At 43.8% G+C, this 144179-nt stretch overlaps 1 protein-coding gene across 1 annotated transcript; it reads right to left on the bottom strand.

Annotated features, from left to right (window-relative positions):
* Positions 1-28525: 28525 nt before the first annotated feature.
* On the bottom strand, positions 28526-136619 carry NPHP1 (nephrocystin 1). The gene is made up of 21 exons (XM_088477609.1): positions 136534-136619; positions 136134-136249; positions 111939-112012; positions 110363-110423; positions 110077-110204; positions 109192-109369; positions 105709-105810; positions 103057-103154; positions 100499-100550; positions 100285-100369; positions 87745-87839; positions 78349-78477; positions 70355-70429; positions 69290-69400; positions 67341-67423; positions 66454-66530; positions 65235-65334; positions 63477-63589; positions 53326-53399; positions 35554-35598; positions 28526-28950 (listed from the first exon to the last, which is right to left on the bottom strand). The coding sequence occupies exons 2-21, from the start codon at positions 136200-136202 to the stop codon at positions 28672-28674; spliced, it is 2028 nt and encodes a 675-aa protein (XP_088333735.1). The 5' UTR covers positions 136203-136249; positions 136534-136619; the 3' UTR covers positions 28526-28671.
* Positions 136620-144179: the final 7560 nt, after the last annotated feature.

The following is a 144179-nucleotide window of genomic DNA, read 5'->3' as shown; positions in this document are numbered from 1 at the left end:
ATCATAAGTATCACACTTGGTATCCCTTATCTTGATTAGATTTTCTCTTTTCTATATATGTGTAGTTGTCAGGGTTAATGGAAGGAATATGATAATTACCCTAAAAGTACTGTCTCTATTGTGCGACTGATATTCTTATATATACATGATTTATCTTGTCCAGTTTTTTGAGTGATGTCTGTTTACACCACGTGAGCAGACTGAAGTTCTTGCAACCAATGCTGGCTATGTGCAGATTCCCTAAGTTATACACTGTCACACCACGGTACTCTATCCAGTTCACGTGTTGTTTATTTACATCAAGTGACTGGATTGGAGTAATCTGTGGCCAATACTGACTGTGTATTGAATGCCACCCCCATGCCGTGGCATTCTCCTCTGCTCCACGTGACATTTGTTTATACCACGTGAGCGGGCTCCGGAGACACGCGGCAGGTAAGCATCACATCGTGACTTCTTATTAATATATAACTTGATTTTATATTATATTTTTTTGAATTCCATCTAGATAGGTCTGCCTTCAACTGTTTGTCATGCTGGTGACTGTATTATACGGTTTATTAGCATGTACTGTATGCTAAACCTGTGACTGTACAACAGCTGCTAATCAGCTGCCATTTTAGGAAGCCTGTATATAAAAGGGTCCTAATACCAGTCCAACATTATCTTTTGATAAAGCTGTGATTGTGCACAGCGAAATGCGTTAAGGGACTGGCCGATTCACTCTCCGCCACTCAGAACCCAACAGGAGCCGACATCTGTCCACTGGGATTTCTGCATTACTCACTACCTGCAGATTGGACCTGTGCTACAAGAATCTGTGCCATTTCTAAACTCCATATTGGTGTCTCTGAACCACCTACACTACCAGTTGATTGAACCTGTGCTACAGGGAACTGATTAAAGGAGACCACCTTTATACCGGCAAACCGGACCAGTGATATATGGAACTATCACATTTGCCACTACAATGAGCTGCAAAAAATCCAAATACCATGGGGATATCTTTCCTATGGACCACAGGCACATTTGAGTCACAGGAGATGCTAGTGGTGAATCAACATGGAGTGACAGCGGTGACGATACCCACCAGGATACACAGATATCTGGGACATTGATTTCACTATCCCTGCTCCAGTTATGCCAGTTATGCCAGCACGTGGTAACAAAATCTTTTAAATGTGCACTAATTATTATCTGGATACTGTGCAGCTACTCTTCTCCATTTTATAAGGAGATAAGGACATTGCTTGACAATCTGTTTCCATTTAAATTAAGACTTTTACTATTATTCTGGATACTATCTGCATATGCTTCCATATATCATTTTTTATCTTGAGGGACATTTTGTCTCTTAGTTTTTAAGTGTAATAAATTACATGTTTTTTTAAATATACATGTTTTTTCTGATTTTATGTGTTCTGGTTACAATGCGCACCTATTGTACATTATCATTTGCACATGTCAAATATTGTTCCCATGGAAATGTTCACCGACAATGGTCCTCAGTTTTCCAGTGCTGAATTTAGACAATCCGCTGATGATTGGGAATTTGTCCATACTACGTCAAGTCCTCACTATCCATGGTCAAATGGATAGGTGGAAAGTTCAGTAAAAACTGTAAAGAGTCTCATAACAAAAGCACAGGTGTCACAATTGGTGTTTGAGAGCTACCCGACTCAGGTGTTGTACTGGATTCAACGGAGACCGTCTTGACTGGAACCATGGATGACGTAAATAGCTCTATTTGCTTATGAATTGTACGGCAGTGAGAACTGCTTTTGATGATAAATGACAGGAACAGGAAACTTGTAACGTTGGAGTGGAACCAGTAGAAAACTTGGAGGAACCGGACTCGGACCAGCAGGAAGGTTTACTGAGCTGGACGGGGTACCAGTAGGTAGACTTGCAGAATTGGACTGGGAACCAGTAGATAACTTGGAGGAACCGGACTGGGACCAGCAGGAAGGCGTGCTGAGCTGTACGGGGTACCAGTAGGTGGACTTGCAGAATAGGACTGAGAACCAATAGATAGGCTTGCTGAATTGGACTGAGAACCAGTAGGATTTCCGGATGCGCTAGGTATAGCTATCAGCAGGATTACTGAATGAACTGGTCTAGGAACCAGCAGGATTTCTGGATGTGCCAGGTATAGCTTATCAACTGGATTACTGAATTAACTAGTCTGGGAACCAGCATAACTTCTGGATGCACCAGGTATAGTTGTTAGCAGGATTACTGAATTAACTGGTCTGGGAACAGGCAGGATTTCTGGATGCGCCAGGTATAGCTGTCAGCAGGATTACCGAATGAACTGGTCTGGGAACCAGCAGGATTTCTGGATGTGCCATGTATAGCTGTCAGCAGGATTACTGAATGAACTGGTCTGGGAACTAGCAGGATTTCAAGATGTCCCAGGTATAGCTGCCAGCAGGATTACCGGATGAACTTGCCTGGGAACCAGCAGTATTTCCGGATGTACCAGGTGTTGCTGCCAGCAGGAGCCAGGGATACACTTGTACACAGGGAGACAGAAGTAGCACAATCTGTACACCACAGAAGTAACGAGATACTCAGGCACAGAATGCTGTCATAGGATTGTTATACCCTTGGTCTGGCAGGAATTGGTGGATTCAGTCAGGTGGTCTGACAGAAGCACTCTGAGTGGTGGAGGGCACAACATGCAGAGGAAGCAATCATATCAGCAGTACTGAGAGTCAAAACTACACCTGCTATTTCAATCAAGGCTAGCAGTGTTCACAGACAGAAAAGGGCCCAGGTGAATAATCACTGTGGAAAAGAGAGCATAGTCCACATGTATACACAGAAGTGTTGCAGCTAGCATGAATAGAGCAGATCTCCCAGGTGAATTACACATACAGATCCATTGGACAGTTGGCAGGGGTAAGTCTCAAGACAAAAAGGGTAAAAACTAGCCAGGTTCATGACAACAGGAAGGTAAAGAAGATTTTTACAAAAGTCTCTTAATCTACCGCAGTACATCTCTGCAGAATGGACTTTCTCCAGCACAAAGGCTGATGGGAAGGAGGATTAGAGCAAACCTTCCAATACACAATGAACTGCTTAAAATGCATAATTCAACATTAGACAGACTGAGTAAGGAACGAGAACAGATGAAACAAAAACTGTTCCATGATAGACGAGCAAAAAGCCTATCTGATCTTAGATAAGGTGACTAAGGCCGTCTCAGAGACCATGAGAAAGGCATTTGGATGCAGAAAGGTACTGTGCAAGCACAAGTAGCACCAAGATCTTATACTATACATACAGAGCGTGGAACAGAACTAAGAAGAAATCGGGTGGATTTAAGATCTCAGCCTAACCAACATGAAGACAACATGACTGAGGAATATCCTTCATCTGACATGTATGATAATCTGGATAACGGTGAACAAACCATGATTCAAGAAAAGTCCAACATGGTTGATGAAACACGGACTGTGTATGAAAGATCTAAAAGAGAATTCACAGACCTGAGAGACTCATTGAAACATGTTATGATGTTCTTAACATATTGCATTGTTGAATTGTTGTACTGAATGATACAGGGCTTATCTTTAAAAAGAGGATGTGATGTTATTGCATTAGTTATGCTTAATGTGTGTAGACACTCCCTTACTTGTATGTGAAAGCCTGAATCTTCAAAGACGGTCCCTAGGACCATGGGGAATGCTGGGAAGTGGGTGTAGTCTGGTGTACAGTATGTCTATAGTTTGCAAATGGCTATATAAAGAAGCACAGTAGTTGTTACCCATGCTTCAGTGTCCTTATGAATGCATTTACAAGCAAACAAACAAAACAGTCCATGCATTATTTAATTATTTTACTTTGCGAGATCCGAAGACAACTAATGGGAGATTAGTTTATGGGTAGTCAAAGTTCAGTAAGTTAAACAATAAAAACAGGAAGCAGGAGCAGCTATATTACTTTAAGCACAATAATCAGGCCCTCAGTGTTTGGTTCTTCTGCTGTAAATACCCACAGGTTCCAGCAGGGGCGTATTAAGAGAGGAGGGGGCCCGTGTTCACTCCCCTCCGGGGCCCCCTCCTCTCTCCCCGGCTGCCGTCAGTGAACTAACAGCAGTAGTAGACTCCAGGCACTAGGATGTGCCCGGAGTCTACTGCGCATGTGCAGGTCACCAGAAAAATGGCTATGGCGCATGCGTAAAACGCAGGGAAAATGGCGGTGGTGCATGCGTAAAACGCCGGGAAAATGGGGGTGGTGGCCATTTTCCAGGTGTTTTCTGTAGCGCTACTCTGTGGGACTTCGGAGAGGCAATATAGAAGAAGATTGTGCTGCGCTCAGCCTGGTATGTAAGTAAGTGGATAGTGCTCGTCTTAGTAGTGTTATTTATATCTTTTATGTATTTGTGTCGCCCTATGTATTTTAAATTGTACGTTAAGGATGGAAGATATAGAGGAATGGAAATAAACAAAGGTGTGTATATAAAAGGTACTTTACTTCTAGTATTAAAATCAAATCAATACAGTCCTGTCAATTCTCAGAAAAAGACTTGCTTACTCTGGACTTGGCTTTCCTCTATGCGGGAACTAACACCAGCAGTACACCTGTCTCCAGGCTCTCGCTGTGAGCGTGCTTCCAGAGAGGTGTGCCGCTGTCTGGGGAGGAGGTATCGTGGTAGTGGTTCTCCCGAATCAGCTGCCGCGTATTCCCTTCGGAGAGGTAAGTATATATAAAGAAAAAGTATGGGTTCAGGGTGTGCGGTACAACCTCCCTGCCCCCATTATAAATACACCCCTGGGTTGCAGGGGTTTTACTGTTTTCAACAAGTGGGATAAGCAGTGTGAAATTTCACCATGCCCTTTAGACTATACAATGCACTGGCAGTTTTCCAAAGATGTAGTGCAATGTACTGGGATGTCTTATAACAATTTATTGTGGTATATATAGATGACATTATGATTTTTTTCCCATGACATCAAGACACAAAGGAAACACATAGCCAGGGGCTGGCTGGCAACTTTTAGCCTGGGGGGCAAATGCATGCAGGCGGCCCTGGCAGAGGAGTAGCGTGTAGCCAGTGTGTCCGAAAAATATGCGTGCTACGGTGCCCCTGCCCCTCAAGTGCTCAAGGGAGGAGGCGGGTCCATATGGGATTAATGTAAGGTAAAAATAAAGATTAGGGCAGCCCCCTGTCGTAGTGTCCATATGCAGTGCCCCCGTGTGCCACAGGAGAGAACACCCTTATGCAGGCCTCCAGTAGTGCCCCCAGTAGTAGTCCCCCCACTTGTAGTGCCCCCAGTAATAGTAGTCCCCCCCTTTGTAGTGCCCCCAGTAGTAGTAGTCCCCCCTTTGCAGTGCCCCCATTAGTAGTAGTCCCCCCCTTGTAGTGCCCCCAGTAGTAGTATTCCCCCCCTGTAGTGCCCCCAGTAGTAGTAGTCCCCCCCTTTGCAGTGCCCTCAGTAGTAGTAGTCCCCCCCTTTGTAGTGCCCCCATTAGTAGTAGTCCCCCCCTTGTAGTGCCCCCAGTAGTAGTATTCCCCCCCTGTAGTGCCCCAGTAGTAGTCCCCCCCTTGTAGTGTCCCCAGTAGTAGTAGTCCCCCACTTGTAGTGTCCCCAGTAGTAGTAGTCCCCAGTAGTAGTAGTCCCCCACCCCCCCTTGTAGTGCCCCCAGTAGTAGTAGTAGTAGTAGTCCCCTTATAGTGCCCCCAGTAGTAGTAGTCCCCAGTAGTAGTAGTCCCCTCCCCCTTGTAGTGCCCCCAGTAGTAGTAGTCCCCCACCCCCCTTGTAGTGTCCCCAGTAGTAGTAGTCCCCCCTTTGTAGTGCCCCCAGTAGTGCCAGACCCCCCCCCAGTAGACACACATAATATAAAAAACAAAATAAAAAAAAACACTTACCTGAATCCCCGCTCCCGCCGCCGCCATCTGCTCCTCCGTCTGTCCTCCCGGGCCGGGCCGCTCTGCATTATGGGAGAGACGTCATATGACATCATGACGTCTCTCCCATTGCCCACTGCGGGAGCCGGAAGATGGAGCGGCTCCCGCAGTGGGCGCAGCAGCAGCAGCTAATGAGAGTCTGACAGACTCTCATTGGCTGCTGCTTACAACAAACACACAGCTGCCGGAGCCGGCGGCTGTGTGTTTGTCAGTGTAGCGCTGACCGAACTCCGTCCGGTCAGCGCTACACATGCGGTACAGTCTGTGTCATAGTGACACGGACTGCACCGGCCCGCATGACGCTGCGGCCCGGGGGGCACATGGCACCCTGCCCCCCGGCCCAGCCCACCGCTGCACATAGCAGAGGCTCTAACCTATGTGTGCATGATCTTTATTGTAAATTTGAAATATGGCAACTACCCTTCTTTGAGTATATTGTTTCTGGGTCAGGTCTTTAGATGGATCATAAGAAAATGACACAATTCTAAATTAGCCGCAGCCCATGCTTCTGGTATGTAAGAAATTCATTGCAAAGCAATCCTACAGAGACTTTGGTCTATCCATAATCAACAGCAATGATAGATTACTCAAGTAAGTGTACTGCTAGCAAGCAATGCAGCCACAGTGCAAAACAAGGGTGGATCAGTAATGGGAATCTGTGAGTGCAGGTTTGGTTGAGAAACTGCATGCAGAGTTCTTAATGGTCTGCAAGCATTCCTTTGTGCATAGTAGATCCCAGTTTGTTTAGTAAAAAGTACCTTCTTCCAGCTGCTGTAAAATAAAATAACCAAAGCAGGAGGGGGAAAATTAGAGAGAAGTAAAAGGTACTTGAGGAACTGCCTGATCTCAGGAGTTCAATTCCAACCAGTACCTTACATATGTGTAGTTTTGATAGTTTTGTATGTATTTTTTTTTTCAATGCCTTTGACAATTGCTGCTCATTATATAAACCTCTTAGTCAGTGGCGTAATTAGGGTATTTGGAGCCCAGGGCAAATTTGAAAATGGAGCTCCCCCTCCACTATGTGCGCGCGCCGCAGGAGCGCGTTGAAAAATGGGCGTGGTCACAAGGGGTGTGGCCACTGAAAAATGGGGCGTGTCAACATGACACACACCCCTTTCTTGTCACAGGGAACATTTTTCCATTTGCACCTTAATGCAGTGCCCCTTATACAGTCCCCCCTATGCAGTGCCCCTAGTAGCGGTCCCCCTTATATAGTACCCCCGGTATACAATGCCCCCAGTAGTGGTCCCTCTTATGCAGGCCCCCAGTAGTGCCCCTTATACAGTACCCCCAGTAGTGGTGCCCCTTATGCAGCCCTCGATTAGTTCAACTTATACAGGCCCCCAGTAGTGATCCCTCATATGCAGTGCCCCTTACACAGTTGCCCTTGTAGTAGTCCCCCTTATGCAGCCCGCCATTAGTTCCCCTTATACAGCCCCCCAGTAGTGCCCCTTATACAGTGCCCCCAGTAGTTGTCCCCCTTATGCAGGCCCCCAGTAGTTGTCCCCCCTATGCAGTGCCCCCTGTAGTGGTTCTCCGTTTTCAGTGCCCCCTGCAGTGGATCTCCCTTTTCAGTGCCCCCTGTAGTGGTCCTCCCTGTGCAATGCCCCCAGTAGTAAGCCCCTTATATAGTGCCCCAGTAGGAGTCCCCCTTGATGCAGTGCCCCCAATAGTAGTGGGGCCCCCCAGTAGTAGTCCCCAGTAGTGGTCCCCCCCAATGCAGTGCCCCCAGTAGTAGTCCCCCATACACAGTGCCCTTTATAGTGGCCCAGTAGGAGTCCCCCCAATGCAGTGCCCCCTGTAGTATCCCCCCCCAGTAGTTGCCCCCAGTAGTGGTCCCGTGCCCCCAGTAGTATTCCCCCCCTGTAGTAGATCCCAGTAGTGCCCCCCCAAGCAGTGCCCCCAGTAGTATCCCCCCCAATAGTAGACCCCAGTAGTGGTCCTCCCCCCGAAGCAGTGCCCCCAGTAGTAGTCCCCTCCTTAGCCCCCCCCGATAAATACACACTGAAATTAAACAATAAAGTAAAAATTCTCACCTGAATCCACGCTCCCGCCGCCGTCCACACATCAGTCCTCCCAGCTGGCACGCTCTGCATTATGGGAGATTACCCACTGCAGGAGCCGGAAGGGAGCCAGCTCTTGAAGTGGGTGCTGCGGCTGCAGCAGTCAATGAGCGTCTATCTGACGCTCATTGACTGCTGTTTAACACACACATCGCCGCCAGCGCTGGCGGTGATGTGTGTGCAGCAGCAGCCAATGAGAGTCTGTCTGACCTCATTGGCTGCTGATGCACACACACATCGCTGCCGCTCGGAAGTGATGTGTGTGCCGTAGCAGCAGCAGCCAATGAAAGTCGTCTGCCTCTCATTGGCTGCTGGTTAACACACGCATCGCCTGAGCCCGCCCACCTGCCACCCTCCTCCTGGTGCTATTGGGCAAGCACTCAGGGAGAGGGAAGGGCTCAGCTGTGCAGCACAGGACCGGCGCTGGAAGCCTAGTGCCGGTCCTGTGTAAATGTGTAGTGCTGACCGCACACACTGCGGTCGGCACTACACTGGCTAACTATGGCGAGCTGGTACCGTGGCCGACGGCGCCCCCCACTCCCCATCATTCCCATGGCGCCCAGGGCATGTGCCCCGCTCGCCCTGCCCTAGTTACGCCACTGCTCTTAGTGGAGAAATAATGGTGTATGCGAGTATTCAAGAGGTTCAGAGAGAAGATTAGAGACAAGGCATTAATTTAAATAATATTATATATATGAAGAGAAGGGTTATTTAGAAGAGGTAATCAGTGAAGGATTAAAAAAAGAGAGACAAGTTGATTACACTTTTGCCCTGTCTTGTCCAATCAGCTTTAGTCAATATCCTGGTTGAATATAGGTCAGATTAAACATTTTTCTTACTATCTTCATAAAAAATTTGTGGCACTAGACATGAAGGTTTCTAGAACCAGAAGGGCATTTCCAGAGTCCACTGATTTTAAGCATCTTTTAAGTTATTTAATACCCTGCTCAGCCTAACACTCCATCCATCCAGTTGTATATGATCCTGTAGATCATAGGCAACTGGATGAGCTTTTATGAACTTGTAAAACTTTATGAGGGTGTCCAAACTTTCCATTAAAATAAAACAGAAGTCCTAATATTAGAGCTAATATGTTGAATATCCTACTTGCAACATATGTTAGTGGATAATACTGTTGAGCTGCATCTTTCAGACAAGTATCATTCAAGTCTTTCAGTACAGTTCAGTTAAACTGTTTATATTTGTAATGTAATTCCATTTTTATTGTAAAGTGAGCACTTAATAAAACATGTCCTATGCAATATCATACATAAAGGAACATTGGTGGAAAGGTATGCACACTGAAGTGGCAATAGTCATAGGATAGATACCTAATGTCATGTAGGACACCCCCTAGCCCAGCAAAGTGCAGCAACTTGACGTGGCATCGATTCCACAAGTGAACGGAAGACCACTGGAGAGATGTTTACCAATGCCATCTGGATAGCTTCGTACAGCTCCGTGATGGTTGTAGTTGCAGGATCTTGGGTGCGAAAGGACCCCTCCACCACTTCCCATAAATGCTTGAATGGGTTCATGTCGGGTGAACATGATGGCCACACCATTCGTCGGAACTCTCCAGAATGCTCCTCAAACCAAGTCTGGACAATTTAGGACCAATGACATGGTGAATTAGCCTGCTGTAATATTCCAGTATTGTTGGGGTACATGAAGGGTTGAAAATGGTCATCAAGCAATGCAACATAGTGGTTACTGGTCAATGATGTGTGCAGGCGGACCAGCAGACCCAACCCATGCCACGTGAACACACCCCACACCATTATGGAACCACTACTAGCCTGCACAGTGCCTTGTTGACAACTGGGACCATGGACTCATGGGGTCTGCACCACCTGAACCCTACCATCAGCCCATGCCACATGTTGCCAGTCCTCCAGGGTCCAATTATAGATGTCACAACCCTAGGTGAGACGCTATGTTCAGTGTTGTAGTGTGAACAGGGGCACTATGGTGGGTCTTCTGCTCGGATATCCCATGGAAGCTGAAGAACACTGCACTGACCTGCTGGATATGCATGTGGTACCTCCTGTATTGAAGGTGGATGTGATTTGAGCCAGTGTTGCTCATCTGTTACCACAGATAATTTGGGGCAAATGCATCTAGTTACGATCATTAAGCAACCGTGGTCAACCACTGTGCTGTCCACAGTGGGGGATAATGCCTTTCATGAGGTAATCCCAGTACACGCGTGACCCAGTACACTGGTGTCTTACCATGAGCAGCCTAGCTGATGTTTAAACTGACTCATAAAATGTCAGATTACAACTAATGCAGGTCTGGACATTTCCAAGACATCAAAGTGTGGTGGCACCACCTACCATTACCTTTAAATACAGCTATTCCCATGACTTTAGGCACTTCAGTGTAGATAAATAACATTGTGTAACGCACATGAACACATACAATCTATATACATCATATATGCAGTAAAGAGAAAGACATATGAAGAAAACTTGCTGTCCATTCACCCAAATAGAAGGATACTGTGAATAGCTCCTGTTCCTGTACAAACCGGTGTAGTAACACCACATACCTAGTGGAGACTGGCTAGCAATTAAAAGTACATTTTCACAGACAATTGATAAGTAAAGAGAAATCCATTTTATAAATTGATCCATTTTAGATAACAGGAATCATTGTGTTTAAATACAAAAATACTTTATGTTCTGCATTTTCAGTTCACCAGCACATATTATATTGATCCAGTCACTAATAAGATTGCTGCTGTACAGAACGCATTAGAATAGGTGAGATTAGATAAAATTCCTCTCTAGGGCTGGATAATTCTGGGCTGGGATGCGCCATCATCAAAAATGCGGTCAGACCCCTGAAAGTGCCATTTTCGGGGGTTTGACCTCATTTCTGATATGCACCATAACAGAAAAATGACATGGTCTGATGGTATTGTACATAACCAGTACTAAAATCAATGGTTATGTGATGTGTTCTGTTGTGGTTAGTTAGCATTGAATGAGATTGATAATCTGGCATCTGCGTCGGCTTCCATTAAGACTGAGCATCAGATTATTGAAATTAGGTGTACACTTGTTTACTGGGAAAATGCTTTATGTATTTATGTCATGGAAACTTTACTTTTGCTTTAATAGCATTATATGAGATGTTCAAAGTCTCTACCAGATATTAGTAGTTCCATCATTTTTCATTTGTCTAGATAAGGATTTCTCAACCAGTGGTACATATATCCAGAGGTATCACAAATATATGTCTATAAGGCAGTGGTTCCCAAACTGTGTGCCGTGCACCCTGGGGTGCCTCCATACACTTGCAGGGGTGGCTCAGCTTGGTGGTCCAGCAGCAATTTAAATTATTTATAGTCAATGTAATGTAAATATGTGGACAAACAGAAGCACAACCTGTCCACCACCACATAACTGCACCTAAGGATGACAGGTCAGCACAATTTACTTAATAATTATTTTTTCTGAACTTCTCATTAACAAACTTTTGGCTTAGGGGTGCCTTGAAAACAATGCTGATTCTCTAGGGTGCCACCATTCAAAAAAGATTGGTAACCACTGCTATAAGGTTTATAAGGTCTTTCACCTGTTATATTAAACTAAAAAATATAGTTCTTGTATTAGGAATTCACAAAACATACTCAACACAAATTAGAATAAGCATTTTTTTTAAACATTCAGACATAAGGGATTTAATTGCTGGTGTCTATATAAATTATGGTATAAATACATAGACTTTGGGGTGCACTTGAAAAACTTTTGTAAACAATAAGGGGGGGCAGTACGTGGCAACATTTACTAAAAGAAAGAGAAATTCTGGTGTAGAACTTTGTATGTGTTGCTTTGACCTTTACATACTGTTTAAAATGTCAGGGAGCACACCCATAACATAAGCTCTGTGTGCTTGGTGCTTGTCAAGCGTTCATAAAATCATTGTTCAAAATCTTCGCACAGGTGTTGGTTAGCGATTCACCACCATAAGGGTATTACAAGATGCAAGAGAAGTAAAGAACAAACATTTTGGCAATGGTCTATAAAGAAGGCGGACTAAACACAAGTAATTTGAGACTAGAAATTTCTCTATACTTTAATAAACATTTGATACATAAATAAAAGACAGATTGATATAAATGTCATAACTGCACTACAAACATGTTGGCAATGAGTTCTGCAGCAAGCAAGACAGCAGTGCCCCATCACTTCTCTCCTAGCAAGTGATAGAGTTAGGAATAGCCATTGAAGGGTGCACTGCATCAATAGCATGAAACCATCGACGGTAAACCATCAATGATTTCAACCATTGACGGGCATCACTGATGTTTGAGACGGCAGGTGGTGGACCAATTATAAAAGGGGGCATGTCACTGAAAGACATGTTGGGGGCTTGGCTAAACAGTGGACCAATCAGAGAAGGGTGATGGGGCCAAGCTGCACAATGGGGGTGAAGCTATGCTCCATACACCCTGCACCGGGAAAAAACTAAAAACATTGTTGCACCTCTGCCATCAATGGTGGTGGAGAACTATCGTATCTGCAACATCAAGGGCAAAACCATTGATTATTGGTTGCTGACCATTCCTAGAAAGAGTAGCTCTGCCCTTCAGAAAGAATAAGGAGCTGAAAATTAATGGAGGTGCATCTCCAGATTTGGCCATGCCCACCCAGAGTCACCCGAGCCCGCCATATGCCTCAACAGCCGTGTATATCTACCCATGTGGCACAAGTTGGGCTCATTTGTTTAATTGTACCAAACTACCCGATACTGAATATATTGTATCCACACACTAGACCTATGTACTTACAAATAACTGTTCTTTTTATAGCTACTAAGATTTGAAATAAATTTCAAATAGACCATCAAGAAAATAAATGTTCTGTGCTGTGGCTTTAACGTGAAGAGATTGGTCCTTAAAATATGAACAGATTACATAACCCTAATTATAGTAGGCAATAAACATTAAACTTAAAATAGATGCTTCTTATTATTAAAGAGTTACTCATAAAATGTACAATTAAATATGGGAAATCTTTTAGGTTATTGCTACTCTAAAAGATCATATGATTGTTAATTAATAGATATGTGGTCCCATAGGGATGAATTGTACAGGGCTTTGTCTGCTAATACAATAATCACAAACAATCATGCACCTAGGAATATAACTCTAACCTGGCCATAGCCTGCACTGAAATAGATAACAAGGTTACGTAAAATGTGGAAGATCTTATCTTCAGGCAGTGTATGGAAACTTTACATATAATTTGTCCCAAGTTTAATTTTTAATCACCCCCCCATCACCACCCACAAACGGCACTTCCTGTCAATCACTCTGCGTTGGGTCTGCGTAGTCACTGCAATCACAGTCCGGATCGCAGTGGCTAGTTCGCGGACGCACAGTACGATGTATATGCATGCGCAGATTGCAACAATCATCCGATTGCTTGTGTATTAGCTTTGTTGAATCAAGCCCTAAGTTCAAACAACCATTTAATATTTTTGTATATATCCTGTATGTATAAAACAAGGCATATATACTTGAAGTATGTGTTTATTTTGCTTTCAATTCTATTCTGTTAGTTTAACCTCTTGTGACATTTAGTTGAGCAATACCTTTTTAACTGAATGAACTGTTATTGACTTTTGCATTCTTTCTCTATTTGCAGTAAAGGACCTCTGACCCTCCCATACATTTTATAGTATTTTATATGGACAATTATAACCCAAGTGTATTCAGGGCTGTGTCTGTCTGGTGCTTATTTTACTTCTGTAAGTAATAGAATTTAATTAAACCTGCAATGCACAGAAATGGAAACTACAAAGAAATTAGTTTCCATAAAATTTGTTCAAGCACATCCATGCATATGTGATATGTAAATGAGATGGTAATCCTATAGTACATGTACTTCAATTAATAAACTAGGCTTATAGGGAATGATATATGTACATTTACACTATCCCATATGAGATGAGTAAGTATATATAAAATGGTCACTATAGAAATCATTTTAATACCATTTTTCAAGAGTTCCTGATACCAAGCGCAAAATGTAATGAAGATTTTTGCAGCAGGATTTAAAGCCAGATCTTTGCTGTTAAAAAAGTTGCACTTAAAATTCTGTGGCTAAAATTGGCAAAAATCTGTGATTTTAACAAATTGCTCTTCTGCATTCCTGCGAAATACTTGCAACAGTGCCCCCTATGCAATCTCTAGGGAACTGAAAATATGAAAACTGGTGAAGAGCATCACTGAGCTGCACATTCTATGAAAACAGTGAGGCACAAGGATCCACACACCTTCAGTAGTTATATACTTGGGCCAGATGGTGGGAAGGTGTTGAAGGAGGAAAGGATGATGAGGTGATTAGAAAAAATAGGGGTTGTTGGAAGAAAAGTATTGTAAACGAAAACAGAAAAAAAACAAATACGAAAAATGAAATCTATACAATTGGGATGGACTAAACAGTTGCCAAAAGAATAGAATTTGTGATGATAGGAGGAAAACGGGGGATAGTGGAAGAAAGTTTGTTTAAAAACAAATTGTTTGACTAATAATTTCCAAGCAACAATTTTGGATTGGATACACAAATCATTTTGCGTAATTGCCAATTTGTGAAGGAAACACTGAAAACTGTCTTATACAGTAATTTTTTAACAAAAAGTCTTTGAAAGTGTAAAGAAAAAAAGGAACACATAATTGTCTAAGCAACTGCCACTGTCTCTATTATTTGTTTTTCTTTTGAACCAGTAATAAATGACTTCTTAAGGTGCGTATCCACTACACGAGTCTAGAATGACTGTACGATTACAACATCGTAATAGTTAAATCGTTCATCATCCTGTGCAGTGGATAAAGGCCCTCATTCAGACCCACTCGCAAGTGGGTCGATGGTCCCCACTGCGCATGCGCACGACAGAGGGAGCTCCGTCGTGCGCATGCGCGAGACCCGACGAATGAAGGACTTTCCTTCGCTCGGAGTGTCTCATCAAAGGGGGCGTGCTGTCGATGGTGACTGACAGCACGCCCCCTTTGGTGGGCGTTCCGGGGGCGTGCCTGCCAGACGGAGGCGTTCCCAAGGGAACGCCTACCATCTGAAGCCGGCCCCACTGACATCACTAGCGATGTCAGTGGGAGTGATTTTGGCTCTGATAGAGCCAAAATCACTCCTGGCCTTGCGGTTGAAAAACCCAACCGCAGGCTTTTGCTCGCAGTTTCGATGGTCAAGACCATCGTGACCACCATCCTGCACGCTCGTATATGCTGTGGGTGGTGACCCACAGCTATACGAGCGTCCAGGAGGACGCTCCATATTAATGGAGGTGGGCCCTGATTCAGAGCGAGCGCTCTGGTCAGAGAGTCCGGCTCTGAATCAGGGCCAAAGTGCCTACAGTGAATGATATGTCGTACAGTGCAGGCATCCCTCCATCTTCCCCGAACATGCACAACCTGTCGTTATCGGCAGGTTGGCCTGCATGTTCAGGCGATGAACAATGCGACCAGCGGGAGCGAGCATCGCTGGTTGTTGCCGGCATAATTACTGCACGATTAATGAACGATAACGATGACGTAATCATTCAATCGCACATTTTTCTCGTGTAGTGGATATGCGCTATTAAATTGATTTATCAAAACTAAAAGACTTAGAAGAACATAATAAACCAAAACAAAAACTGAAGCATATGGATCTAGTTCTTTATGCACTCATCAACAATATTGCGTATTTCTCAGGCACACCTAGATTAATTCTTTACATAATGTATTTTAAGGGTAAAGCTATTGGTATGTGTAGTCATCCATCTTATTATGAGTTCAGTTGTGAACCCATCTCTAAGACATGCTGCACCTACCAATCCTCCAAGAAATTGGAAGGGAAACACCCAGAAACTTGTACGCAACACAGAATATAGAGAACTTGAAGATCAGGCAAGACACACCTCCACTGACAATCAATTCCTCCTTTACTTAAAACATTCCATTTATCTGACTGTTACATGTGATGGAACGCCCTTTCTATTTTCCTCTGCTGTGGTATGAGATTACACAGATCGCAAACACCTGTAACCAAGAAACCAGTGACTCTTAGGATGTCACTCCATATCACAAGTATTCAGGTTCCCATTAAAAAAAAAAGAGAGAAATGTTTGAGAATTGGCATTGATCAATAAGTATGCTGATGGCTTGTAAAACTATTTAGACACAAATTCCCAAAGAATGTCATAAACAAGTTTTACATTGTAACAAAACAAAATGAATAGGAGAGTGCTGAAACACACAAATCAGTTAATATGACACTGAGTACATAATTTCTAAATAGCTGCTGACGAATGAACTGCGTAAAAAGCATAACAAAAGCACAAAAATGTCAACCGGAACGTCAATCTATAAAATTGGGGAAAATACATAAGAAAATGGGGTCAGTTTAAAAAAATACAAAAAAAAAGACATTTTTAAAAATAGTGATGCACTTTACTAAAGAAAATATGATGGGGTGAATTTATAAAAGAACAATTTTCATAATAGTTATTTAAATAAACATTTTTTCAATTGCTGAAACTATTAAAGGGAAATGGACAAAGAAGCCCTAGTTTTTCAGATCTCCTAAACATATTGCCAAACATCACAAAATCATTGAAACTACAGAACAATGTAACTTACAAGATTATTAACTCAATATGGTTAATTTAAATGCCCGAAAATACATGACATGGTTTTAAACACTCAATTTGCCTATAACCAGTAAGATTGAAAAATATAATCTCTACTGTTGTCGCACTGGATAATAAACTCTGATTGTAAACTGCATTTATTTTGTCTACCTTGTATGACCCTGTGTTTGCATGCTTGTTGTTTCTCACTGTCCAGCACTTACAAAAGGAACAGCTATAATAATAATATAGTGGCTAATAATCATGGATCACCAATCATTAACATTTCAGATTTTTCATATTAATATATTCTTCTTTAAACCAGAATTAAGAGACATACAAAACAGAAGGGGGAACATTTATGACAAATAGTTTAGAGATGACTATTTAGGAAAGGAGGTGTTACTCATAGCAACCATACGTTTACTTTCAGTTAGTAAACTGCAATAAAAAATAACAGAATCTGATTGGTTACTATTACCTTGTTTTCTGCTCAACTAGCTGAGAACAGTTATCATAAAGGAACCCACAATAGCCCTGTAACCATTACTAATTACATGTTTATAACAGGTCTTTAAATACCTTGATCAGGTATTTTGAAAAAATATAAAAATAAATAATAAAGTAAACTAAACTACATGTAAATAGACAGCCACACTACAATACATGTAACAAGCCTTGTGTATGCAGTCTATGACATGCAGTGTGTGATATAGATAATGGAAGCTTGCCCTCTGACCTCACTATTTACCTTTCCTCCACTTTTATTTTATTTTTTTCTCTATCTCTAAACACACCTGGCTCCATATATCATATTGTTAAAGGCTAACTCCAACCACAATTAAAATTTTACAATTAACCAATTACCTTGAAATGACCTGCATGCAAGCACATTAGGTACTAGAACGTCAAAGTTTACTGCTCAGTACAAGTATTTATATAACTTTGTTCTTTATTTGTATAAGGTTAGACAATATTTAATATACTGTAGATTGTTTTGAATATTTAATTTTATTTTACAGTATATGAATAAAGTAGATTTCATTTACTTGTTTTAATTTCTGTTTATTGTAGTGTAGATTTTATGCTTTCTTGTTATTTTAGTTTTTGTCAAAAACACTGGCTTGCGTTTGTCAGCCTCTTCTAACTGCAGGTACTTTATTTTATACTCTTAGACCAAACAGCACAAGTTTGTGATGTACTTAACATTTTGAATACTGAAGTGAATTTGATCTTGTGTTATTTTTGGGTAGATAGGACTTTATTTTGGTAGCACACTGGAATAAATATTTACTTATTTTATTTAGTATGTATAGGGAAAATGAGTAGAAATAAGGGAATAAGGTAAAATACAAAGCTCTTAACTATGAGCATTTTTTTACGTTTTCACAGCTTAATGCAACCTCATGGATAAATGTTTTTTACAAGTCTAAAACATTAACAGTAATATTTGTGGCATTGCCCATAGCGCAGAATATATTTTATTCCCTCTTTTCCAATTAGTGGGCTTTTAAGATGAAGTTGTTTAGCTAGATTTAAAAAGTATGAGACTTGAGCAAGATCCTCTTCATATCCAGCTTCAGACTATAAGTCACAACAAACATGGAGAGACACTTAAATGGTCATAGGTCAATTTCAGTGATAACTGTTTTGGGAAAGCTATACATTTCTCTATACTTAGAAAACTGAAAATTGCAGGGAAATCACAGACTTTCAATTCTCCGTTCATGATCCTGCAATCTCCATCGTATTTAATGGGGGCTGTGCGGGAACTGTATTTGTATACAGTGGCATGAAAAAGTTTTTACCCACCCCCCTTCCAGAATTCTTCTATTTTGGCATATTTGTCACTTTTTTTTATCTGTTTATTGAACAGCAAAAATGATTATACGTTGTACAATTCAAGAATTGAATATAATAAAACATTTGAATATGAAACTGTTCTGTTTCTTAAAATAAACAAAATACAAAGTTACTGTTTCTGGTTTTAAAATTTTCAGAAATTGAAGTAGACATAAATTGAAAATATTACAGACTACAAAAAAGGAGTACCGGAGAAAATACTAACATGTTGAAATAACAAAGGACTACATATACTACATAGAAATATCAATGTATATACCAAAACATGAAATCCGCAATGTGCAATTTATTACATTATACATCTCATATTATACATTTCGTTTCACATAACATACGTCGCTGTGGGGATTTATTAAGATGAGAGAAGAGGATAATAAAATAAAGTAAAAATAAAATCGAATAGAATGGTAGGGGAAATTAATCTTGATAAATAAGGTGGGGTAGAGAAAAAGAAAAAAGGTATATAAAGAGAGATGTATAGAGAAAGACAGGAGATTATTTTAGGTAATCTGTCGTAACAGGAACCATTCCGTGTGTTCAAAAACTTTCCAAATATTGTTCTGAGTTTGAGTTGATAAACACTGTATATAAGGTTCCCATTTTTTGAGAAAATTAGTACTCCTTTTTCAGTATTAACAATAGCCATACGACGTTCACAATAAATAACCTCCAATAGTGCAATTTTCCATTAATTTATCATGGGTGCTGATCTTAAGATCTAGTATTTGAGAATTAGTTGTTTGGCCACTGTGACCATAACCATCAGGGAGGGTTTCCACAAATCTAAAGAGGATTCAGTCTCCCATTCCGAGAAGTCAGCAAAGGGCGGCATCATTCTTAGATTAAGTTTTAGTGTAAAGTTTAGATAGTATAACATTTTATTCCAGAATCTATTAGTCTTTCTGCCGTACCATAGATTATCAGAGAGAGAGGCATTTGAACAAATATATTTTAAACAATGTCCATCCTCTAATGCAGTGATTCCCAACCTCGGTCCTCAAGGCACAGTAACAGTCCTGGTTTTAGTGATATCCATGGTTGAGCACAGATGGTTAAATCAAAATAACTGAGGTACTAATTAAGTCACCTGTGCTCAAGTATGGTTATCCTTAAAACCTGGAGTGTGCCTTGAGGACCGTGGTTGGGAACCCCTTTTCTAATGATACAAAATGCTTCCTTTGAGGAGGAGATTTATAGGTACGGTTAAGCACCCTGAGATAAATCTCTTGTAATCATGCTGACTTAAAGCATGGTAACACGATCCAGACTTGCAAGAATTGACTCAAATTCATGTAACTCGGGAATTTCTGTCTGCCATGTCTGTGCAATAGTCAAACAAGCATGTATGGTTAATTCATTTCAAAGAAATGACCATAAAGATGATTTATTCTAAACTTGGTTGAACGACATAGGGGCTTATTCATTTAGCCGCGAAAAGTCCCGTACTTTTCGCATGCCGGATTTTTCGCCGACATCACTGGTTTTCCATGCAGAAAAGTATCTCGCTCGTCCCCGCTTATCCCAGTATTCAAATAAAAAATCAGCGAAAACGGAACCTGGGGAAATCAAAACCAGCCAAAAATTCATGTCACTTTTGGGGAAATCAGCCTGACCCCCCCCCAAAAAAAAGATGCAGTGACATTGGGAATCACTAGAGATACCCCCGAGTAGGCCTGCTGGAGGTATTTGGGGTAGTGCTCTCATTAGCTGCTAATTAGTGTCTTTGCAGAAGTGGTGAAGAATAGCATTTAGCATTTTTTTTTTCTGAAAAAAAGTAGTCCCAGCAAATTTGGGGTACATGGAAGTAGGGATTAGCATATTTTAAAGTTGCTAAAGTGAAGTTTTAAAAAACGTTAAAAATACACCTGCCGCAAACACCTGCAATCTTAAAAACACCTGTGGCATACTTGGGGACCCCCCTGGAGTCTAGTTTTTTTTAGTTTGTCCCCCAACTTTGTTTTGTTTCGTCCCCAAAATTAGAGTACTTTTTTTGGGTGTTCATAAGTTTTTTTTTTTTTTTTTTTTTTTAGACACCTTTGGGGGGCTGTCCCAAGGGTGCAGTGTGGTTTCCTAAAGTTTGCACCCCAAAACCCCAATTCTGCACTTTTTATCGCGTAGTTTCATAGGCGAATCTTTTTCGTCTATTCCAATGCCTTGATTTTCCGCACCGGCAAAAAGTCCTTGGGATTGAATACGGGATAAGTTTTCACCTGGCGAAATGACGTCACCGGCGAAACTCTTTAGCCGAAAACAGCTCATCGCGCGCTAATTGAATATGCCCCGTAGAGAGAAAACGTGAGACAGAGTATCCGGGGTATCTGAGTTCCACAAGGGGTTATCTAATGATTGGATATAATGGTGAGTCTGTAAAAACATAAACAACTAAGAGTGAGGGAGACCATATTTGTCCCTTAGCTGTGCAAATGAATATATAGTGCCACCTGGGTGAAATACATCTTTAATGAACATCATACCTTTTTGGCTCCAATGTTTATACAGAAGATTGTCAAGAGAGGGTGGAAAGGTGACCCCATAAAGGTATATAAAGAAATGAGAAAGGGTTTTTCTGTACATGTGTGTTAACTTTTAGCCATAAGTTGTAAGTATCCCAGAACAAAATATTGGAATGAAAGGTCAAAGGGAGTTTTGCTTTTGGTGTGTGCAGTAAAGCCGCTGGGGCGTAGAGGTAAAATAAGGCTTCCTCTAGATTAGGGTTAGTGTAGTGGTCAGTGTGTAATATCCAATCAGTTATGTATCAAAATAAGGCTGATTTTGCAAAAGCAGTAATATTTTGGGTACTAAGCCCTCCCTTGTTTTTTGGTAGATAGGCTCGAGAGCGGGTCATCCTAGGTTTTTGGTATTTCCAGATAAATTTAAAAAAAATTGTGTATAAATTAATACATCAGCTTTTGTTAGTGTAATAGGCAAGGTCTGTAAAATGGAAAACCAGCACTTAATACATAGAAAATGAATGATGGACGGTTAGACAATAAATACAAAGAACATTTTTTAATTACGATCTAAAATCTGTTGTCTGCAGAATCTTTAAAAAGGGGAATATTATAAACAAATATAAAAACATATAAGAAAATGAATCTTGTGAGAACACAACTCAATCTGTTCCTGGAATAGACACTGATAACGGTACTCTCCTATAATGTTCCAAATGATAAAAGAAATTAGCAGCAGTGAAAACTTTACCAAATCCAATGACTGAAATAGTTTGAATGGAAATCCTCTGGCATCCAGCGTAACCAAATTCCCGGCTGAAGCACAATCCACAAAGAATGATCCAAAAGCTGCATAAATGGAGGACAGTTGAGCTGGTATATAAATGCCTAAGTATTTGAGCTTATGTGTCGTGACTGTAAAAAGGGAGGCAATATGAGGATGTGAGGATAGAAAGATAGGTGCAATAAGAGGCGATTCTGATTTATCCACATTGAAGTGGTAACCTGCAAAAGAGCTAAACATGGCAATTGCATCTAGAATTGCAGGAATGGAGCATAAGGCATCTGAGATGAAAACCATCATATCATCTGCAAATAAGGATAATTTACACTCCTGGTCTCGGACAGTAATATCCTTATATCCAGCATATCAGTATTCTACCGCAGTGTGATCGCCAATGGTTCCAGTGCAATTGCAAATAGGAGCAGGGAAAGTGGACATCCCTGCCTCATCCCTCTCTGAATACAAAAGGGTGGCGACATGTATCTGTTGGTGAGATCCCGGGTAGTGGGGGAAGTATGCAAGGATATTATAAGTTCTATAAAAAGGGGAGGTATGTCGAAACGGCGTAATGAATCAAACAAGTGATCCCAGGTCACTAAATCAAATGCTTTTTCCGCATCAAGGGACAGCAAAAACCTGGGATCACTTGTCCCCGCATATTTTGAAGATTGCAGCACTGCGAGAACCTTCCTAATATTTGTAACAGAGCTCCTGCCCCATATAAATCCAGTTTGGTCGGGGTGTATAATTGACGGAAGTATCACTTTAAGACTTTCAGCTTATATTTTTGTCAGGAATTATAGTCTACGTTAAGTAGGGAGATGGGTCTGTATGAAGAAGGTAGAAGGGGGTCTCTCCCTGACTTCAGTGACCGAGTTGAAATAGTGAGGAAGAGATCTATCATCCAATATAGAATTAAATACAGTAGTCAGAGATTCTATTATATTTGTCACTTTTAATAGTTTCAGATCTTCAAACAAAATTAAATATAAGACAAAGACAATATGGGTAAACATAAAAATAACAGTTTTTAAATGACTATTTCATTTATTGAAGGAAAAAAGTTATCCAACACCTGTATCGCCCACCTAAACTGAATAACTAATTGTGCCACCTTTAGTAGCAACAACTGCAACCAAACGCTTCCGATAACTGGAGATCAGCCTTTCACTTAACTGTGGAGCAATTATGTCCCACTCTTCCTTTGCAGAATTGCTTTAATTCAGCTATATTGGAGGGTTTTCAACCATAATCTGTCTGTTTAAGATCCTGCAACAGCATCTCAATTTGATTTAAGTTAGCACTTTGACTAGGCCACTATTATTCCTTTTGAGCCATTCAGAGGTTGACTCGCTCTCATTTTTTTTAATCATTATCTTGGTCATTACCCAATTGCGCTAGAGCTTCAGATCTTAGACTGATGCCCAGTCATCAGTCTAAGATCTGAAGCTCTAGCGCAATTGGGTAATTCCTTGGAATTCTTCTTTGGTATCATTTGGTAGAGAGCACAATTCATGATTTTGTCAATTATAGCAAGTTGTGTAGGTGCTGAAGCAGTAAAGCATCCCCACACCGTCACGTTACCACCACGTTTGACTGTTTGTATGATGTTCTTATTGTGAAATGCTGTTAGCTTTGCGCCAGATGTAACAGGACCCATGTTTTCAATGTTTTCTCATCAGACCACAGAACATCAGCAATGTGTTAGCAATGTGTTGTTTTTTTTTTGGCAAAAGTGAGACGAGCCTTTATGTTCTTTTTAGTTAGCAGTGGATTTCACCTTGCAAATCTCCTATGGATGCCATTTTTGCCCAGTCTCTTCTTATAGTGGATTCATGAACGCCGACATTAACTGAGACAAGCGAGGCCTGCAATTCCTCAAATGTTTGTCTGGCTTCTATTGTGACTTCCTGGATGAGTCGTTGATGTGCTCTTGGAGGAAGTTTGGTAGGCTGATCACTCTTCGGAAGAATCACCACTGTTCCAAGTTTTCTCCATTTGGAGAGAATAGTTCTCACTGTAGTTCGCTGGAGTCCCAGAGCCTTAGAAATGGGCTTTATAACCCTTTCCAGACTGATATATTTCAATAGCTTTTTCATCTCTCCTGGAATTTCTTTTGATCGCGGCATACTGTGCTTCTTGTTTAGACCTTTTATCCAAGTTCACATTGCTGGAAATGTTCTATTTAAGTGACATTTAGATTTAGCAGGGTTGGCAGTAATCAAGCTTATAGTGTCTAGTCTAATTGAATCCAATCAAATAATTTTTGTTCATTGGTTGCATAAGTAACTAAGGGGCTCAATTACTATTTCCCATAGTGCCAGTTGTTATTGGATAACTTTTTTTCTTCAATAAATGAATGATCATTTAAAAACTGTATTTTGTGTTTACTCGGATTATCTTTGTCTTATATTCAAATTTGTCTGAAGATCTGAAACGATTAAGTGTGACAAATATTCAAAAATAGTAGTGAACAGGAAGAGGGCAAAAAATATTTGCACAGCACTGTAGATTACTTTTTTGGCAAGCACAATGTGATCTCTAGATGGCATTATATGTCTTTTTGCCTGCTGAAATGGAAGAGGGAGTGACTCTATCTCCTCCCTGGAGGCCCCTCCTCTCAAGGTTGTGCGGGCACTGCGGGACCTGGTCCCCCTGGTGGTATTCCACAAAGCAATCTACTGCTTTTTACGATCCAGTGACATCGGCACAGAGAGTGTAACAATCGAAACAGCGCAGATGAGATGATCAGATTAGCAACAGGTAAGTGAATGCATTTACACTGTCATCAACCCAGTTCCATTATCGACTACTAATTCAGAAAAATTTAGAATTTACACATTCAGTATGAAATGGGAAAAAAAAAATAGAACTGGAAGATTATACAGTCTTAATTTCACACCTTTGCAAAAGAGCTTGATCAACTCTGAGATCCAATTTAGGTAAAATTGGGCCACATTTTCGCTCATCTCTAATTGCTAACTTTTATAACATATTTTAAAGTGCTATATTGTTGCTGGTTGCCATTCCCTAAAAATCCATGCCTAAATCTAATTTTGGGCCATACATCAGCGCCGCGATTTCACAATGCAGATCCAACTCGTCAATCTATGGACATTGATGACCAAGTCGCCGATCCCAATAATTTTTTGGTTGAGATCAGTGAATCGAAGATTTCCAACATGTAGGATTCCCCGATCCTTGGGTCAGCAGAACAGGGAATTGGGCCCAATAAGATATCCATTGGTTTACTGCCATAGAGCATTTTAAATGGGGTGAAAGCTTGTATTACTACCCCTATAGCAAGCATAAGAAAGTGTATTATTTAGTCTAATAATGAATTTCCATATATACAAAGCTGTGCAACATGATTTTCCATGGCCCATTAAATCTTACAACCAAGCCAACTGGTTACAGATAAAAAAAGGACATCTTTATTGATTTAATATTTGATACCTGTTCGAAAATTAGTCCCCTGGTCTGTGTATATTCACAAACATTTAGTAATTGAAGACGCAAGATTTTGGGTATGTGGCTCTATTGGCTAGTATTGTTAAAATATACTGATTCCAGAAAAAGATTTTCTTCAGTGGTCATAAAATAAGGGCAAAGGAATTTTTCTTTGAAGTTGTTAAAAATTATCAGTCTGGGCAGCCACTACAGAAGTTCTACACACCAGGCCAGTAGAATCTTCACAACACTCAGTGATGTTTTTTCTTATCCATATGTCCAGCAGAAGGAACTGAATGTGTCAGACAAAAGAACTATTTTCTGAAAGGTCTAATGCTGGGCATACACTATACAATTATCGGGGCGATCCGCCCGATATCAGCGTATTGCCTCATTAATTGTACTGTGTGTGCGGGCAACCGAGGATAAAATATCAAATGGTCCGGCATGCCGGATTGTCTAGCATGCCTGTCCGATGCGATATTCTGTAAGTTAAATGTCAGCTGCATCGGGCAGTGTATGCCCAGCCACGACCGACTGCAACATTTTGTCTCCTCCCCAGTGGTGGAGCGCAGATATCAGGGCCAATACACTGCGTGTAATCCCGCGATATCTGCAGGCTGTCAGATAAAATGTCTGTCGGTCTGACAGGCATTTTATCTGGCAGTGTCTGCCCAGCATAAGTAAAATATCAGCTACAGAAAATCCTCAGTTTCACGGTACCGTTGTAACTCAAAATATGGTAACTGCTTTATAAGCAGAAGAGCTGCAATCTCTGGCCCTGATTCAGAGCCGGACGCTATGACAGAGCGCTCGCTCTGAATCAGGGCCGTCCTGAATTTTTAGAGCGGCCTCCTGGCCGCTCGTATAGCTGTGGGTGACCACCCACAGCTATAGCGAGTGGCCAGGAAGATGGTCGTGATGGTCAAGACCATCGCAACCATCGGGCTTGCGACAAGACCCTTGTGGTAGGGTCTCGTTGCCGCAAGCCCTGGAGTGCTTTTGGCTCTATCAGAGCCGAAAGCACTCCCACTGACATCACTTGTGGGAACGCCCCCGTCTGGCCAGCCATGCCCCCGGCACGCCCACCAAAGGGGGCGTGCTGTCACTCACCATCGACAGCACGCCCCCTTTGTAGCGAGAGCCATAGCGACGGCTTGCCCGTCGCTTTCCGGGTCTCGCGCATGCGCACGACGGAGCCAGGTCCGTCGTGCGCATGCGCACTGGGCCAACATCGACCCGCTTGCGAGCGATCAGCGCTCGCGAGTGGGTCTGAATCAGGCCCTCCGTTCATTACTGAAAATTGGTTAAATGCATCTATTTTAATAATTATTTTGTTTCTGAATATACAAACCTTGTATAACTTAACCTCCCCCCCTAGTGACTAAACCTAAACCTCAACACACCCTAACTCTCCCTCCTCGGTGCCTAAACCTAACTCTCCCCCCCCAGTGCCTAACCCTAACCTCCCCCTCCCCGCACCGTAAACCTAACCCTCCCCTCTTAGTGCCTAAACCTAACCCTCCCCCTAGTGCCTAACCTCCGATACTTACCTTCTGGATTCTGGTGCCAGGATCCCGAAGCTTTCGGCATTCCGGCGCCAGTATTTAGACCGTCGGCGTCTGGTATCCCGCAAGCCGGAATGCGGACTACATCCCGTATGGATATATATGACCAACACCTTGTACAACACAATGTGAAGCAAAAACATTTAATGATTATTTTTTTAATCTATGTTTCTTGATGTGCTGCAGTCTTCTAAAGAATATCAGTCTAACAACTTATACAAGAATGGCAGGGACATTAGATTTTTCAGACAACATTGTTAAAAATAACTCTTGAAAAAGCGTTTTAAAGTACTGTATAATTGTTGTATCACTAGTAGGAACCACAGTGGTGCTAGATATATGTTCAGTTGTCATGTTCTTAAAAAGTAACTGCGTGCAATTTTATTTGACATTTATTGCCTATCGTATGTTTGAGTAGCTTTTCAAATAGTGACAGACATTAGTTTGTGTACTTTAGCAAATCTTGACTATAATGAGCATTGCCAAAGCTAAAAATATCTTATTTATCAGGGTTTGTTGGCTCACACGAGATGTTATATTATAAAGTAATCACACAATGCTGCTTAGTTGTCAATGGTCCTTTCATCACTGACCACCAATGGGTGTTCTGATATATTGCAGTTCCAGTAGTGGGGATATGTGTTAAAACATTCAGGGAGAGAGAGAATATATTTAGCTACCATAGTGAGAAGCGGTCGTAAATAGGGCGTAAGTACAATTTATAGTTTAAAGCTGGGTACATATTACCCAACCTGAAAATACAACGCCTGATGGTACGATATATCAGGTGGTCCGTACAGACTGCACGTTCCGGTGTCCGACCACCCCATACATCTTTCACCTGCACCATTCACCCTCCTGGCATTAGCAGCTGGGTCGCTTCATCTGCCGTGCATGGACGGCCTACAGAATGACCCCGATGTCGCCACACGGGAGCGTGCATAGGGGCTGATTCCGATGTTTACCCCCTGTGCATGCGCTGCCTCTGGTGTGTGCATGCGCGAGACCCGGCCAGCGACGGGTGTTCCGTCGCTACGGGTCTCGCACCAAAGCGGGACGGCTGTCGATTGTGATTGACAGCTCGCCCCGTTTTGGAGGCGGGCAGGGGGGAGGCTGGACAAACGGAGGCGTTCCCAAGGGAATGCCTTCCGTTTGTGGGCGGCCCTACTGACATCACTAGTGATGTTAGTAGGTAGACTTCCTGCTCTATTAGAGCAGGAAGTCCACTGGGGCTTGCGATGGACGAGACCCTACCATCGCGGCCATCACCTGGCCGATCGCAAAAGCTGTGGGTGGTCACCCACAGCTTAGCGAGCAGCCAGGAGGCCGGCTCAAAAAAAAAAAAATGCCGCCCTGATTCAGAGCAAGCGCTCTGAATCAGGGCCATAGTCCATACACACTAGACGACGTGAACGATTTATCGGTCTAAATCGCCTTATCGCTCGAGAAATCGTCTAATGTATACCCAGCATTATTTTACTTTTGCCCAGTGTATGCCTGAATGCATATAAGTGGCTGCGTGTTTTATGCTTTTTAATTGCTGCATTTCGACCAGACTGTAGTACACAATTCAGAAAAACATCAATGTTATACACATCTACTATAATTTTTATTCTTACCAGATTCTTCACTATAAGGTCTACAAAATGTTCAAGTTAACAAAATATTATTTTTCATAAGATGATTTTGTGGTTTATTTGAATTCTAATACACTTTTTGTAAGAAATTACAAAACAACAATCCACTATAGTAATACTTTCAGCATTAAGCAATTAATCCATGAAATAGATACAAGAAAAAAATACACACATTTATTGTATAAATAATCAGTTCTATAAAAAGAGTCTTACAGTATGATTCCAATGAATAAATAAACAATATCCGTAACATTTGGAAAAATATTAATTTCAGACTGATTCTTATGTCCATAGTGTCATTTTATGGTAACAGATGTCCTCGCTGCATCAGGAAAGTCATACGTTATTTCAGATATATCAAATGGCTTGTGCAGGCCCTCAGGGGACAGCAGGAAATGAAAGGCCCCATCTTTCTCCTGGTTCTGCTTTAGGAAATCAGCAATTGCTTTCCAGCGTGCAGCTTCTGTTTCGTCTTCCGCCCATCTAGGTGCCTGCAGGAATGTTGATTCCAGAAGAGGGTAAGCAGTGTCATGATACACTTGGATGAACGTGTTCTTCATGAATTCTGTATCTCGCTATAGAGGGAATGTGAGGCTTAGTAAGTAATAGTAATGTAAATCGTACCAGAAATAAAACAGCCGTACAATGTATGTGGCACAGATCTTTGAAAATAGCACCATGTGCAAATTAAGTGTGCATACACATATTCATTTGCATATTAAACCACACTGACAAAACAGGAAAAGAGCCATGCACTATAATGCTGTAGTTTGTGTACTATATGTACATTTCACCCTAATTCTGTACAGGCTGAGCAGACTAAATCATCAAATCTAATATCCAAAGTCTAAACTAGGGGAATGCGAGCGGTATCATCGTCTAGGGCACAGGCCCTGGGGGCGCACTGTAACTGAACCACAGCACCTGCATTTGATTTGCAGGTTCCCTGGAACAGCACCCTGTACACACGTCCAGAGTATCCTTAGGGGTCTATGTATCAAGCAGTTGAAAGTGTGGAGAAGTGAACCAGTGGAGAAGTTGCCCACAGCAACCAATCAGCTCCTACCTATTATTTTATAGATTGTACTTGATAAATGCTACTTCAAAGCTGATTGGTTTCTATGGGCAACTTTTCCACTGGTTCACTTCTCCACGCTTTCCACAGCCTGATACATAAACCCCTAAGGATGCTGCAGGTTGTGTTGTACTTCATGCTGCCTGACTGCCCCACCCCCTGTGTGACATTGTGATGATGTCATGTGTTTGGGGACAGGCCGGTATTGTATAACAATCGTCTCCCACACATGTGGCTATGTAGCTGACCAATCAGCAGCAATCTACCATGCAGTCTTACCTTACTAGCATTGTGTGGGTACACACATTACCAACAAGGTAACATATGAATTTTGTAAAGACTAAACAAATTTTCAGATGTTTCAATATATGTTAAACCTGACATGGTTACTTTGACATGCGAACGCAGGTGTGTCTGTGCGTCTGAACGTCATTGCAGGGGCGTGCACAATTAAGACGCAGCGTCAGCATACACGTCACATAGCTGAATTACACACTGCAGCACTTGAAGTGCTCGCGGTAGGGTCAGCCACAAGTGCTGTGTATGGGTCCGATGTTACTCTATGTTACCGATTGTTCCATACACTTCCTGGAGATGATGTGTATTACTAAGGGAAAGTGGGTGTTTTGGGTCAGGCTGGTGGGCATCTAAAGACATACCGGGATCGCACGCCAAGTCATAGTGGGCGTGCTAATGTCTTGCTAGCGATGGTGGGATTTGCATACTTTGGCAGCTGATGGCTGCGTGCAAACACATCCTAGCGAGCTGGTCTGAATCAGGCCCTGAATGTCCATCTCAAGTAAGCCGCCGAAGCCTTATCCACTAGGTATGGATTTGCAGTTACAGGTACAGACGACCTGAAATGGTTGCAACACGCCAGCATTTGAGTCGCCACCTCCATTACCTCCCACAAACAGTTCACGACTGTCAATCAATCTGCAACCCAAACCTCGCTGCAGCCGCCATCTCTAAGCCATCGGGACATGCAGTACAAAAACCATCGGCCAACTGCGCAGACATCAGCATTGTGACAAACTCTCTATCAGGCCCTTTGTCTTTCCAGCCTTCGAGTCCCTATCACATCTTTTGTTCCCAATATCTATAAAGCGCCACTTTTGGTCTGACAATCACTGACTTGTTTGCTCTTCTGTTTATGTATTATACAGAAGTCCTGGCTATGGCAGTCTATTTACTACTGATACCCAGATTACTGATCTGAGATACAACAGTGAAACTACTGTTGCATGCCTACAAACCAAGAAAAATGCTGACTTGAACACTTCCCCACAAAATGGCATTTTTTTTTGCATGGTGGAAAAGATCAAACACAACATCAAAGCCCATCTGCTTGGGATCTCAACCTTAAGTATTTTAAATGTTTATATTTTTTGATAAGATACTGCTCGGTTTAGCTTCACTTATATCCCAATGGAGCTCACAGTCTAAATTATGTACCACACAAATACACACTAGGGTATAGTTGTCAGCAGTCACTTAATTCCACTGTGTTTTTAGACTGTGGGAGAAAACCACACTCATAGGAAATCCCCGTAAAAGAACATACAAACTCCAAACAGCTAGGGTCCTTGTTGGACGTGAATAAGAGTGTAGGGCAGAGGTTCCCAAACGAGGTCCTCAAGGCTCCCCAACAGTTCAGGTTTTAGAGATATCCATGGCTAAGCACAGGTGGTTACATCAAATTGACTGAGGTACTAATTAAATCACCTGTGCTCAACCATGGATATCTCTATAACCTGAACTGTTAAGGAGCCTTGAGGACCGCGTTTGGGAACCTCTGGTGTAGGGACTTTGGGACGGTTTGCAACCCCTTCACCTCTGAGGCTTTTATCGCTTGTGTGCTGAGCCTGTTTTGCCCGGTTTTAGTGCTAACATAATCAGCATTGATTCACTTATAGCTCCTCATGTGGCAAAGAAAATGTACTCAACATGGCCTACAGGTGCGTACACACTGGGCGTACACATCGTAATCGTGCAATCGCTCAGTAATCGTGCACAAATCGTGCACTAAAATGTAGGAAACGGCCAGCGAAGCGCGCCTGCTGGTCGTTTCCGACATTGTCCGTTGCCTGAACATGCAGGCCAATCTGCCGATAACGACAGATTGGCCATGTTCAGAAATGATGGAGTGTGCCTGCACTGAACGACCGATCGTTCAGTGTAGGCACTGCAGGGGATCAGGAACGACGGTACAATTACAATGTCGTAATCGTACTGTCTTTCCTGATTGCACAGTATGTACACACTATTAGAGTTCTTTGTTTTTTTTAACTGAAATTGCTAAAAACAAACTAACCAAATTTTGTATATTTTTTTCTAATCACCACCAAAACAAGGTTGTGTTTCTTGCTTCAGCATTAACCACCTTTCCAAAACAACAAAAAGCCGGATTCCACAAATAGGTTTTGATATAAAAACCTGTACTTGAAAATACTTTTTTTATTATTATTTTGGCTAGTTTGCACTGTCTATGCAAGCAAGTTGTAGGGATAATAAACTCCAAAGTACTTTCATTGAAAAATATACAACTTGGGAGTTTACCAAGAACCGTGATTACAATCACGGGTGTAATTGTAGCAAACACGGACCTAAATAGAAGTATGAAATAGCCCATCTCCTGAGCTGTGAGTTTGGCAGAAACATACACAGTGTGATTTGTGTATGTTTCTACCTCTAAACACTACCTAAAGGGTTAATTTAAGGAAAAAAAATTACGTAGTGTCCCCCCCAAAAAAATAACATTACCAGCCTCAGGCACCTCAGCCAGTCCTGGTTCCATAAATAAATGGAAAAAAACGTATAGGGTTCCCCTGTATTTTAGGAACCAGCACAGGGCTGCTGAGCAAGTCCTGGTTTTAAAAATAGGGGTGGGGGGAAATTGTGTAGGGTACCCCCTATTTTTCAAATCAGCACCGGACTCCAATCCGGCCGGGTGTAATGCCACAGCCAGGGAACCCTTTCACTGGGTCTCCCCGGCGAAAGCATAATCACCCCAAGCCAGTCAGCCCAAGCCGGGGCGGTTGGAGACCCCCAAATAAAGGGGTTCCCCCTCTCCCGAGCACCACAAGCTTAAGCTGAAGCCTGGGGCTCATTCCCCACACCCCTGGGCGGTGGGTCCAGGGGTAATAATGGTGATGATAATAATAATGTAAACTATTGTTTTTTACAGTGGAACTACAGGTTCCAGCCCTTTGGCACTTGTGGATCTACAAGTGCCAGCAGGCATCCGGCACCCCCACTGGTTATACTTTTTTGGGGGGGCCCTATGTAATTTTAAAAAAAATGTAACTCTTTATTTAACTTATCGAATAAACAAGCAGTCTTCACATATCTCACTGAAATGTGCAGGCTGCTTGTTCAGGAGTGTTTTGGCTGCGGGTGAGAAAAGTCGGAAAACACGATCTCAGTTAAATACACTTCTTGATAAATTTGAGTGTTTCAGAAGCCTAAAATCACCCGAGTTTCAGTGATACAAATTGAGTTTCTAATCGGAAAAACTCGATCAGACACGATTCTTAGTAAATTTACCCCTAAGTAGTCAAATCATTTGAAAGGGGGGGCTACTCTCTTTTAAACGAGCTTGTACTGTCAGGAGTGTCAGGATGGGGCGTCGGGCACTTTTAGTATCCATCACCTGGCTCTTCTAGTGTTACCTCAGTGCAGAGTGTTATTGTCTGAAGATCAGTTACTCAGTTCAATGTGTACCTAAAATTAAGGATGCGTAATTGTCCTTGAAAAGAGAAATTTAATCTGTGCTTTATTTACCTTCCAACATCTTCTTACTTTGGACTACTGTGGTCCTAGGCTTTGTGAGGTAGCATTGAGACTATGGTCTGGCCTGATCTCATTTAAATGTATGTAAAACTATGCTTATTCTAGTCACAATAGATATGTTCTCTCTGAATTAAATTTAGAGAATGATAAATCTCCTTACATACAGTTATGTTATACCTCTTCTAGCTGTCACAGTTGTATTACATGACCTGGAAACTGCACCTAATAGTAACGGAAAGTGTACTCATTCACCCTTGTGTGACTTTGTTTTCCTTGTTCCTAAATTAAGGATTTGGTTTCTATAATTTATTACATCTTGCATGTGGTTTGCTTTAACTCCATGGGGTCTATTTACTAAGCAGTGTTAGGAGACAGAGTGAAAAGTGATAAGGTGCCAGCCAATCAGCTCCCAACTGTCATTTTTCACAGCCTGTGAGATGGCAGTTATGAGCTGATTGGCTGGCACCTTATCACAGACTTATCACTTTTCACTCAGGCCCTGATTCAGAGCCGGACGCTCTGACAGAGCGCTCGCTCTGAATCAGGGCCGTCCCTCTGAATTTTTAGAGCGGCCTCCTGGGCGCTCGCATAGCTGTGGGTGACCACCCACAGCTATAGCGAGCGGCCAAAAACATAGTCTCGATGGTCAAGTAGACCATCGCGACCATCGGGCTTGCGACAAGACCCTTGTGGTAGGGTCTCGTTGCCACAAGCCCTGGAGTGCTTTCGGCTCTATCAGAGCCGAAAGCACTACCACTGACATTACTTGTGATTTCAGTGGGGCCGGCCCCAGACGGTAGGCGTTTGCCTCCGTCTGGCCAGTCACACCCCCGGCATGCCCACCAAAGGGGGCTTGCTGTCACTCAACATCGACAGCACGCTCCCTTTGTAGCGATACCCAGCTTAGCCGTCGCTATGCGGGTCTCGCGCATGCGCACGACGTGAGACCCGCTACGACCGACAGCGCTGGTCGTAGCGTGTCTCTTTCCAAAGGGGGCGAGCTGTCGATGTTGATTGACAGCTCGCCCCGTTTGGAAGGCGGGCCGGGGGGGTGGCAGCCCAAACGGAGGCGTTCCTATGGGAACACCTGCCGTTTGGGGGAGGCCCCACTGACATCACTAGTGACTGACACTAGCCAGAAGCTCTCCGGGGCTTACGACAAGTGAGACCCTACCCTAGGGTCTCGTCGTAAGCCCCGATGGTCGCGATGGTCTCTGACCATCGCAACCATCACCCGAGCGGTCGTTAGAGCTGTGGGTGTTAACCCACAGCCTAATGACCGCAACAGAGGCGGGCGGTCAGGATGCAAGTGGCCGCCCAGTTTCTGAGCGACCGCTTGCATCCTCCGACCGCCTCTGAATGAGGCCCTCTGTCTCCTAACACTGCTTAGTAACTAGACCCCTATGTCTTTCTGTCATTTATGTTTATTGATTAATTTTTACTTGCTAGACGTTCTTATGAACTATGTTAATGCTTTAATAAGTTTGAGAGTATTTTAGTATGTTTTTAGTTAAGGCACTGATTATGACACACTTAACAAGTTTTCCATGTGATTCTTTTCTTGACACACCAATCAATACATTATACATATAAATAAAATTGTACACTTGTCTGTAGACCGATTTAACTATTTTTATATTTTTGTCTGTCGCTGTCCGTCAACTTAAAAACTACTGAACGAATTTTGATTTTATTAGTCTATTGGTATACATCAGGGAATAAGATATGCTATATATTTTTGCAACCGTACGCAAGGGGGTAAGAAGTAATCAAGAAAAACCTAATTGTGCACAAAGCCGCATGGCCTTGGGGTGAGTGGTGGGTAAGTGCGCGGTCACCACCAATCAGTGTAACACCGATGGCCAAATATTACAAAATGTTGACAGCAGTGACTGCAATGCTGGCAAAGCCATAGGGACAGCCAGCACTAAAATATAAACCACAGAACTACAGTACCTACGCTAAAACCAAAGTAAATCTTGGCTGAATGTGATAATTCTCAAATAATAAAATTTTGATTTCCCCCTGAACTTCTAAGACATTTCACATAATACACATTTTCTTTACAGATTCATTTAATCATTAATTTTTCCTTTAGCCTTTGGATGCACATTCTTTTAGAGACACGTAATGATAGGTCACCCAACAATTATCCAGTCACATACATCCGTGTGTTGTGCTATGTCTTAGTTGTGTTTACAGAATTACTGGCCACTTAGATTAGTCGCTGACAAATACCAAAGGCACGAACCAAAATTTTGATTAATTTTTAACGGACATAGTATCTTCATAAATACCATTTTCTTATTACCTTTTCTGATCTCTTTAAAGAATTCTCTTTTTCCGCCCATCCACTCTGAAAGCATAGGAGAAAATAAAATGTAAAGAATTTATATTTTATTATTACCTTTTATTTATGGAGTGCCAGCATATTACATAGCACTTTACACTGGGGACATATGATACAGGTAACAAAGTGTACCATTAAGGTGGTCCCCAACAAAGCACACTGCACAATAAAAGAGGCTCCATTTAGAATAATGACCCGCAGTTTGCACAGTTAAAGTACTGTGCACAAAAACATACATGCTCTGTGGAACCATCTATGTACTCTCTCATTGGTAGACATTTAATGGCATTTCCAGAACAAAAGAACAATCTTTGTATATGGCTGCTCTATAGCGTCTCTTGGTGTTTTAGTCTGTATATTAACTTTGTCATATGTTAAATGTAATGAAGAAAACAGCACTAATTGTTCATAAAGAAATACAATTCAAATTGATATGATTCGGAAAGAGTCTTGGAAAAAAAAAAAAGAAAGCAAAACATACTAGTTACTTTTTATAAGATAATTAACAAGCCTGTTATGCTAATTGGGCCATTCAGTCTTTTATGACACAGTTTAATATACAATAAAATGATGAACATTTTAATGACATATCATGGGTTGGGGAGGCAAAGTACCAAAATTCGGTGAAAAAAGCCAAGCAAAACCAGTATAATCTTATGCTGCGTGTGATCACAATAAGGCTGGATTCCCTGGTAGAGTATATTATTCACCACACAGGGTGCTATTACACATTCTACAAAGTTCCTTGTCCTTATCATGGACCAGCAAGAGATAAAGCTGGTGTACAGAAAGTGTTGGAATACAGAAGCACAATGGATAGTAGCAAACGCTCCAGCTGGGATGTTGTTAGAGGTACACAGCGCTCAATAGTAAATCCAAGCAACCATAAGGAGTTTGGAAGACATGTTATCATTTTATATACTATGGTTTTTTTCTGGCCCAAAACATTGTATTCATCAGTTTATCAACAGTGAAACATAAAACATCACAGGTTAAATATCTGGAACTCCTGCACTACAACTGGAGTGTTCTACAAAGTCCTTAAGTACCTAAGGGTCTATCCATACAGACAGTGAACGGAGTCACAAATTTCAAGACAGATCACATTATATTGATGCGATATATCTTGAAGTTACCGAGTGAATCAGAAAAAACGTACCCATCTTGCGGTGTCCCACAAAGTCAGCCTCCTCAGCAAAGCAGCTTATCAGTGTTATACCGTGTCTGTATCCGTTTCTTGCAGAGCTGGCAACAGAATCTTGGGGCCTGGTACATTTATACCTCTGGGGCCCCCACCCATGATGACGGTGAGAGAGAGAGAGAGAGAGAGAGAGAGAGAGAGAGAGAGAGAGAGAGAGAGAATCGCCTGCTGCCTGTTCCAACTTCCTGTTCCTCAGCAGTCTCTTCAGTGGACCGTGCCGTGGTTGCAGGGAGGAACGCAGGAATAGAACAGCGGAGGGCGCAGCGTCAGAATTATGGCTCTGCGATATCATTTATATGTGAATGGTCCGGGCCCGACAGGGGTAAGGGAGACGAGAAGATGGGAATAAGAGGGCAGCTGCGCCAGTCACCCGTTAGTTAGTAAACTACAATTAGGCGCCGCAGACCCATTTTTACCCCTCTGAACTTCGAGGCCCGGGACGGCTGTACCCTTAGTACCCCCTGTCGCCGGGCCTGGGTTCCTGGATACTGCTCATGCGCCAGCAAAATATAGGGTGAATTTTTTTCCGATAAGCAAAACGAAAAGTTGAGCTTTCCGTGCTTCTATGAATCACTCTCCCTATACTAGTGTATGTCCCCATACTAGTGTATGGGGAAGTGATATCTACACTAATCAGGGGCAACGCTGAAGAATTTCTCCTTGGTAACCCCTTCTATGCATAGGAAGTAGAAGCAGTGAAAAGCACTGTTATCACTGATAAAGGGTTTCTCACTGCTACATGAATAGAACCTCTAGTGTACCACCAGGGCAATCCCTGATAGGCAATTTATTTTTCTTTCTGTCTTTATTTTATTCTCTTGTCTTTGGCAGTAAGTAATTGAGTAACTCTGCTTGTAGAAAAATCAATAGTGGAACTTTTGGACTCTCCCTTTACAGTCATTCAATCAGTCACTAAAAGGTGAAGACGTAGCTGACAACATATTTGTGTGTTCTCTAGTGATGTGTAATAAGAGTCACCTTCCTATTGAATTTTAAGCTAATATATTCCACTTATGTGCCCATAGCCAAACGCGGGTGGGGTCCATATACAAATAGCCCTCCCTCACCCTCAGCCCAGCCAGCATCTTGAGTCATGACCACAATAGTAGTAGTTAATAATATGATTTTACTACAGCTGCGGCCGCAACCTGCAGTATAAGGGCTGGAATGAAGATGCTGCGTCTGCCAGTGGTAGCAGGTCCTCCTGCTAATGCCCGTATTCAATTTGAGGCGAAATGTCGGAATCTGCGATAATTTATCACCTATGAGGTAATTTTTGCCGGTGCGAAAAGTCAATTAAAAAAAGGGGGATAAATATTCGCCAGCCTTTAGCAGGCGAAAAAAAGTGCAGAGTTGGGGTTTAGGAGTGCAGCCTTAAAAAAAAAATGCCTGCACCCTTGGGAATGCCCCCTAAAAACGATATGTGGAAAAAAAGTTAAAAAAATAAATAAAAATCGGGGCACACCAAAAAAATTATTTTAAATTTTGGGGTAAAAAAAAAAAAAAGGGGAACAGTGTTTAAAAATATCGAAATAGGTTATGGGGTATTCTGTAAGTATGCGGCAGGTGTTTTTTTGCAGAATTAAAAAAAAATTACTTTAGGGACTTAAAAATATGCTAGTACCCATTTTCATATACCCCAAATTTGTTGGGACCACTTTTAAAAGCAAAAAAAAAAAGCTAAGTGCTGTTCTACATCACTTCTTCAATGTCGGGAAAAAGCACCTGCTGTGGCTATTTAAAGACCCGACTTTCTTTTGCAGGCAAAAACAGTGATGCCCCATGTCTGGACATCTTTAGGGGGGTCCCAGGCACATTTCCCGAAAATTAATTTTTTTTTCGTAGTAGGGTGCGAAAAGTGAATGTAAAAACACAGGGATAATTTTTCTATTGCCATTAGCAGGCGAAAAAAAGTGCAGATTTGGGGTTTAGGGGTGCAGACTTAAAAAAAAAAATAGCCTGCACCTATGGGAATGGTCCTTAAAATAAGCTGTATTAAAAAAGATTTAAAAAAAATAGGTACACCCCCCAAAAAATAATAAAATTTTGGGGTTAAAAAAAAAAAAATAGGGAACACATTTCTAAATTAGCGGAATGGAGTCCAGAGGGGTTCCCTTATATGCGGTAGGTGTTTTCTTCATTGCGGGAGTAGCGACAGGTGCATTTTTGCTGAATTTTTTAAAATCATTTACGGGACTTAAAAATATGCTTGCACCCATTTTTAAGTACCCCAAACTTGATGGGCATAGTTATTTCCCCCCCAAAAAAACTTCTAAATGCTCTTCTGCATCACGTTCTTCAAAGCCACATTTATGCACCTGGCGCGGCTATTTAGAAACCCGACTTTGTTTAGCAGGCAAAAATGGGGGTACCCATAGTGATCCCCCAGGTCTGGACATCTTTAGGGGGGGTCCTACAATTAATTCCCGAAAATTCCTGTATTTTTTCGCCGATCGAAGTTTTGCCTGTTCCGGATTTCGCCTACTTCGGCATTGAATACGGGGAATAGCGGGCATGCGCGCGATACCTTTCCACCTGCAAAACAGGCGAAGGAGGCAAAAAGTCCAGCAGGCGAAAAGTCTGGACTTTTCGCCTCAAATTGAATACGGGCCTAAGTCTGCTGTGTGCTGTCAGCACACTGGACTGGAGAGAAGCTACCAGCAAGAAGAGACAGGTGGCTTAGCATGAGCTGGGAGAATATGTGCTTAGAAAGCTCAGTTCTCACTGCTACTGGTTGTTATTATGGGATGCTAATCATTTTTCTGACCACTTATTTTATATGAGATAAATATATTTGATACAGGAAGTTTTTGGACTCTTTCATTCAGCCTATATTATATACTATCTATTAATACTGTATTATATACACTATCCAGCGAATAAGGAGACCAATGTGTACATATTTATCCAAGGCTGGTACTAGGCTCTTCTGCAGCTACCCAGACTCCAGTACTTGCTTCAAAGCACCACAGAGACGGGAACTTGGATTGTGGAATGGTGCTCACATCCGAAGACAATAAACACATTTAGCTTAGTTGTGCTGACCCTACTGCTGTATCTAACGCCTCACTGGACCTGTATGCCTGATGTATTATAAATACATTGCACTTTGACTATAGCTTGTTACATATGAATTTTGCTCCCTCCATGGGCTCACTCTAAAATCAAGTACTTGGAAACCCCCTCTATAAATTCTGCATTTGCCCTTGGTGCCATTGCTTACAAAGTTTAATAATATTATTATTTCAAACTCTAATGCTGTGATTGTGCCGCAGGTTGCTTACTTTTGCTGCAACTAAAAGACATCTACTACCCACTATGAGGCCTCTGCAGTCTCAGTGGATGTACAGTGTGAACGGTATTGACCCTTTCACTACTGAAGACTAGGACTGGACCGATTCCTCCAGCACTGTCAGCATTTTTCTGGTTTTAGGAAACAGGTGGGAATCCAGGTGTGGGAGGGGGCTATTTGCTAAATGGGTGCAAGTTATATTAAGGAGAAGGTTCTAAAATGTTAACTCCCTTTCACAATTACTAGTGCTGGGTACACACTAGGATGACGTCCGGTCAGCAACACTTACCAATCAGCCGTAAAATGTGTCTGGGCTTACATCAAAACTGGGCGGGCAGTTGTGATGTCAGTGTTGGCGGTGCCTGCAGCAAGTATATGGGCGGTGCGGCGGGTCACCCGTACACACATGCAGATGGCTGTGTGTGCTGCAGGGCAGTTTTGAAAGAAATATCGGGTGTAAACAGCTGCCGATGCAAGTGCTAATATATATATCGATATATCAACAAGTGTGTACCCAGCATAATAGGGAAAAGTAAGTATTTTGTGAGAAATAACAGATTGTGAGAAATAACAGAAGCTAGGAGTACAAACAGAACTGGGACATCAGCAAAGAATAGTAGCTTTGGTTTAATAGAGTGCGGGAATAAACAACTAGACAGTATCCTTAAGATGAGACAAAACATTAGGAAAATTAGAGAATTTGCTTTTATAATTAGTGTGCGTAAATTAGTTCAAGTCCATCTGGATTGTTAAGCGGCTGCTTTATAAAATTTTGTTATGCGTTAGAAATGGATGATGAAATTTGGTGACTTCTTATGGCGCTCAGGTAAATAACAGAAACACAGAGGACCTGATTCAGACCAGCTCTCTAGCAAGCGGGCGCTCGCTACAGACGATGTTCGCTAATGTGCGCATGCATGTAGTTCACAGTACGAGCGATCAGAATGTGCTCGCTCGCCCTGCAAAGACAGCCCAGTGGAATGAGACACTGGAGAGGCCATTTATGGGTGGTAACAGGGGCAGGCCAGTAGTAACGGGGGAGTGGAGTTGCGGACGCAGACGTGCCAGATTGTTTTCACGCCGTTTCAGAGGCGTGCAAAATTAACAGGCAGCGTCATAGTACACGTCACCTGGTTGAATAATACACTGATGTGCTTGCAGTGCTTGCGGTAGGGTACAGTCAACCGCAAACGCTGCGGTCAGATCTGATGGAACCCGATGTACCGATGGTTGAATATACTTCCTGGAGATTACGTACGCTAGTAGGCGGCTAAAGACAGGCTGGAGGGCGTCTGTAAACTCAAAGTGATCGCTCGCCAAGACATAGTGGGCGTGCTTATGCCTTGCCGTGCAAGCGGCTGCCTTGACGTCACGAAGCTGAATTTCCATACGCTGGGAGCGAGCGGCCGCATCTAGCGAGCGGGTCTGAATCAGGCCCAGAGTCTCCAATAACCAGTTAGTGGCGACTGACTGACCACAGCTAGAGCCCAGTAACACAGTCCAGCAAAAGTTTATTTTGTAGGGCCTCCTTACTCTGCCCACGACGAAATTTATACCGAATCTTACTCACATCCCAAAATGTATCTGAAGTACCTGAACATCCAAATCATCTGAATTAATTAATATGTAAATATGAATACTTAAAGCAACTGGCGTTAGCTCTTGATGTACATAGTATAATAACCTTATCCCTATTCCACTATTATTGTCCTGGAATTTTAAGTCAATTCACCTGTCATTATGTTACCTATAATAATAAGATTCAGCTATTAGTGAAAACAGCTAGAAGGGACTGACATATATATATACTGTAAAATTCCAAGTTCAATGTACTTTCTCACACTTACATATAGTCCCATTGTGTGTGGGTTCTGGCTGATGGAAATGACAGACACTGGTACCAGAGCCTTTGCTACAACAATGTATGTAAACTGCAATATATACAATCTTTTATTGAAAATGTGCATGAAAAAAAATGTGCATGAAAAAAAAACTAGTGAAAGAAAAAACATTATAGATAAGCCCCTTAATTATTATATGGTCTAACTTTATGCTTGAACTCAAAAACAAACACATTTTTTTTATTAGAAAGTATGTGCACATGACAAATTGCATAACATAATATAGGTAAAAAGAAAAAAGAGGGAGTGCAAAAACTAGGGGACTAAGCGGAGGCTACAGAGAGGGGAGGGGACGATAACAAACTAGCTAAACAGGTAGTTTTTGTTCATGATTGGGACATTTGCCCAATTTTTTAAGGGGGTTATCACAATGCCACTGCTACACACCATGAAAGCAAGTGCTTGGGTATGTCTCATGCTGTGGAAACGGCTTCCGGACTATAGACAGACAGTAATTAGTTAGACAATGTATATATAGACACCAGATGTTAGACAAGGATAAAAGTTCAACACAGACAAAGTCAGACACACGAAAGTTAGACATGTAAAAAGTTTCACAGGTACAAAAGATCGACAGGGTCGAAAGTTTGACATGAAAAAGATCGACACAAAAATGGTCGACACTTTAAAAAAAAAATTGGGTTAGGCACTTACTGGAGGGTTAGGCACTTACCCAGACGGTTAGGGTTAGGCACCAGGAGGGAGGGTTAGGGTTAGAGTGAAGATTAGGATTATATAGAAAAAAAAATTGTCGACCATTTTTGTGTCGACCATTTTCATGTCGAACTTTTGACCCTGTCAACCTTTTGTACCTGTCTAGATTTAGTGCGTCTGATTTTTGTTTGTGTCTAACTTTTTTCCCTGTCTAACTATTGACTGTTTAACATCTGATGTTCTAGACATTGTCTAACTAATTACTGTCCATCTCTTATAGCACACCCATGGAAACACACCTGTCATTTAGATAATTATCCTGTTATATTAAATTTAAAAAACCAGTGACTTGTATTTCTGAATAAAGAATTATTGAAACGCTGTTACCGAACATTTCCCTCTTCACCCAAAGCTAAAACAAAAATCCCAACTTTTCTAACCTCACCCAGACGAGACAAGGCTCAGCAACCCAGTGCAGCTTCCTGAGCTAAAGGTCAGCCCCAAATGCGACACGCAGAGCTAGTTATACCATAACAAATAGTAAATTGTGTTGTAACTTGTCTAGTGGTGGAGAGCTTCACCCGAGCAAGCAATTTAGCACTGATCAACCAGACAAAACTGAAAAGACAAACTTAATTACAGAGTACTTCATTTTATAAATACATCAGCAGTGTATTTATGACTCCACAAACGAGTAATTCAAGAGCTCCCATGTTTCAGAATGTCCTAATAAATGATTATTACTACCTTTGGTGCTGATCAGTCTTACAGGGTGGACTGAATACATTAGCAGTGGCATAATCATTACTCCCACTCCTTCCTGATACACAAAGCTGCCCATATGTGGAAGACTTGCTGTATGATCAGGTATTTCAGTGTAACTAGCTGTTCAGTCACTGAAATGTAATGATGCTGAACTCTGTAATTACTTTGTCAGCACTGAATAAAGACAATCATTTTAGTGACAATGCTGAAATAAAGGATGGTATGTATGGGTTGAGTGCCCAGGGAGAACAGCAGTTTATATTCGCCAGGGTGACGCTAGGATAAAACAGTCATATATCATGGTCTATACCAGGAGATGTGGGGTGACAATTTTAGTAGTAAATGGTAAAGTTTCAGTAGCCAATTTCAACTAAATATTGCAGCTTAATGAAGTATCATATAATGTTTGTGTCTGGACACCTTGATAAAGACAGATGTGTTGAAACGCGTTGGTGGTTTGGAAGAGCAGTGGCCGGTAGATACCTTGGAAAGGAGCGGGTGCAACTGATGGGAAGGTGAAATTATTCCGGGTTTTTTGTACCCCCCATGCTTGTTCATGGGCCTTTCTGAAAGGGCTATTTATGGTACGAGGCCACTTCCACCTGTGTATTTTAATTATTGTGTGAATAAATTGCTATTTTTTATTACACTATGAGATGCTTCTCTTATAATTTCATGTGGATGTCATGACTGCTGGGATTTAAAACTGTGAAGTTAGTCATTGGAGGCTTACTCAACTAATATCCGTGCTGACTACACTAAAGCTTTATTAGAAATCGTATTCAACATTTACATCAGCTGCATAAGAAGATTCAAAGTATTTATTGACTATCTTTTGACTTATCTATGAATATTTCCCTGGTGGAGGAGCGCTTTATTAATTAATTCACTCACACTTACTATACTTGGACATTGCTTACATGGCCCCTCCATCCCCCATCGCACCTCTCTAAATGCGAGAAGCTGTAAGCACACAATGCAACTAAATCTACATACAGATGTAGGCGAAAGAAATGCTTGTGCACATAGACAGTATAAAAAAAAAGCATGTTTTGCACCAAAAAATAAGCTTACGTCCAAAATCGGCCCCATAGTGCTAAGTGTTCTGTCAATCTCATTGTTCCAGCATATTTCTTTGTTATTAATGGAACTTCACTTGACAGCCTTAAGGTCTTCTTCCTGCAGGATTAGAGGTGGCCTTTGTTGGAGAGTGCAGGTTTCTCATGGAAGGGGCTGTCCACTGTCCTGTAGGAATGGGATTGAAATGCCGGCGGCTGTTTAGCCAGTTCAAATACCGACAGCGGCTGCCCGAAGGGAGGAAATCCTGATAGCGACACGTAAGTAACCTAACCCTCCCTTAGGGGTGCCTAACCCTAACCTCCCCCCATAGTGCATAAACTGAACCCCCCTCCCCGCACCCCAAAACCTAACCCACCCGGTGGCACATAACCCTAACCCCCCCCTTCCCCTAGCCTAGCCCTCCCCGGGGGGGTGCCTAACCCTAAGTCCCCCCGTCAGGATTGTGACCGGCGGCCGATACCGACCTGTATGCTCATTTGTGGCAGATACATGCCCTCATTTTCATTGAATATCTCTCTTTAAAGTTATGTCTTTCCCCTGTACTTTTGAACCATATTTTTTGATGAGCAGACAGCTTTAATCCAACATGGAACTATGCATTGTATACAAGTGTATTTAGAAAGCAGCTTTGTGTGGTGTCCCAGGGCAATGACAACAAACAAATACCTGTTTTTATAAAGGCTAAATCATGCATGACATATAAAGCAAAAGTATTTAGTGAAATGATTGTTACAAGTCGCGGTCACGACTTGACCCTTTCTGACAGCTTTCCCAGGCAGGACGGGGTTACTCCTGTTGCTAGGCGATTGGCACGCCTCAGGAAGTGGTCTCATCCACAGGTGCAGCTTGATTAAGTGCTGCAGCCTATTTACACTCACTGAACTATTGCACCTGTGCCGACTATAACGTGTCTGTGGATTTCATCAGCTTAGCTGCATGGGCAGCTTTTGTTCTCTCCATGATATTGCTTTCATTCGGCTTTCCAGTCGACACCAAGCAGCTCCCGGGCTGTTCATAGCCGCATCTAGCAGCTCCCGTGCTGCCAACATTTGCCATATGGCTTCCTAGCCGCACCAAGTAGCTCCCATGCTACCACCAATCTCCAAATGGCTTCACAGCCGCATCTAGCAGCTCTCATGCTGCCAACGTTCATCATACGGCTTCCTAGCCGCACCAAGTAGCTCCCATGCTACCACCAAACGGCTTCCTAGCCACATCTAGCAGCTCCCGTGTTGCCAACGTTCACCATACGGCTTCCTAGCCGTGCCAAGTAGCTCTCAAAGCCATTTGCTAACCCTAGACTGTATATCTACGGCTATTGCTGCAATATCGGCACAGTTGCTGCACCGTTGGCTCTCAAAGCCATTTTCATACTCTAGACTGTTTATATTGCCACAACATCTGCACCATCGCCGCAACATCGGCACAATTGCCGCACCTTTGGCACACTTGCCACACCATCGGTATCACTGCCATATCATCGATGCAATTGCCAACTCATCAGAACCATTACCTGTATCAGCTCTAACTGTACACTTCATCTCTTGAATTCCCTTGTACCTCTGTGTGAGACTCTACTACCCCGAGCGGAAGTCCAGGCGGCCATCTAAGTACCAGTGAATGTATCATAGTTCTAAGGGAACAACGGGCGGTTGTTATTGGTGAAGATCTTGCTAGCCGAGTTCTAGGGGTCTCACATGGAGCAGGCACTGGGATTAATAACATCATAGTCGGCCCAAAACACAGGTACACTTGGAATTAGATACAGAAAGAATCATATCGGAGTTATAGCTTCTGCATCATGGAGCAGGGACAGAGTCCTGCCCAGGTGCTTGCAGCCCAGATCCAAACATCATTCACCTCCTGAGTCCTTGGATGATCTTATGCAACAGGCCATTAGGATAGACCGGCGGCTACGGGAACGTAAACGAGAACAAAATCTTCCTATCAAATCACCTCGTTCTCTGGATTGGGTTCCATCTCCGGTCACAGAGGACCTATGCAGATTGGGTCCTCTCGCCTATCATCAGTAGAGAGATGCAGAAGAGGGTCCCTTGGCCTCTGTATGTACTGCGGTGTCAAGGGACATACTGTGAATAATTGTCCACTCAGATTGGTAAAAAGACACTTGGGTCTGGCATCTATTACTTCCAAGAATTCTGTTTTAGTCCCAGCAGTCATCCAACTCTCTAATTCCACTTTGTCTACTTCAGCCTTCCTTGATAGTGGGACGGCAGGCAATTTTATGGATTTTCATTTCTTTCGCACTCTAGGAGTTTTAGCTGTCCCCTTGGAACAGAAAGTTTCGATCTGTGGTCTGGACAGAGATTTGATTTCTTCAGGACATGTGAAGTTTAAGACGCCTCCTCTATGTTTTTTGGTAGGGTCTTTACACTCAGAGACTTTGTTCTTTTACCTCTTAAATTGTCCTTTGGCTCCAGTCGTTCTAGGTCTTCCATGGCTTAGGGATCACAATCCTGTGATAAATTGTCAATCTGGTGAAATAATCAAATGGAGTCAGACTTGTCAGAATCATTGCTTAACTATGCCTATTCGGTCCGTACTTCCTACGATTTCTGAGACATCTCTGGCCATTCCGCTTCAGTACAGGGATTACGCTGATGGTTTCTCCAAAAAACTTGCGGATGTTCTTCCTCCACATAGGTCTTACGACTGTGCTATCAATTTGATACCCAACGCCAAATTACCCAAAGGCCAGTTGTATTCCCTCTCAATGCCGGAGGAAAAAGCTATGACAGAGTACATCAAAGATGCCTTGACTAAAGGATTCATCCGTCCCTCAAAATCACCACTGGGAGCTGTTTTTTTCTTTGTGGAGAAGAAGGATGGGTCTCTTCGTCCCTGTATTGACTACAGAGGACTCAACAACATTACGGTAAATAATTAATACCCGTTACCTCTCATTCCGGTATTGTTCGATCTGCTGCGTCAGGCTAATATCGTCTCCAAGATTGACCTCCAAGGGGCATATAACCTGATTCGAATCAAAGTTGGAGATGAGTGGAAAACGGCCTTCAGTACTCACTCCGGACAGTGGGCCTGATTCAGACCCGCTCGCGAGCGGGTCGATGTTGGCCCAGTGCGCACGACGGAGGCGGCTCCATCGTGCGCATGCGCGAGACCCGGATAGCGACGGGCAAGCCGTCGCTCCGGGTCTCACTACAAAGGGGGCGTGCTGTCGATGGTGAGTGACAGCACGCCCCCTTTGGTGGTCGTGCCGGGGGGTGGCTGCCCAGACGGAGGCGTTCCCATGGGAATGCCTACCATCTAGGGCCAGCCCCACTGACATCACAAGGGTCTCGTTGCAAGCCCAATGGTCGCGATGGTCTTGACCATTGCAACCACCTTCCTGGCCGCTCGCTATAGCTGTGGGTGGTCACCCACAGCTATACGAGTGGCCAGGAGGCCGCTATAAAAATTAAGAGGGACGGCCCTGATTCAGAGCGAGCGCTCTGTCAGAGCGTCCGGCTCTGAATCAGGGCCAGTATGCGTATCTAGTCATGCCTTTTGGCTTATCTAACGCTCCAGCGGTTTTCCAGGACCTGATTAATGACGTTCTTCGTGACTTTTTGGGGGTATTCGTGGTCGTATACATAGACGACATTCTCATTTTCTCCCAGTTACTGGACCAACATCATCAGCACGTATGTCAGGTTCTTCAAAAATTGCGGGAGAACCGTCTGTACGCCAAGTTGGAAAAATGTGACTTTACGTCACTCAGGTCTCTTTTCTGGGATATACCATCTCATCCTAGGGATTTCCATGGATCAAGGGAAAGTCGAGGCTATACTTAAGTGGGACCAACCAACTTCCCTTAAAGCTATCCAGCGTTTCCTCTGTTTTTCTAATTATTATCACTGATTCATAAAATCTTTTTCCAGCATAGTGGCACCCATTGTAAATTTGACCAAGAAAGGAGCAGATACCTTTAACTGGCCAATCGAGGCGATCAACTCTTTTAAAACTCTCAAAGTTGCTCAAGCTCAAGCACCTCCTCAAGCACCTGCTCTTCGACATCCCGATCCTGACCTTCCTTTTATTGTAGAGGTAGATGCCTCAGAAGTAGGAGCAGGAGCCATTTTGTCACAGAAAGACCTGACAGATAGTAAGTTGCACCCATGTGCATTCTTTTCTCGAAAATTTTCCTCTGCTGAATGCAATTATGATATAGGAAATCGAGAGTTGCTAGTTATTAAATGGGCTTTCGAGGACTGGAAACACTGGCTGGAAGGGGCCAAACACCAGATTTTGGTTCTTACTGACCACAAGAACCTATCCTATATTCAGTCTGCTAAAAGGTTGAATTCCCGGCAAGCACGTTGGGCATTATTTTTTACCCAGTTCAACTTCCCTATCTCCTTTCGTCCTGGTTCAAGATCATCAAGGATAACGCCCTATCCAGGAGATTTGAACCAGTACAGCAGACGTCCAGGTCAGACGAAGCTATCATCCCAGACTCTTTCTTCCATTGTGCCCTCACTCGTAATCTGGCAGACCTGATTCGGGCATCTCAAATCAGTCACCTCCAGAGAAGCCTTCTGGTCATTTGTTTGTGCTAAAGAAGTTTAGAAGAGCAGTTCTGCTGGATTTTCACACTGGTCGAGTATCTGGTCATCTATGTATCAGTAAGACTTCGCAGTTACTCTCCCGTTCTGTTTGCTGGGCGTCATTGACTAAAGATGTGCGTGAATTTGTCTTGGCATGTGAGGTATGTGCCCGGAATAAGACACCTTGGACAGCTCCTTCGGGTCTGTTACTTCCACTTTCCATGCCCAGGAGATCCTGGACTCACATCGCCATGGATTTCATCGTTGATCTCCCAATATCTGCTCGATGTTCTGTTATCTGGACGGTGGTGGACCGATTTAGTAAAATGGCACACATCATACCGTTGCAAAAACTTCCTTCTGCTAAGGAACTTTCCAGCCTGTTTCTCCAACACATTTTTCGGGTACACGGTTTACCAATGGATATTGTGTCGGATCGAGGATCACAATTTGTGTTCTGTACTTCTCTGGGCATTGATCTTAGGGCCTGATTCAGACCCACTCGCGAGCGGCTGTCCGCTCGCAAGTGGGTCGATGGTGTGCACTGCGCATGCGCACGACGGAGGGTGCTCCGTCGTGCGCATGCGCGAGACGCGACGAGCGAAGGACTTTCCTTCGCTCGTTGTGTTTGATCAAAGGGGGCGTGCTGTCGATGTTGATTGACAGCACGCCCCCTTTGGTGGGCGTGCCTGCCAGACGGAGGCGTTCCCAAGGGAACGCCTACCGTCAGAAGCCGGCCCCACTGACATCACTAGTGATGTCAGTGGGAGTGATTTTGGCTCTGATAGAGCCAAAATCACTCCTGGCCTTGCGGTTGAGAAACTCAACTGCAGGCTTCTGCTCGCACTGGCGATGGTCGCGATGGTCAAGACCATCGCGACCATCATCCTGCACGCTCGTATAGGCTGTGGGTGGTGACCCACAGCTATACGAGCGTCCAGGAGGACGCTCCATATTTATGGAGGTGGGCCCTGATTCAGAGCGAGCGCTCTGGTCAGAGCGTCCGGCTCTGAATCAGGGCCTTAGTCTTTCTTCAGGTTACTATCCGCAGCCCAATGGACAGACTGAGCACGTTAATCAGTGTCTGGAACAGTATCTACCCTGTTATGTTTCCAAGTGTCATAATGATTGGGTATCACATCTGCCACTTGCAGAGTTCGCTTTTAATAATTCATGTCACTCTGCATCTTCAGTATCCACATTCCTCTGTGTTACAGGGCAACATCCGAGGTCAAATGCCTTCGACTACGGATCACCAGCTTCTTCTTCTGTCTCTCGGCTCTGACATATTTGGGGCAAGGTTCATCAAAGCCTTTGGAAGGTATCTCTCCACTCCAAAGAATCTGTTGACATGCATCGGAGGTCGTGTTGTTTAAGAAAGGTGATTTGGTTTGGCTCTCCACCAAAAATCTCAAGCTCCATCAGCCTACACAGAAGTTGGGTCCTAGATTTATTAGTCCATTCCGAATTATTTCACAGGTGAACCAAGTAGCCTTCAAACTTCAATTGCCCAACTCGCTTATACTTTCCATTGTTCTTTGCTTAAACCATTCTTCTCGTCAGCAAAATTCAAATCTAGGTTCTCGCCCAGGCCTGCTTCAGTTATGGTCCGGGGTCAACATGAATTCATTGTGGAGAAAATTTTGGACTCTAGATTATCCAGGGGTCGTCTGCAATTCTTAGTCCACTGGAAGGACTATGTGCCGAAGGAACGCTGATACTGCATTACATGCTCCCAGGTTGAGAAGATATTTCTTTCAGGATTTTCCGGACAACCCCGCGTCAAGGGGGGGTACTGTTACAAGTCGCGGTCATGACTTGACCCTTTCTGACAGCTTTCCCAGCCAGGACGGGGTTACTCCTGTTGCTAGGCGATCGGCACGCCTCAGGAAGTGATGTCTCATCCACAGGTGCAGCTTGATTAAGTGCTGCAGCCTATTTATACTCACTGAACTATTGCACCTGTGCCGACTATAGCGTGTCTGTGGATTTCATCAGCTTAGCTGCATGAGCAGCTTTTGTTCTCTCCATGATATTCTTCCATTCAGCTTCCCAGCCGACACCAAGCAGCTCCCGGGCTGCCATCGTCCTCCAAATGGCTTCCTAGCCATATCTAGTGCCTCTGGTGCTGCCAACATTCACCATACGGCTTCCTAGCAGCACCAAGTAGCTCCCATGCTACCACCATTCTCCAAACGGCTTCCTAGCCGCATCTAGCAGCTTCCATGCTGCCAACATTCACCATACGGCTTCCTAGCCACACCAAGTAGCTCTCAAAGCCATTTGCTAACCCTAGACTGTTTATCTACAGCTATTGTTGCACCATCGCCGCAACATCGGCACAGTTGCCGCCCCGTTGGCTCTCAAAGCCATTTTCATACTCTAAACTATCTACGGCTATTGCTGCAACATCTGCACCATTGCCGCAACATCGTCACAATTGCTGCACCATCGGTATCATTGCCATATCATCGATGCAATTGTCAACTCATCCGAACAATACCTGTATCAGCTCTAACTGTACACTTCATCTCTTGAATTCCCTTGTACCTCCATGTGAGCGTCTACTCCCCCGAGCGTAAGTCCAGGCAGCCGCCTAAGTACCGGTGAACGTATCATAGTTCTAAGAGAACAATGGATGGTTGTTATTGGTGAAGATCTCGCTAGCCGGGTTCTAGGGGTCTCACATGGAGCAGGGAGTGGGATTCATAACAATGATATACGATACTGTGCAAAAGTTTTAGGCAGTTGTGGATAACATCCTGCAAAGTAAGAATGCTTTCAAAACTAGAATAGTTTATTTTTATCAGTTAACAAAATACAAAGTGAATGATCAGAATTCTAAATCAAATCAATATTTGGTGTGACCACCATTTACCTTCATATCGATTTGATTTAGATTTCTCTTCTGTTCATTCACTTTGCATTTTGTTAATTGATAAAAATAAACTATTAACACTTTTTGAAAGCATTCTCACTTTGCAGCAATATTTTCCACACCTGCCTAAAACTTTTGCACAATACAGTACATTATAAGTATACATACAGTACACACAGTTGCATGCATTTTGCTTTTGCCCCATGTGCCTGGAGAGACTGATAACGTTCAAGAGCAGTACTGTAAGGGTGTGCAGATGCAAGTTAGCCCAGAGCCAGATTAAGAGGGGGGGGGGGCAAGTACCCACAGGCCCCCATCTCTAAAGTGGCCCTCCGGCCGCAGCTGCAATGACCCAGCTCTTGCGCTGATGTTCAGTGACGATTCTGCTTGTCTCCAGCCTCTAGTGCTCTGCCCAATCAGCTAGTTTCCACAGCTCTGATATGAACCAATCGGAATTCAGAATGGCGAAAGCAGGTGTGGTTTAAGAGAGGAGGGGGCCAGTGTGCAGACTACTCCGGGCGGGGCCCCTCTTCTCTGTGGAGCAATAGACTCTGGCATTGTGCCACAGTATACTGCGCATGCCAAGGTCTCTGGTAACATGGTGCCCACACAATGGTCCCGGAGACACCTCTACTATGTATACGCAGACCTCTGGGAAAATGCCCGCCGCGTCATTCTCCCATTGATTTGCGCTGCTACTGCAGCACCGACGCAAGGCTCCGGACGGGAAGTATTAATAATGGGTGCAGGGTGTGCGGTGCACATGTGCCTCTCTGGCCCAGAGGCCCGTGTGCACGGCACACCCTGCACCTGTTATAGATACGCTAATTGGCAAAAGTGACCAATAGGACAGCGGAAGGGCGGATGTAAGGACTTATGGGACAGGTTATGCAGGGAGGTGGGGGACAGAGAAGGGGTGTGAAGTGGGAAGCATGGAAAAGGGAGATGAACAAGGTCAGAGAGCTGCTGCTGGGCCAGAGAGCTGCTGGAGACGAACCCTTGCACTGCCTGAGAGGAGGCTCCGGTGTCTGCCCCCGTTGAAGGAGAGCAAGTACGGCCTGAGCTGCTGCTGCCTCATGGAGGTGTGTGTGTGTGGGGGGCACACACACAGAGGGCACAGCCAAGGGGGCTGTGCTGACAAGAAGGGGAGGGCCTCCCTATCCTAAGTTCCCAGGACCCCCTGAAGCCTTAATCCAGCCCTGAGTAGTCTATAGGACCTTTCAGATGCATCTTATTTTGAGTTGCACGGATCCTGAAATCCATTTGCTATGACACATAGATTTTAAACCTATATAAATGTGGTTCAAGATTTAATGTTAATGATTATTTTCAACTAAATGTATAATATAGAGTGATGAAGTACATATTTTACATATCATGATTGAATTACATACCCTCAGAGCATCCATGACATCAGGCTGTTCCATGAGTCTTGGGAATGTGGCCAGCACAGGGTTGCAAATCAAATCTGAAATGAAGAGCAATATTAAATAACACTCAATTGTGTGTAATTTCACTTATTGTTGATCAGACTGCAAGTGAATAGGAGTCTATGTGTCAGGCACATCCTAGGCCTATAGACAACACACAGAATCTAATCTATTATCTGAGCACAATTATTATGGTGTGCAATTGCATGTAAGATTGATTAGACAGCCATCACTCTCAGAACTTACATTGTTTGTCATATGTACATATTCAGATAGTCTATGTGTGTATGATGACAGGTTAACCATTGGATTTTATTGAATTATGTCCGTTTTACCCCGGATACATATCCAGGATTTACTTATATGTAAAAGAATATTATGTATTTTTATTAAAATATATTTCTACTATCAGTTTTCTCATCTCATTGGTCCGGGATAGACGATCGGCGCTATTATTGTACTATATTATTCCTTCAAGTTGTTTAAGTTGTAAAATAAAATGTAATTCATAGACTTGCCAGTTTTGCAATAATTAATTTATTATTAAGAGCTTTTTTCACAGATTATGTAATTTACCGATATGAACACAAGCAATTTTGCCAAATAAGTTACAAAAAAGACAATGTAATGACATGCAAATAAGTAAGTATATGTATGTGTGAATAGCAATTTTATGCAGCCCTGTACACACAGTGCATTTACGAAGTGCTAAACATCAGCTCTGTTGTGCAAAACCAGATTTGGACAGAGCAGAGTGAGGGCAATCTTTACCAAGCACAGAGACTTGTATGCCTGGTTTTGCAGAGCAGGGCAAACACAAGATGTCTTTCTGGAAACTGAAACTAGTGAGATAAAGGAGATAAGGGAGTGGTGGGGGGACAGTTGTAGGAGGAGCATGGCTTTTTCCACAGAGTAAAAGGACTTGACTTTAGCCCCAGGCCCCAGCATAGAGCTGGAATAATTTGGGTGTTGTTCTATACTTTTAGTGAGATTCATTTTGCAACACAATGTTGAGCGGAGAAGCAAATTTCTAGATGAACTTCCTGTAATATAATAAAACCTTGTAAACACACAAAATTGATAGCTATAACAAAGACAGTCTAACAGTCTGCACAGCCGCTATTTAAGACTAAATAAGGCTAAATAAAACGCAGTACTTTAGGAGAATACCTGAGAAGTTTGTTTTATTGGAAGGGTTAGGGCCTACAGAGGAAGGAGGCCGGAACTTAATGAGACGTTTACACTTTTTGCATTGCGCCTATGGAGGATTTTCCACCTTTCTGCAACCTAGGCATACTTCTAAATTGCTGAGATGTCTCTTGCGAGTGAGGGGTAATCACGTACCCTAATGTGTCCTGAGAGTTTGTTAAGACACATCTGTGCTAAAGCAAGTTTTTCACGCCTCCCTCATCCCCACCCCGGGTGCTTTATAAATGGCTTCCAGGGGTGAGAAAAACCTCAGCAGCAAAGCCAGGGCTGCCATCAGAAATTGTGTAGTCCAGTTTAAATGAAAATATTTAGGGTCCCCCCTAGTCCTCTGTGTCTTCAACCTCTCCTATGCCATAAACAAAACATATGGCCCACACTGGCACAGAAAGACATACATAAGAAAGAAAACTAAGAATAACATCCACTATGCAGGAATTTGTCAATAAAAGAGCCTGGCTGTGGCATAAAATTAGAACGCCAGGCTTGTTCATTCTACTGAGAGGTAGTTTATAAGCACTTCAGTTTCTGGGGAATAAACTTCCATCTTACAGGGTGTCTCTGTTACTGACTGAGTTGTACAACCGGCAGCCATTTTTCTGAAGACAAAAAATGCACTTAAACCTATGCAGATCACTCAGCGAATAAGGCTTCAATGAAGTGATGGACAAGGTCCCCATCACCAGCTCTCCCTGACAGCATAGGCTCCTTAAATGTATATCCCTCTAATGACTCTGGCGAATGCGTTAATATTAATGACTTTTTCAAAAACGTATACACTGCAAAATGACTCAAATATCATTATCAAAGCAGACTGAAACAAATATTGTGACCTTTGCCTTAGTAGTGAAGAAAAATAACTAAATAATGCAAGTTGTGTACATTCATCAGGTTACATGAACCCAAGAAATGGTCACTTTATCAGATCTGGTAATTTACAGTGTTATGAAGTTATTATTAGTCCATTGGGTGACATAGCAGTGTTGCATGAAATAAACACAATATCCAAACTCAAGACATATATGTACAACAGACAAAATATAAATGTAATATAAATATATAAAATAAAAAAAAATTAAAATGCAATGCTGATATCAAATCTGGATATTTGCAAGCACATACAGGTTGAGTCTCCGATATCCAAAATGCTTGGGACCAGGGGTATTTTGGATAATGGAATATTCCGTATTTTGGAATAATTGCATATCATAATGAAATATCTTGGGAATGAGACCCAAATATACACACAACATGCATTTATGTGTTATATATACCCTATACACACAGTCTGCAGGTAATTTTATACAATATTTTCAATCATTTTGTGGCTCAAACAAAGTTTGTGTACATACATACATACAATTCAGTTATGTTTTATATACACCCTATACATACAGCCTGAACGTAATTTTATGCAATATTTGTAATAATTTGTGCCTTAGATACAGTTTGTGTACATTGAACCATCAAAAATCAAAGGTTTCAATTTCTCAGTCATGCCAAAATAATTCCGTATTTCGGAATATTCTGTATTTCGGAATATTTGGATATGGGAGACTCAACCTGTATATACAATATGCAAGTAATAACTATCTACATCTACTTTATATGTCCTAAAATATTTACACATCTACAAATAGCTATAAATATGACTCTTCGGTCACAAGAGCAGGTGCTGTAAATATAGCTATAATAGCTATATTTACAGCATCACCATAGCTATAAGAGATTTAAAGTATCTGCTGACGTGTTCCATCAAGTTGTGATTAACTTGTGGATTGATTCCTTACACACCACACCAATGATAATATTCATACATTATAATTTAACTAAAATGGACAATGGATAGCATAGAACTAACTCTAATGACTAATTTAAAAGCTGTAATCCAAAATAAACGGAAGAAATTGATCCTTGCTATGTTAGCAAGGGATCATCGCTATTCAGTACAATACTACTGGTGAGCCATTGGTGAGGTCACAGGTCACTAATGTCATCATGCCAGGCCACGATGATGCAATTAGAGGGAGACGTTTGTGCTGCACCACAGAAAATAAATCTGTAGTGCTGAGGATGGGATGAGGAGGGTGTGAAAGTCCCCTATCTCCCCCATCCTGGCACCTAGAAACATGGGGACGGCCTTGTTTGAAAAAGGAGTCTCCTGTTTCAAATGATCTATGGCCCTCATTCAGACCCACTCGCGAGCGGCTGTCCGCTCGCAAGTGGGTCGATGGTCTGCACTGCGCATGCGCACGACGGAGGGAACTCCGTCGTGCGCATGCGCGAGACGCGCCGAGCGAAGGACTTTCCTTCGCTCGGAGTGTCTCATCAAAGGGGGCGTGCTGTCGATGTTGACTGACAGCACGCCCCCTTTGGTGGGCGTGCCGGGGGCATGCCTGCCAGACGGAGGCGTTCCCAAGGGAACGCCTACCGTCTGAAGCCGGCCCCACTGACATCACTAGTGATGTCAGTGGGAGTGATTTTGGCTCTGATAGAGCCAAAATCACTCCTGGCCTTGCGGTTGAAAAACTCAACCGCAGGCTGTTGCTTGCAGTGGCGATGGTCGCGATGGTCAAGACCATCGCGACCATCATCCTGCACGCTCGTATATGCTGTGGGTGGTGACCCACAGCTATACGAGTGTCCAGGAGGATGCTCCATATTAATGGAGGTGGGCCCTGATTCAGAGCGAGCGCTCTGGTCAGAGCGTCCGGCTCTGAATCAGGGCCTATGGCCCATTATTAGTTATTGGCTGAAGCTCACCTAATCAGACAATATCACCCTTCACTGTGAAAAACATTACGTTTTTTACAGAAGGGGGGAATGCGGTAAATGTGCCCTATCTAACCCATACAGGCATGTAGACACATAGGGGCACCCTCGTTTTAAAAAGGATTCAAAATGTAGTGCCTTGTTGGGCAACCATGTCAATCCTAGACATGGTATAATGAAAAAATAAATGCATTTTTATTTTCAAGTGCAGATTTTATTCAGAAAACCTGTGTGTGGTATATGCTTTTTGCTATTTTGGAAAGGTGAATTAATGCAAAAACAAGAATAACAAAGTATTTTTTGGCCATTTTGGATAGATTTTGTTTCCAATATAGGACGCATAAACAAACTAAGACAATTCAAAGTCTTACGAAAAGAAACAAAGTATACACTTCACTGGGTACTGATATTGGTGTTGAAGGCGTAAAAAGTGTAAAAATAGGCTCAGCACAAGGGCGATACAAAGGGGCTAAACCAAACAGCTTCATGTTTTACATGTCTAATCATTGTGGCTTGTACATGTAATATCGCCATGTTTCCTCTACTATTGTTAACTATTTGCATCTTCTAATGTGTTCTGACTAAGCTCATCTAATTGGTTTCTCACTGGACTGAGAGCTGGTTACTAAGCATTATCTTAGTATATGATCATGATCATATTGCTGTCATGAATAGATGCACCAGATCAGCAATGATGTTCAGATGTCAAGTCTCATTCAAAAGCCCCTCTGTTTGTATCAAGGGATCAAATGTGTGCCACAAATACACATGCCAACCAAATACAACACTACCAGCAGAACTCCGCATTCTGTGACAAATGGCATGGTGGATCCACGGGCATGTGTGGTTTTTTTTGTTTCATTCTGGTTCTCTCATAAATGTGAAGCATCAGGACACAGTGTTCATCGGGCAAAGCAATTTTTCCACTCCTTCAATATTGAGGGGTCTATTTACTAAGCAGTGTTAGAATGACAGAGTGAAAAGTGATAAGAAAGTGATAAGGTGCCAGCCAATCAGCTCCCAACTGTCATCTCACAGGCTGTGTTTAAAAAATGACAGTTGGGAGCTGATTGGCTGGCACCTTATCACTTTTCACTCTGTCTCCTAACACTGCTTAGTAAATAGACCCCTCAGTGTTTGTTTGCCTGCCTAAGTCCACTGTGACCGAACCTTCGTGGTGTCACCTGTAGGACTCTCTGTTCCCTTTCTTCCCAATCCACATCCCTCATTGTATTTAATAATTGTTATATAAAATTTGATATCATTGTTGTATACAGATATGGAAACATTGTTATGATTGTAATTTCACTGTTGGTGACAAATAAAAAAAGATGAAATTATAACAAACTAGATGGTGTCATCAGCTGCCATACTCCATTAGTGCAGAGTATGGTAAGTTCCTGGTTTAGACATGCCTCTTTCATCATCGCTGTTCCATTGGCGCTCAAAGCTTCTATTAGAAGATAACTAATAGATGCACACCAAGAGGATGGTGCAGCGTTAAAAGCAACTCCGTTTGCGGAGTGTACCTTGTGCATGCTCCAGAGCCAAGCATACACAACTGCAGACAACTCAGAGTGCTATACAAACCAAACACACCTGCTCTTGTGACCGAAGAGTCATAATTGGGCTTTAACGGGGCATGCTCACATACGACGGGAGTGCAATAAGTTTCTGTATATGAGTGCATAGGTAGAGTAGATACAATCTGACTGTCTGGTTGTGAACTGTAATCTCAGTGCACAGAACCGTATATAAGCAGCAGTGCACATCGAAGAAATCAGCTTGTTCACGTCCTTCAAGAAACCCGTTATGGAGCTCAACGGAGGCCATTAGAGAGCCATAAAATTCTATGTCTACAAGAGTGGTCTGTGACAGTAGGAGAGTTTTGACCGACTGCTTTGTGGAGGAAGCATCATCCCGAACCACTGTGTTTGAGTGGTTTGCAGAAGTTCAGTGTGGAAGACGGTCCCTGGAAGATGAGGAGCGCTGCGGTAAACCTGTGTCCGCCATCACCAAGGATAATGTTGCTTCCGCAAGGGCTATAGTTGAGGTAGATGCCAGGGTGAACTTGGCCCATTTAGAGGAGGAGATAAGCATCTCACCAGGATCCATCTGCTCGATAATCTGCGAAAAGCTTGGCCTGAGCAAGGTTTCTGCACGCTGGGTGCCCCATCAGCTGATTCAAGAGCAGAAGGAGGCTCGGGTGACTTTAAGCCACAACATGCTGGTCAGGTTTGATGGCGGTTGCTCAAACTCTGTCTGGGAGATCTTCAGTGACAATGAATTCTGGATCTACAGTTTCAATCCCGAGACCAAACAACAGTGGGCCCTGTGGACCCCAGTTGGAGGTATGCCACCACAGAAGTTCCGACATGAGCGAGGCATGGCCAAGCAGATGGTGGCTGTTTTTGTGGCCAAGATTGGTCACTCGTACCACTCATGCTGCAGCGCACCGCCACTGTGGACTTGTACTCCAACTAATGCCTTCCGCAAATGCCTGAAGCCATTTCCAGGCGCAGTCTAAGAACTTGTCCTTGTGGTGCCCTTCTCCATCTCGACAATGCACCTGCCCATAAGTCCTGGAAAGTGGTGGATTTTCTACCCCATGAACGCATCCAGGAGCTTGGTCATATACCATACAGCCCAGAGCTTGCCCCCTGCGACTTCTTCGTGTTCCCACAAATCAAGCGCTAGATGTGTGGGATTCCTTTTGTCACCGGAAGCTGCAGTGGAGACCTTCATCCAGCATGTAGAAGACATATCTGCTTCAGACTAGTCCAGCTGCTTCACCAAGTGGTTTGAGCACACGCAACTTTGCATAGACTCCTCTGACGAATACTTTGAAAAAACCTAATGTTCTCTTTGTTTGTAAATATACTTTTTTTGCATCCGGAAACGTATTGCACACACCTCGTAGGCTAAGCTCAAAGAGGGTGCCCGCATTACAGATTAATATGCCTATTTTAAGATGAATCAGTGCGCACGGATGATGATAGCTATGAAACCAAGCATCTGGGTAGGTGGTGGTCCAGCCGCAGAGATGCGCACAGCTCTACACATGGGATAATGGGCCTGATTCAGAGCCACACGCTATTTGCGCTCGCTCGCTCAGAAAAAGGGGCCGGCTATTTAAATTGAGCGCTCGCTCTTTGCGGTCTGTTGACGCCTCTATGTCTGAGCGAACGAATGAAACATGCGCTCGCTATTTTGTAAAGACGCCCCCTGGCCGCTCGCATCCTACGTCATCTCCGCTATTTATTTGATTAATCGAGTACATCGAAAGGCATCTGAACTGCTCGCAGTGCTTGTGGTAGGTTTATCCTACCGCAATCATGCGAACAGTTCAGGCTAAGAGACAACCAAGTGACGTGGTCGATGACGCTGCTTTGTTAATTATGCACACCCTTAAAACGCCCGTTTTGACCGTTTGGCACGCCTGCGTTCGGATCTCCACTCCCCGTTTTCAAGCACCTTCCCCTGTTAGCACCCACAAACGCCTCATCCTGTCACTCAAATTAGCAGGCACTCGCTATTTGGCGAGCGCTCGATTTCCGATCACACTGACTGGTTGGCGCATGCGCATTACGACCCATACGCATGCGCAGTTGTGCGAACATCGCTCGGAGCGAACGAGCGGCCGCTTACGAGCGGCTCTGAATCAGGCCCAATATACACATTTAGTCCTGTGAGTGCAAACTGAGAGCAATTACCACTTTATACCAACCTTACATGTGAAAACAGCAGTCTGCTATCAAAAATAAATGTACAAACATGTTTATCCTAAATAAGGTTAATTATTATAATTATAGACGTCAAGATATAGAGGCTGTGTAACCATACATTTAATCATCGAATATTCTAATGTGACTGGGGCTCATTATAAATGATCTATTAGCAAAGCTGATTTATTCATGGGATTCTAATTTGCAAGCTGTCTAACCCTATTAGATTCATATAGTTGTCAGTGACAACATGTATTGGCAGGCTTGGCCAATTCTCATAATATAAATGAAGGTGGAAAGTAGCATTCCCACACTGACAGAACATAATGGGCAATGCCTTTTATATAATGTGTTAAAAAAATGTTGTTTGCAGCATCACAAGAGCAGTGTTTTGTGGTGCGATCCTGTATTCTGAGCCTTCAAGAAACTATGCTTTAGTTCACCTACTTTTTGCTGTATCCAAGGGTAAAAAATCCATACTGTTCCTTACCACTGTGTTTTGCACGTAAGTTTGATCTAATATTAAAAGACCTTTGGGGTAAAATAACCAGCAAGCTACCGCTTCTAGGCAGGTTTGACCCCAAAATTAAAAACCACACTTATATTAAACACAAAACATGGCTTGTTTTCCTGTTAATATCAGTGTCACTTTAAATTTCGGGGTCAAACCCATCTAGAAGTGTCAGCTTGCAAAGGACGCTGCATAGTAAATGTACTCTTTTGCTGCATTCATAAATGTATATAATTTTGTAGCCTACATGTCCGCAAGGACATTTCAAGGTCTATAGCTGGGTACACACTGGACATGATTCAGAGAGGTACGCAATCCTGATGGTTTGCGTACATCGTTTCTTGTACATCTCCGATTTCTGGAGGTTTGCAGATGCGTGTGAGCAGTTTTGCGGTTTTGCGCATCTGAGGGATGGATCCTGCATCTTCGCACGCTGTGCCCCCAAGCTGCAGCATGATTGGCATGCTGTGGCCATTTGGGGACGGAGAGGGGGCGTGGTTGGTCTGCATTTTTCGGAAACGGGGGTGTTTCGCTACCATTTTTTTTCGGAGAGAGGCGGGCCAGGGTCTGTGTCTTCCGACACTGACTTCCGGACCCCGGGCTGTGCAGGTACATTGTGGAATCTGAAGCTTGCTCAGAATGGGCAGACGACGTGCTGTTGTTACATAAAGCATGTACCGATACATCACACAGTCGTATGCTGGATCGTGTAGTGTGTACGGCGACTTGATGTATTGTTACGTCGCATTGCTGAGTCGTACCTTTGTTAGGTGTGTACCCAGCTTATGTCACACCTACCATATATGGAAGTATCTATGTAAAATCTATCTGCCTAGTTGTGCAGGCTGGTGGATGCTACAGGAAGCGCACAAATGGTGGAAAAACTGTCAAATGTCAGGTCAAAATCCAACATAGTTTGTGCATCTATGTATTACATTGTACTGACTAATATTGTGCTTATGCACAGTGTGAGCTTCATAGCTGGGTGCACGCATCTCAGTCGGGATGTTCACATTAAGCTAATGTAAGTGATGGTGTGTATGAGCATGTCGTGAGATTTGAGGGCTAATCTGAGTTGAGTATATGCAGAGATCAGTTTATTTCAGACAGATCTCTTTCACCAGGTATACTGCTAGTGCAAGTGTGCATACTAGTGAATATATGCATTGAATTCATTGCATGCAGTGTGAGTGTAATTCAGCAGATGTGTAACTCTATATTAGCTCGTTTATATTTATTCATAGTATCACATTCCTCAGGGCTGTACAGAAACCCTTATTAGTCAGTGAGCACATGAACACACACTTATACCACTTTAGTTAAAAGGCATTTAACCTACCAGTGTGGGGGAAAATGGGGAGACTTTACAAACGTCTGCAAATACAGATGTGTCCACATACATCTATCCTCCATGCGCTACAAGTCGCGCCACACATAACGTGGGAGCTCCATGTGCCTCGGCAGCGCCGAGTGTCTTTTGTGCAACTTTTTACCTTCTAATGCGTCAGCTTCTGCTGATTAAAATGATATGCAGCATGCCTATATTCTCTGTGCATCTGCGGGTGTATCTGCATGTGAAATGCTACGTTACACTGTAATGTATCTGCATGCGAAATGCTACACCCGCAGACGCACAGGGAATATAGGCATGCTGCTGTATTATCATTTTAATCAGCAGAAGATGCTTGTGCTAACAATTCGCATCACTGTGTGATAAAGACGCATTTGAAGGTAAAAAGCTGCAAAAAAAGATGCTTTGCCGGATGTACACAGATTATGTATCACATATTCACTACATTACAAGACAAATTGAGTGATATAGTATGAAAAAAATAATCAAAGAAAACAAAATAGATGTTTATATAAATGGTCAACCAGAGAGACAAAAAACGCATTTGTACCTGTACTCTGCATACTTGTTCTTTCCTTCAGGAGCACGTCACCGAGGATTTGCCGGTAGAACACCAACAAAGGCATATGGCACATGCTGCCAACCAAAGTTTCTGGAAGCAGACTACAAAAAACACAATTTACTGCTCATCTTTAAGACAAAGAAACATAATCTGGATAAAAGCGAAGGCTAACAATCTGTATCACAGTTTATACAACGTATATCATACAACTGTATGGGGTAGATGTATCAAACCTAGGAGAGAGAAAGTGGAGAGCGATAAAATATAGTAGCAACCAATCAGTTTACAGGCTGTGCTTGAAATATGACAGTTAGGACCTGATTGGTTGGTACTTTATCTCTCCATGGTTTGATAAATCTTCCCCTAAAACAAATGGAATCACAAATGAATTGTTATTGAATAACAAACTGGACCCCAAACAATGAAACCCAAATAACCTCCCTAGCCTTTCTCTGGGTTGTATTGTACGGTCTATACAATGATAGCGAACTGCCTCATTTTTTTTTTTAACTTCTTAGTATTTACTGACACTTATATGCACAATCAAGCCATGGGCAACAGCACCAAGGGGATGATTAGGTGTCAAGTTGTGGGTCGGGGATAGGACTGTTCAGACCAATAACAGCCAGGTAGGATGCGTGACCATGACCCCTAAGCTGCACCTGCAGCACCAGTTTATTTACAGACTGTGTGCACAGGAAAGTTGGGGTCCTGAGAAGCAGACACATTGAAGTATGGGAATTCTCTCAGCAATTGGTTAAAGGATAACCTACATTTCGCTCTAGCCCGAGTCGCTAGGACTGATGGGACAGACTGTGGATCTGCAATTTTGCTCTTTTCGGCCACCGGCATTCAAACAGCATCAAAGGAGTAAACTCCACTCATGGAGTGTTTCATAGCAAGCCACAGCCAGCATTACTGAGCCAGTCTGCAGACTGAGATCAGCTGTCTCAGACTGGAGGCCTCCAGTAACATGTACCACAGATTGGAGGCCTCCAGTAACATGTACCACAGATTGGAGATCTCCAGTAACATGTACCACAGATTGGAGGCCTCCAGTAACATGTACCACAGATTGGAGGCCTCCAGTAACATGTACCACAGATTGGAGGTCTCCAGTAATATGTACCACAGATTGGAGGTCTCCCGGGAGCTAGTACCACAGAATCCTTTATAATATCAAAACTACTTATGTTGATAAAGACTGTACTGATTCTCTCAGGTTATATGACTCTAGACAGTTTTTCCATCATTTACAATATATATTCAAGGTCCGGCACTCCAAATCTCAACGCAGCCATAGACAAACGGATATGATCAACTTTTAAGTGTTAGTAACACTATCATCAGCATCCTGACAATAGTATTACTACCACTGAAACGTTGATCATATTCGTTTGTCTATGCCTGTTATTGCACCGAGTGCCGCACTTTACTACTGCTTATATTATATATATATATATATATATATACTGTATATATAATACGTATAACAAACAATGGCAGTTACTTTTCTGACAACGCTTTTGATTCTGAGAGGACAGCAACCTGTCCTGTCACCAGACCCCGCCCCTCAACAGACCCTCACCTCTCAATAGACTCCACCCACATTAGGGCTGCTTCCAGAAATTTCCTGGGCTGGTTTTCAGACCCAATCCGCCCCGGACAGCAGTACAGGTAAAATTAAGTGACCTACACCATGTGCGGACATAAATTAATAGCAACAATTAATGCCATGCGACCTACTTTAACATTTCTCTTCTTCTTCTATTCAGAGATCTAAGCTTCACTAGGAGTCGGGGCTGTCTTCTCTGCGTCATCATTTGGTGAAAGACGCCACTGCTTGCTACAGGATAAAATAGGCACTGTGTTATGTACTGAGGTAGAAGCTGACACATGCAGCAGATTATTCCGTTTACATTCAAATAAACAATATTTCAAAACAATTGCATTAGAGGCACTGTAATCTAATGTACATGTTACATATAGTATATGTAAGGGCTCTGCTGTACACAGCTTGCGGTAGTATCTTCTTTGATATAAAATGTCATTGTTGCATTGTTCTGGAATTTTGTACTTTTCTAGGTAAAGCCATAAACAATAAATACTTTTACATAAGCTGGAAATCAGGGCACATATGCTCTGGTGACAAAGGGCCTGATTCAGCAAGGATCGCTATTCTGCTAATATGCACGCAACGCAGTCAATATCAGCAGTTATATGCAAATAATTGCACTCGTATTGCGATCGCAGGCTAACATAAGGACGCCCACTTCCCCTTACTCACAAAATAATCGACATCGAGTAACATCGGACCAATACACACAGTTAAGGCAGATCAGTCCTTACTCACAAATTGCTAACTTCAGCGCACGCTATGAGGCCTCAGGCTGCGTATGGTATGACAGTGGATAATTTATGCAAGCCCATGCAACGGCATTGAAATGCACTGGCACGCCTTCGTTCACCCAACCAATTCACCACCCACAATTGGCAACCACCCACAAATGGCACTTCCTGTAAATCACACTGCGATGGGTCTGAGTAGTCACTGCGATCGGAGTCCCGATCACAGTGTCCGGTTCTTGCTGAATCAGGCCCAAAAGGACAAAGTAATGGCTTTTTATTATACCACAGGAATACTGAGGTAAGATTGCCTAATGTATGAAGCGCTAATACCATCGCTAGGTATTGAAACACTCCCTTAGAGACTGAGGCGATGGATTACTGTAAAAAAACTGGTGAATTCATTCTGGGGTGAGAGATCATGTGGTTTGTGCTATCGGATTGTGTGATTGCAAGTATATTAAAACAAATAACAAAAGCAGTGATTATATAACATGTTCAGTTATGGATTGTTTTTGTAAATATTTTATGTTCCAAAATCACATATATCAGACTTAATTAAAATACATTTATGCCTTCTAACTGAAGGAGTAAAGACTGCTGCTTTTCCAGTGCATACCACGTCTCGATATAGATGGATCCACTTCTACTCCACGTTCATAGGGAGTGCCACCATTTAATGTCAGTTCATAGGTTCTAAAACAGAAAATTGACCATGTCCATATAACTATAACGTATGGTGGAAGTACAGTATTCAATTTTTATATGGATGTTATATATGACAATATTCATTTGAACGTTATGTATCACACTCTATTATTAAACAAGTGTTTGTTACATTTTATGATCAGACTCATGTAATCTCTATTGTATAACATGATAGTTACATAATCCTCTCTAATTGTTGTAGTGAAATGAATACAGAAATGTTAGAAATTAGTCATTTACTGTACATTTAGCAAATAAACTCTGTTGACATCATTGTACACTACAGTAGACTTACTTTATTACATCCTCTGCCTGTCTCTCTCGCTCTTTCTCTTTCTATATATAGATCCTGTCTTCTTTTCCTTCTCTGTTTTTGTTTTATTGCAATTACTATAATACTTATGCAGTTCTGGTTTATGCATAATTTATACGGCAAAATATAAAATGTTTCAGCCTGGTGCTCATCATCACAGAAGTTATTATTTATGTAACCATTACTAGATGGAGTCAGTAACACAAATTATACCATATAAGCCTTCTCATGTCCCACCATTGAGTAAAACAATCCAACATACAAATAAATACATTGACAATATAAGCATAAATAATATATATGTTCTCTCATTCAGCATGCTGTGTTCCAGGACATTTTCTGTAGAGAGGATTATTTACAAATAAAATTATGAGCTACATAGTTTATTGACATTAAAAAATACATTATTTACCGAGCAGATACCTTGACCTTAAAACTACACCTTTTTTCATTTCAGAAAAGTTATGACATTTTAATCAACCTACTTTGAAGGTATCGGAATTCCATTGACATCAAACAGTTTTAAGAAGGTCCAACCACAGCTTAACTCTCCCCTCTCCCCTGTTGACTGCAAAAAAAAGAAATGGAAGGAAACATGTTATTTAATAATCATTCTATTGTGTAGGACAAATGAACATAAAATGACTGTGAAATCACATATATGTCCAGCGTTGTCCAAGTATAAGCAGTGGAAGAAACTAGTGTACAATATACAACCATTGCGTCTAGAATCACCGTTGAATGCCTTTTGCCTAATCTTTTCTTTCATCACAATCATAGCTGGTATTATCTGCATTATTGCTCAGCAGAAAGCATGTGCTAAGCACCTCGTGTAATGTGGTCATTGTCCGAATGTTCCCTGTCATATCTGCATGTTCGGCCTGAGCACTGAACGAACGATATTTTGGATTTAGGCAAATCGGACAGAAATCCAGCCAGCTAAAGGTTGGGCTGAATGGCTGTGTGATGATGGGGACACATTCACACCCTAAAATATGATCTGCAGGGATGATTAATGTATAATAATAACTGCTTGGGAGTTATGTCTTCTGGATTCAGCAGCCAGGCACATCGTTAAGTGTGTACACAGCCGATGTCTCGTGCGGAGGTTCAGCAGGGCCCAAGCTGCATTCGGCATGCAGGTCCGACGGGCGATGTTGCTTTTGACGCGCGACAGCGTGCATCATCAGCAACATAGCAGGTACACACTGACTGATGTAGACGATATGTCATCCGATCTTCTAGTGTGTACCTGGTTTTAAACTCACTGCCTCCTAGGGCCACATGCTACTGACTTAAAGGTATATTTTCTGGTGAAGCGGAACTGAAGAGCCGCTGTGAGAAGGGGCATCTCCCAGTTTAACTCTTGGTGATGGCAGGACTTATATTTTTGGTAATATGGTAACCCGCAAACATCAACATCACGACCATCTGTCTTAGCTAGCGATCTGAGTGAGGATGAGGTTGTGACAGGCTGTATTAGCCATTGTATGGGCATCTTAAGACTACAGAATTGTGATATCTATGCATTATAGGTACATGGTAAGACAAATGAGTAACCAAATGATTTGTGTAGAACTGGCAGAACCTTAGAACATCATCTAAACATTCTAAAGATACGAACACAGGCAGATCCATTTGTGTTCCCCGAGCAACAAATACAGTATTAGTTCTTCATCCAGATCCTGAAATTTAAGTGTCAGGAAAAATTACAGGATAATGTGTTCTAATTAGTGCTGATGGCAAATGACCCAACATACATATTAATTGCAGCCATCAGCCAAATACAAGCTCTGAATCCAGACTGGATTGTGAGTAGTTAGCAAATAAAAATGTCGAGATTGCTAGACCTAGTTGCGGCCATGGGCATATCTAAGGGTGTAGCGGGTCCACACCTCACACCCTGCACCCATTGCAATTACTTTCCTCTCTGTCAGTGCCACAGGTATCACCAGGAAAATAGCACAGGTGCCATGTTTACGGAGATCTGCGCATGCAAACTACTGAAATGCACCATTTTCCCAGAGATCGGCGCATGTGCATTGAGAGAGGGGGGTGGGGCCACACAGAGGCTGTACATGGGCCCGCCACCATCTTCATCTGCCCCTGGCTGTGCCATAGGAGTACTATGACATTTACTGTACTGTATGTTTAAAAGCACAATTGAAAAAATCCAAAATACACAAATTCACATACTTTAAATATGGACAGCATATTTTATTTACAATACAACATAAACATCACAACTGTGGTCTTACAATTATCACTGAAAAGTAAGTTTCAATTGTCTTTGTAAAAATTGTAGTGTGAAAGAATATTTATCAATGTATAACTAAACTAAATGAAGAGTTCAGACAAGATATATGATTTTTTTTGTTATTTCATGACTATTTTTATCCTATGTTTCCCCTTTACCCTTCTCTAATTCACTTACATTGCGGATATAGGTAATTCCTACTTCAAACAGGATTCCTATTTCTGGGGACTGACTGCCAGATCTCACAAAGCAATCACCATCCAGCAAGCTTGGAAGAATACCTGTGACCTAAACACACAAAATCACAATAGCTGTACATTATATATTTACAGTTACTTCAGTAAATCATTTTTATTTATTTTTTTCAATATGATTCAGTTTTATAGTGTATAATACAGTGACACGATGAATTGCATCTATTGTATTAGCGTCTCCAAATGATTCTAGCTACCTTGTCCTGCTACCACCCGTTCCATTCTGCTGATTATATCTTCAGAAATATGGAGTCTGTGCCATATTTCTGAAGTAAGCCCCAGAAAAATAGTGCCTGCGCCATATTTCTAAAGATAATGCCGTAAATATGTACACGTGCAGAAGACACATATCACTGCTTCCTTGTATTCCCCTTTGAGACACCATTGCCACTGACTCATGAACCTGGCCATCCACACACATCTCTATCTTCGCACATGCACCTCTGTCTAATTTACAGTGTACATGTCTAGGCAATCTAATGGTCATTACAGTCTCTTGCTCTTGCTACTTAAGTTGCACTATTCCCAATTCTTGGTGCCTAAGCAAAAGGCCAGGGGTGGGGATCCTTTTTTTCTGCCGGGGGCCATTTTGATATATATATATATATATATATATATAACATTATTCGTGGGCCTGTTGCAAACCACATCCCCTCCCTGTGATGTCACATGGGGCAGGGCTACAATCACCGGTGATAACACCAATGCCCCGAGCATCCTGAGAATGTTCAGGGGAGCTGTAAGGGCAGTGGTAAGACCGTCTGAAGTGTCCTAAGGACGCTCCAGGCGACACTGCTGCATAGATTCTGGCTGGAGGGTGCCATTCTAGGCACCCTGCTAGCCAGATGAGGCTAGCAGAAGAAAGCTCAGAGGGCCAGACCAAATGATTCCGCGGGCCTTATACGGCCCCCGGGCCTGAGGTTCCCCATCCCTGCAATAGGTGGTGTAGTGTAAGTACAGTATGGATCAACATGATAAACATACTCACCCTAGGCGAAAATGTCCATGTTTTAGAGTTTTTGGGCAGCCATGCAGCTCTTACTGTGTGAATGTTGCCTAACACCTGAAAATATGAAAAATCAATAGGTTTTAGTCAGTATTTATTAACATTGCATTTAACGCTGTCTCAATATAGTGTGACAAGGTCAAATTGGTTTAAAATAAAGACTGAGCATTTTTATCCTAAGTCTTTTCCTAAGTATCTTTTTCCACTGCCAGGGGTCAGCAAATATATTACACCTCAGGTAGACAAACAGCGATTACATTCTATTCTGCATGAAATATGTATTACAGTGAGTGCGCCCAAATCATAGATTTTCAGAAATCCTACAGAATATAAAATTATTACCCATAATTTTGTATTACTGTGTACGATGCTCTTGCAAAAGTTGGTCAAGCACAAATTACACAAAAGTATAAAATATCCATTTTGAAGCAATAATACCGCTTAAAACTTTCTATATACCTTAATTTGTGCATCCTAAGATGCAGCATTGGATCATTTGCAAGACCATTGGCCATCTGAGTAACTGTGAGGAAACTGAGATCGCCCCTCGCAGCTCCTTAGCCCTAGCCAGGAAGCCTGTGTCGGAAGACGCAGACCCTGGCCTCAGCACTTGTTTGTGGGAAACAGAGGCTAGACCCGCCCACTCCCCACCCCCAAATGGCAGCAGCCTGTCAATCAGGCTGTGGGTTTTTGGAATTGCAAGGGATCTCGCAGTAGAAGACCGGCGCATACGCAGTACAGATCCTTCGCATGCGCCGATCTCCTAACACCAAAGTAGTACGCAAACAATCAGGTTCGCATACTACTCTGAATCTGGCTCATGGTGTATGTAAAATATAAAGAAATGGAAAAAAATATTTAAATGCAAGCAGCCTGCTCCCTCAACAAGGCTTTAACACTGGGGATGACTTCAAATAAACAGGGAGGACATGAGCAAGAAGTCCCCCTGCCTTAGTGAAACCCATTCCCAGGGAAACTCTGTGAGGCATATCCAATTGGCTACTAGGTTTTGCCCACAAAAAATTTTGCGCACCTCGCGACCAATACCCTCGGTATCCAATTTAATAGAATTGGAAAAAATTTGTCATGGGGACTTTTGCAGGCACAATCCCAAGTGGAGAGAAAAAGTTCCCTCTTTGCCACAATGTACTGTAAAATAATATAAATATATATATATATATATATATATATATATATCAAAATCGCCGACACTTGAGTAATACAATCAACACTAGACGCAGGACTGTTTTGGAACAGTCCTGCGTCTAGAGTAGGGGTGTGCACCGGCCACTTTTCGCGTTTTGTGTTTTGGTTTTGGATCTGGATCTTTCTTCGTGTTTTGGAACTGGATTGGTTTTGCCAAAACCACCCTTCCGTGTTTTGGGTTCTGGGTTTTGTGTTTTGGATCTGTATTTTTTTTTAAAAAAGCATAAAAACAGCTAAAATCACAGAATTTGTAGGTTTTTCTGCTCCTATGCTATTATTAACCTCAATAACCTTAATTTCCACTAATTTCCAGTCTATTCTGAACACCTCACAATAGTGTTTTTATGTCCAAAAGGTTGCACCGAGGTAGCTGGATGACTATGCTAAGCGACACGAGTGGGCGGCACAAACATGTGACCCATCTAGGCATGAAACTGCAGTGGCAGACAGGATGGCAGTTTGAAAAACTAGGCCCCAAACTGTACATAATGCAAAGAAAAAAAAGAGGTGCAAGATGGAATTGTCCTTGGGCCCTCCCACCCACCCTTATGTTGTATAAACAGGACATGCACACTTTAACAAACCAATCATTTCAGCGCCAGGGTCTGCCACACAACTGTGGCTGAAATGATTGGTTCGTTTGGGCCCCCACAAAACAAGCTGCCAATTAATCTGTCCCTGCACAAACTGGCTCTACGGAGGCAAGATGTCATCCTCATCCTCCTCATCCACCGATTCCTCACCCTCTTCAGTGTGTACATCCTCATCCTCACAGAGTATTAATTCGTCCCCGCTGGAACCACAGGTCCCTCTGTACGTTCTGGAGGCTGGTCTCCCTGGAAGAGTTGATAATTCATTTTATGAACATCATCTTCTCCACATTTTGTGGAAGCAACCTCCTACGCCTTTCGCTGACAAGGTTCCCGGCTGCACTAAACACTCTTTCGGAGTACACACTGGAGGGGGGGCAACTCAGGTAAAATAGAGCCAGTTTGTACAGGGACCTCCAAATTGCTTCTTTTTCCTGCCAGTACAGGTACGGACTGTCTGACATGCCTACTTGGATGCTGTCACCGATGTAATCCTTTAACAGACAGACGCACGCTTGTCGCTGCTGCTTTGAGGATGCAAGTGCGGCTACAGCCCACACAATTCACAAAGACAGAAAAAAGAAGAATATTTTTATTGTTTGTGTAGCACACTTTGAGGGTGTCACCACCCTTTAACAGACAGACGCACGCTTGTCGCTGCTGCTTTAAGGATGCAGGTGCGGCTACAGCCCACACAATTCACAAAGACAGAAAAAAAAGAACAATATTTTAATTGTTTGAGTAGCACACTTTGAGGGTGTCACCACCCTTTAACAGACAGACGCACGCTTGTCGCTGCTGCTTTGAGGACAGTATCATATGCAGTGACAGTAGACTTGTCAGAAATTGTTGGCACGTCCTTCAGTCCGGACCAGATGTCCAAACCAGCCCTTGACTTATGACACAGGCGCACGCTTGGCGCTGCTACTATGTTGATGCACGTGCGGCTACATCGCACACAAGTCACAAACACATTAAAAAAATAGTTTTTTATTTTTTGGAGCACTTTGAGGGTTACACCACCCTTTAACAGACAGACGCACGCTTGTCGCTGCTGCTTTGAGGATGCAAGTGCGGCTACAGCCCACACAATTCACAAAGACAGAAAAAAAAAGAACAATATTTTTATTGTTTGTGTAGCACACTTTGAGGGTGTCACCACCCTTTAACAGACAGACGCACGCTTGTCGCTGCTGCTTTGAGGATGCAAGTGCGGCTACAGCCCACACAATTCACAAAGACAGAAAAAAAAAGAACAATATTTTTATTGTTTGTGTAGCACACTTTGAGGGTGTCGCCACCCTTTAACAGACAGACGCACACTTGTCGCTGCTGCTTTAAGGATGCAGGTGCGGCTACAGCCCACACATTTCACAAAGACAGAAAAAAAAAGAACAATATTTTAATTGTTTGTGTAGCACACTTTGAGGGTGTCACCACCCTTTAACAGACAGACGCACGCTTGTCGCTGCTGCTTTGAGGATGCAGGTGGAATCTAGACGGGATTTGGAACCGGGGACACACTACCTCCATCAATTGTCTAAATCCCACTGCACTAATGGTGGATACCGGACGCACGTCTAACACCAACATAGCAGTCAAGGCCTCAGTTATACGTTTTGCTTCAGGATGACTGCTGTCGTACTTCATCCTCATCGCTAGGGACTGTTGGAGGGTCAATTGTTTAGTAAAAGTAGTGATGTTCCTACTTCCTCTCTGGGATGATGAACAACTTCCAGCAGCAGCAATAGCACTAGGAGGAAGTGGTTCTTGATCTTTCCCTATTTTATTTTTATCGGAGAAAGTTTGGTCCTCCATTTATGTTATATTGATATATACGTGCGGCTAAAGCGCACACAAACACAGAAAATATTTTTTTCATTTTTGCTGGAGAGTAGTGCACTTTGTGGGTTACACCACCCTTTAAGAAATGAGCCAGCCGGCTCTTTACTTATGGGACACAGGCGCACGCTTGGCGCTGCTCCTTTGTTGATGCACGTGCAGCCACAGTGCACACAATTCACAAACACAGAAAATATTTATTTTTTTGGTTTGGAGTGTACTTTGGGGGTTACAGCACCCTTTAACGGTCAAGCCAGCCGGCCCTTTACTTATGACACAGGCGCACGCTTGGCACTACTTTGTTGATGCACGTGCGGCTACTGCACACACAATTCACAAACACAGAAAATAATTTTTTTTTTGGTTTGGACTGGAGTGTACTTTGGGGGTTACAGCACCTTTTAATGGTCAAGCCAGCCGGCCCTTTACTTATGACACAGGCGCACGCTTGGCACTACTTTGTTGATGCACGTGCGGCTACTGCGCACACAATTCACAAACACAGAAAATAATTTTTTTTTTGGTTTGGACTGGAGTGTACTTTGGGGGTTACAGCACCCTTTAACGGTCAAGCCAGCCGGCCCTTTACTTATGACACAGGCGCACGCTTGGCACTACTTTGTTGATGCACGTGCGGCTACTGCGCACACAATTCACAAACACACAAAAAATATTATTTTTTTTAGCACTTGGGGGGAGCACCCCTGATGGACAGAGCACCCCGTGGACAACACTACAGCACCCCTTTAGGACTGGGACACTGCACAGGACTTTGGAGTGGACACAGCCCCTATGGAGAACTGACTGCACAACACAGTCCAGCCAGCCCCTATGGACTTTGAAGTAGTGGACACAGCCCCTATTAACAACAGCAGCACAGCACAACACAGCCAGCCCCTATGGACTTTGAAGTAGTGGACAACAGCAGCACAGCACAGCACAACACTACTCTGCACTACACTACACTACACTACACAGCCCAGCCAGCCCTAACTCCCACCCTCCCTCTTCACTGTCCACAGCCGAGTGAGAAAATGGCGCCGACGCGGGTACCTTATATAGGATCCAGAACCCGCGAGACTCGGAAGGCGGGATGATGACGTTTTGCCTTGATTTCAGATCCGAGTCAGGCGGGAAAAGTCGAGCCTGACTCGGATCGGCCTCGGATCGGGGGGGGCTCGGGGGGTTCGGATTTCAGAAATCCGAACCCGCTCACCCCTAGTCTAGAGTTGTTTGTATTACTCGAGTGCCGCCGATTTTGATATATATTTTGGATCTCTGGTTATGGGGTACCTACGGAAGGCACCGGGGTTGGTTTCAATTGCCTGTGGAGTGCTGCCCGACTGCAGAATATTTTATATATTTTATTTTATTTATTGCTAAAAAAGGGAGACATTCACAGCTTCAGACTGGATTAAGCTTCACCTAGTTTTTCTACCTGCTGGGAATATAGGACATGTCCTCGTACTTAAAATTGTTATAAAAGAACCCGGCTTTACCAATTGGTTGGGAATATTTGATATGCCGTTGCATGGTGATGGGTTAAAAAAATTGCCTTCAAGAGTCGATTTAAGAATCCCATCAGATTAAGTGACGGAAAATAGGCCCACATCGCTGAATGTGTATTCAGACCAATTCTATTTCAAGTTTTTTACCCCTGAAGAAGTCCCTTATGCGGATGAAACGCGTAGGCCCATCAATTTGATAGCCTGCACCCATCACGAGAGGTCCACTTAAGAGCTCATCATCTCTTCAGTATTGGGGCAGGTTATAAAATCATTTTATGCTACTCATGTATTTATCTATATTGTATTTTATGTAAACAATTTTACCTCTGTTGAAATACCAAGAATAAAATATTCATAAGGATTTTGGGTGAAGTTTTCAACAACAAAAAAAGGGTGTATAAGTTAGTTATCAGCTGACATTTTTAAAAACTTGTTATAAAAACTACCCTGTACTGGAGATTCTTCCTACAGTCGAATATTAGCGCACCTAAGGTACCCCAATCCTTGTAACTCTGTTTTATGGCCTCTACTAGCTGAGGTCCACCTGAAAGGTGCCGCTTGTGATATATGTTAGCGCGACGTAAAGGGTTTTTTTTCCACATATATATATACACACACACACATATATATATATATATATATATATATATATACATATACACAGTATATATATCTACACATGGGTGTGATTGCTCTGAAGAGCAATCACACCCATGATTGGATACAAGGATTGTGGGCCACATGCCATGGCAAGGCGCTTCTGCTAAGGTGGTCCTAAATAATAAATAGTATTAGTTACAAACTTTGTTTTATATAGAGGTGCATATAGAGGTGTCAAGAGAACCTGCTATTTCCACTATCAAACCCTCACTTTGGACCTCATTCAGAGCCAGGATAACTAAATGAATTTCTACAAGATAAACACACACAAGGAAGCGCCCAAAGTATATTAAAGTAACCACAGTATACTAAAAAAAAAATACAATACTAAACCTAAGTGCTTACTGTAGTAAGTATACTACTATATGTAGTATAAGCAAAGTATCCTCGCCATACATAGTTATGCGTTGTCTGTGACTCTATACCAATTCTTTTGCAACAGAATAAACAAAGTACTTAGGGTCTGATTCAGATTTGGAAATAGAGTAAGAAAGAGCAAGTAACTGTGTACCTGAACAAGCCATGTTGCAATGTAAGGAGAACAAATACATACATTTTTTTGCATGTGGCGTAAATACTGGCTGCTTTTGCATGTAACACACAAATGTTGGGCACCTTTATTTTTATACTGCAATTTATATTTCAGTTTGGATACAATCCTCCCAAATCTAAATCTCTCTGCACATATTACATCTGCGGCATCTACAGTGCAACATGGTTTTACCAAGATGCACCCTTGATCTATACCCTTGATCTATCTTACTCTATTCCCAAAGCTGAACCAGGCCCCTAGTACAATAAAGGTGTGCTAAGCTGTAAAATTGAGAAATAGTATCAAAATGTAACAAAAAGTAAGCAGCACGGAATCACTACCTGTGGCTCGCGCCAGGTGTCTTGTGCCATATGGTGCAAAAAGGATAGGCGTATGAGGACACATCTTTATGGTAAGCCACACGCCATGGCAAGGTGCTCCTGCTATGGTGATCCTAACACTAAGAGCCGTATTCAATTTGATTCGCAACCGCGATACTTTTTCGACTCCCGGACTTGCCACCTACTTCGCTGTTTTGCATGCGGAAAAGTATCGCATGCGTGCCCGCGTATCCCCGTATTCAATCTGAAAGTACGCGGAAACGGGGCCAGACGAAACTGAAACAAGCGGAAAGTCCTGTCAGATTTGGGGAAATTAGCCTGAAACCCCCCAAAAGATGCTCTGACATGGGGGTTCCCTATAATTCCCCCCCGATTTGGCTTGCTGAAGGTATTTGGTGTTTTTAAACGGGCTCAATAGCTGCTAAATAGCATTTTTGCATAAGTGGTGAAGAATAGTATTCAGGAGGTTTTTTTGCAGAAAATAACCTATACCAGCAAGTTTGGGGTACTTGAAATTGGGGGCGAGCATATTTTAAAGTTGCTAAAGTTAAGTTTAAAAAATTTTGAAAAATCCACCTGCCGCAAGCACCTGCAATGAAAAAAATACAAGGGGCATACTTGGGGACTCCCCTGGAGTGTAGTTCGCTAGTTTTTAACTTTGTCCCCCAATTTTATTTTTTGTTCGCCCCCAAATTGAAAGTGATTTTTGGGGTGTTCTTTAGTGTTTTTTTTTTTTATTTTAGACACAGTTTACCTTTGGGGGACTGCCTGAAGGTTGCAAGGGGGTTCCCGCAACGTTGCACCCCAAAACCCCAATTCTGCACTTTTTTCCGCATGCTATTTCATAGGCGAAACTTTTTCACCTATTACATTGCATTGACTTTCTGCCTAGGTGGAAAGTCTTTCAAATTGATTGCAGCGTTACTTTTCCGCCTGGCGAAATGGCGAACATTTTCGCCGATTACGGCTTTTCGCTCCAAATTGAATACGGGCCTAAATAATATTAGATGTACAAACTTTATTTTATATAGAGGTGTCAGGAGAACCTGCTACTTCCACTATCAAACTCTTATATGGATGCTATGCATTCTCAGCTGCGATCCCGCACGCAATAGCTATGGGAAAATATGATAATGCTGTAGCGTGCTGGAAATGTATCGAGACCCTCACCAGCGGCTTTGCAGATCCAAGTAAGTGCTTACAAATACGTACTATACATACTATCCAACAATATAGATAAATTGTAATAATACTGAAAAAATAAGTTTGGAGTATACACATAAAACAACAGTCTTACCTTACTGCCATCGAAAAGACAGAGGCGCACATGTCTGCTAAGAACCTGAATGGTAGCCCCAGGCAGAGGGATCATTTTACAGCTCCATAATGTCAAAATCAAGGAGACTCGAGTAGGCAAAGGTAGAATCTGAAAATAAATTGATAAATAGTTACCCTAAAATGACTTAGCATTATCCCATTGTGTCTAGATGATCCTCCCTCTACACTACAAGGAGAAGTTAGCTCTCAGGTAAGAGCTTTAACGTACTAGATCTAGCCTTAATCATCATTTTCCTCCAAAACACTGCTCAGCTGACATCATTCATGTCGTCAATGAATCATGACCATGAAGGGGCTTCAGGACTGACTTTGTTACATGTAAGTTATCTGTGTGTTTGAAATGTGCCTAGAAAAACTATTTTCTGTGATTTATTTATTGATTAATTGGCCCCATAAATGTGGGTGGTGTTTTTGTCCCATAATAATAAACAGCCCCCTATGCTAGTAGTAGGTTACAACATGGAGCTAGGGCCGTAGGGGATAAAAAAAATAGAGTACCACTTCCCATAAAACACACTTCTGTGAGCCTTTCTGATAATATGAAATCCAGGAGACCCATCCGGCAGCTTTTCTGAAGACTGCAAAAGAATCACCAATTAGTCTGCAGTTACCCTATTTACCATCTACATTCTTCTTGGGCATGTTTTAAGTAAGCTCAATACCTAAAGGGTTTTCATACCCCTTCCTACAAATGTTTGTCTTTTACCCCACTTTCTATTAGCATCAATGTTTTTTTTTATAGTAGTCTATGCTTACTATGTTACACTATGTGATGTTTTCTTGAGTCACTGAAGTCTCAGATTTCCCTGAGCTGGTCTGATTGACCACAAGTGTTTTAAGGGAAGTGTTACTTTATTTTTTAACACCTATGGCCCTAGCGCCATGTTGTAACTCGCCACCTGCTACATACCATCCTAGTAATCTATTTGGGTTCTAAGGAGAAGAACCAGAATTATGTACAGGCTGCTTGACTCCCATTTCCCTTTCCTACCCCACCCACCACAGCGCCTTCATGTCCCTAAAGCTGTCCAGACACAAATAAAGATGCAGAGCAAAGGGACCACTTACTAAGTTAGGAAATGGGTGGCCAAGTTGCACAAGTCTGAGCATTTAGCGCTCATGATGAGTGGCCATGCCACGTGAGAGCCCAAAACAGCCTTTAATACCTTCTAAGTGAGCAAAGACCTTTTCCAAATAGCGATAATCAGTCTACATTACATAGCATCAGTACTGGAATGGTTTCCTCGCTCTCATATGATGTTGTTTTATTGCTCAGTTAATGTTGAAGAAACTTCTCACCTCCTGTATTTATAGGCTTTCATGTATGCACATTGTCATATAAGGATAACGAGTACACTTAATTTACAATCCTTTCCAGTACAGAACCTGACACACTATAAAGCTTTTAACAAATAAAAAGATGAAAAACAGCCAATACCTGGACATTAGGACATTAAGTAATTCACTTTGGACTATCTCCCTCCGGAAAATGTGACATATATAAAGAAAATATTTGAAAACACTTCGTGGTCATTGATGCGAAATCTTACCTAAATAAGTGTATTGTATTATGATATTCAAGCTCTGTTTCTTTTACACTCGTGAATATGTACTGCATTATACTAATCAAAGAGTAACTTTATTATGTTTTTTTCCTCTTTCTTTTTATAATTTCTATTTTTTCTTTTTCTCTATTTTGTTGATATAAAATTAAAAAGATGCTATTGGATCTATATTTTCAAAGTAATTGTACTATTTGTTGCGGTTTTATTATAATCTCTGAATATATTTTATTGAATTTTCTATTTTGTATTTTCAAAATTGAGATTGACTATTATTTTTGTATATTCTGTGCAAAATTAATCTCTGTTGTTTTATTTGCTTTTACAATACTAATAAAAATTGTTTTAAAAAAAAAAAAAAGAGTAATTCACAAGTCTAGTTAAAATGTAACATTTATTACAAGAGAATATTCTTACTGTCCCTACTTTACCCAGGTATATATATGATTGCCTAGCACCCATTAATAGTAAAGCCATGCACATAAACAGTGCCTACAGGTAAACTGCACCATTAACGCACAATTCACAATGCTGAGTGTTCTGTATGTAAAGAATAAATGTTATTATCACACGCTGTGTACCTATGTATCTGTTGGCTGGTTTCAAACATATAACTTTTTTTGTTTAGTATATGGCTACACATTTATAAGAATAATAATTTTATTTATATAACGCTTTTCTCCCACAAGATTCAAAGTCGCTTTACAGACATCAGAAAACATGGTACATTGTTGAAGAATTTGGTATTGCAGAAAACCACACAGAGATAATTAAAAACAACCAAATCCTAGAGAGCACAATAAGCATATTGCAGGGTTTTTGCAGACATTTTATGAAATAACTCCCAGGGGTTATATATTCCACCCACAAAGGTACCAAATGAGGCAGCCGTCTTGGGCACACTACGTAGGATTACCCTGGGTGGAATAGGTTACGCCTAGAATAGATGACACAAAATGGGTGGTTGCAGCATCCTAACACTAGGAGTAGGGTCCCACCATAATCGTCAGGTCCATGTATTTTTCATCCCAACCACAAATGTACCAGGTGAGGCAGCCATGATGGGCGCACTACGAAGGTTACACTGTGGGTGATAAACCATACAAGGACCCAAGGAATATATGGGAAAACTGACACGTGTGTGGCAGTATGATATACCTAGTATGAATAGATCCATGTGAAGTACATCCTGTCCATGTATGATATCCATTCTATCTTTATGATGTTACATGTAAGCTATACTTTATTTATTGAACAATGCAGTGGTTTTATATATATATATATATATATATATATATATCAGTTCATGCGCAAAAAGTCCATTGTTATCCAGTAGTATAATCCAGTCCCAGATAAAACGTAATCTTTAGATTTAGTGCATCGTCATCCAGTATACCCGTAACCGCAGCACAATTTCAGGTTATGCAAAGAAGAAGGAGAGCGCACAATATAAATAATTTATAGCAACACTTTGCTTAAAGAACAAAGCTCACATACATTTCAGAATAGAATAATCGCCATATAAACTCAGCCTTCACGATCCGCCGGTGTCTCCACGACATACAGCGTCCATCATGGGGCTAACAATATCTCACTGCCGCACGGAAGTCAAGCAGGAAAATCCACGCTGGGACCAGTGTCTGACATCACCACGTCCTCCGTAAGCGAAGCCACGCCCAACGCGTTTCGTCACTATCGGGACTTCGTCAGGGGATAGTGACGAAACGCATTGGGCGTGGCTTGGCTTACGGAGGACGTGGTGATGTCAGACACTGGTCCCAGCATGGATTTTCCTGCTTTACTTCCGTGCGGCAGTGAGATATTATCAGCCCCATGGTGGACGCTGTATGTCGTGGAGACACCGGCGGATCGTGAAGGCTGAGTTTATATGCCGATTATTCTATTCTGACATGTATGTGAGCTTTGGTCTTTAAGTAAAGTGTTGCTATAAATTATTTATATTGTGCGCTCTCCTTCTTCTTTGCATATATATACACTACCGTTCAAAATTTTGGGGTCACTTAGAAATGTCCTTATTTTTTAAAGAAAAGCACTGTTTTTTAAATCAAGATAACATTAAATGAATCAGAAATACACTCTATACATTGTTAATGTGGTAAATGACTATACTAGCTGCAAACGTCTGGTTTTTAAAGGAATATCTACATAGGTGTACAGAGGCCCATTTCCAGCAACCATCACTCCAGTGTTCTAATTGTACATTGTGGGGGTCATTCAGACCAGCTCGCGAGCGGCAGGACGCTCGCAAGCGGGTCGATGTTCCCCACTGCGCATGCGCACGACGGAGGGAGCTCCGTCGTGCGCATGTGCGAGCCCCGGCGAGCAACGGGCTCACCATCGCTCCGGGTCTCGCACCAAAGGGGGCGTGCTGTCGATGTTGATTGATAGCACGCCCCCTTTGGTGGGCGTGCCTGCCAGACGGAGGCGTTCCCATGGGAACGCCTACCATCTGAAGTCGGCCCCACTGACATCACTCCAGGGCTTGCGGCAGCGATACCCTACCGCAGGGTCTCCGTCGCAAGCCCGATGGTCGCGATGGTCAAGACCATCGCGACCATCATCATAGACGCTCGCTATAGCTGTGGGTGGTAACTCACAGCTATGCGAGCGTCCATGAGGACGCTCCAAAAAAAGGTAGGAGGGCCCTGATTCAGAGCGAGCGCTCTGGTCAGAGCGTTCAGCTCTGAATCAGGCCCTATGTTTGATAAGCGCGTTAGAAGACTAATGGATGATTAGAAAACCCTTGAAAACCCTTGTGCAATTATGTTAGCATGGCTGAAAACGGGTTTGCTCGTTAGAGAAACTATAAAACTGGCCTTCCTTTGAGCTAGTTGAGTAACTGGAAAATCACATTTGTGGGTTTGATTATACTCTCCAAATGGCCAGAAAAAGAGAACTTTCATCTGAAACTTAACAGTCTATTCTTTTTCTTAGAAATGAAGGCTATTCCATGCGAGAAATTGCCAAGAAACTGAACATTTCCTACAACGGTGTGTACTACTCCCTTCAGAGATCAGCATAAACAGGCTCTAACCAGAGTAGAAAGAGAAGTGGGAGGCCCCGATGCACAAATGTGCAAGAAGACAAGTACATTAGAGTCTCTAGTTTGAGAAATAGACTCCTCACAAGTCCTCAACTGGCAGCTTCATTAAATGGTACCCGCAAAACGCCAGTGTCAACGTCTACAGTGAAGAGGCGACTCCGGGATGGTGGCCTTCTAGGCTGAGTGGCAAAGAAAAAGCTATATCTGAGACTGGCCAATAAAAGGAAAAGATTAATACGGGCAGAAACACACAGACATAGGACAGAGGAAGATTGGAAAAAAGTGTTATGAACAGACAAATTCGAAGTTTGAGGTGTTTGGATCACACAGAAGAACATTTGTGAGACACAGAACAAGTGAAAAGATGCTGGAAGAGTGCCTGACGCCATCTGTCAAGCATGGTGGAGGTAATGTGATGGTCTGGGGCTGCTTTGGTGCTGGTAAAGTGGGAGATTTGTACATGGTAAAAGGGATTTTGACTAAGGAAGGCTATCACTCCATTTTGCAACGCCATGCCATACCTTGTGGACAGCGCTTGATTGGAGCCAATGTCCTCCTCCAACAGGACAATGACCCAAAGCGCACCTCCAAATTATGCAAGTACTATTTAGGGAAGAAGCAGGCAGCTGGTATTCTGTCTGTAATAGAGTGGCCAGCGCAGTCACCAGATCTCAACCCCATTAAGCTGTTGTGGGAGCAGCTTGACCGTATGGTATGCAAGAAGTGCCCATCAAGCCAATCCAACTTGTGGGAGGTGCTTCAGGAAGTGTGGGGTGAAGTTTCTTCAGATTACCTCAACAAATTAACAGCTAGAATGCCAAAGGTCTGCAATGCTGTAATTGCTGCAAAAGGAGCATTCTTTGACGAAAGCAAAGGTTGAAGGACAAATTATTATTTCAAATAAAAATTATTTCTAACCTTGCCAATGTCTTAACTATATGTTCTATTAATTTTGCAACTCATTTGATAAATATAAGTCAGTTTTCATGTAAAACACAAAATTGTCTGGGTGACCCCAAACTTTTGAACGGTAGTGTAATATATATATATATACACACACACATTAGATATTGTGTATTTATTTTGGCTTTCCCGAGTGCCGCACCTGGAAGGGATCTACAAATCGTGTATGTGGGGGCACAGGCATATTGATTTTACTACTGTGCGTGCCGGATCCATTTATGACGAATGTACGAGAGAGAGAGAGAGAGAGAGAGAGAGAGAGAGAGAGAGAGAGAGAGTGTGTGTGTGTGTGTGTGTGTGTGTGTGTGTGTGTGTGTTGTATTTTGCCACATTTCTTTATGAACTTTGCAATACCAATAATTTACATTAGACTTTTTTATGCAATATCCACATTATCCATATGTTGAATTCTGCAGATTGCTGTTGCTCATTATGCTATATTTTGAGGATTAGTATTCTTTCTTATGTAACGCTTACGACATTTTAGTGTAGGTTTAATTATGTTTTCATGCAGATTTTTATGACTTCTATTGAGAAATCACAGTACAATGACTCTTTGCTAGCTTTTGTGAAGATAAATAGACAACTATGGGCCTGATGCAGAGGTGGACGTTAATGCATGCGCGGTTGTTGATTCTTTGTGGAGTCGCAGCAACAGTAATATGTAAATGTAGTCTTCCTTCTAGCACCCTGCACCTATCACAACCCGTGCAGTTCCTCCATCCTTCCTGGGGTGTCGTGCTCTGCTCTGGTGCTTCCAGCATACTCAGCTGATGCAACAAACTGCTGAGATACAGACCAGCGTGTGCTAGAAGCACCAGAGCAGGGAGCGACGCCCCAGGCAGGAAAGAGGAACTGCATGGGTTGAGACAAGTGCAGGGTGCTAGAATGAAGACTACAAATGCTAGTTTCAGCCTTTCCCTTGTGTACTAGTGTGCACTGGACAGTGCAAGCCCTAAGACGCCTACTTTCAATGCCCGAGGACAGCGCAATTCCGCCGGTGGTCTCAAACACTCCACTATCGGAGCACCATCGTGATCACCATCTACACTTGCACCAACCTAAGGCTGGCACAGTGTTTCCTTCTGAACTCCGGCTAAACATGGGTCCTGTAATTGTGGCTCTGCGTTTGGGAATGCAGCCGTGTTCACTGACATTCCCGGGACACACCCAGTCCCTGAGATGGCCTTTTTTTCCATTCATTTCAGGCCACCTAAAAGATACTGCCCAGGAACGCCCATGATATTGTTTAACTGTTTCTAATGCAGGCAACTCAATACCCAATACCACACAGAGCCGTACACTCAGGGTGACGCATATGTCGTAGGGGTTATCATGGCCTTTTCAGCAGGTGCAGTAGCAAATAATCGGTCAACTGCGCAAACATCGGCCCTGCTTCCACCTCAGAATCAGGCCCTATGTATTATTTACTAGATAAAGTAAATATAAGCATCATTTTGCACTGAAATGTGGTTAAGTCATTCTCCACTTGTGTGCACCCCTTTTCAACAATTTATTATACCAGTGACATCTTTGAAGCACCTTACAGGCTGCATCCTCATGAATATTATATCAGCCACTGTTTTAGGTGGTAATTGCACTTTAATTGACTATTTGAGCCACCTCTTTCTGCAGAATATAAACTAGAAGACTTGTCAAATATAGGACATAGAGCAAATATTTTGCCTGTGGCACAAAACAAATGTTCAAATACCTCCATAAATTAAATATTTACAGTATACAGTTAACCAGTTTTTGTACTGTCACAAGTAAGAGTGTATAATATATCTAAAGATACATGTTTTTAGTTTTCACAGTGCAGAAATATAAATACCACGACAAATATGAATTATTAGTTTATATTCAAAAATACAGAAATCTCATGTATTTCTTTTTTCCATGGTAACAAGCAATAGGTATCCTATACACTGTTAGCAGAGTCACGTGGCTACTGATCTTACTTGAAAAAAATGTTTCCACACTTGAAAAGAATTCCGTTTGTTTACAAACAATGTGAAAAATTATAAACAAAAAAAATATTTAAAAACATGATCATTTAAAACATAAAGGAACATGACAACTGCTGGGCTGCAAACAACTCATCCACTCATATTTTCCGCCACTTCCTCAACAATCACAGCAATATAATGAGTTTAGTAATCGGTTTGAAAAGTAATTATCCTCTTTTTTCAGCTCAACTCCCTGAAGATAACTAATTTTCTCCAAGACAAGAAGCGTATTTTCTTGTCTCCTTAGGGCAAATATGCTCCAAATCCAAACTTGTCTGTTAAAGGCTGTTAGTCTGTAGACTATTAAACTTCCACTACTAAACACAAATTAAATTAATACAACTCTAATACTGTGATCAATGAAAAACAGCTTTTGAAAAATTATAAACTGAATCCCAAATTTAATTATACAATCACAAACAGAGATACAATCTACAGTAAATCATAGTCAATGTAGCATTTGTAAATCATTACATTATTTCATTGTGCTAAAATAACCTAAATATTTTTGTTTAAGATCAACTGACACCAGATATTAACATTCCCCAATTCAGCTTTATGGGCTAAATGTAATATATACTGTAGCAGGTTTTTGAAAGTGCAGAGATTTCGAGTTAGCAGTTAGATTTAAAACACCAATGTTACTAAGGCAAAACCTACTTCCTTTTGCCATAATAAACATTGACTGGTAACTCAGCAAAATCTCAGCACTTTCAAAAACCTGCTACCTATTACATTTGGCTCTATATTGCTATTTATAAAGCATGATTTGTTCCAGAACCTTTGTATTATGTGCAAGACTGTGTAGAGCTTAGTGTGTATATTTACTAAAGTTTGATTTTTGACTTGTTTTTTTTTAATGTTAGTAAATGTGTGATTTAGCCTCAGAAATACAACATTGATGTTAAATGATTTGAAATCAATAAAAAAAAAATCGACCTTTAGTAAATATACCCCTTGTTGCTTAAAATGACAAGAGTATTGTTACTAACGCATTTCTTTTTTTTACTACGTCAAACTTTTACTCATGCACCATCTATATATAATTATAATCTCCAGTGCTCCACATTTCTCCAATCCAAAGTTAACATTAGTGGGAGTGTGAGTGGGAGTATTTGTGTATCCATGTGATAGGGAAAACTGATTGTAACCACTGCTGGGCAAGGACTGATTGTTAGAAACTCTCTGTAAACTGTTGGGTAATATGTAGGAGCTATAAGAAACAAACGAAACAAAAAATACTGTGCGCTCATTTTACACAGTCCCAAGAAAGAAAAATGCAGACCTGGAACAAATAGTGCCAGGTTTTGAACTATAACAGCCAACTGTTTAGCACATGTACGTATGCCTAATGTATGTAATGAGACAGTACTAGGGGAACTAGAGACAAGGTCATCACCTCCCCAGTAACTCAACTCTTGTGCTCATCACACAATCACCACAGCAGAAAGAGCATGGCTTCCTATATAACGTCCACATGAGTCCTTGCTTACTGAGCATCCTAGAGGACAATAGAGAATAAACCAAACTACAAGACCATTAGATCAGCCAGATGTAGAAATACCGTTTTTATGTTCACAGAAGGCAACCGTAATTTTTGCAATGATACGGAATACACGTAACTTTTAACTATGAAACTTGTCTATTATGTTAGAAAGAATATCCCTGTATTCATTCAGTCTTTCCTGTAGTTTACATTACTGTTTCAATCTCATTACCAGGAATAATTCATTTTAAATAAATGAAATACAACTTACGCCTCCTCTGTCAGAGTCCCATAACAGATCCTTGAAAGCCATCTGTGATGTGGTAAGTTCAGGTTGGAGGTATCTGCTGCCTCTGTGTTGATCACCTGTGTAAAGAATTGGAATATTTGTTGTCCCATATAAAGAACAATACTAATTAAACCATTATGTTGCTGCCTGTTATTTACTTGTATAACGTTTCTCAGTGGTACCTGATACTATTACATAACGTTTGAGCATAATCAGGGACAGGCTGATCTGAGATAGTCAGTATATGGTGGCATTGCTAGGCTATACAGTGTTATCATGAGGGTATATGATGGCATTGTAAGGCTACATAGTGTCCTAAAGGGAGTGCATGGTAGCATTGTAAGGCTATACAGTACTATGATGGGCAGACTATGGTGGCATTGTAAGGCTATACAGTGTCATGATGGGGAGAATATGGTGGCATTGTAAGGCTATACAGTGTCACGATGGGGAGAATATGGTGGCATTGTAAAGCTATACAGTGTTATGATGGGCAGACTATGGTGGCATTGTAAGGCAATACAGTGTGGCATTGTAAGGCTATACAGTGTTATGATGGGCAGAATATGGTGGCATTGTAAGGCTATACAGTGTGGCATTGTAAGGCTATACAGTGTTATGATGGGGAGAATATGGTGGCAATGTAAGGCTATACAATGTTATGATGGGCAGACTATGGTGGCATTGTAAGGCTATACAGTGTTATGATGGGGAGAATATGGTGGCATTGTAAGGCTATACAGTGTTATGATGGGCAGACTATGGTGGCATTGTAAGGCTATATAGTGTGGCATTGTAAGGCTATACAGTGTTATGATGGGGAGAATATGGTGGCATTGTAAGGCTATACAGTGTTATGATGGGGAGAATATGGTGGCATTGTAAGGCTATACAGTGTGGCATTGTAAGGCTATACAGTGTTATGATGGGGAGAATATGGTGGCAATGTAAGGCTATACAGTGTTATGATGGTCAGACTATGGTGGCATTGTAAGGCTATACAGTGTGGCATTGTAAGGCTATACAGTGTTATGATGGGGAGAATATGGTGGCATTGTAAGGCTATACAGTGTTATTATGGGGAGAATATGGTGGCATTGTAAGGCTATACAGTGTTATGATGGGCAGACTATGGTGGCATTGTAAGGCTATACAGTGTTATGATGGGGAGAATATGGTGGCATTGTAAGGCTATACAGTGTTATGATGGGCTGACTATGGTGGCATTGTAAGGCTATACAGTGTTATGATGGGGAGAATATGGTGGCATTGTAAGGCTATACAGTGTTATGATGGGGAGAATATGGTGGCATTGTAAGGCTATATAGTGTTATGATGGGCAGAATATGGTGGCATTGTAAGGCTATACAGTGTTATGATGGGCAGAATATGGTGGCATTGTAAGGCTATACAGTGTTATGATGGGGAGAATATGGTGGCAATGTAAGGCTATACAGTGTTATGATGGGCAGACTATGGTGGCATTGTAAGGCTATACAGTGTGGCATTGTAAGGCTATACAGTGTTATGATGGGGAGAATATGGTGGCATTGTAAGGCTATACAGTGTTATTATGGGGAGAATATGGTGGCATTGTAAGGCTATACAGTGTTATGAAGGGGAGAATAATATGAGATATGGTAAGAACTTACCTTTGTTATCTCTATTTCTACGAAGTCCATAGGGTTCCACAGGATACCTTGGGGTATAGGTGTGACGTCAGTCGCAGGGCACCAAAGAGTTAAGCTTTCAGCCTCCCAGGATGCACTAGGTCCCCCTCCTATACCCCACCCCCGAGCCAAGGCATCTCAGTTAGTTACCAAGCCATAGGCCGGAGGAGGAGAAGGAAGAGAGAGAACAAAGATCTGGACACATACAAGAATCACATTCTCACCAGAGGGAGACGGAAAAAAACGGTGACCAGAGCAAAGCCCATCTGCAGCACAGGTGCGACAGGGCAGGAGTCCTGTGGAACCCTATGGACTTCGTAGAAATAGAGATAACAAGGGTAAGTTCTTACCATATCTCATATTTTCTACTTCAGGGTCCATAGGGTATCCACAGGATACCTTGGGGATGTCCCAAAGCAGTATCCTTTAAGGGTGGGGACGCTCCTGTGCAGAAAGGAGAATCCGCCGCCCGAAGGAAGCATCCTGAGAGGCGAAGGTGTCAAACCTGTAATACCTCACGAAGGTATGAACAGAGGACCACGTAGCAGCCTTGCAGATCTGGACTGCAGAGGCACCACGTCGAACTGCCCACGAAGGACCCACAGACCTAGTGGAATGAGCCTTCAGAGAAGGAGGAACCGGTAGGCCTTCATGAAGATAAGCTTCAGAAATAGCCATACGGATCCAGGCTGCCAAAGTTTGCTTTGAAGCAGGCCAACCCTTTTTACGGAAGCCATAGAGGACAAACAAAGCGTCCGACTTCCTAAACGAAGAAGTGCGGTCAACATAAGTCCTTAAGGCCCGCACAACATCCAAAGAGGCCTCACCCACAGAAAGACCCGGTGAGTTAAAGGCCGGAACAACGATTTCCTCGTTAACATGAAACTGGGAAACAATTTTGGGAAGAAACTCGGGCCGAGTGCGGAGTACTGCCCTGTTCCCATGAAAAACCAAGAAAGGGGGTCTACAAGAAAGAGCCCCTAACTCAGAAACACGTCTGGCCGAAGCAATAGCCAGAAGGAAAACAGTCTTAGCTGTTAGCCATTTAAGATCCACTGATCCCAGTGGTTCAAACGGCGGTCCTTGGAGAGCCCTCCGGACCACAGCCAAATCCCAAGGCGCCACAGGTGGAACAAAGGGCGGGTGAATGCGGACAACACCTTGCATAAAGGTGCGCACATCCGGGATTGTAGCAATCCTACGGTGAGACCAGACAGACATGGCCGAAACCTGTACCTTCAAAGAAGCAAGGCGAAGCCCATGATCTAGTCCCGCTTGCAGGAAGGCGAGAATCCGAGACAGACGAAATTCCCGCGGTGCATAACCTCTCGGTCGACACCACTGGAAGAACGTATGCCACACGCGATGGTATATCCTCGCGGAAGACGGTTTCCGAGCTCGCAACATGGTACGCACCACAGAGCTGGAAAACCCCCGGGACCTCAGCATGGCCGTCTCAACAGCCACGCCATCAAACACAGCCGAGTCAGGTCCGGGTGACGACAAGGACCCTGAGACAGGAGTTCCGGTCGTAGCGGCAACCACAGAGGACTGTCCACGGACAGACCCTGAAGGTCTGAGAACCAGTGCCGTCTGGGCAACGCGGGAGTTATCAACAGGAGCGTCCCTCCTTCCTGTTTGAATTTCCGGATTACCCGTGGAAGAAGGAAGACCGGAGGGAACAGGTATGCGAACCGGAACGTCCACCGGACGGACAGAGCATCCACCAGAGACGCCCCTTCGTCTCTTGTGCGAGACCCGTACACCGGCAACTTGTTGTTGTGCCGGGACGCCATGAGGTCGATCTCTGGAAGACCCCATCTGTCCACCAGTAGTTGAAAAACGTCCGGGTGCAGGGACCATTCCCCCGGATGAACGTCCTGGCGACTTAGAAAGTCCGCCTCCCAATTGAGCACTCCCGGGATGAAGACCGCTGATATGGCCGGAAGATTGCGCTCCGCCCAAACCAGGATCCGAGACACCTCTACGAGAGCCGCCCGGCTTCGGGTTCCTCCTTGCCTGTTTATGTAGACCACGGTGGTAGCTTTGTCCGACTGGACCTGTACCGGGTGACCCTGGAGAATCCGATGTGCCTGCTGGAGAGCATTGAAGACCGCACAGAGTTCCAAGATATTGATTGGAAGCTCCGCTTCTGTCGGGGTCCACCTGCCCTGGAACAGATGTGGACCCGAAACTGCTCCCCAGCCCCGAAGACTGGTGTCCGTTGTCAACAGGACCCAATTTGGAACCCAGAACGGACGTCCCTCGCTGAGGTGGGTCGTCTGCAACCACCAAGCAAGGGACAGGCGAACCTCCGGGGTGAACACAATCGTCTGGGACTTCAGAGACTGAGGCAGCCCGTTCCACTTTGACAGGAATAGGTGCTGCAGAGGTCTGGAGTGAAACTGGGCATATTCCACCATGTCGAACACCGACACCATGGAGCCCAGTAACCTCATCGCCGAGTGTAGAGACACCCGGCGGCTGTGCAGACAACTGCGCACCCTTGACTGCAAAGCAGAGATCTTTTCCTCCGTCACGAAGATCTTTTGCTGTCCCGAGTCCAATAAGGCTCCAAGATGCAGAATCCTCCGAGACGGGATTAGAGTGGACTTCTGCCAGTTGATTAGCCAGCCGTGCCGTTGCAGCAGGGCAATGGTCAGGTCCAAGTGGCGTAACAAGAGCTCTGGAGATCCCGCCACCAATAACAGGTCGTCCAAGTACGGCAACATGCGGACTCCCTGCAGCCGCAGAGAAGCCGCCATGACCGCCATCACCTTGGTGAAAACCCGTGGTGCTGTCGCCAGGCCAAAAGGTAACGCCCGAAACTGGAAGTGGTCGCTGCGGATTGCAAACCTGAGGAACTGTTGATGGCGTAAAAGAATAGGGACATGCAGGTAAGCGTCCTGTATGTCCAATGACACCATGTAGTCCCCAGGTTCCAGCGCCAGAATGATGGACCGTAGGGTCTCCATCTGAAACTTCGGTACCCGCAAAGACTTGTTGAGTGCTTTGAGGTTGAGAATCGGACGATACGACCCATTGGGTTTCTGTACCAAAAAAAGATTTGAATAGAAACCCTGGCCCCTCTGGGAGAATGGAAAAGGCACTATAACTCCAGCCTGGAGCATAGTGTGCAATACCTTCCGCAGCTCCGTAGCCTTGTTCCGGTCCGATGGTAGACCCGTGGTGAAGAATCGAGCCGGGGGTCTGTGCCGGAAGGAGAGGGCGTACCCGTGGGAGACCACCTCCAGAACCCAAGTGTCTGTCGTAGTGACCGACCAACACTGGGCGAACTGCAGCAGGCGGCCTCCCACCCTGGGATCCCCCAAAGGGAGGCCCGGACCGTCAGGCCGCAGGCTTGTCATCTGGCTTGGGGGCCGGACGTCTGGTACTCCATGCCTGCTTCCGGGGCTTGACCGATTTCCTAGGGCCAGCCTGACGAGGAAACGACTGTGGTTTGGGCCTGCCCTGGGCCCTAGATGACCGAAAGGACGATGGTCCAGAACCAGAAGGAGCAGCGGCCGACGGGAGACAAGCCGATTTGGCTGCCGCCAGCGTGGCCACAATCTTATCCAGATCCGGACCGAAGAGAACTTCTCCGGTAAACGGCAACGCTTCCAGACCCTTCTTGGAATCTGCGTCCGCCTTCCAAGATCGCAGCCACAAGGTGCAACGAGCAGCTACCGCTGCTGAAGAAATTCTAGACACCAGAGTACTAATGTCTAGAGCCGCCTCGTTGATGTAGGTGGCCAAATCACGGAGATTGCCAATCAACTCCGCCTGTTCGGCCGGACAGTCGGAATCAAAAGAAGCCTCTAATGAATCCGCCCAGCGCTCCATCGCTCTGGCAACCCAGCAAATGGCCATAGCCGGCCGTGCTGCCCCCCCCCCGCAAGGGAATAAGCGGACTTCAGGCAGATTTCCACCTTGCGGTCCGTAGCATCCTTAAGGGAGGACATGGATGGCATCGGCAATGTGGCACTACGGACAAGACGGGTCACGTGAGAATCCACCTGTGGAGGGGATTCCCACTTAGCAAAATAATTATCCGCGAACGGATAAGCCACCGCCAGGCGTCTCTGCGGCTGGTATCTTTTGCCAGGCTGTTTCCACGCCTCCTCTAAATGGTCCACCAACTGACCCGAAAGAGGAAAGACTGTGGCATCGCCCTTCACGTCTTTGAAAAAGGCATACTTAGACTTAGCCGCTGGGGGAACTTCATCCTCAATCACCAAGGCTGTGCGGACCGCCCGAATAAGTCCAGGAATATATACTTTGGACTTAGCATCAGCGTCCTTAGTATGGAGAGGTTCCTGATCGTAAGGATCCAGAATCTCCCCATCATCAGACGTCCCTTCGTCATCCTCATAAGGAGCGGACAGAGACGCCACCGGCCGTTTATGAGGCCGCATCACAGACTCCCCTTGCAACACATCCGACAAGTGCTGTACAGAACTCGTCAGGGAGTTAACCCACGCTGGCTCCTGAGAAACCGGGAGCGGGGAAATAGGGAGACTGTGGGGTACCACCAATTGTCGTGAGAAACCCTGCATGGGTGACGACACCACAGACTGCTGGGACAAACCCATCGGAGTAAACGCGGGCTGCGGAGCTAACTGGCCCACTAAAGCTGTTAGCGCCTGAGCGAAACAAGCCCAGGGCGGCTCCTGTACCGGTGCTGTAACCGTAAGAGGCCGCGCCATGGACAAACACTGCCGGCAAAGGCCCTCCACGCTACCCTCCCCCTCCGCTAATGGTACTTTGCACGTGGTACACTGTAGCCGGAGGGGAAAATCACTTTCAGACATGATGGCACCACGTATGTGACACCTCTCACCAATTATATATTAAATAGGCGAGAGACCACCCTGCAGCACCGCACCGCAAGGGCTTAGCAGAAAGAACAGGGACAGTAATATAGCTGAAAGTCTTGAGAAAAGTTACAGGCAGCAGCGCTAGCACAGTCACATACAATGCAAAGAAAATCAATTCCTGCACTAACAGCGCTGATCACTCAACTACACACACACAGGGCCTGGTAGGACACAGCGCTGCATACACATACCTGACCACAGCGGAGGAGAGGTATGCGGGGGGACCCAGACCACGATGCTTCCAATGCAGGCTTCCAGCAGCGTTCACCATGCTTCTGAAAAGATGGCCGCCGAGGAGCAGAGAGAAGGCTGGCCTGGGGGAGGAGCGCTGACACAGGGCCAGTCAGCACAGTGCAGAGAGGGCTGTGTGCAGCGGGGGAGGCGCCGGCTGTGAGACAGGGAAGGCGCGCTCCCCTGGCATGCATTTAACCCCTGGGACGCCGCAGCGCTACCGCTCTGCTGCGGTCCGCTGTCCCAGGGGGTAGTGGAAGCGCAGGTTGGTCGCCTGGCTCCACGCTGCAGCCAGTCCCCAGGGAGCCCCCTGCCTGGGGACTTAGGACCATGTGATCAGCGGGGACCCACCGCGGGACCCCGCTGCTTACCTCTGTCCCCCTTGAATCCGGCCATGGTCCGGAACATCTGGGGTCACTGCTAGCAGTGACCCCAGATGCCCACCAGCATCCCCGGATCAGTACCGGCGTTCTGGTACCGGCAGGGTGTAGGGAAGACAGCATGGACGTCAGGACTGACTGTCCATGCTGTCCATCCAGATGTGCAGCCACAGCTGCATGAAGAAAAAGCTTCAGGGGCTCTTCTAGCCCCCACTCCAACAGGTGCACCTGACTCCGGCCGGGCACCAAACTAAACTGAGATGCCTTGGTTCGGGGGCGGGGTATAGGAGGGGGACCTAGTGCATCCTGGGAGGCTGAAAGCTTAACTCTTTGGTGCCCTGCGACTGACGTCACACCTATACCCCAAGGTATCCTGTGGATACCCTATGGACCCTGAAGTAGAAATGGTGGCATTGTAAGGCTATACAGTGTGGCATTGTAAGGCTATACAGTGTTATGATGGGGAGAATATGGTGGCAATGTAAGGCTATACAGTGTTATGATGGGCAGACTATGGTGGCATTGTAAGGCTATACAGTGTTATGATGGGGAGAATATGGTGGCATTGTAAGGCTATACAGTGTTATGATGGGCAGACTATGGTGGCATTGTAAGGCTATATAGTGTGGCATTGTAAGGCTATACAGTGTCATGATGGGGAGAATATGGTGGCATTGTAAGGCTATACAGTGTCATGATGGGGAGAATATGGTGGCATTGTAAAGCTATACAGTGTTATGATGGGCAGACTATGGTGGCATTGTAAGGCTGTACAGTGTGGCATTGTAAGGCTATACAATGTTATGATGGGCAGACTATGGTGGCATTGTAAGGCTATACAGTGTTATGATGGGGAGAATATGGTGGCATTGTAAGGCTATATAGTGTGGCATTGTAAGGCTATACAGTGTTATGATGGGCAGACTATGGTGGCATTGTAAGGCTATACAGTGTTATGATGGGGAGAATATGGTGGCATTGTAAGGCTATACAGTGTTATGATGGGGAGAATATGGTGGCATTGTAAGGCTATACAGTGTGGCATTGTAAGGCTATACAGTGTTATGATGGGGAGAATATGGTGGCAATGTAAGGCTATACAGTGTTATGATGGGCAGACTATGGTGGCATTGTAAGGCTATACAGTGTTATGATGGGGAGAATATGGTGGCATTGTAAGGCTATATAGTGTTATGATGGGCAGAATATGGTGGCATTGTAAGGCTATACAGTGTTATGATGGGCAGAATATGGTGGCATTGTAAGGCTATATAGTGTTATGATGGGCAGAATATGGTGGCATTGTAAGGCTATATAGTGTTATGATGGGCAGACTATGGTGGCATTGTAAGGCTATATAGTGTGGCATTGTAAGGCTATACAGTGTTATGATGGGCAGACTATGGTGGCATTGTAAGGCTATACAGTATCATGAAGGGGAGAATATGGTGGCATTGTAAGGCTATATAGTGTTATGATGGGCAGAATATGGTGGCATTGTAAGGCTATATAGTGTTATGATGGGCAGACTATGGTGGCATTGTAAGGCTATATAGTGTGGCATTGTAAGGCTATACAGTGTTATGATGGGCAGACTATGGTGGCATTGTAAGGCTATATAGTGTTTTGATGAGGAGAATATGGTGGCATCGTAAGGCTATACAGTGTTATGATGGGCAGAATATGGTGGCATTGTAAGGCTATATAGTGTTATGATGGGCAGAATATGGTGGCATTGTAAGGCTATATAGTGTTATGATGGGCAGACTATGGTGGCATTGTAAGGCTATATAGTGCGGCATTGTAAGGCTATACAGTGTTATGATGGGCAGACTATGGTGGCATTGTAAGGCTATACAGTATCATGAAGGGGAGAATATGGTGGCATTGTAAGGCTATATAGTGTTATGATGGGCAGAATATGGTGGCATTGTAAGGCTATATAGTGTTATGATGGGCAGACTATGGTGGCATTGTAAGGCTATATAGTGTGGCATTGTAAGGCTATACAGTGTTATGATGGGCAGACTATGGTGGCATTGTAAGGCTATACAGTGTTATGATGGGGAGAATATGGTGGCATTGTAAGGCTATACAGTGTTATGATGTGGAGAATATGGTGGCATTGTAAGGCTATACAGTGTTATGATGGGGAGAATATGGTGGCATTGTAAGGCTATACAGTGTGGCATTGTAAGGCTATACAGTGTTATGATGGGGAGAATATGGTGGCAATGTAAGGCTATACAGTGTTATGATGGGCAGACTATGGTGGCATTGTAAGGCTATATAGTGTTATGATGGACAGAATATGGTGGCATTGTAAGGCTATACAGTGTTATGATGGGCAGAATATGGTGGCATTGTAAGGCTATATAGTGCCTTGATTGCATTTGCAGTTGATAAGTAGATTTCCTTTTTAGAAAATAAACAAAATAAAATAAAAGAATGAGCGATGCATTAAACATAATGCTTTATTCTGCCACTGCTATCTAAGGATGGCATTACCAGAACAGAATGTTATGCTTGGTAAGTAGGTTTTCCTAATCAGGGACTATACCTTAAATTGCCCTTAAGGGATGGGCATCTGCTCATGTGCCAGTGCCCTTTACTTGTTCACCAGGCTACACCAGCCAGCCCCTGAGTAGAAGTTTTAACCCCCAGAATATATTTCTTTCATTATGGGCATTTTATTGAATTCCTGGAGGAAAAGTTTATTCTATTTCAGTAATTTTATGTCAACAGTGTCAAGGTCGATACGGTGATAATGTCGACAGATGTCATGTCAACACGTGCATTGTGTTTAGAATCAGCATGTGAACACTGATTAAGTGTCAACATGGTCATAATGTTGATAATCCATTTCTGCAGTATCCCTAACTCCTAAACCTAAGCCTAGCCCTAATGCTAATGTCAACATGCCATATGTCGATATTTTTCAGATGGTAACATTTTAACCGTAACAACTTGTTTGCAAAGAAGCAGTAAGACAGGTGCACTATTGATCAAATAATGAAAATACTCAAACAAAGGAAAATAATAATGAAAAAATAATACTTAACCTTTAATAAATATTTGTAAAAATTGTGTTTAGATAGATACACTTCTTACTGAGATCAAAGAACAGACATACATTCATAAAAATACACATATATAAATGTATCGATAGTGGTTTTGGCGAAAATTGCTTTAGAACTATATGAATTGTAAATTATTATAAATGGTGAAATAGAATAGATACCCACCTAATTTTGATGTGTCATACATATATTATATATATATTCATAAATTACCTAGAATTCGTTTTGACACAGCAGAATCGCAGCTGCTATTATGTTAATTCACATGAAAGAGAAGCCACAGAACTTGCAGTATTAGAAAGTGACATATATAAATTTATCATAGGTCTGGTTCTGTCCCCTTAATATGCGCATGGATAAAAAAACACAAAACTTGCAGTATGAATAAATAACATACACAAGTTTATCATTGGTCTGGTTCTATCCAGATAATAAAAGCCTGACAAAAACATTTTAACCATGTAGACATCATAACGATTGACACTCTGGTGTCAACATTCTGAATGTCGACATAGTGATTGTCAACAATATGACTGCATACCATTTATTCCATATGCAAATTCAACATAATAAGCTGGCCACCATGGTAATTTGGATTTATTCATTAAGTGGGCAGATTCAATTAGCCACAGGATCTGCCTTGTCTGTTTCCCTGGAGAAAGTGCACAGAGTTACTTAATTACAATTAATTGGAGGTACCCATCATTTATGCTTGCACCATCCGGAGGGTCTTTATTGTGGGACGAATTAATCATATAGTTTAAAGCTTAAAACTTAACTTTTATTTTAATATATAATAAAATAGTAACCGAGATAAACAACATATAGGTAAAATATAATATAATAGCACTTGAATTGTAATAGAAGAGAATATGAAGGATATCGGATTCACCGTCAAAACAAGAAGAAGTATTTATGGAATATAATGCCAGTGTAGTTGCACCTCACAGGTCCTATATCATCTCTCTATAGGATAATGTTACCACTAAGCATATTATTACCCACTATAATTCACAGGTCAAAATATGAACATGCAAATTATTATTGGTGATGGGACAAAAAGGGAAATCAGCAGAGACCCTGACATTGATAAATCATGTCTTGCCATCCCAGCCATTTATACATATCTGAATAACCTATGTGCAACAATGACAAGACACACGTCAAAAGGACCACTTGGCACTCCCGTGGTGGGCACACAGGGGTGCCCCTGCGTTAGACAGCTCCAAGATTACACATAGTTAATCTTCTTTAGATGGGTTTAGCTGCTTTGCATGGCTAAACGTCGCGCTTGTAGCCGCGGTAAGTACTAATGGGCGCCCGAACAGAGAAATAATTGAATAGCTCCGTCGGGCGCCTATTTGTAAAGTCGGCGAGCAGGGGGCATCTAGAACAATTGAATCACCCCCTTAAATGTCCTGATTTGTAAGCAATATGTGTAGAGGTCCTGTATTTTGCCTCTCTGCACTGTTCTTTACACAAATGCATATGGATATTATTAGTTGAGCCAATTTTGTTATACGTCAAATTCAATCCAAGTGAACAAAATTTTTCAACTGATAGAACGGTGCCACACACAGTACAGTAACCTACTAAAAAGACCAACCAAATCTGCACCTGTGTGGCCACTTTAAGACAAGAATTGAATGTCTGAGACATTGAATGCATACAAATTGTAATTCACTGGGCATCACTGTTGTCTGTCAGTGCAATCAGAACACATAGGCTGATAATAATCCTCGCTAATAATCCTAATGGCACTCTACTCATTTTAGGGTGGCACATGCAGCAATAAGTGCTGACTATCACTGGACATTGCATCACTGCGGCCAGCTGCAGAATACTTTCATGTCATGTTTCAAATATTTGTATAATTTTTGCTGGGTGTAATGTTATCTGAGAAGCTGAAACCCATCAGGTATCGAGCCCATACACTATGAGATATATCACATAGAATGGCCTACGATATCTGCTCTCCTTCTGTGGGGAGGAGCAGGGGAAATGTCGGGCAGTGAGCCGCGGCAGTGAATACACTACCAGATGTGGCCGACCAATGATCGGATCAGTCGGGCATGTAGGAAGGTTTCAAGTGCCTGACCGTCCGATCGAGTCACTGATCGGTGGCGACCATACATTATGCAATTATCTTCCCGCACTGCCGAGGATCAAGAGGATAATTGCATAATGCATGGCCAGCTTAAGCCTCATGCCAACAAATCTGTCAACACATAAAGAAACCCACAGACAGCCTGTAATACGCAGAGCATCACTGTATAATTCCTACCTTTGTCCAATAACTGTGCAAGAGTTGATGTGCGGAACCCATCAGGGATTGTGCCCATAGTAGTCAGGGCGTCAGTGGCACTCATCTGATGAGGAAAACTCATTAACATTTGCAAAACAAAAATGTACACAAACTGCACACTTTGTAGCAATGTCATTATAAAACATAGATGCAACTGGTAATTCAGCTGCTTTTAACATTACATTTTACCTACCTCTTGGATCTTCTTAGAAGAACTGTGCTGGGAAATTGTGTCTTCCGCAGGTCTGTTAACACAATTGTTTTTGTAAATTAATCAAAAATTGCTATGAAATCCAAATAAGCATTGAGCAAGACAACATTTAAGTTAAAATGGAGACAGAACATTTGTGATGAAATATTATACCCAACTGAGGTTGATGCTAACATGCCGTACTGTATATGTAAACCCCAGTTTATAATATGCACTTTGTATTTTGAATATATGACAATATTAGAAGTGGCTGATGAGTTCTATGAACATATAAATGCACAATCCCACAGGCTACAATTCAGAGGTGTTGTCTATGGGGCTAGGTCAGCTTAGGAAGGAATTGCAAAGCTGCACGCAGGTAGCTTTGCAATTCCATCCTTGCTAATATGCAAATGCAGCAGGAGGTGTATGACACCCCCAGCTGCAGTTGCGCCAGCAAGGTCGCAAGGACTGAGGTCGCAGGCTGGGATCACCATTGCGACCATCGGTCACTACGGTGGACGGCGCCGGGCTGCCGGCCAGCTGAGTAAGCCCCAGCTTACTCAGGCTGGCCGGCTTGCGAGGCCAGGTACCTGCATCTGTGGACGCAGCCCCTGGCCTTGCCACTCCAGGAAAACAGGGCGGACACGCCCCCATTTCTGGGCACGCTGGCCGTAACCCGCCCCCGCACCTCCCCTTAAATGCCTCTGTCAATCAGGCAGAGGCGTAGATGGGGCTGGATCCATACTGCACATTCGCAGAACAGGCCCTGCACACGCGCAGATTCCCAATAATCGGGAATCAGCGATCAGAACTGCATATGCGTGCAATGCTGAATCAGTACCTATGTTCTTTATATACCACACTAGTGAGCTAATTCAATTAGGCACAACTCCCATACTGTGGAATCTCACATTAATTGTCTGCATATATACCAAAATAATTGCAAACAGTAATTTGATGTTAAGTGTTAATTCTGTAGTGTGCAAACTATGGGGGAGATGTATGAACCGCCGAAGTGGTATCAGCACGTGTTATGTGCACTGATACCGCTTCTCCCCCATGTATTAATGAGGGGTTGGGCGGTAAAGGACAGGGGTGTTATGCGTCCCTGTCATTATCGGCGCTGCTATCTACAAGATAGCAGCGGCGATAAGCTGGGAAGTTCGCCAGACAGCTGTAGCTATCGATATCGACAGCTGCAGCTGGCGTTGCTCTACCACCACAGCAGGAACAGCACTGTCCCCGCTGTGGCGGCTGCCGACTTCGAGGCTGCACGCAGGATCTCACGATTCTTGCGAGATCCCGCGCGTGCCCAGTGGAGCCGGCCGGGAGTGAGACACAGCGTAGCACTAGGCTGATGCGCTGTGGGCTCTAGCAGGGATCTTACATCTCATCATTAGTGCTTCCTGCTTTGCCTCAGTAAAGAGGCGAAGCAGGAACAATTATAGTGACAGAACAATTATAGTGACACGATGTATGCCGCTTTAATACATCTCCCCCTTATCTGCACAAGAGAGTGGGGAAATCATTCTGAACCCCAGAAAAAGTGTAAAATAAGATATCAGGATAGTGTAGTAGGCTATAAGGGGCCATAAGCAAAGTATTGGGGCTGATAAAAGGTGTCAACTGGTTGATTGTTTTCAACTTTTTTGTAATGAAAGAATATTGAGAGCCAGCAAGTGTATTTCAGCAAATAAAAGTGTTTAGAGTATTTTCGGTACAGTAGATAGGTAGGAACTTATCAGTGACTTCTAATATCTCAATAGTTTTGAGCAGGGGGATACAGTCTACCATACAATTATTATTAGAACTGTATTGTGTTATATAATACTTAGAAGATCACATGTATTTTTTATGTACTGCAATATTATCTTACACTTTAAATCTGCCTCAGATTGCCCATTGCAGGCACATTGCTGCCTCCAAGCCTTGGATATATCACTTTGCAATTTTTAGACCCTGGTTCACCATGGATCACATTAAATTTACGTCCTAACTGATCGTTTGGCAGATTTGAGACCAGGACCTTTAGATCATCTATGTACCAATCAATTATGTGGTATATATAGATCTTAGATTTATAATTCATTTCTCAGGGGCTTCTTGGTATTGAGCAATTACATAATACCACTGATACTGAAAATAATACAGTAGCCAGGTTACACTGACATGGTGATAAAGCATTTTGTTGTATGTAATGAAATGGTAATCTTCTCCAGCTTGTCCAATGATTCTCCATGATCTGATTCCCAATATCCCTTATTCCGCAGATAGATTGTGGGAAGAATTTCTGTATCCTACACAGTACTGATAAACTTCCAGGATTTAGAGCAACAATTGAACAGAGCAGTTTGATACATATTTAAAGATGGATCTAATTATCCCTGTTCTACTCCATGGTTTAGATATCTTAAGATCTGTAAATTGTGTTCTGTTGGGGCAATCAGTTAACTACATATTACTTACTGGCAGTTCAGGTAAAACTATACACTGCAAGGTTTTTAATATTATAAACACAGGTACCCAACAATAAACAGCAACTACAACCCTGAGATTACCTCTCCTTACTGACAGTATTATCTTCTGCTGCCACCTCCTCCTCGTCCTCAGTTTCCTCCTCACTGGGATGTGGACTCTGGTTCCCCCTGCTGTACACCTGTCAACCACAAGAAAATGTGAATAACACCTAGATTTTCTATGCCAAATGATCTATGTAGTTAAAGTACTAACTAATAATTTTGTGCATTAATGGCAATTAAAGTGCTGTAAAATGGGGGGGAAGTGGCTTGTGGCACGCATAACTTTGGTAAGCTCCTGCTGAGCATTGGAGAAATGGGTGCTCATTCTAACTAACACACTGTCTACTAAAAATGAGCACTTCATCTGCAACCGACCTTATGGATTAAAATGTGTTTGGGAACCTTCAATAGGGCCACCTTGGGGGGCTTCCTCTACCTCTGAATATCTACACACCGGTGCATCCGGCAGGTCTTTAGCGGTTTCCGCAATGAGGACTATTTCCAACACAATGGACTCTAACCTGTGAGATATCTGGGCTTCCAGGCCATGAATCTGACATGCCATGAATTTCCATTATCTCTAATAAGAGATGTAAGCTTGCTTAGACATGAGTGCGTGGTGGGATAGATAAGGAAAGTTGCTATCTTTTCTCTCCAGCACCCCAATTTAAGCCCCCCTTGTCCTCATTTATAGCTGTCACACAGATTACACTTGGGGTACATGGCAGACCAATGCTCTACATATTTTACAGAAAGGTATATTTGCAGGGCAGAATATAAGTCCTGCAGGATGGTAATTTAAATTACTTATCCATTACAATACATTTTCACCAAAGTAAGAATATTGGATCCTGCCTGTAATGTACACCCCAAAAAACAACAACCTGAGAAAACAACTCTGACTGGCAGCATATATAACAATCCAAAGTCAACCCAGGTTCTCAGCTTACTAAACTGCCCCATCTACTTATGCTACGTTGTGAAGGTTACCGCAGGCAATCAGGTCTCCCACAGTTAACACCAAGTAGACAGCCGAGGTCATAAGGAAAAAAAAGAATTTCAGTGATAAAAGTTTAAACGTAGACAGTTTATGTGAGGAAATTCCCCTCTTGCCAAGGCAATAGTGGAAGCCCAAACACAGCCAACACTGACCGGATGTTCCATCAACTAAGACAAGATGCTGCTGACTTCAAGGAGACGCTCGCTCTATGATCAACTATTGGCAAAAGGATAGAAGCAGCTGGAAGATGCTACATCTGCACAAATGTTTTCCTTTGAGTGTCTTTGTCAAACAAATGAGGTTATATAAGCAAAAGTGAAAAATCTTGACAAGTGCTCAAGTAGGAAGAACCTTAGGAATGTGCAGTTCCTTATATCTATTAGAAGTGGAGAACGCATGAACTTTGCCACTGCCCTGGTATGTTGTCTGCTGTACTCAGTCAAGCTTAAGTTCACAATGCTGTGTCTAGCTAAAACCTTAAAGCTTTACAACAGATGGATCAAAAACACTATGGGTGTTGGATGCTTTTTAAAGCACAGAGGGTGAAAATATGTTCCCTATCTATTTTTCTCTAGCCCCTCTTTTCTTATATACCTCCAGAGGAGATCATAACCAGTTCTATGACACCAGTAAGATCCAGATTTCCTTTCTATATAATAAACCTCACCCTTTACTGAACGACTCTGACTGGGAAGGAACGCTCTTCATGTAACAGAACATTTATTACAGTATATCTGTTCCAAAACCAGGTAGACTCCCAAAAACCCTTCTTAATTTCGGCCAATAGCACTATTCTATACAGATTATATTATTGGAATATGATTGAGGATATTGCACACTTTGGTGTATAGGGAACAAACAGGCTTTATTCACAGAAGAAATCCAATGAATAATATAAGAAGGATATTACCAGCTGTAACACATAACTTAAGGGTGAGAACCCTGACATTTGGCACTCCAGCTGTGGTGGAACTACACATCCCAGCATGCCCTGCCAGTATGAGCATGTCATAATAGAATGTTTTAAATCCCTGCTCTAGGGGATGCAGAAAAGGCTTTCAACCTAATTGATTGGAAACATCTCATCCAAACATTAGCTTTTGCCTACTATATTCCCATCTGATATAATTTCCAATATACTATAGTATGAGGAAAGGTTTTACCCTTTCCCATCTGATCTTTGACCAAGTTATTAGCACATTAAAATCTTTCTACATGCAAATGATGGGTTGGTGTTGCTAGGAAATCCATCAGTCGAGATCCCAAGTCTACGGACAACTAAAGATTTAGGGGTACACTTACTAAGCATCGTTTTTTGAAAGCTGCCTAATTGGATTGCCCCCAAAGAGTGTGTTGCAAAGAAAGTGGCCTTCTGCAGAGCTTGGTATGTGAATGATAATCATATATTATATGATAATTATATAACACACCAAGACATAGGATATGCAGATTGTAATACAGATAGATAGTTATACATCATCAATGGACTGTTGGAAAGGGCTAGACATAAACAGACCAAACACTGTATCTATAAGACATAGCAAAAGTTGTAATGACTTATGAACATGTGCTTCCTCTTTCATGCACTAAACTACATACATAAGACTAAATATTCTAAGTGCCTAACAAAATGTACTGTTGTAGGCTGTAATTAGGGTACTCACTCCCCAGGAAGTTACCACTGAACTCACCTGCAAGTATGTCTTTGGGACAAGGCCCCTAGTTTCCTTGGAGTTCTGAGCCAACCACCAGCCATCAGATTTCTTCTCCAGAATCTGCAATACTTCTCCTTTCTACATTAGCACACAAAAAAATAGTATTACTATTGTTTGTTCAAATGTAGCCTAATGCTACAGTATACTGTAATGGTTAACTGCCATAATGTTGATTCAATAAAAAGCATAATGAATAGCATTGGCAATATGATAATATTGGATGTTTCATGGGTAATGGGTATGAACTTCAATGTACATCATTAAGAACATGTTACAATTTGCGTATAATTGCAATAAGTCACCCCAAAATGGCTGCATTACACCAATTATTTTATCTAATTAAAGAGTATAGGTCCTATCACAATTTGCATAAATACTTATAACCATTGCGTTTATGTGTCTATACAGCTGTGTCTCACAACTCCAGTCCTCAGGCATCGCATACACTTTACGATTATCAGACAATTATTGGTGCACGGTGCCGCGATTGAACACCAATTTGCTCTGTCTGGCATTAGAATTCTTTCAGCATTCCCAACAGATGCAATAATTGGTGCTCAGATGTGTTAGTGGATATACTCACCATTAGACAGAGAGATCAATTATCTGACAGTGTATGGCAATGTCTGTCTGACGCTGAGCTATATCTCACTATGACCAGTATAACAGTGTGTTACACATCTCCTAGTTGGTGCATAGGTGCATTCATTACTGGCTGACACACTTTAAAGATCCACATGAACTAATTATTTCAATTGTGATACTGAGGAGTTCTGTAAAACATGCACTGTTAGTGTTAGGAGAACTAAAGTTGGAAAACACGGCTATACAGTAGCATTAGGCTTGATTCTAAGGTAGACGCAGAAGCGGCTGCGTCTTTTTCTGCCTCTGACTTAGATCCACCATCGGTCGCACCGTCCAAACTCACAGCAGCCCTATGGCAGGCAGGGCTGTCTTAACAGCAGTCCAGGCCCCTGGGCAAAGCAATGCACTGGGGCCCCTATTAAACAATCCTCTGCCGGGGATGGGATGCTATCGGTGGAGGGAGAGGGGAGTTGGCTATCAGCAGAAAGACAGAAGTCATTTACAGGAAAAAAACAGAAGTCACAGTCTAAACATTTACAGTACAATGAATTTCCTATGCAGTGCCCCTTATATAGTGCTCCCAGAAGTGGTCCGCCCTACGCTGTGCCTCCAGTAGTAGTCCCCCCTATGCATTGTCCCCAGTACTAATCCCCCTATGCAGTGCCTCCAGTAGTAGTCCCCTCCTATGCATTGCCCCCAGTACTAATCTCCCTATGCAGTGCCTCCAGTAGTAGTCTCTCCCTATGCATTGCCCCCAGTAGTAGTCCCCCCTATGCAGTGCCCCTAGTAGTAATCCCCCTATGCATTTCCCCCAGTAGTAGTCTCCCCCCATACAGTGCCCCCTGTAGCGGCCACCCTCCCCATATAGTGCCCCCAGTAGCGGCCACCCTCCCCATACAGTGCCCCCAGTAGCGGCCACCCTCCCCATACAATGCCCCAAGTAGCCCCCCCCATGCGGTGCCCCCAGTAGCGGCCACCATCCCCAGTACCCCCAGTAGCAGTCCCCCCTATATAGTGCCACCAGTAGCACCCCCCCATGCTGTGCCAATTTACCGGGCCCTCCTTACACACACACAAAAAAAAAAGAAGCAGCAGCAACTTACCTGATCCCCGCTCCTGCCGACGACCAGTGATGTCCACTCCTCCGGTCCCGCTGTCGCTCTGCACTATGGGATGGGATAGACGTCATGACGTGTCTCCCATCACCCGCTGTGGGGAGAGCCGGAAGGCGGAGCCCATGAGTGAGCTCCAGCCGACTCCCTCCGTGGATGACGCAGCAGCCAATGAGAGTCTGTCTGACTGTCATTGGCTGCTATAACAAACACACAGCTGCCGCTGGCGGCTGTGTGTTTGTAAACTGTGTAGGGCTGACCGCTACTCACTCTGGTCTGCCCTATACTTGGGGCCCAGGGGACACAGGCGGGGGTGCAGCGGCGGCTATGGGACCATGCACCACAGCAGGCCCCGGTGCAATGCAATGGTTTAATCGCCGCTAGTTCCCCCCTGAGCCGGTTCCCGCCTCTGCCTCCTCCCCATGCAGGACTAACAGCAGTGGCAGCTATGTGATGGGGGGTAGGGGTGCTATCTGCCACGGGCCCTTGGAATCCTGAGGCCCTTGGGCAACTGCCCATTTAGCCTATAGGTAGAGACGGCCCTGATAGCAGGTGCAGTCTCTCCGTCTGAGTATGGCCTCCTGTGTGAGCGACTGTGCGTCTTACACCGCAGTCACTTATAGCGGCACACCCACAACGCCACATCCCAGGAACTCACACTAAAATTCATAGATCCCGTGTCCGATTCTGTGCAGCATCTCTGTACGCAGACAATCCGGACACATACGGTACATAATGGTGCGATTAGGACGCATGTGCAGCACAGAAAACATCGGTCAACTGCGCATATATCGGCACTGCGTCCACCTACTAATCATGTCCTTTTTATTCTTGGTGACTGTGTTTTAATCTTCAGTAGGTGATAATCCACATTTATCATCCACTGCTGAAATGAGCAATAATGTCATGTGTGCTTGTAATGGTAGAACAGCGTCATGTAATAAATAGTAGAAAATAAAATGTCAGGTTCGTTTCTCTTTTTAAGTGATTCAGAACATTGTGTGTTCGGCCCACAGTGTATTTACAAGAGCATTGCACAGCAGTTATGCCTCATACAGATGGGTCCACACACATCTAGCCTCCTGGCACTTTAAACAGCCCTTCCAGTCGCGCCATGCCGTGGCATGACTCGGTAGCGCCGAACGCCTTTTTGTGCATTTTTTTTAAACGATACGAATATATAGCACAAGCAGCTTCTGCTGATTAAAATGATATGCAGCATGCCTATGTTCTGTGTGTGACTGCGGGTGAATCTGCATGCTAAACACTACGTTACAGTGTTGCAATCGCTGAAACTGTAACGTAGCATTTTGAATGCCGGTACACCCGCACAGGGAACATAGGCATGCTGCATATCATTTTAATCAGCAGAAGCTGCTTGTGTGTCCTATTCCCATCATTGTGCGAATAAGACGCATTTGAAGGTAAAAAGACGCACGAAAAGACACTTGGCGCTACTGAGTCACACTGAGCTCCGCGTTATATGTAGCGCACGGAGGATAGATGTAAGTGGGCACATATGTATAGTAATATCTACTGATCCATTCACACTACTAACTAATACGTAATAACACATCTACCTATTGTAGTAAACTTAAATGACACAACATCTGTGTGCCCTTGCCTCCATAGTCTCTGACATTGCGGAGGAGGTTAGTTCATCATGTTACTGTAATATAGCACTAATTAGATTAGTTCATCATATTACTGTAATATAGATCTATTCACTTTAAAACTATTAGACAATATATCCTGTGTTTACCTTAAATGTTAAATCATCCTTCTGCTGTGCTTGGAAATCTCCCAGAGTGATAAACTCTTTTGCAGTTTGGTCTAATTCATCTTCCTCTTCTTCATCTTCATTTTCATCCTCCTGATCTTCTCCCTCATCATCCTCCTCTTCTTCTTCTTCACTTTCATCTTCATCACCAGTTGCTTCTCTATAATAGTCACAAGCAGAAAAATGTTTGTAAATGCTGAACAGAGATAAACATAAGCACAGTGCTACCATTCTCCCTATACCTGTACTACAACACAATGTATTGTGCTACACTGAACACCCATATATCTACAGAATCCTCTCTCTATATATATTATATCGATAAGAATCATATAACAGTATCAAACCTCAACAGTACCTCTGCATTAACATATAACTCAATCCTAACTGGCAAATGTGCTATGCCTAGTGTCACTATCCTAATCCTGCAGAATCCTATCACTATATTCACCACCCAATCCCATACGGCACCCTATCACAGTAGAAGGTTATCTCTATGTGTACTATTCTATGGCACCAGAATCATCTTCATATTCAGTATAGTACCAGCAGAATCCTGTCACCACTGTACAGATACGTGTCACCCAATAGCCACTAAAAATTCATGCGGTCCCATCAGTACATCCACAGCCCCATCTGAAAAAGTGACTGCATGGACCAATGTTCCTTATTTTAATATTTTTGGGCTGAAAAATAAAACTTACATTTACAGGTTATTTTGCCCTGCTGACAGCACTCCTGTTATTGCCATGCAGCAGGGATGGATTTGCTTCCTCTGCCCTGCTATGAAAGTTATGTAGATGCGTCATCTGGCTACTACTGGTCCCAGACCTGTTACCAGCACAACTGTCAACCTGACCAACTTACTTCAGATCTCCCTCTCCTTGTGCTAAAGCCTTTCCAAGATTTTGCAACTGGTGGGACAGCTGCATCAGTCTCCGATCTTCCTCTTCTTTTCGCTGGTCATAATTTCCAACAGGAGCTGGTTCATCAGTCTGGAAACAGAGCAAGACAATAAAATATCTAGATGTCATTATTGTACTATGGTGCTGGCCTTCTGTGGGCAACAAGCTCTGGGATTTACAGTACAGTGCTGACACAGTGATATGAGTGACATGCTTGTACTGCAGGATAACAAATACACAATACGTACCTTTTTCAGCTTCTGAAGGGCCTCTCTGTTTGTATCAACCAAATTCTTCAACTGGACACTTCTACATGAAAACACAGCGGGAATCCCTATTAGTATAATCTCACATGCAGGAGAAAGAAAGGTTTCAAAGACGACAAAAGCGTAAGACGAAAATGCAATGAGTAGGACTTATGATAGGATTATTCATATCAGATTCCACAAAGAGCTCCTCAAGTTAATAAAAATATATATTGCTTTTTCCCTTACCCCAAATAAAACTGGGCGCCCTCTCTGCCCCTGTAAGATCTGCCTCCTCCCTAGCACACTGTGCCGCCTGCAGCTCTTCTCACTCACTGTTTCCTACCCTGCAATGCCCTCTTACCCTGCAATGCCCTCCTACCCTGCAATGCCCTGCTACTATGCAATGTCCTCCTAAAGCAGATTCACCAGGGAAGTTCCTCTCCACAGCAACGTTATAAACCATACTTAAGTCACAATGAATGAGCCCTTTGCCTGTATATATTATTATTTACAGTGTAAGCTTTTCAGGGCAGGGAACAAGATTTTCTTCATTATTTTGGAATAAATTCCCAGCCATTGGGGTTGTATTAGAGTTGCATAAGTTCATTTTGCGGACAGATCTTGCTAAGGTTCACACTGCGCATAATAACAAGCTTAGCGTAAGCGAATACAGCTGATTTATCTCGGCCACATCTGCACTTGTGACTGAAAGGGGTCACTGAGCATAGAGAGCAGCACCTGGACGCTCACACGTGAGCTTAGTGTGCTGAGCCCGTATCATGGGCGTGTAGGCGGAACTGCGGGCTATACAGAGGTGAGCGTACACAGTGATCCTTCTGTTTTCAGATGGATCTCTTGCAGCAGGTATAGGGTTGGTGTAAATGCCCACTGATAGGCATGACGACTACTTTCACAAGCAGATGGATGGGGCAGAGCAGCCAGCTATGAACACAGGAGAAGATCAGCGTTTATGTCCAAGCACACTGGACCTCATTCAGAGGCGGTCGGAGGATGCAAGCGGTCGCTCAGAAACTGTGCGGCCACTTGCATCCTGACCGGCCGCCTCTGTTGCTGTCGTTAGGCTGTGGGTTTACACCCACAGCTCTAACGACCGCTCGGGTGATGGTCGCGATGGTCAGAGACCATCAAAACCATCGGGGCTTACGTCGAGACCCTAGGGTAGGGTCTCACTTGTCGTAAGCCCCGGAGAGCTTCTGGCTCTGTCAGAGCCGGAAGCTCTCCACTGACATCACTAGTGATGTCAGTGGGGCCTCCCTCAAACGGTAGGCGTTCCCATGGGAACGCCTCCGTTTGGGCTGCCACCCCCCCCCCGGCCCGCCTTCCCAACGGGGCGAGCTGTCAATCAATATCGACAGCTCGCCCCCTTTGGAAAGAGACCCGCTACGACCAGCGCTGTCGGTCGTAGCAGGTCTCACGCATGCGCACGAGGGAGCCGGCTCCCTCATGCGCATGCGCACTGGCCAAACATCGAGGCGGCCGTGCGGTCTTACTTGTCTGCAAGCTGTAATATGGAAAAGGACTGTCTATACTAGATAAACTATACGTACATATATACCTTTGGTAAAGGTCTTTCCTGACCGCCGGCTCCAAAGCATCTATTTCTATCGTCTCACGAAGCAAATCATCAATCTAGAAAACAACCACAAAACCTCACATAATTACATTATAGTAACATAAATGTCTAATTGTATTTCAATGTATTTGTTAGCCCCATGGCTGAAGTGAGCCATACACATAGATCCCATAATAAATGGCTGGGGTTCCTGTAGATAAACGTTCTGTATTATTCTGTACATGTACACAATGTACACTCTGCTCTGTAGTAATACATAAGACGACTGGGAGCCAGGGAAGACGTAATTACCATTAATTATTAGGCTACAATGCTCAGCACGATTACAGTCCCCTGGAACTTTCAATTACACCACAAATAATGTACAGTAGAGTGACATTCTGTTATGCTGAAATATAACATGTTTTATAATTATATTATTTCTCAGTACAATCACCTGTATATTGCCATATTTCAATCTGTGCCTCATCTTTCTACGTCAGGTTGTTGAGTGTAAGCAGAAGTGCCGAGAAGGGGGGTGGGGGAGTGGTAGTGGGTACTACTAATTACCTGAGTCTGGGCTTGTTGGAGGGGCAGGGGCCTGGGTCTGACCCCCCCCCTCTCTCTTACCTATCAGCAGCCCAGCACACTCTGCTGTGTGCTGGGCTGCTGGGAAATTGCTCACTGCTGAGCAGCAGCAAGAGCAGTCTCCTAGGCCTGTAGGGGGGGGAGCGATTACCATGATCGCTCCCCACCCTAGACTTGTGCCGGGCCCCCCTCCCCAGCGCTGAGCGCTGCACTGCAACTAGGTTTTTTCTTTTTTTCCGAAGGGGGCGTGGCCACACCTTTCACGATTAGGCCACACCCCTAGGTCAGCTCTTAACGATCCTGAGTGTAAAGCAGCGTACACACTTGGTGATATTACTGAGCGATTGCACGATTACGACATCGAAATTGTGCAATCACTCAGTAATCGTGCACTGTAATGTCGGAAACGACCAGCGATGCGCACTCCTTGTCATTTCCGACATCTATCATCGCCTGAACGTGCAGGCCAATCTGCCTATAACAACAGATTGGCCATGTTCAGGAATGATGGAGGGGGCCTACATTGAACAACATATCGTTTAGTGTAGGTACTACAGGGGATCAGGAACAACTGCATGATTACGATGTCGTCATTGTACTGTCTTTCCTAATCTCCTAGTGTGTACGCACCTTAAGTGTAGATGGATGTTCACATACACAGATTCTATCCCAACTAATAGCTGACTTACTTACCAAAGTGGAAGACAGAACAGGAAAGGATATATAAGTGTCACATATCAAATGAATCAGCACAGTCTCCTGGTGCATCATAGTCGCACCTCACTGCGGCAAAAAAAGCCAGAAAAAGAAGATGCTAGGCGCTAGAGGAGTTGCACGGGACCTGGCAGCTCACTTACGCCAGGCATATCGCGCTGCATGGCGACTTGAGGCTAGATGAGAAAGGACAGATCTGTATGTATCAAAGTCATTCTAGTGCCCAGCTAAAGTAACAGTGTGCTGCCTATTTTTAAAATATTTAAAACTGTATTAATTAAATCAAATATTTCACTTGTATATAAGCTGTGGGTCTACATCATTATATTCAGTTTATATGTTTATACTGTATATCATATATTTGTATAGTATAATATGTATCATATCAAAAACTTATTTAAACATAAAATAAAATGTTAGCACTAATGGGCTAGGAAGGAACACTGCCAACTGCAGCCACTGTATATACAGTAGTACACTCTTACAGGATATAGGGCCTGACTCAGATATTTACGCAGAGTGATTATAGGAGTGCTGTGCATGCGTTACGCTAGCACTGAGTATGGGCCCAGGTACCTTAGTTATGCTGTCTGCAGTGAGGATTTTTTTGCAAAGTGATTGACCTTCAGGGACCGTTTGGCTGCAATTACTGTGACTGGCAGCAAAAACGCAGGAGTGTTGTAATGGGGTTTGTCTCCGCTTACAACTGCGATATCGTACGCAGATAAAGAGGTTTCCGGCATCTCAGTTCAGGCGGCCATTCTGCGCGATCATAGGGCTACTGAGATGGCAGATTACTGAATGATCTGTGACGGCGGCTACGTATGTGCACGTAGTTGCTTGGATTTGCGATGACCCCGGTTCCAGTGTCTGAGACATCTCTATATCAGGCCCATAATCAAGTCTTACAATTGCTTAATACTTTTAGTAACTGGAGAATATGCTTCACATTTAGCTATGGATCCTTCCTGGCCTGATGTAACTCTAACATACCAATTGTAGTATTCCTATTATCCTATTGCTCTATGTTTTTACAAACACATAATTAAAGTGCTGTGATTACAATGATACCAACACCGGCTGTACTTATAATAAAGAGGTGGACTACCAAAGGAGCCTAAAGACGTTACTGTGTAGGTAACATACAGGTGCGGTCCTCTATTTCCCATAAAGCCGACACTCCCAGTATCCCAGTATCATATAAATGAAACTGACTCATTAGCTCCTTTAAAACCTCACACCCAAGAAATACTTTATTTACACTAATGACAATTCGGTAACACAGCCATTAGTTTCTCTATATTGCATAACTACTTAGTCATTTGTAATTCTTCAAAAATTAATTCTAAGGGCCTGATTCAGCAAGGATCGCACTTGCAAAGCTGCATGCAGGCATATACTGTAGTGTGTAGTGCATGCAGGCAGCTTTGCAATCCGATCCTGGCAATCATGCAAATGCAGCAGGTGTATGACACCCCCTGCTCAGGGGCATCTTAAGAGAGGAAGGGGCCCGTGCCCACTCCCCATGCGAGGCCCCCAACTCTCTCCCCGGTTGGTTTGTCGCCCACCAGGCAAAGACACCTGAAGTCCTAGTGGGAGGCAGCCATGAAAAAGAGCTAACACAGGCTGCCGCCTATTAGGCGAAGACACCGAAGCCCTGGCGGGTTGGCACACGCCAGGTGAAGACTCCGAAGCCCTGGCAGGTTGGCGTCCACCAGGCGAAGACGCCTGAAGTCCTAGTGGGTGGCAGCCACGAAAAAGAGCTGACACAGGCTGCCGCCCACTAGGTGAAGACGTCGAAGCCCTGGCGGGTTGGTGCCCGCCAGGCGAATACGCCGAAGCCCTGGTGGGTTGGCATCCGCCAGGCGAAGACGCCGAAGCCCTGGCGGGTTGGCGCCCGCCAGGCGAAGAGGCCTAAGCCCTGGGGTGGTGGCAGCCATGTAAAAGAGCTTAAAGGCCGCCGTCCCCCAGGGGAAGACCTGTAAAATAAAATATTACAATATTAAAGTGTGTTGTGTTATTTTAATATTTTTTTTTACAGGTGGACTACAGGTGGCAGTGATACGGGAGACAAATGACGTAGGGGTCCCCCCGTATTTAGCGCAACCAGCACAGGGCTCTGAGCCGGTCCTGGTTCTGGAAATACAGGGGGAAAAAATGCATAAGGCCCCCGTGTTTCCCAGAATCAACACCGGACTCCTTCTATCGGGGGGGGGGTGATGCCACAGCCAAGGGAGCCCTTTCACCGGGACCCCCAGCCACAGCATCACCCCTGACCGATAGTCAGCCCAGGTCAGGGATCCCTGGGGAGTTGGGGACCCCCCCCAGTAAAGGGGTCCCCCTCCTCAGGGCACCCCAGGCCCAGGCTGATAGCCTGGGGCTATCCCCAGCACCCCTGGGCGGTGGGTGCTGGGTTGATTATGTAAAGTGTGGTGCATTCGAAAATATAAATATTGACTTTTGCTGTGGAACTACAGTTACCAGCAAGCCTCCCCCGCATGCTGGTACTTGGAGAACCACAAGTACCAGCATGCGGGGCATTACGGGCGTGCTGGTAGCTGTAGTTCCACAACAAAAGCAATATTAAAAAGACACACAACACACACCGTAGAAAAGTATAATTTTATTAAAACATGTTTACACATGTACTCACACATACACACACTATCTCACATACTAGTATCCCTGATGCCAATCTGTCCTCTTCTCCAGTAGGTAATCCAAAGGTGTACCTGTAATAAAAATTCCATACTCACCTCCTCCTAGTCGTAGATCTGTCCTCTTCATTCCAAAATAGACAAATCCTGGGTCTTGGCAATAAAAAAAATGAATTACCTGAGCCCACGGACATTAGTAGTGTCCTCTAAGGACACTACTACCTGAATGACAGCTCTGCTGTGGGATTTCAGTCCAGAAATCCCGATGCGGAGTGCTCATTGGCTGAGAGAGGCGAGCCTTCCGCCTTTCAGCCAATGAGCAGTTCTCACCATTGAATTCAATGGTGAGAACCGAGCGTGCACTTTTCAAAATTGGCGCCTCAGCGCCATTTTTTAAATACAAAGATGGCCGCTGCGAGCCAATCAAGGCTCGTGACGTCATCGCCCCGCCCCCTCGGCTGGCTTAAATACTGCCAGCGCGAGGTCCGTGCACTCAGTCGGCAGCGGGGAGGCAGCAGAGAAGAGCTGCCGAAGACAGAAGATAGAAGACGCCGTGGAAGCCCTGGATGGGAAACGTCCAGGAAAAAGAGCTTAAAGGCTGCCGCCCCCCAGGTGAAGGTCTCGCTAAATAAAATATAAAGAAAATGGTGTCTGTCTGTTTTTTTTTTATATTTATTTTGCAGGGGTACAATAGGTACCAGCAGGCCCTTAGTTCCCCACCTGCTGTTACTTGTAGTTCTCCAAGTGCCAGTATGCGGGGGATGCCTCCTGGGCAGGGGCGTATCTTCCTATTGGCGCCGGTAGGCGCTGTTTCAGCCCGACATCACTAGCACATGATCTCCTGTCTCCCTCCTCTGCTCTTAGCAGTGTCCTGCAGTCAGCAAAGATCCCTGGTCTCCTTCTGTCTTCTCTGCTCTTACCAGTGTTCTCCATTGCTTGCTAGTATGTATTAGCCTTCTCCCTAATTTTAAACATTTAAAATTAGGGAGAGTAATTTTTTTTATTTTTTTTTATCCCTAATATATCTCTTCCCCCACAATACCCAACACAAACCAATCACCACTCACTAATTCCAATATGTCAACTGTGCAGGAAAACAGTGCAAGCACCACATCAATCACAAGGCTGTATTCGCAAGGTAATTTGCATATATGCAAATTATCTTGCCCACAATGCATCTTGTTTGTTATTGATGCCCTCTTTACCTGTGTTGTTGACATATAGAAATGAATAAACAGTGCTTTTCATGTAGTAAGTGTTATAACTGATAAAATATATAAAAAAAATATTTTATATTATATATATATATATATATATATATATATATATATATATATATATATATATATATATAAATATTTTGTCTCCCTATATCTACAGGCATGTAAATTGAACTACCCCCAGTGTAAGTGTCATAAATTTATGTTTTTCTCAGTTTGGGGGACTGGTTATGATCTTTGTAGGTTGTGGTTAACCCCATGTTGGGAATAAGACATAATCCATATGGACTGTCTTCATTCTTATGTGGGGTAATATGAAAGATTCATGTGAGTTATCATCCCAGTAAATTAATGGTGGAGTGTAGTTATCATTTGTTAAAAAGTGTAACGCAGTATAGATAGCCCAATTTGAATATATGTAAATTGTTACCCATAATGCATTTTGTTTGTTTTTGATTCAATGTTTTCAAGCTTTTCCTGTGTTTTTTTGCATAAATAAATTAATATATAGTGGTTTGAAATAGAGTAAGTTCTATAAAGGATATATATATTAAAAAGAGAAATAAAAATTATACGCTCCCTATTTCTTCACGTGTGTCAATTAAACTACTCCCAGTGTGTGTTATTTTTTTTTTTTTAGTAGAAGCAGTCATTGGAGAGGGCGCCAGTACCTTAGTTTGCCAGGGGCGCTCGGACCCCTAGATACACCCCTGCTGCTGGGACCTGTAGTACTACTGCAAAAGACAATATTTATATATTCACATGAACCACACAACACAAATCAACCCAGCACCCATCACACAGGGGATAGCCCTGGGCTATCAGCCTAGGCATGGGGTGCCCTGGAGACCTCAGTTGCATAGACTGCATGTGTGTATTACAATGAGCACACAATTCTGTGAATTAGCAGCTCCATCATTTTGTGAGTTACAGCAATCTCATTCTGTGAGTGTGCTGAATCTGCAGTTAACCACAGGGTGTGATGGCATACCAGATCTGTATTGCACAAGGAACACGTCCATTAAGGCGTCAGCCTTAATGATCATAATTTCATTGCTTTTTGAAGTTTGAGTGACAGAAAATCAATAGGTTTTGTGAATTTTCAGACCATGTCTAAGCAGCCCTAATGGGACATGTGAAACTGTAAGGTTTTTTGTCTATGGAAAATATTATATATATATATATATATATATATACACACGCATACATACATACGTGTATTACACTGCTGGGAACACTGGAGTAGAGAGTGGGCGGTGTTTCAGTAGGCTGCAGGGGAACTGATTTGACCTGATTCAGAGCCGCTCGGAGCTCGCTCTGAATCAGGGCGGGGAGTTTTTTTTTTCTTCCTCCAGCCCGCTCACAAAGCTATGGGTGACAACCCACAGCTTGTGCGAGCGGCCTGGAGATGGTTGCGATTATTGCGACCATCGGGCTTGCGACGAGACCCTGTGGTAGGGTCTCGGCTCCCGCAAGCCCGAGTGGACTTCCTGCTCTAATAGAGCATGAAGTCCACTACTGACATCACTAGTGATGTCAGTAGGGCCGCCCACAAATGCCAGGCGCTCCTAAGGGAACGCCTGCTTTTGTCTAACCACCCCCCCACCCGCCTACAAAACGGGGCGAGCCGTCACTCACCATTGACAGCCGCCCAGTCTTGTAGCGAGCCCTGGAGCGACTGAACTTCAGTCGCTCGCTGGGGCTCGTGCATGCGCACACCGGAGGCGGCGCATGCGCAGTGGGGGACCATCGACCCGCTTGCGAGCAGGTCTGAATCAGGCCCTCTGTTCCTGCAGTTTTCAGCACAAAGAGAGATTCCCTTGTGTAACACCATTTGCAGATGGTGTTATGTAAGGTAAAACTTTATGGATTTTTTTTAACGTTTCCCTGCTAACTGCATAGCAAAAAACGTTGAGCGCTGTAGAGAGCAAGGACTTGCTCCCTGCAGTGCGATGTTGTAGGAGTCGGATATTAACTGAGAAGATGATTGCATTATCTTCTCTTTTAACCCAACCTGCATAGCTGGGATACGTAACTCATGCAGAAACGGTAGTTTCTGCATGATTTAAGTAAAAATTTGCTTGCTGAATAGCCCCCTATGTTTGTTAATCTACTGTTATTTTTATAAAAGAACAACAAATACAGCCACTAGTGCATCCAAGTATATATACCTTATGTCACTAGATAAACCTTGAAAACATAGAAAAATATGTATCGCAAATACCTTTCATAGATTAGACAATAAACATATTACTTCCCTCATAGGTAGAATTTCATAGAAGTTTTATACATGTGGAGAGAAACACAAAGCACAATATAGTGTGACATTGCAAAAGATATACAGTGGTACTTGAAAGTTTGTGAACCCTTCAGAATTTTCTATATTTCTGCTGAAATTTAGCCTAAAAGTACCTCAGATTTTCACACATCCTAAAAGTGGATAAAGAGAACCAAATCAAATAAAAGACAAAAAAATTAGACAAGCTTTTTTTTTTTTTTTTTACGAAATATGATCCAATATCACATATCTGAGTGGCAAAAGTATGTGAACCTTTACTCTTAGCAGATATTTTGAAAGTAAAATTAGAGTCAAATATATTCAATCTATGGGATGACAATCAGGTGAGTGGACAACCGGTCTTTTTAAAAGAAAAGTCTGATGTTCACATGTTTGTGGAAGTGTACCATGCCACGATCAAAGGGGATTTCTTAAGACCTAAGAAGAAGAGTTGTTGATGCTCATCAGGCTGGAAAAGGTTACAAAACCATCTCTAAAGAGTTTGGACTCCACCAATCAACAGTCAGACAGATTATGTACAAATGGAGGAAATTCCAGACCATTATTTACCCTCCCCAGGAGTGGTCGACCAACAAAGATCATGCCAAGAGTAAAGCGTCTAATAGTTTGTAAGGTCACAAAAGGAACCCAAGGTAACCTCTAAGCAACTGAAGGCCTTTCTTACATTAGCTAATGTTAATGTCATGGAGTCCACCATCAGGAAGACACTGAACAACAATGTTGGCAGGTTGGCAGTGTCGCTACTGCTCTTCAAAAAGAACAATACTGCCCGTTTGCAGTTTGTTAAAGATCACCTGGACAAGCCAGAAGACTATTGGAACAATGTTTTGTGTGCAGGTAAGTCTAAAATAGATCTTTTTGGTTTAAATGAGAAGCGTTATATCTGGAGAAAGAAGAACACTGCATTCCAGCATAACAACCTAGCGTTCCCGCTAGGCTGTTTTAGCGGGGCGCGGCTCCCTGCCCTCCTTCTGGAGGGCAAAAAGCACCCTGCCCTCCAGGAGGAGGGCAAAAAGCGCCCTGCCCTAACAGCCTGCGGGAGCCGTTCTCACCCGTGGGACGCAGTGGACAAACATGTGGTGACCCGGTCACCGCCGGAGAATAGACGCCGGGCGCATGTGCCCGGCATCTATTTTCCCTTTCTGCAGCGCTTGGGGGCTGCCCGGCATGTCCGTAAGCGCCAGGCACGCCCCCAAGTATGACGAAAAGGGGACACGTCTTATAGACACGCCCCCTTTTCATAACCACGCCCCCTTTTCGGGCGCGCACAAGATTGCCCTCTCTAGCTCCGGCGCCCTGCCTCCCGCCGGAGCTAGAGGGAACACTAACAACCTCATACCATCTGTGAAACACGGTGGTGATGGTGGTATCATGGTTTGGGCCTGTTTTGCTGTATCTGGCCCAGGATGACTTACAATCATTGATGAGACAATAAATTCTGAATTATACCAGAGTATTAAAGGAAAATGTCAGGACATCTGTCCATGAGCTGCATCTCAAGAGAACATCGATCATGCAGCAAGACAACGACCCAAAGCACACAAGTCATTCAACCAAAGAATAGTTGAAGAATACATTTAAAGTTTTGGAAAGTCAAAGTCCTGACCTTAATCCAACCTAAATGCTGTGGAAGGACCTCAAGCGAGCAGTTCTTGGGAGGAAACCCACCAACATAACAGAGTTTAAGCCGTTTTGAACGTAGGAATGGGGTAAAATTCCTCCAAGCCGATGTTCAGGACTAATCAACAATTACCGGAAACGTTTACAAGCAGTTATTACAGCACAAGGGGGTCATACCACATAACGAAAGCAAAGATTTACATACTTTTGACACTCACAGATATGTGATATTGGATCATTTTCCTCAATAAAAACAGCATGTCTAATTTTTTTGTCTCATTTATTTGATTTGCTTCTCTTTATCTACTTTTAGGACTTGTGTGAAAATCTGAGGTAGTTTTATGCCAAATTTCAGCAGAAATATAGAAAAATTCTGAAAGGTTCACAAACTTTCAAGCCACTGTAGACACATTTATTATATAATTAGGCTATAAACAGCCAACACATAAAATGAAGATATTAAATATATAGAACCATGATTTATGATAAAACATCTGCCCATGTGGTAGTAATTAGGCTCCAAATAGCCAGTAAATAACAATAATAGGTAATATTGCAACAAAGGGTGGCCCAAAGCCTACATTCTGGAGTCATGATGTAAATAGACCTTGAGTGTGCACTGTCAGCAATTCGGATACCAGGTATCAGTGTCCCCTCTTGTTGTCAGTGAATCCTGCAGCTCTTAGCACGTTTTGAGCTAGGAGCTCTTAGCCCTTCAGAAGGTATTTTGGAGCCTAATTACTAGCACATGGGCAGATTTTATCCTAAATCATTGTTATACTGTCATTTTTGTTTACAATGATTTGGAATGTATAGGGAACCCTACCCTGCCTAATGACAAGAGGGCATCCCAAACTAGATTCATCATATTCACTTCACCATCCTAACAAGCCCAAACCTGTGCTCACTGTGATTACTCAGGACAGGCAAGTACTTGTGGGGAACAACCCCATATAGTGACAATGGGAAGTCCCCCTGAGAGACAAGTTACTGTATCTGGGAGCTATGGCTGAGAAATATATCAACACAAAACCAACACTAACCAACGCTGAACTCTACTAAACATCAGCTCAATATAAGCCCACTCCCATGATGACATGTTAATCGTTGCCCAGTCAGTGCTAAAAACAATTACTAAAGCAGCTACTCTGTTATTTGCATAGAAAAATAACAGGGAAAGATGACTCGGTAAGTTTTCATACTATGTACAAAGTATTTGTCACGCACCCAGCATTCCATAGTGAATAATATGGTTCCTCTGCTCTGGACTGGACAACACTTTGATTGTTTTGCTCTTACTGTAACTAAAACTTAGGACCTGATTCAGACCCGCTCACTAGGATGCGTTCGCTTGTAGCCGGCCGATGTTCGCATTGTGTGCATGTGTACGCATCGCAGTGCACATGCGCGACCCGCAGCGTGAGATCAGCAGAGTGAGTGACAGGAGAAGCCATTTGTGAGTGACAGGGGCTGGCCACTATAAACAGGGGAGTGGAGATGCGAACGCAGGCGTGCCTAAGCGTCTCAACGCCGTTTAAGAGGCGTGCATAAATTATAGGCAGCGCCATAGTACACGTCACCTGGCTGCTTTTTACACTGAAGTGCTTGCGGTAGGGTATGGTCAGCCTCAAGCGCTGCGATCACATCCGATGGTACCGGATGTACCGATAGTTGCATACACTTCCTGGAGATGACGTGCGCAAGTGGGCAACTTAAGACTGGCTGGCGGGTGTCTGCATACACTGAGCGATCGCACGCCAAGACATAGTGGGTGTGCAAATGCCTTGCCATGCGATCGGCTGCTTTCCCAAATTTGCATACGCTGGGTGCGAGCGTACGCATCTAGCAAGCGCGTCTGAATCGAGCCCTTAATGTCTTAATGATATTAAAGATATTTAATTCCAAACACTTGAACTTGCCCCAATTCCACTCACTCCTGTGGCTCTTCCACCAGGACCCCTTTCACACTGCCTTTTGTTTTGACCCAAAAAAAACAAGACTTAGAGAAGACCAAGAGGCATGCAACTATTATGGGAACTGACAGCAATACAGATCATGAATTCAGAGAAAACATCCACCTGTCCAGCACAGATTAGTAAAGGGAGTGGGCCGTGGGAGGGGGGGGGGCATTTTATTGCTTGCAGATGTCAAGATATAGCCTGAATAAGGATGGTGTTGAATGTGCACAAGGAAAGCATTGTGTTCAATCTCTCCAATAGTGATATCATTACACTTCCCTGGCACAAAACTGTGCATCACCTCCCAGGTCTGGGGAGGAGTGTTCTGTCTGTAACCATGGGAGCAATTGAGCGCTGTGTTTTTCCTAGCATGTCAAGTGCTCGTGTGACACCACCCTTAACTGCATGCTACAGGCAGGTGGATTATGGAATCATTTTCTTAGGTGGCAGGACTGTACACTGAATCTTATACTCAGTCAGTGAGGTCCATTGGTACTAAGATACTTAGAGCTGCAACAACTCAACTGTAGATTTGACAGAAAGTACTGAAACATTGCAATAAGATACACAGCAAGGATTTCACAGAGAAATGGTTTGCTAAGTATTAAGCTGGGTACCCAATGGAGCGATATCGCCCTTGATGTGTTGTATCTGGCCGAATCGTTCAGTGTGTATGGCCACTCTTTGCACTCTCGCAGTGGTTAGTTACATCCTCCTGTTGGCCTTGCTGCATAGCCAACTGGACAATATCGCATGCGGCGCTGTGCAAGGTAATGACGGACAGGATGTGGGATCGCTCCGTCCTTCATTACATCGTTCTGATGTTCACCGCGGATACGATATGTCGGCCCGACGGATGCCATATCGTCCGGGTACACTTCGCTGCAGTGTGTACCCAGCTTAAGTCCTACCAAGCTGTGTCCAATCAATACACTCTAGGCGTACAGGCCTTTCTAAGCACTGCCTGTCTGTATTCTCATGGCCCATATCTCTTATTACAGTAACTTTACCAACTTACTGTCTATTAGTTGTTGGCTTTTAGTCCCCTTTTTTATTAGAAAAAAAAAAAAAAATATTTGGTTACAATAGTTACTAGTACAGGTTGAGTCTCCCATATCCAAATATTCTGAAATATGGAATATTCCGAAATACAGATTTTATTTAGCATAACTGAGATAGTGACACCTTTGCTTTCTGATGGTTCAATGTACACAAACTTTGTTTAAAGGCACAAAATTATTAAAAATATTGTATAAAATTACCCTCAGGCTGTTTGTATAAGGTGTATATGAATCATAAATATATTCTGTGTTTAGATTTGAGTCCCATTCCCAAGATATCTCATTAAGGTATGCATATTTTCCAAAATGCGGAAAAATCCAATATCCAAAATACCCCTGGTCCCAAGCATTTTGGATATGGGAGACACAACCTGTATTTCCAAAATTTACCAAATAAGTTACTTAAATAATTTATATTAAATCCTCATGACAATTAGTTTCCAAATCTATAATATAGCAAAAAGATATGGCAAAACAACTCAATGTAGTCCTATAGGAATAAATCACCCTGTGCATACAAACCTCTATTACAAATGTATGACAAACAATTCCTGAAGTCTCACTCCCTGCTCCCCACGTCATGAATCAGTGTTTCTCTATATAATAATAATACAAGAAAACATTGATGGTGTCACTCAGTATAGTATCTGTGCAGTCCTGCATTTGCATATCTGGTGTGTCTTCTGATATGTGTCTTCTGATATGTTTATAAGGGCTTTATCTGAAGCGCACATTTCCACACATATATATCACACATATAAGAATAAAACAAGCACCCTCTTTGCTCAGTACAAGCTCTTATGTTTTACCATTCCAGAATTAGATCCTTGGTTACCCAGGGGAATGTTGTAAAGTGTTCTTTCAGGTCCCCCTTTCTCCACCACTCATAAAATGCCCATTGAACTGTGGGCCTGATTCAGACCCGCTCGCGAGCGCTGAGCGCTCGCAAGCGGGTCGATGTTGCCCAAGTGCGAGGCGGCTCCGTCGTGCGCATGCGCGAGACCCGAATAACGACGGCCAAGCCGTCGTTATGGGTCTCGCACCAAAGAGAACGTGCTGTCGATGGTGATTGACAGCACGCCCCCTTTGGTGGGTGTGCCGGGGGCGTGGCTGCCCAGACGGAGGCGTTCCCATGGGAACGCCTACCGTCTGGGGCCGGCCCCACTGACATCACTAGTGATGTCAGTGGGAGTGCTTTTGGCTCTGATAGAGCCAAAAGCACTCCAGGGCTTGCGGCAGACAAGACCCTACCTTTAGGGTCTCGTCGCAAGCCCGATGGTCGCGATGGTCTTGACCATCGGGACCATCATTTTGGCTGCTCGCTATAGCTGTGGGTGGTCACCCACAGCTATGCGAGGGGCCAGGAGGCCGCTCCAAAAAGTAAGAGGGACAGCCCTGATTCGGAGCGAGTGCTCTGTCAGAGCGTCCGGCTCTGAACAAGGGCCTGTGTTGCAGGCGCAATGTATCTTATATATAATAATGTAAACACGTATTTATGTGTGATCAAAGTTAGAAAATGTACAATAAGTATAGATAAGCACTTATCCCAGAGGTCCAGAGGGGAACTTTCAAAGAAGCAGAGATATGGTGTTAGTTAGGTTCCCATTTGCAGGAACCAGGTGCTGATGTGTTTGCGGTTCCCCCATCCCCGGTGGTACATTAAAGGAGCAGCAGCAGAGGCCTCTGTAAAGAGCAGCGGTGGCTGGCTGCTGCATGTCAGCTCCAGGTGGTAGCATCGCTACCACAGGTGCGTTTAATGAAACTTCCTGTAATTAAATGAATCAGCGATCCCAGGAATCTAAACACCACACTGGAGCCCTGACCGCCTTAGAAGTGGCACCAAGGAACTGCTGCCCTGGAGTTGGTTTACCAGCTCTTTAAAGCAGATTGGATGTGGCACAATACCCCAGGGCAGAGTCCTTGCAACTTAGTTTGAATGGAACATTTAAAGACAAATCTTCCAGCCCAGATTTAGCAGAGTAAGAGTTAGGAAGAGAACAACTCCTCTGCCATGGGGTACAATGTTAAATGAACAGCATAATCCAGACTGATTTACATGGAAGATAATCGAATAAATCTTTACTTGCTAAATGGACAAAGGGCTTGATTACCTAACAGTCTGTGTTTGTAAAACGGTCTATAAGGCAACAGTCATCAGCAAAGAAGTGCTGCAGCAGCTGTACACCGCCTAGAAGCAAATGTTTACATGGAACCTGGAGGCGGCATCAACTATTCTTATACAAATGGTGGCACTACAATGGTGCAGAGATGACACTTACAGTCAGTAAGTGTCTGATGTATAAGTAACACCAGTAGGAGATGGTAGGGAGGACAACCAAATATGTAAAAGCCCTCCCCTTGTTACGGTGGCCCAGTAAGCCCATCCGCCTGAACAGCGCCTTATTAAGTATTGCCTCCTTCTTTAAAAATATAGTACCATCCCTTGTTACATAAATCAGTGCGCTACCTTTTTAATCTGAAAGATTAAGGACCGTATTCAAATGCCGCCGAAAAGTCCCGGACTGTTCGCCTACATCGCTGGTTTATGTTCTACAAAAGTATCGCGAGCGTCCCCGCTATTCGCCCTATTCAATTGCAAAAATCAGCGAAAAGTGCTGTCAGATTTTTTAAATCAGCTTGACACCCCCCAAAAGATGCACTGACATGGGGGATCACTATGGATACCCCCGATTAGCCCTGCTGTAGGTATTTGGGGTACTTGAATGGTCTCAATAGGTGCGATTTAGTGTCTTTGCATAAATGGTGAAGAATAGCATTTAGCAGTTTTTTTGGGGAAAAATAACTAGTCCCTGCTAATTTGAGGTACATGAAAATGGGTGCGAGCATGGTTTCAAATTGCTAAAGTGCGTTTTTAAAAAACGTAAAAAACGCACACCAGCAGAAAACACCTACAATCAAAAAAAACACATGGGGCATACTTGGGGGACCCCCCTGAGTCTATTTTGCTAGTTTTTAAGTTTGTCCCCCTACTTTTTTTTTTTTTCGCCCCCAAAACGAAAAGTACTTTATTGGGGTGATCTAAAGCATTTTTTAAACTTTTTTTTGACACAGTTTACCTTTGGAGGACTATCCCAAGTTTGCTGGGGTGTTGCCGCAACTTTGCACCCCAAACCCTGAACTTTTTTCCGCCTCCTTTCAGAGGTGAATTATTTCCGCTGGTTACAAGGCGCAGACTTTTCGCATCGGTGGAAACTCTTTGCAATTAAATACGGGGAAAAGTTCTCACCTGGCGAAATTACGTCACCGGCGAGAGCTTTTTGCCGAGAACGGCTTTTTGCCGGCAATTGAATATGGCCATTAGGGGCAGACTTACGCAGCATTGTTTTTTCACAAGTGCGGCAGACCCTGGCCTCAGCTACAGAGCTGCGAGGGGCAATCTCAGGTGTACTCAGGTGGCCAATGGTCTTGCAAATCATCTGATGCTGCATCTTAGGAGGCAGCACTCGGATCTGCGATGCTGTCAGGAGAAGTCTATTTAAACCAGATGTATCCTGCTGCATTAGCATATTAGTAGTATGGTATTGCACAGCCGCTTCCCTGAGGCTGTGCATTATCGTACAACATTGAATCAGGCCCTTGATCTCTTTTCTATCTATATAGCAACAATATGCAATAGCGACACATAGGGGCTGATAGAGGAGATGGGGGCAAAGCAAAAAAATCAGAGTTATGGTATAACATACCTTAGATAACTCTTTTTCTTTGAGGTCCATAGGGTCCACAGAATCTAACTTGGGGTATGTAGTGGAAACGATCCATTTCACCAAACAGCATCTAGCTTTGCAGCTCCTAGCATGCAATGGTCCTCCTCCCTGTATACCCAGCCCCCAGCCACAGGCATTCAGTTTGTAAAGAAGCCTAACGGCAAGAGACGGAAAGTGGAGAAGGAAGTACAAAGTACACAAGAAATAATCACAAAATACGAACAGGGAATCAGTGATACGAAAAAAAAAAAAAAAAAAAAGGATGACCCTTTGGAGGAGAGAGAGTGGAGGAAACAGTTATGCCAACCTGAAATCCCATCTCACCGCCAGAGCATCCACGAAGGCAGCTGAGTGATCCCTTGTTCTGGCCCACACCTGGGGACTTTGTGATTGTGACGGGACGCCATGAGGTCTACGTCGGGTACTCCCAACTTGTCCACCAGGAGTTGAAAGACATCCAGATGAAGAGCCCATTCTCTGGCGTGTATGTCCTGGCGACTTAGGAAGTCTGCTTCACAGTTGAAAACACCCGGGATGAATATTGCCGAGATAGCCGGAAGATGGCCTTCTACCCACAGCAGAATTTCCACCACTTCCTTCATGGCTGCCAGACTTCGTGTGCCTCCTTGATGATTGAGGTATGCCACTACTGTCGCGTTGTCGGACTGAACCTGGACCAGTCTGCCTTGTAGGAGGTCCTGCGCCATTATGAGCGCTCTGTGCATTGCCCAAAGCTCCAAGATATTTATTGGTAGGAGACTTTCCTGAACCGTCCACCTTCCCTGAAAGGTGTGATGGCCTGTCACTGCTCCCCATCCTCGCATGGTGAGGAGTACCCAATCCGGGATCCATAAGACGACCCATATTTAAATGAGTCGTCTCCGGCCACCAAGCAAGGGAGAGCCGAACCTCTGGCGAAATGCGGATCATCTGGCACTTTATCCGATGATATGGACCATCCCAATTAGCCAGAATCCAATTCTGCAGGGACCTGGAGTGGAACTCGGCATATGTCAAATGTGGATACCATGGAGCCCAGCATCTGCATTGCCAACTGTACCAACACTCTTTGCTTGCAGAGAAGACTGCGCAGCTGAGACTGTAGTGCCACAAATCTTGTCTCTGGTAGAAAAATCCTCTGTCCCAGAGAATCCAGCAGCACTCCCAAGTGCACCATCTGCTTAGTTGGAGAAAGAGAGGACTTATTCCAATTTATTATCCAACCGTGCTCTTGTAGGCAGATAATGGTCATCTGGGGATGACATTGTAACATCTCCTGAGATTGTGCTAATATCAGGAGATCGTCCAAATATGGCAGTATCCTGACTCCTTGTCGTCTGGGATGAGCCGAAATGACTGCCATTATTTTGGTAAATACTCGAGGAGATGTGGCCAGCCCGAATTGTAGAGCCTGAAATTGGTAATGTTGCTGATCTATCGCCAATCTTAGAAATCTTTGGTGGGATCGTGCAATCGGAACATGCAGATATGCATCCTGTATGTCCAGAGAGACCATGAAATCCCCAGGCTCCATCACCAGCATAATTGACCATAGAGTTTCCATATGGAATTTTGGCACATGGATGAACCTGTTGAGAGACTTCAGATTCAGGATAGGGCGATGTGACCCATTTGGTTTTTGTCCTACCTTATGGAACGAAAGGACAGAGATGACTACTGCCTCTTAGAAGTAGACATAGATAGCAATTCAGCCGACCTCGGTGTTGCCAAAGAAGTCATCATGTCGTCCAACTCTGGTCCAAACAGTCCTTCCCCGCAAAAGGCAAAGATTCTAGAGCCCTTCTGGACCCTGCATCTGCCTTCCAGGTCTTAGCCATAGGGATATTCGGGCTCCTTTGAGTATGCCAAGAACCTAGAAGCCAGAATACCTGCGTCAATAACCGCTTCCCCCATATACACAGCTGCTTCTCACATTTGGCTGAGAAGAGACTGCTGCTCTCTGGTTGCATCAAACATAGTATCCTCCAGAGACTTTGTCCAATCTCCATAGCCTTGGACACCCAGGCTACAGCCGTAGCTGGTCTGGAAATAGCTACAGATAATGAAAACATTGATTTCAAATAACTGTCAATTTTTCTATCTGTAACCTCTTTTAAAGAGGATGCTGCAGGAATGGGTAACATAGCGCTCCTGATCCATCTTGTCATATGAGCCTCTATAGTTGGGGGAACTCTCATTAGTTACACTCTGCTGGTGCCAATAGGTAACGAGAGGTTATATTCCTTGTAGCATGGAAATGCTTACCAGGAGTACCCATGTTTCAGACATGAGAGTCGTCAGTTGCCCAGACTCAGGAAAATAATCCTTAGTCACCTTCTGACGTCTAAAGACTGGATCCCTAGATGTCAGAAAAACCTCCTCTTTCTTTCTACTGAGGACAGATCTAACCACTGTTACCAGAGATGGGACATCCCTACAAGGGACTGATGGTCTTCTTTCACTGAGGCAGACCCAGAACTCTGATATCAGAGTCTGATGAGGAGGCAGAGTCAGACTCTAAAAGGCCATGGGTGACAAGCACCTCCCCTAAGTCCCTGCTTCACCGCTACTGGTCTATCTTCCTGCAGAGAGGCTGCAGACGACGGCATACTCTGACTAGAGTGAGCAGTAGGATAAACCCAACAGGAATTCATGGGGGACATAGACTTAGGACGACACAAATGCTGTGAACAACCCATAGCACGAGGCACTGCAGCCGGAGCCCGTGCTTCTGCGGCTTTGTCCACTAAGTGCGACAAATCTGAGACCAAGCGGCCACTCAGGTGGCTCTAGTGCTGGAGCAGGTGTACCAGAGATACAAGGTAGCTGTTACAACAGTACTACGCAATCTGTCCTACTTAACAACCTGCTCAGACAAGCCTGCAAGCTCAGGACTCAGCAGTTAGTCCTTCTCACCTTTACCTTTAGACATGACAAATGTATAAATAGTATAAGGTATACAGTATAAATGCAATGTGACTTTTATTAATGAAAACATCCCACACACCTTCAGAGGGATGAGGAGAAACACAGTGATAGAAATAACTGACAGTTTTGAGAAAACAAGCAGAATAAACACAGCAACTAGCATTTAAAGTCACATACAATGCATAAATACGCACATCTGCTAACGCAATATGGACTCTGAATCAACTGACCAGCCCCGAGGGGGTTATGGTAGGATATAGAGTGCACTATATGCCAAAGCCAAGGGAGAGGTATATAGAGAGACAGACCAAACCTCTGAGACTATTTTCAGCAGTACACACACAAACGCCAACTGCGAGCGTCTCGCACACAAGGTGGTCAAATATAGCAAGCCAGACGTAGGAATCCATTCTTGGAAGTTTGCATCTGGGGTAAGGACCGGCCGGGGGAGCGCCTATCTCACCTAGGCTGCGATTTTGACGGCCGGGTACGCTGACCTCAGTAAGACGTTGACTAGTGCAGTCTAGTGAGTCTTACCACCCGTCCCCGGCGACAGTCGATATGGCCTCGGCCGTCTTAGTGAGGACACGTTAGATGAGGCCTTCACCCACTGCCGTCTCCGATGCATCTCAACACCGGAAGCGGGTTACTGCTTCGCGCATGATTCCCGAGAGGAATCGCTTACCTGACATCTCCGTGACCTGACTGCAGTCCCGGACCTCAGCGTTAAGCCGCCAGCTAAGCCACGCTGAGGCCTGCCAAGAACCTGAGGGCATATAGTGGTGCTGGTGTTTCGCGTCAGGCGGAGGTAGAAGGAGTTGCGGTGCAAGCCTCTTTCACGGCGCCTGGTACCGCTAAACTCTGAAGTTCGAAAACTTAAGGTAAAACATAAAAGAAAAAGCCTAGGACTGCCTAGCAGGCCTGCTGTTATAACAGGTGCGTTTTGTCGCGCACCAAACAAAAAAAATTAATTCCTGTGGCTGGGGGCGGGGTATATAGTGAGGAGGACCAGTGCATGCTGGGAGCTCCAAAGCTTTGCTGTTTGGTGCACTGGATGTGATCCAACTACATACCCCAACTACATAAGACCAACAGCTACAGCAGTACACACACAAACGAGATCTGCGAGCGTCTCACCACGAGGTGGTCAAATATAGCAAACCAGACGCTGAACTCCGTACTGGAAGTTGCGTCTGGGTTGGGGGAGGAGCAACCGGGGGAGCGCCTTATCTCCCATAAGCTGCGATTTTGACGGCACGGGTACACTGGCCTCATAGTAGTAGACGTTTACTAGTGCGGCTACTGTCCGTCCCCGGCGACGGACGATAAGGACCCGGCCGCCTTAGTGAGGACACATCACACGAGGCCTTCACCCGCAGCTGCACCGATGCGTCTCCTACACCGAATGCTAGGACTGCACCGCACTTACCTGTCATCTCCGTGCCATACACCTGCTGTCCGGACCTCAGCACAGGTGCTAGACAAGCCACGCTAAGGCCCGCCGAGAACCTTAGGGCATATAGCGGTACTGGTGTTTTCGGCCCCGGCGGAGGTATAGGAGTCGCAGTACCTGCCTCTTTAACGGCGCCTGGTACTGCTAAACTAGGTAGTCCTTGAAACTAAATAAATCAAAAACCTTCTGAGGAAACCGTGATTACATTTAAATGGAGAAACGCGTCAAGTATGAGAATATTGGGACTCTGTGGATTACTCCTAACCCTCTATTCAGATACTGGATTTATGTGTGCAATTCCCCTAACCAAAGCTTATCACCCATCAGTGAGGACCTAGCTGATCAATATGTGGTAATCAAGCCTATGCCAAGACCTTATAGTCACTTCTTTATACGCCGACCGGGAGGATCCACTGTGGTCACTGTGAGTATATCCCGCTGCTGACAGCTTTTAGCGGGGACAAGTGATTCTTTCATCTCTGCACAGCTATCCGCATTACCCCGGAGTCGGTTACTGGTGATTACTGTTTGGCTTAAGTCCACTTTGTGAGAAGGAACAGCTTCCATAGAGAATTTTCAGCAAGTCCTATAAGATCAAATCCATATTAATAATTTATATTGGAGTCAAAACTGAAGAGACTGCTTAATTGTTACGAGACTATATTATTTATCAAGCTGCGATATGGAGTAAAGCTTACAAAGTAACCTTTCAATTTTAATAATTCTTGTGGAAACAGGTTGGAATAAACCACTAATCAAGTGCTATCAATTGGGGCAGGACTTTATTTATATATTGATTCCGGTCTTCAAGTAATGTATTTAATGAGGGGTTAGATATCCTTTTTTAGTGTGGAATAAAATTAATACTTTGATATATTCCTGTGTCCTAATTCATCTACTTATACGAGCACTCTTAATGGAGTGGTTTTCACTCCATTAATCTTGTTCCTTTTGTTTAATATTTGGGGTTACTACAGAAGTACCCATTGGGGAGCAGCGTTTTTTTTAAAAATCTATGTGATTAATATTGCACTTTGTTTAAGGAGCACCCGGTAATTGAGTTATTTTGATAATTCAATATTTGTTGTCATCTCTAATTTACCCTGCATTGAAAAAGAAAATATGTATTTTCACCCCATGCATTGCAAAATGGTTTGTTCCACATACAAAGTTACTTGCCGTTTTTGCTCTGCTCGCAACTTCGCAGCCCCTTAAGCTTGGTACACACTATGTGATATATCATTCGTAAAACCGACGAACGATATATCACTAAGTACATCAGCTCGTGTGTACAGCCGATATGTCTGTGAACGACAGTGTTCACAAATATATCGCATCAGCCCTGCAGCACAGCCAACGCCGATATATGTCCATCTGCCTGTGTGTAAAGGCAACCCGCCGACCAACCCGTACACAGGATGCAGGAATTGTGACAATGACGTCACTACCGATTCTTGTGAACAGACATGTTGGGCGGCGGATTGGTAAGTGTATATGCACAATTCATTTGTGCAGCAAATCATTGGATTGGTAGATCCATCGTGCAGGTGTGTACCCAGCTTCTTTCTCATGTATCAAACTCCTATTTCCCTATAGATTTATGCTTGTGAGCCCAGTCTTGTTTTATTGGCATACTTGTCCCTAATTGTATAGCACTACAGAATATAGGTGGGTGCACACTGCAAAGATATATCTGCAGATCGAGTGATCTGCAGATATATCTGTAGATGATGGTCGTTCATATACACTGAACGACCATCATCTTCCAGGCAGCGGCAGGTCCCACTTGCCAGGGGCGGGGGCTCGGGGGTGAGTCCGCCCGCCTCCCTGCGGCTGCCGCTGCATGTGTATGGGTGATCGGCTGATTGCCCATACACACTTGCTGATGGACAGATATGTCTGCAGATATATCTGTCCATTGGCTGTGCAGGCAGACGTGAAAGGTCTGTGAACGACGTCATTCACAGACATATCGCTGGTACACACTGGCCGACGGGCACCAATATATCTGTCAGTGTGTACAACTTATGTGATATAAATAAATGCTAATAATACTAATAACATAAAACAGATGTGACCTATAATGAGGATAACAAACAGCTGTTTAGTGGGCAGAAAAATATTTTTTAAACTAGTGATTACTATCTTTGCAGATCTAATAGTGAATAAAGTAACAATATACCGTTTTGCAGTGTATACAATCCAAATTGTTATACCTGTAGTTGTTTGTGTAAGGAATGAGCAGCGCAGTTACATTACGCAGCAGAACCTCGCCGCCTGTATGTATGACGAGTGGCTTCATAATTCTCTAAGGTCAGAGTAGCCGCAGCGCATTCAGTCTATGTAGCAGCTTAGTTCCTGATTCAGAGATGGACGCTAATTCAGTCATTGCTGCATCTGTGTACGCGGCAGCTGTGTGAGGATATGCAAATGTCGCAGCCATCTGGATTTGTATTGAGATGCCCAGTGGCGGCTTCACAAATCCAAGCGACTGCGTACAAAGATGCAGCATCAGTCGCAGATCAGTCAGGTATTGGAGTTCTGAGTAGCCCTGTGGTCATGCAGAATGGCAGCGGGTAAGGAGATGTTGGAGACACATTATCTGCGTACGGATCGCAGTCTGTGACACTCTCCCAAAGCAGTTGAAACACACCTGCATTTTTGTCGCCACCACCCCCCCCCCCCTAATGGTCACTGACTGTCAATTACATTGCGGTCAAAACCTTGCTGTGAACGACGGTAATGTACAGTGTAACTCAGGCGCATGCGCGGTTTACCGGTAATCGCTCAACTGCGTAAACATCGGCACTGCATCCATCTCTGAATCAGGCCCTTAGTCCACAAATGGATCGTTAGGTCTGCAGAGATCACGCCCAATTCCGCTAAATGTGCCTTCATACACCAAGAGCCACAGCATTTTGGCTGCAGAAAAATATCAGGTAACCAGTAGTAGACTAATTGGCTTTGGTATGAGATCCCGGCAGTCGGGATACCACTGGTCAGAATACTGACAGCTGCATCGAGACGGTCAGAACCCTGACACCCATAAGGAAAGCAGGTAAGACTAACCCTTACCCCTAACCTCTCCCCCCTAGTGCCTAAACCTAACCTCTCCCTCCCCGCATACTAAACCTAACACTCCCTCCCTGGTGCCTAAACCTAACCACCCCCTCCCCCCTCCCCCTCCCCGCACTCTAAACCTAACCCTCCCCCTAATGCCTAACCCTAACTACACACCCTAACCGTCCCCCTAACGCCCGATACTTACTTGCTGTCGGGATTTCAGCGCCGGTATTTCGCCCATTGGCATCCCGGCTACCCTACTGTTTAGGAATAAGGGCCACTTCATGTGCTCTGAGCTGAGGCTCGCTGAGACCTTGACCTTGAAAGTATGAGTGTGCTTACCACTGCTCTACTTATAGTTCTGCTCTTGTGAACGTAATAGCACATTTCATATTTCCAAGTGCACCATGTGGATCTTGAGTCCTTTCTGTAGATTATGTAATATGTTAAATTGTCTGAAAATATGTACTTAAAAGAAATGGGGTAACGTTCTAATCGATTATAGCACAGGTTCTCAAACTCTGATCTCAGGACTCCAAACAGTGCATGTTTTCCAGGTCTCCTCAAAGAATCACAAGTGAAATAATTAGCTCCACCTGGGGATATTTTCAAATGTGTCAGTGAGTAATGAATCCTGAGTTTACCTGGAAAACATGAACTGTGTGGGGTCCTGAGGACCGAGTTTGAGAACCACTGGATTATAGGCTTTCATGAGTGGGATCCTCTCCATGTGTGTCATTCCAGAGAGCCAGGCACATACAAGTCACTGTCCAACAGCAATGTGCTATAGAAAATAATTCACACTATATAAAATATACAATATCTCTATATGAAAGCACTCATTGCTCCAGCACCTTTTCCTATACATAAATGTCCCACAAATATTTTCAAACCTTGGAAAGTGACATCTACCTGTCTTTTCAGGTCGTCTGTCACTCTCACTGCATTTTGCAAGGGACCTCTAGTCTTTCTCACAGACATCTCACAGTCCTGTGTGTCCAGGATACAAGAAAGTGATGATCATTCACCTGGCAAAAGATTAACAAGAAAAACACAATCACAGAGAGTCCAACACAAAATAATGACAATAGTTATTGGCTGCAGCAACAACAAAAACAAAACACATGCATTTCATAGATTCTGCCTATCTATTCTGCAAAGACAATAAAGAGAGCGTAGGAGGCATATAAATCAGGCATATGAAAGCTATAGCTGGTTCCTGCTATAAATAGAATGGTTTCTTATGAGAGAGAAACTATACTATAATTAAACGATGACTATGTATGAAATTAAGCTATTAGTGGGTGATAACCTGTGTCCTGCTGGTTTCATAGACGATTTCCAAGTTTCAAAGTGGCGATATTACATCATCACAACGCGCCGGTGGTGTAGCTTCTATGTTGCCGTGGAAACAGTAGCGGCCATATTGCTAGTGGCATAGAAAATGGAAATCCCTATGATCAATGGTCTGAAAGTAATCCCGTGTAACAGCACTAGGTGGCTGTAAAGAGACGTTTTCGGCACGAAGCAAATTCAGAGTAGTAACTAGCAAATGACAGGAGAGCTTAAGACCCAGGAAAAAAATGATCTTTATAAAACATATTGCACAAAGTGTATTCACAATGAAAATAGTATAAACATATGTTACAGAGTGAACAATAAATTGTTAAATAATATCAGTAATTTTATGGGCACCACTTGTTGAAACATAAACTCCCAATTATCTTTATTAGAGGCGCAGATGCTACAGGTAATACTTGACATGGAGGATGAACTTTCCATTTCTTCTCCTCCTCAAGCACCTCGTCTCATTTTTAATGGGCCTGATCCATTGTTGGGCACTATTTTGCATAGCAAAAATATGCAAATGCCTCAGGAGGTATCGCAAGGTAAAAGACTCCTCATGCCAGCATAGCTGATCCGAGTGCTGCGTCCAAAGATGCAGGATTGGATCACCATCGTGACAATCCGCCGGAACTCCACTGCCGGGGTCAAGAAATCTGCATCGGTAGACACTGGCGCCGGCACGCCGATAACACAATGGCAACCGAGTCGCAGTAACATCATAGCATATGCGCTTTGGGGCACCAGTGCATGCATAGTACCCAAAACATTGGTAATTTGGGCCCAATCGGGGATGTCCAATTGTGGCCAATGTCCTTAAACAGATTGTTGCCAGAGGCTTTCTGAAGGGGATAAGTGAGAGGTGGGGGATTTGGTCACTAGTGCACATTTCCCATCACTTAATATAACCAAATTCTTCTTGGAATAATTGGATGGAGTCCATGTTTTAACCAACCTCTGTATAAATAATAACTACCATAATATCGCTAATAAAGTGTACCTTACAAAATATCAGCTCAGTGAATTGGGACTCTGCATCATGATGGGGTGTAGTGTACTGCCCCTTATTCCCCTATAACCAGCCATTCACTGCCATCAAATTAATGACAGATGCAGTGGTGAATAGGAAGTACCTCATATACTATCGGCCAATAGAATAATGCCGCCATGATTTGGATGGTGGGACAGAGCCTTCAGATCGGGACTGTCCCACTTAAATCTAAACAGTTATGGATAAAGCTAATATTTTAACAAGAAATGTGTTTTGGTTTACTATTGTGACTCCCGAGCTTCTAGGATTTCCAGTAGCAGTTTTATAGGCTTTGTATCGTTAAAATTGAGTTCTAGTGCTGGAATAGCAGTTTGCAAAGATATCACAGAATGATAATGACACATATACCCCTTTTCCACCAAAATTCCGGGTCTGACCCGGAGTTGGAACAGAGGGCCTGATTCAGACCCGGTCGCAAGCGCTGAGCACTCGCAAACGGGTCGATGGTGGCCCAGAGTGCATGCGTGCGACCGAGCCGGCTCCGTCGTGCGCATGAGCGAGACCTGGATAGCGACGGGCAATCCGTCGCTCCGGGTCTCGTACCAAAGGGGAAGTGCTGTCGATGTTTAGTGACAGCACGCCCCCTTAGTTGGGCGGGCTGGGGGCGTGGCTGCCCAGATGGAGGCGTTCCCATGAGAACGCCTACCGTCTGGGGGCGGCCCCACTGACATCACAAGTGATGTCAGTGGGAGAGCTTTCGGCTCTGTTTGAGCCGAAAGCTCTCTGGGGCTTGCGGCAACGAGACCCTACCACAAGGGTCTCGTCGCAAGCCTGATGGTCACGATGGTCTTGACCATCGCGACCATCTTCCTGGCCGCTCGCTATAGCTGTGGGTGGTCACCCACAGCTATGCGAGCGGCCAGGAGGCCGTTCTAAAAAAAAAAAAGACCGGCCCTGATTCAGAGCAAGCGCACTGTCAGAGCGACTGGCTCTGAATCATGGCCAGAGTTCCTATCCAGATCAGACCCGGAATTTAGCCGGCGCTGACTCAGGATATTCCCAAGTCGGCGCCGCTCACGCCGGAGTCGGATCTGCATAGACCCGGCTTTCCCGACGTGAAAGTGGACGCTTGGAGATGACGTCATCTCCAAGCGCCACTGAAGCCGGACCAATTGGCCGGCTAGCAGCGCACTCCAGGTCATCGTGACCCGGAGTGCGCTGTTCTCACAGCAGGGTTTCACGGGCTACGCCCATGTTAAACCCTGCTATTTACCTGGGTTGGATTGCCAGGTCACTTGACCCGGCGATCCAACCCTCTCCCCTTTTACACCAGGGAGCTGCCCGGGTTAACCCTGCAATAACCCGGGTTTTAGCTCCGGTGTAAAAGGGGTATTAACTACAACTTCCACAATTTAGTTGCACAATTGTGAAAGCTATGCATTAGGAGTAATGCACATTATAGAGCGCATTTACTAGAACTGCATTCAGGTTCGCTATTTGCAGTAAAGAATATCAACCAATTAGATACTTCACTTTCTAAAGCTGGCCATACATGCTACAATTATCGGAGCGATCCGCCCTATATCCGCAGATCGCCCCGATAATTGTAGCGTGTGGGGGGGCGTCTGAGGGTTAAATATTGCTTGGTCGGGCATGCCGGATTGTCCAGCATGCCCGTCCGATGCGATATTTACCGGTAAACTGTCGGCCGCATCGGGCAATGTATGCCCAGCTGCGGTCGACAGACATACATTTCCTGTGTTCCTCCCCATGGAAGGAACAGGGAGATGTCTCCTCCCCCAAGGGCGGAGCGCAGATTTCGGCTAATACACTGTGAGAGCAATCTCACAGTGTATGCCGCGGACATCTGTGGCTGACAGGCTGCCAGATAAAATGTCTGTCAGTCTGACAGACATTTTATCTGGCCGTGTATGCCTAGCTTAACTAGCACTGGAAAGATAAACACTGATTAATAATCAATTGCTTTGGTTCAGTGCAAATCTAGTTGCTAGGCAACAGCTTGCCACCACTTTTCGAATGAGTGAGGTTGATGAATATTGTGTGCGGCTAACTGTAGTTACCTTGATAAAGGTGTGCTGCTCCTCTGAGAAAGGTCTTGTTGATTAAACAATTTATTTAAGTTCTGTGCTTCTATTTTAACTTTGTTACAATTTTCCATGTTGCAAGCACCAGGTCCCAGACAATAACATCTTTGCCCAGAAACATACACGCATATTAACAAAATGTGTCTCCTAGTGCAATACTTTGTATAATACAATTTAGTGACACTGTGTCCCCTACATATTAATAAAAAGTTAACCACATATACACACCTCCCAACATGACGCTCTCCAGGAGAGACACAGTGCTCTAGTCCTGGACTTCCCTGGTGATTTATGATTGGTGGAGGCTCCAGAGGTGAACTGCAGTACAGTCCAAAATTCAAATAGGGGAGTCACACCAACTGCCAGTGAGTCCCAGCCAGTGGTGTTTGGCAGCGTGTGAAAGGACAGTTGATGTGGCTCCCCTATTTGAATTTTGAACTGTGCTGCAGCCCCACCTCTTACCAGGGAAGTCCAGGACCAGAGCATTGTGGGCCTCATTCAGAGCCGGTCGGAGGATGCAAGCGGTCGCTCAGAAACTGGGCGGCCACTTGCATCCTGAACGCCCGCCTCTGTTGCGGTCGTTAGGCTGTGGGTTAACACCCACAGCTCTAACGACCGCTCCGGTGATGGTCGCGATGGTCAGAGCCCATCGCGACCATCGGGGCTTACGACGAGACCCTAGGGTAGGGTCTCCCTTGTCGTAAGCCCTGGAGAGCTTCTGGCTCTGTCAGAGCCAGAAGCTCTCCACTGACATCACTAGTGATGTCAGTGGGGCCGCCCCAAACGGTAGGAGTTCCCATGGGAATGCCTCCGTTTGGGCTGCCACCCCCCCCAGCCCGCCTTCCAAACGGGGCGAGCTGTCAATCAACATCGACAGCTCGCCCCTTTTGGATCGAGAACCGCTACGACCGGCGCTGTCGGTCGTAGCAGGTCTCACACATGCGCACGATGGTGCCGGCGCCGTCGTGCGCATGCTCTGTGGGGGGCCATCGACCCGGTCCGAGCGCATCGCGCTAACGACCGGGTCTGAATGACCCCCTGTGTCCCCCCAGGAGAGGGTCATGTTGGGAGGTATGCATCTGTGGAAACATATACAGAGTGAGGCTCATGTAGTGTTGGACGTACATCTATTGTTCTGAGTCAGATACACATTTTCATACTGCATCTACATACCATAAACAGAGCATATACAGTATGTCCGTATTCACAGTTTGGCACCTCTTACGCTTATGATTTATTAGGCCCTGGAGTAGTGGCATGAGGAAGGGAAGGAAAGGGGGCATGTTCTCATAATTATGACTGATGCAGACCTGAAGGCAGATACACCGGCCTAGAGATGTATCTCTTGCAGTGGCTGGAGTGCTGGTGCAACCATACACAATGATGGTGACAACCAGCAGCACCAGCTGGTCACTTCTGATTGGCTGATTGTGTACTTAGCTCTACAGCTGATAGAGCTTTAATCCATGGGTGTATTATAATGGGTACATGGTGTGCAGTGCACACGGGCCCCTAGGTCCAGGGAGGACAAGCACCGTACACCCTGCACCCATACTATTTTTTTCCTTACCTTTCTGATGTCCCACGGAGTAGCGCTACAGAAAACACCTGGAAAATCACCACCGCAGCCATTTTTCCGGTGATCTGTGCATGCGCAGTGGACTCCGAGCACACTGTAGTGCCCAGAGTCTATCACTGCTGTCAGTTCACTGACGGTAGCCGGGGAGATAGGAGGAGGCCCCTTCTCTCTTAATACGCCCCTGCTTTAATCATTAGTATCTCAGCTATGTTATGTCAGGTCATCAATTCACATTACTTATACTGGGCATACACTATATAATTATCTGTCAGATATCTGTCCAATCTGGCTGGTTGGAATGAAAATCTGGTAATGTATGGGAGAAAATCACAATCGGCCATTTGCTCACAAACACTAGAAAACAGACAAAATGGTTGTTCAGACAAATTGGTTAAATCTAACGAATTTAACCAATTTGAACAATTGTTTTTGTCTGTTTTCCATTGTTTAAAGTCGCGTTATCGTTCAATCGCTCATTAATCGTGCATGAATCGGGCATGAAAATGTCGAAAACGACCAGCAATGCACGCTCCTGCAGGCTGTTTTCTGCACCAATCATCGCCTGAACATGATGGTCAATATGCAGATAACAACATATTGACCATGTTCAGGGATGAGGAAGGGTGCCTACACTGAATGATATATTGTTCAGTGTAGGCACTTCAGGGGAAAAGGAACGACTGTACAATTATAATGTTGTAAGTAGGGGTGTGCACCGGCCACTTTTTGTGTTTTGGTTTTGGATCTAGATCTTTCTTCGTGTTTTGGATCTGGATTGGTTTTGTCAATACCACCCTTCCGGGTTTTGTTTTTGGATCTGTATTTTTTTGGAAAAAAAGCATAAAAGCAGCTAAAATCATAGAATTTGCGGGGTTTATTGTTCCTACGCTATTATTAACCTCAATAACATTAATTTCCATTCATTTCCAGTCTATTCTGAACACCTCACACCTCACAATATTGTTTTTAGACCACAAGGTTGTACCGAGGTAGCTGGATGACTATGCTAAGCGCCACAAGTGGGCAGCACAAACACGTGGCCCATCTATGAGTGGCACTGCAGTGGCAGACAGAAAGGCAGTTTGAAAAACTAGGCCTCAAAGAGTACATACTGCAAAGAAAAAAAAGAGGTGCAAGATGGAATTGTCCTTGGGCCCTCCCACCCACCCTTATGTTGTATAAACAGGACATGCACACTTTAACAAACCAATCATTTCAGCACCAGGGTCTCCCACACGACTGTGGCTGAAATGATTGGTTCGTTTGGGCCCCCACAAAACAAGCTGCAAATTAATCTGTCACTGCACAAACTGGCTCTACAGAGGCAAGATGTGATCCTCATCCTCATCCACCGATTCCTCACCCTCTTCAGTGTTGTGTAAATCCTCATCCTCACAGAGCATTAATTCGTCCCTGCTGGAATCCACCACCACAGGTCTCTCTGTACGTTCTGGAGGCTGGTCTTCCAGGAAGAAATGATAATTCATTTTGATGAACATCATCTTCTCCACATTTTGTGGAAGCAACCTCCTACGTCTTTCGCTGATAAGGTTCCCGGCTGCACTACAAACTCTTTCGGAGTACACACTGAAGAAGGGGCAACTTAGGTAAAATAGAGCCAGTTTGTACAGGGGCCTCCAAATTGCCTCTTTTTCCTGCCAGTACAGGTACGGACTGTCTGATATGCCTACTTGGATGTTGTTACAGATGTAATCCTCCACCATTCTGTCAATAGTGACAGTATCATATGCAGTGACAGTAGACATGTCAGAAATTGTTGGCAGGTCCTTCAGTCCGGACCAGATGTTCAAACTTGGTCCTGCCTGCCCTGCATCACCACCAGCGGGTTGGTTAGGATATCTATGTTGTTTCCTGGCAGCCTCAGTTGTGGGAGAAAATGAAGAAGGAGCTGTTGCCGTGTCACGTTCCGCTTGAGCTGACAGTGTTTTCACCAGCAGGTCTTTGCATTTCTGCAGGCTTGTGTCCACCAGAAAGAGAGACAACACGTAGGCTTTAAACCTAGGATCGAGCACGGTGGCCAAAATGTAGTGGTCTGATTTCAACAGATTGACCACCCTCGAATCCTGGGAAAGCGAATGAAGGGCTCCATCCACAAGTCCCACATACCGAACGCAATCGCTCTGTCTTAGCTCCTCCTTCACTTTCTCCAGTTGCTTCTGAAAAAGCCTAATGAGGGGAATGACCTGACTCAAGCTGGCAAAGACTGAACTGACTTCACGTGTGGCAAGTTTAAAGGGCTGGAGAACCTTGCACAACACGGAATTCATTCTCCACTGCGCTTGAGTCAGGTGCATACCCTCTCCTTTGCCTATGTCATAGGTGGATGTATAGGCTTGAATGGCCTTTTGCTGCTCCTCCATCCTCTGAAGCATATAGAGGGTTGAGTTCCACCGTGTTACAACCTCTTGTTTGCTGGCACTCCAGTCTTTGGCACGCAGTCGCTGAATGGCAAAAGTGGCCTGAAATTTCTGGGCCACCCAAAGTGTCTTCTGCACGCCCCTGTTGTTTTTCAAAAGATTCTGCACCACCAAATTTATTGTGTGAGCAAAACATGGGACATGCTGAAATTTGCCTAGATGTAATGCCCACACAATATTGGTGGCGTTGTCAGATATCACAAATCCCCAGGAGAGTTTAAGTGGGGTAACACATTGGGCAATGATTTCCCTCAGTTTCTGTAAGAGGTTGTCGGCAGTGTGCCTCTTACTGAAACCGGTGATACACAGCGTAGCCTGCACTGGAACGAGCTGGCGTTTTTGAGATGCTGCTACTGGTGACGCTGCTGTTGTTGCTGCGTAAGGCAATACATCTACCCAGTGGGCTGTCACAGTCATATAGTCCTTAGTCTGCCCTGTTCCACTTGTCCACATGTCCGTGGTTAAGTGGACATTGGGTACAACTACATTTTTTAGGACACT

The sequence above is a fragment of the Taudactylus pleione genome, unplaced genomic scaffold, assembly GCF_031769625.1.
Source record: "Taudactylus pleione unplaced genomic scaffold, aTauple2 ptg000201l, whole genome shotgun sequence".
Taxonomy (NCBI): Eukaryota; Metazoa; Chordata; class Amphibia; order Anura; family Myobatrachidae; genus Taudactylus; species Taudactylus pleione.
This window is presented reverse-complemented; position numbering and strand designations above follow the sequence as displayed.

Excerpts from the sequence above, each read along its gene's own strand:
- NPHP1 (XM_088477609.1), bottom strand. The coding sequence starts at position 136,202 with ATGTCTGTGAGAAAGACTAGAGGTCCCTTGCAAAATGCAGTGAGAGTG. Across the intron at positions 103,155-105,708 it reads TCCCAAAGACATACTTGCAG|GTGTACAGCAGGGGGAACCA; the intron begins GTGAGTTCAGTG and ends TGTGGTTGACAG. Across the intron at positions 100,370-100,498 it reads CTTCTAAGAAGATCCAAGAG|ATGAGTGCCACTGACGCCCT; the intron begins GTAGGTAAAATG and ends TTTCCTCATCAG.